Here is a 144,179-nt window from a genome sequence, read left to right on the forward strand (position 1 = left end):
TTTAATAAATTGCATGTAAAGCTGCAGTAGCCCTTCCCTTCCCAGATTAGTGAATACCAATATGATATATATCTGAAACTATAACTAAATATAAAAATATATTAGAAGTTCCATATTTTAACATTAGATTTTGTTTTCTATTACACAAATAATTTGGCCACTTTGAATAGAAATAAAACTCCTTGCGGCTTAGTAAATGCAACTTTTGCGTTTACAGGAAGTTGGTAAGGTGCACACAGAAAGGGCTACTACAGCCTCTACTTCGTCTAAAGTGATAATTCTCAACAGTGAGGAGGAAAAATTTACAAGACTTTTGTTAGACTCTATGGCACACACAGGGCTGTGAGGGCTGTGCAGTCTCGCAGACGTGGGAGTCTGACGCACAGGCCAAGTCACAGATCAGGAGCTGAGCTTTCCTGTACCACCAGGAAGGATGGACCAATTGGTGACAGATGGGAATGTGAAAATGGGTGTCTGGCCACATCTGCCATATTAAGATACTGATTGGAGGGTCAGGTTTAGTGAGAGGAATTACTTGGTCTGATTAAAATTTCCCAGCTTTGTTTCAGCTGGTTATCTAGAGCCATAACTTTTTTAATTTATTTTTTATTTTTTAGAGGGGAAGGGAAGGAGAGAAGGAGAGAAATATCAATGTATGGTTGCCTCTCGTGAGTCCCCTGCTGGGAACTGGCCTGCAACCCAGGCATGTGCCCTGACTGGGAATCGAACTGCGATCGTGTGGTTCGCAGGCCCGCGCTCAATCCACTGAGCCACACCAGCCAGGGCTACAGCCATAACTTTTAAGCACTCACACAAACTACCACAGAAGGTCCTGAAGGACAGCGCACTAGCTTTCTTGCCATCTAACCATTGCAGGGACAGGGCAGTGGGGACAGACAGGGCCTCTTGGTAGTTGTTTGCTTGCTTGTTTTAGTCTTTTGCGAACATCATCCACAGTTTACCCAGCAGGTCACTGGACTAGGTAGGTGCTTTCTACCAGTTAGAACGGTTAATTTGCACAACCTATATAGTTCTCCACTGAAGCAGATATATACAAAATATGAGCTTTTTTGACAAGAATACTGGAGATTTGAGTCAATTTTTGTGGTCTTCTGATAGCTTAATGCCATCAGGTTAGAAGCACCAACCCATTTTCACACAGGAGATTAATGTTCAGAGTTGATGAGGAAAGCTATGAACTAGCTGCCCATCTTAAGCAGTTGTACAAGAACTTGGATACAAAAATTACGTAAGAAAAAATGAGCAAGTGTAGTTCACTGAATATAAAGGAAATTGTTAAAACCAGACAATAATAGCTATAAAAGGCACAACTTCCCTTTTCTGATATACACTTGTAAACTTTTTTCAGGTTTCCATGCATAAATCAAAAATGTTATGTTAACTATACAGGGCAAAATACACCAGCAACAAGTCTAGAAAATTCTGTCCAGCCAACTGTGAAAACTAGGAGCAGAGAGTTCACTGTGCAGACAGGGGCACTGGCGGTTTGGGTGCTGTCCTCCTCTGACGCTGGCGATCACCCCACATCACTGTTCTGATTTCTGGGGCCCACCATCACCTTCCACTTCTCCCGTCCCTGGAAGTGATGGCGCAACTGTGCTGTGGCCGAGCCTTGGCCCTCTATAAACCACATGTAGTGCGTACTTACAACAAAACAAAACAGGAACCAGACATACACAAAAAAGGAAAAATAAAACAGAACTGCTCTAGGACAAACTAATAGTTTGTACAATAAAAGCTATAAAGTCAACTTTCTTTAAGGCAACCTTTCTTATTAAGGCAGTCACTTTTGATGAAACAGAAGTTTTTTGACATTTCCACTTGAATATTTTGGTAGCTGATTGGAGATGATTTCAGCTAACATCTCTGGGAATTCAATACTCATGCTCTTATCCAAAAATGTTTGGAAGCAATAGTGAAGGAGATGTTCAGCCACCTACAAAGAGAAGACAGTGACGATTAGTCTCAGAAACAGCAGCAGGCACACCTCATGCCTGTTGGCCTCTTTTTTAAATATCTGACCTAGATAGAATATACCAATTCCTGCTGAAATTTCCCAAATTAAAAAAAAAAGTTTAGTTAAATAAAATGAGCACTCAGGTACTAAAGACATCCTGAACCCCTTAAACTGTACACAGAATTATATGAAATTAAGTGTTTCATGATGAACTGTAATACTACAATACATGAGACATATTTATTAGCTTAGTCAAGCAAAATCAGGGGATTGTACATTTTAAAAATCAGTGCTGTTAAATTCTCTGTTAGCATCATGATGTTACATGCACATGACCACACGACATTAAATTGCACAACCGGCCTTAGGAAAAATGTGTGCCGAACTGAAGTCACAACTGGAACTCAAACCATCATCAATATCCACAAGTGGGAAGAAGTCTCGGTGCACAATCATATACACTAATTAGAACATACGTGATGTCCCAGAAAACGCCTCTGACGTTGGGGTTTGTGTCTGACACTTACGTCATGCATGGAGTCCAGGAGTTTTGTCAGCTGGTAGAACCGCTGCCAGTTCTGACTGGAGCTGCCTTCCCTCTGGACAATGGCTTTCCCCAGCTCTTTGATGTAGGTCATCCTGATCTCGTCGAACAGCTCCTGGCTCTTCAGCCCTTCCTTGGGAACTGAAAGATCAAGACGCAGTCAATTAAATCGTGACCACCCTTCCTGTGCTCAGCGTGTGGCAGGTGTTAGCAGTAGGCTTCACGACTTCGCAGTGTCGGTATGATTTCAGTGCACTCTATTACAATGTAAGCATTTCAAAGGACGGTGAAGCTACAGCCAGGAAAATGAGGGGTCAGAGGAGACTGGAGGACTTAACCTTGGGTAAGTCACTTGGTTTGCATCTGTGAAACGCCACTGGTGGTGCACCTTCCTCTGCACAGGCTGCCGTGAGGACCAGATACTGACACGCAACACGCAGCTGCCACTCTGCCCTCAGTTCGCTCTGGTGGAGGTGTGCAGAAAGCTTCAGCGAGTTTTATTCCACCAATTACATCCTGGAGTAGCTGTGACACCACCAGTCACTTAGAACCTTAAAATCAGTATGCAGTACTTTTTATCAATCAGTGCATTAACATACTGAACTGATATGATTCCAATCTAAAATGTGATTTCTTTATAGGGCTCCTAGGAAGGAAATAGTCTGCCTTCATTTGTGTGCTCAAATATAGTAAATACCTCATGAACTATGGATCATAAAATTGGTGTAAAATCAATTTTTAATATTATTCTTAAAAGACAGTTACTAGTGAAGATTGAGAGCAGAGCGTTAATCGTGGTTTCACTTACTCTTACAGAGACGGTGACCGTTGCGGAGTGCTGCATTTCTGAGAGTGTGTTCCTAGGAACTCTGGTTCTGGGTCAGTGGCCAGGGAGATAATTGGATGGTCCCAATGTAAGCAAAGCTAAATGTTCAATACAGAGTGAGGCATATTCCTGGACATCAGACCTTCTCAGAGCTATAATCACACAGTCTCCAGACAGGGGAATGTATTTTTCCCTAAACTTCACTGCTGCTGACTTCTTAGGAAATGCTGGATTTAGGAGCAAGAAGTCTTAATTTAATTCTCACTTGCCCTGTGGACGTGTTTCCTACTCTTTCTCACTAGATTTTTTTAATTTTCAAAAATTTAGATATAATTAATGACATTATATAAGTTGCAGGTGTACATGATTACATATTTGTATATGTTGCAGAATGATCACTGCAATAAGTCTAGTTAACATCCATCACTATGTATTGTTACAAAAATTTTCTTCGTGATGACAATTTTGAAAATTGTCTTAGCAACTTTCAAATATATAGTACATTATTATTAACTACAGTCCACATGTTATACATTATGTCCCAGTGATATTTATTTTATAGCTGAAAGTTTGTACTTTTTAACCCACTTCACCCATCTTTCCCAACCTCTGCCTCTGGCATCCAACAGTGTAGTGTGCTCCCCATGTCCATGAGCCTGTTTTTCTTGTTCAACTCAACATACGAGTGAGGTCATGCAGTGTTCTTTCTCTGACTGGCTTGTTTCACTGAGCATAATGTTCCCCAGATCCATCCGTGCATCACAAAGGGCAAGATTTCTTTTTATGGCTGAATAATATTCCATGGGATACAAATACCTCTTTCACACTCTCTTTACCCACATACCCATTGATGGACACTTAGGCTGCTTCCGTATCTCGCCCACTGTAAATGATTTGTCACTGAGGGTGCATGTATCTTTTCCATTTAAGTGGTTTTGTTTTCTTTGGAGAGATACCCAAAAGTGAAATTGCAGGATTATATGGTAGTTCTATTTTTAATTTGTTGAGGAATCTCCATACTGGTTTCCATAGCGGCTGCACCAATTTATGTACCCGCCGGCAGTGCAAGAGTTCCCCCTCCCCCACATCCACACTAGCACTTGTTTCTGTCTCTCTGATGACAGCCATTCTAACAGGTGTGAGGTGTTCGTCTCATTGTGATTTTGACTTGCAGTTCCCTGATGATTAATGATGTTGAGCACCTTTACATGTACTTGTTGGCGATTCTGTATGTCTTCTTTAGAAAAATGTCTATTCAGATCTTCTGGCCAGTTTTTAATTGGATTGTTTGTTTTTTGGCTACTGAGTGGTATGAGCTCGTTATATACTGGGTTGGCCAAAGAGCCTGTATGGTTTTTTCCCTAAGATAACACATTTTCATTTTTATCAATAACCGTATTGCCCTGGCTCTCTCCCAGGTGGTACAATGTTGATTGTTCTCAATGTCTCGATTTGGTTGCTGTCCACTTCAGCTGGTCCACTGGCCGTGGAGTGTGGGAAGCAACATCTTTAGCATGAAAGTTTACTAACTACTTTTGACACGTTCGATCAGTCACAGCACCTTCTCCATATGTGGCACAAATCTTTTTTTTGCACTTCAGTTGCATTTTTACCTTTCTTGAAATATTATGCTTTATTTTCTCCCATCGCCAATGAAGTTAAAGATAACTAACTACTACTAGAGCCACCTTATGGGGAAAACTTAATGGACTTTTTGGCCAACCCAATATTTTTGGATATTAACCCCTTACCAGATACATGACTTGCATTTTGTACATTGACTTTTAGGTTTTTGCTGATTTCCTTTGCTGTGCAGATGCTTTTTAGTTTGATGTAGTCCCACTTGTTTATTTTTGCTTTTTGTGTCAGATCCAAAAAAGCTGTCGCCAAGACTGATGTTGAGGAGCTTATCACCTATGTTTTATCATTTCAGGTCGTACATTCAAGTCTTTGATCCACTTGAAGTTAATATTCTTATGTGGTATAAGACAGTGGCCCAACTTCTTTCTTTCTTTTTGTATGTGGCTATTCAGTTTCCCTAACACCATTTATTGAAGAGACTGTGCTTTTTTTGCCACGGTATATTGGCTACTTTGTCATAAATTAACATTTTTCACAGTATGAATTCTTCCAATGCACAAGCACGGAACATCCTTTGGCTCCATCCTCTTCAGTTAGTTTTATCAACGTCTTACAGTTTTCAGTGTATACAGGTCTCTTTCACTTCACTGGTGAAATTTATTCCTAGGTTATCTCATTTTTTTAATTAAATGTTTTATTTATTTTTAGAGGGGAAGAGAGAGAGAGAAACATCAATGTGTGGTTGCCTCTCACACACCCCCTCCTGGGGACCTGGTCTGCAACCCAGGTGCGTGCCCTCACTGGGAATGGAACCAGCAACTTTTTGGTTGGCAGTCTAGCACTCAATCCACTGTGCCACACCAGCCAGGGTGCTATCTTATGCTTTTTGATGCAATTGTAAGTAGAATGGTTTTCCAAATTTCACTTTCTACTAGTTATTACTGTATAGAACTGTGACAGATTTTTGTATATTGATTTTTGTATCCTGCAACTTCACTGAATTTGCGTATCAGTTCTGACAGTGTTTTGGTGGAAACTTTAGGGCTTTCTATGTATAATACCATGTCATCTGCAAATAGTGAGAGTTTCACCTCCTTCTTTTTGATTTGATATCCTTTCTTTTTCCCATAATTAACTCTGGCTAAGACTTCCAATACTACGTTAAACAAAAGTGGCAAGGCTGGGCATCACTGCCTTGTTCCTGATCTTAGAGAAAAACCTTTCAGATTTTCACCATTGAATATGGAAAAGTTAGCTGTGGGCTGTTATATTTGGCCTTTATTATGTTGAGATATATTCTATTACTACTTTGTTGAGAGTTTTTCATCATAATTAGATACTGAATTTTGTTAAATGCTTTTTATGCATCTATTGAGAATATGATTTTTATCTTTTAATTTATTAATGTAGTGTATCGTTCTCACTGAATTTTGATTGGGATTAGACCTGAAAAGACACAGGAAAATGTTCTGATTCCATAAAGCAATACTGGGCACTTCTAACATGTCAGTGTGAATGTGAAAATGAGTACTGCTTAATCAGGAACAGTAAGAGCCCACCATGTAAGTGATGTATTGGTCACTTGACACATTACTTATATTACAGATAATGTAATTACTTATGATTTTTAAGACAGTGTTTGCTTATTTGTATACTTTTTCCTGCTTGTTACCCTAATTCTAAAAATAATTATGGAATAGGCCCTTTTTGATACTCCAAAGAATTCCATCCATCCAAAATTATCCTTGTAGTTCCATGAATTTTTGCTTTATGTTTTTGGAGGCTATATATTTAGAAATGTTTTCCTGGTGAGTAGAATGCTTTATGTAATGAGTATTTTTAAACATATAACTTTATTTTTTTACCTTACAGTTTATTTTGATCATAACGTAGCTGCTTCAGCTTTCTTTTGGTCAAAGCAGTGGTCAGCGGACTCTGGCTCGCAGTCCGGCCCCACGTGCAGCTGTGTGTGTCAACAGTGCTGCCCTGGAAGACTGCCACGCCTGCTCTGACCTACTGTGGTGACCGTGCTCGTGCCACAAGGGGCAGAGCTCAGTGTAGCTGCACCAGGGGATGTACACAGAGCCCAAAACATTCACCACCTGGCCTTTTATGAACACGTTTGCCATTACCGGGTTACACCATGCACAGTATATCCTTTTACCCCGGGCATATGCCTGGGTCTCTTGTGATGCTGCTGATATATCTGAAGTTAATTGGACCACCTACTGCTTCCTCTTATGATGCTTTTTGTTTCTCTCTTTCCCCCTCCTCTCATTTCACTCTTTTGGATTGTTTTTTCACCATGTTGTTCTCTCTTCCTTAACGGTTTGCTGCGTTATATACACATTCTGTTTCTCGTCATCATCAACACTCATTCTTAATATACCAAACATCATTTTTTTCTTACATGTAATCATTGTGTGCTTCAGTTCTATTTTTTAAACTCCCAAAGACATTATTACTGTTATTTTATACATAAATTTTAGGTTAGATGTATCTATATATGTACCACTTTCTTTGTCCTTTTTATCTTTTTAAAGATGGGATTATTTTCCCTTAGCCTAAAAATTGATATATCTTTTTTAAAAAGATTTTATTTATTTTTAGAGAGAGTGGAAGTGAGGGGGAAAACATCAATGTGTGGTTGCCTCTTGTACACACACCCCCTACTGGAGACCTGGTCTGCAAGTCAGACCTGTGCCCTGACTGGGAGTCAAACCAGTGACCCTTTGGTTCACAGGCCTGCGCTCAATCCACTGAGCTGCATCAGCCAGGGCCTGATACATCTTTGAATATTACTTCAGTAAGGCTTTCTGGTGGCAAACTTTCTTTTGGCCTTCAGAAAAAAAGAGACAGTATATTTAGACCATTAAAATTTAAAGCAATTGTTTGATATATTTGGATCAGTATCTGCCATGTTTGTAACTGTTATCTGCTTGTTGCATTTGCTCTTTGTTTCTTTTTAAACCTTCTCTTTCTGCCTTTTCTAGTTTTCATTGAGCCTTTCTTAATGTATGAATTACAAATTACTGCTTTTTAAATTGTTTCTAGTGGTTACCCTAGAGTGCGCATATACATTCACAACTATAGTGGACCTTAAATAATCGTGGGGGGGGGGTGTAGTCTTCTTACACGAGAATAGTAGACTCGGTGTAAGTATTAAGGTTATGTATACAAATAAACTTTTGTTTCTAGACTTCTGTACTTCATGCTTCTGACATATTTGGAAGTGAGTTTTAGAAGCAAGACGTGTTCCACAAACCTGATGAAAGAAGCAGCAAAGTCTTCATGCAGAGAAACTCTTCGTAAGATACCTGAAGCCTCTGTAACTCGGTGGAAACAAACAGCATATGTTTACATTGATCAAACAGGAAGGGTAGAGCCATCCTCTCCCTGTGAAAGACAAACATCAGTGTTTGAATTAGAAATACATAGCATTTGTTTAAAAAAAGAACAGATTTTTAGGCATTATTTTGCAAAACTATGAACCCATAAAGGAAAACCTGACTGTTACTGGAGTGGCCAAAAGTCTGTTACTTTTTCCGTAAGATGGCTCTAGTTACTGCTTAGTTGTCTTTAACTTCATTTGAAACGATTTTGTTAGATTGCATTGTGACAGCTGTCACATCAGTGTGCATTTAAAAAAACATCAAAATTGGTGAATTTTGGGGCAGCCATTTTAATATTAAAGAGGAAAGAAAATACGCAACATTTTTGGAGAACTATGCTTTATTATTTCAAGAAAGGTAGAAACGCAATTGAAATGCGAAGATTTGTGCAGTGTGTGGAGAAGGTGCTATGACTGACTGAATGTGTCCAAAGTGGTTTGTGAAGTTTTGTGCTGGAAATTTCTCGCTGGACGATGCTCCACAGTCAGGTAAACCAGTTGAAGTTGATAACAATCAAATTGAGACATTAATTAAGAACAATCAACAGTATACCATGTGGGAAATAGCCGACATACTCAAAATAAAGTTACTAGTGAAAATGAAAAAGTGTTTTTTTATTTTATGGAAAAAAACATATGGACTTTTTGGCCAGCCCAGTACAATACTGGTAATGCTATTCCTTATAGATCGGAATTTTTAAAAATCTTCCTTAAACTTGTTCTTGGGTGTCGGGCATATAAAGGAGCTACTGAACAACCTAATTTTACATTGGGGAAATTATATTTCTATCATGCATGCCATGTATTATTTCCTTGAGTATTTAGAATTTATTATTCCTACAGAATTTATTACCACATGCTCACTCAAATCAAGGTTTTATGGTAGCATTTGAATATGGCCAATTAGCTAACAGTTTTAGATCCCACCCTTCTGAAAATTAAGAGGTACTTTTCTGCACAGCATTCCATTCTAAAGACAACTATGTTCATAGTTATGCAGAGGGTCACACTCGGCGACACCAGGCTTTCTGATACTCCAGTCTGCCTCTGACAGACACCGTGTGACTGAATACTGTCCTAACCAAAGGTGCTAAATGAATTCTCAGTTGGGATTCTCAACAGTCATTATCGTAACTATGATTTTCAAATAGATCTCTAAAGTTTCCTAAGTTTTTAAATGACACTAAGAGTCTGAATCTGGGCCCAGTTCATAGTTTTTAAAAATATTTCAATATCTGTTTGGGTTTTTTTAAGTTTTTGACAGAAAGTGATCTTGGGCTTAACAGAGAAAAAGTTAATATTATTCTCAGTTGCAGATGTAGTTTACTTCTTTATGTGATAACCTGGATCAGACACGAATGGCCTCCGGCCACAGTGCTGACAGGGGCTCTGAGGCTCTTCACACTTAAACCTGCCTTCACTAGGAGGTGCCCCCAAGGCCTGACAGGAGCTCCCCATTCCTTCCCTGGGAGGTTCTTTCAGTTTCTAATATGTGGCAGTTTTGACAAAGTTACAATGTAGTAGAGTAAAAAAAAATCCTTCTAGTTGGCATTTAAAATTTTTTTTCTACAGTTTTTCTGACCTAAGGACAATGATAAGAAACTGTTTTGCCAGCTACACAGAGGGTCAGCCTTGGTTTACACTTCCCCACACCCAGCTCTGCCTGTCGCGGACACCGGGTTGGTGCTGACACCCAGCGAGCTGGGAGAAAGGGCGCAGGCCTCCTACCTCCCACACACAAGGAAGTCAGAATGGCCTTTTCCAAACTGCTGTTTGTCTAAGCCATTTACCCTGCAGTGGAGCTGAGCACTGAGAAAACAATTCTGTGATTCCCACCTTCACGTAAGGAAGGCATGTGGCGTGATCAGGCCATGCTGTGACTGTTTAAATCTCAATGTGTTGCCAAAACAAAAAGCCTGAATTAGGTTAATTTTATAACAGAAGGATGAACTGGTGTATCACAGAAATCTCCACTCAGTTTTTTAAATTCCAATTAAGTGACTTAAAATTGCTTTTTTAGATAGTGACAATAAATAAGTATGGTTGGATTCTGAAACAAACAAGTACTTAGAGATTTGAACTGTCTTCAAGTTTACATATACGCCATATAAATTTATCAGTTAATTTAAAATTTGAGCCAACAAAGCTTGTTAAACTGTGATGCCCCTGATTTGAACCCCTCTTTTTGGCAACAGGCAGTCAAGGTGCCCTGCCCTAGGTCACAGGCACCCCTCCCTCAGTGTCCGTATGGAGACCTGCCCTGGCTGAGCATGAGACAGTGCCTGTCAGCTGAGGGCAGGGACATGGCCCTTCTCCTTCAAGTCTCAGGTCAAATGACACCTCCTCCCAGAGGCCATTAGCCACCCCATCTGATACAAAGCTCTGTCCAGTAAAAACTTTATCTCAATCTGAAATTTTACTGATTTGGTGATTATCTGTGTCAATTCAGCTGGAATGTAAGCAATAAAGGTGCGAAGCCTTGCCTATTTTGTTCTCTGCTATAGTACCAGGCCACACACATTAGGGATGTGATGAATATTTGTTATTCCCCTTTAATCCATTCTCTTCATCATGTTACCCTCTCTCTGAAACCTTCCCAGGCTTCTCGGCTCCTAGAATAAAATCTACACTCTATTTCGTGGCCTACACAATTGTTTGACTCTGTCTCTGCCCACTTCTCTAAGCCACTTCACACAACACCCTCTGTGGCTTTCTCTCAGTCCCTCACACATGCCACCGTTGTTCCCAGCCTTTGCCCTCATTTCTTCTGCCTGGAATGCCCCCCCTTTTCAAAGAACCAGTTCTATTCAGTGCTCAGCTATTTAGAGAGGTCTTCTGTGTTCCCCAAATCTAATAGCATACGACCCTCTCCCCTCCCCTCTGTCACACTATTATATCATGGCTCTCCAAAATAATTTTGGCCACGTGCTTTTTCCCCATCAGGATGTTAGCAGGGCTATCATCTATTGTATTCACTATTATAGCTCAAGCTCCTAATATAGTATGAGGCACTTGGTAGGTATTCATATAACAGAGTGAGCACAGTGCTGGGAAATAAATGCTACCAATAGAGAAGCAACATTAAGTTTAACTCAATAGTTCAGTTTGGTGTTTTAGACTAGTTTTGCATGCAGCTACCCTAATAGAGGGGAAAACCTGAACTTTCTGCTTTAGGTAGTTCCTATTTATCCTGCCAGACATGTGATCTTAGAATTACCTGGTAGTAGTAGCATAAAAAAAAAATGTGTCCCGACTCTAGAATTAGCCACTAATTGTGCAATGCCTAAGAATTACCTTTAAAATATCTGGAGCTAGTACCGTCTAGTCTCCACTAGCACACAGTCATGCAAGTTTACTACATCATCAAGACGGCCCCCAAGAGATACGGTAGTATGTTTGCTTCGCCTCCTCCGAACGCCCTTTAGGCTGTCTGTGTTGCTTTGATGCCTCTTCTACTCCTTCCTCCAAGTATGTCCTGTTCATCATCTATGGTTAATTTGCAAACTCCTTGCCACTCTGGACACATTTAAGGTTTTCAGTGTTTCCACATGGCGCCCAGTTCTGAATGCAGACCACTAATGATGTGTGACTCACGTAGATGGAGTGCAGCGGGACTGCTCCAATAATGTGGTTTAAGAATTCATTAATTTTTTTGAACATTTGTCAACACTGAGTACACAGAGCTCACGATTAAAGAAATATCCTTTTTGTTCCCCATGTAAGTTCTCCTCCATGTCTCACTTTGCCCAGACCACGGGTGTGTGTGTGTGAGTCCCTGTTTGTGTTCCAATGCGGGAGGTGAGCTGTGGGTAGTACGACAAGGTAGAGAGTGACGAGCTTTGGCTACACAGTGGATAGGTCTTACATGATGACCCGGGCACCATGAACTGCGGGTGTGTTTGAACAACGGCTCATGGGAGTGGGAACAAGGAGTGTGCGATGATGAACAGTGGGAGAAGGAAGCCAGAAACCTCGCTGAGTGCACAGGTGGTCTGTGTGGGGAGACCGTGCACATTTGCGTGCTGGGGGTACCTATGGTGGGCATGCACTGTACTTAGGGAAGGAAACATTAGTCCGTGTGATGGAGATTACACTGGAGGCAGAAAACCACTTAGGAGAGCACTGCACCAAGCTAAGGGGGACAAGACACCTGAAATATTTCAAAGATGGAAGCACAGGCCTGGAAGACCAGAGAGAGAACAGCTGATTTATAAAATCTTGAACCTTGGTTGGTTCTCTCCCAATTAAAAAGAATATTCTTGTTCCCATATTCTTCCCAAGTAATAAACACTGAGTGACCCTTGCCATGCAAAGAGACACCTCTTCTCTCTGGACCTCTGCTGCCCAACCCCTCAGCCTCCATGTCCTTGTCTGTGACTGTCTCTGCCAAAAGCAGGACCAACACGCTGTTTCTTACCAGGATCGGGTTATGTAATTAAAATGCACTGTAAGACTCCATTTTACTTGCTATAGACTTTACTAACCCAGAGATGCTATGTAAATAGCATCCTTAAGTACGCCCTGGGACATAATGTTGCCACATGCCTACTACATGTTATGTCTGCTACATGTTATACCTAGCGGCATTTGATTCAGTCCTGAATGACCACAAGAGTCCATCCAGACACAGTGAGCTGGTTAAAATACCCTATGAATACAGCGAAAATGACTTACTCGTTAATAATCAAATCAGGGGCAAAACACAGCATGTTCCCATGTGACTGTTTGTATGATCTCCATCCCAGGGCAAATGACATGAGGAACATCCATGAATACTGCAGCAAGGTCATCTGGTCATCCAGGTGTAAGTTCCTGAATCCTGAAGCAAGAGAATCAAAGGCGTGAGGAAAAACCGCAGTTGCCGAAGAGAAGACCCATCTCTCTGGACGCGGCCAAAGGCCCAGCTGGGATCCAGCCTTGTTTGGGGGGACCTCTGACAGAGGAGATGAAGCTCCAGGGGGGCTCAGTTTTCCTTGGTCATGTGACATGTTAATGATCAAAGCCCTCAGTGCTTTTTAAATGTTTTTTAAAATCTCGCCTGAGGATATGTTCTTCAGATTTTACAGAAAGAAACAGCCACGTGAGGGAGAAACACAGGGCCTCCTGCGCACGCCCTGACCAGGGGTGGAACCCGCCAGCCGGGTGTGTGCCCTGCCTGGGGGATGGAGCCCACAGCCCTTTGGTGTATGGGACAATGCTCCAACCACCCGAGCCCCCGGCCAGGGCCCTCAGTGCTTATTTAATAGCATCCGATGTTCGAACACTTGAGTAGGCAAAAGGTGACAGAAACTGGCTACTCTTAAGGAAATATAAGCTAATTAGTAAAGAGGAAAGCCAAGAGTATTGGCTTGGGACATGAAATGAAAAACCTTCCTCCCATATTTATGCCACTTTCCCCCTTGACGCACTGGGGGTGCTACAGGCCCTGCCACGCTTGTTCTGTGTCTCTCTGTGTGAGCACCAGCTGCGAATCACTTCCGACTGTAAAGGCAGGGAAGAGCGAAAACAGCCTAGGTTAGTGTGTTCGGACAGTGTCCCTACACCTGACTTTTACCAGTTTTATAAATAATCGGATTTTTAAGAAATGATACACTAAAGGGAAACAACCTGAATTCTAAGAAGTATTTTACATTTTCTCCCCCTACTTAAGTGTAAAAGGAATTTTGAGGAACTGTGACTCCGTTTGAGATGTTACATTGTCCCATCAGAAACCACTACCCTCCGAGTAATAACCTGAAAAGCAGAGGGCAGTATAAAACTCGTACTGCAGACGCTCCACACTCCCACAGCAGAGGGTGAGAAGTAGCCTGGGACCCGAGGGTGGAAAGCCAGAGTGTTTTTGTCTAAGAAACACACTCACAGAAACAGAGCACAGACTGGTGGGGGTTGCCAGAGGGGAGCAGGGATGGATGGGAAAGGTGAAGAGGAGTAAGAAGTACAAACTTCCAGTTACGAAATGAGTAAGTCACGGGGATGGGATACGCAGCAGAGGGAAGAATCAATACTATCTTAACACCTTTGTGTGGTGACGGATGCTACTAGACACACCGTACTGATCACAACTTAAGTACAAAAATGGAAAGTACAAAGGTTTGCATCTTACCTGGTAGTGCCTTTGCCCATTTCACCGCTGCAATCACTTGCCGTCCACCTAACATGTTGAGTGTGGTCATGATCCGCCAAGAGGAATNACAAACTTCCAGTTACGAAATGAGTCACGGGGATGGGATGCGCAGCAGAGGGAAGAATCAATACTATCTTAACACCTTTGTGTGGTGACGGATGCTACTAGACACACCGTACTGATCACAACTTAAGTACAAAAATGGAAAGTACAAAGGTTTGCATCTTACCTGGTAGTGCCTTTGCCCATTTCACCGCTGCAATCACTTGCCGTCCACCTAACATGTTGAGTGTGGTCATGATCCGCCAAGAGGAATCCGGAATAGAGCTGTCGTACCCTGCGAACAACACCTCGGGTTCGATGACCTCCAACAAGGACACCAGGGTGGGGCTGACTTGTGGCAGCGCTGCAGGGACTACTGTTTTGTGGGCAGGATTTTCAGGAGTTTCTTGTGCGACCCCTGTAGCAGCTTGCTGAATTCCTTTGATCTTCTTCTTTGTTTTTCGAGCTGTGAGCATTAAAAAAAAAATACAGAAATGAGTTGTGATGGGAAGGTGGAGGTGGCAAAGTTTATTCAAGAGATGTTTTAATTTCTGAAACTATTTATAATGAAAGTAAATAAAATTTTTTATTTAGCACTCATAATAAAATGAAATGAGAAAAAAATTTTTCTGCTACAAATAAGCCAGTTACTTTTCTATTTTAATTACACTTTATACAAAATTATCTTACAATAATAAATACTATGTTAAAGCAGTCTAAGCAAATCACTTACATAATTCTTCCATAAAGTAATTTCTGTCTTTTACTCCAAAGTTAAAATTTTCATTGGTTATATAATGCAAATTACTTTTACTATCAATTTAAAGAATCTAAGCTTGTCATACACAAGAAACTCTAGCTTAGGGTTGCTCTAAATAATGGCAACATATAGAGAGAAGAGAGCTATACTGTTTAGTCCCTTGCACAAAGATCCCTTCTTATCAAGATAGAAAAATGACAGAGCAGATCACATGCTGAAGATGGCATTAGTTCTAACAGCAGAAAAATCCATTTTTTTGCCTCTAATAATGAATATGACTTGGGACTAAAAACATTTGGGTAAAGAGAAAACCTTTACATTTTTTCAAATAAATTATTAGTGGGTAATTTCCCTTTTATAAGAGATTTATATTGATGACTATAAACCTAAAGTGTCCATTTTCATAGTAACATTATATATAAAGTAACTAAAGTTATCTTTTATCTTTGATTTAGTTTGGAATAGTGTAATCAGATTACAACATGGATTTGGTAGTTTTTTTAGTAAACATAGTCATACTCTGTTGTTTTAGTGACAAATAAGAATGATTATTTTTTAGTCTTTGTGCTGCTGAAGCAAGCGCAGAAGTATAATATTCTTTGAAAAAAAGATTTTGTCTATCTTTAGAGAGGAGAAGGGGGGGCGGCGAAGAGAGGGAAACGCCGATCAGCTGCCTCTCGAGCTCCCCCCCCTGCGGACCTGCCCCGCAACCCAGCGCTGGGCCGACTGGGCATTGAAGGGGCAACCGTTCTGTTCCCCAGGCTGGCACTCAGCCCACTGAGCCACTCCAGCCAAAGCCCACTTGACTCTCTGTATCAAAAATAAAACTATGTTTTGTAATGATTACAATGCACCTTAAAATGAAGTTAAGTATAAAACATTTGGGATCATCATTAAAAAACCTGATATTGATTCAGGTTTTTTACCTGATACCCGAGCCTGGTAGCTCAATCGGTTAGAGCACTGACCCAATAAGCCAAGGCTGTGGGTTTGATCTCTGGTCGGGGCACATATAAGAAGCAACCAGTGAATGCATTAAGTAAGTGGAACAGCAAGTCAACATTCCTCTCTCTCAAAACAATTTTTAAAAAAACCCACCTTATTTGTAGTGAGATGCTAGGCACTTCAGGTAAGGCTGCCTAAAATATATCTTGAGAATTATTTACTGTGAGAAAAAAAATCCAATCACACCCCTTGCTGCACTGAGTTCATGGAAAGGCCAAAGGAACCACATGGTGTCCACTCTGCTCGGACACCAGCATGTGCTGTTTAACTGGTCTCTCACAGGACATGGTTCTAACATACAAACATGATCATGTCTCTGCCCTTATTCTACCTAATTCCTCCTCAGCTTCTTTTACATTTCAAGTTCAGTGTAGCTTCTTCCAGGAAGCTCTCCTTGCCTTTCAGGACAGAATCAGGCGAGCCTCCCCCTGTTGAGTGGCTCTATTCCTTTGCAGTGTGCCACGCCGTTCTGTGACTTCCCTCTGCGCCCTAACTGGACAGTGAGCTCTAGAACACAGGCACTCTGCGGTGCCTGCCCTCCTGGTGAGTACCTGCTGCAAGGAAGTGTTACTGTCACAAGAAACTCTGAGCATGTGGGTCACCAGGTCACCATCATCACCTTCATGGAACTTGAAGTTCCAATTAAAGCAGAATTCTAAAGCTCGTAAACGAGATTAATGTTAATTATAAAACTTGTTACATAAACAGGGTACCTTGAAGAGTTCCCCCACCTCTGAAGATCAAAGTAATGTTGCCTTAAGTGTTGTAATTATGTAATTACATAATTATTATTATGTAATTTAACTGTTTAAGTACAGTCGGGCTATACTGAATTCAGTAATAAGAACTGGTGAATAAACTTAAGCAAAATATGAAATTTCATTAAAAAGTTTCAGCTTTTATTGAGCAATAATATAAAATTGTGCTAGGCGAGCACATATATACTGTAATAACTAAATTATTACATCTGATTACTTATATTTTAAAGAGTTAGATTTGTATATCCTGTGGAGACAATTCCTTTCAGGTCTTTCTTTACCTTCCAGATTCATTCCAGCTTGGAGACATTTCCGATAGCGGCATGCTGGGCAGTTCTTTCTTCGAATTTTATCAATGATGCAATCATTTCTTCCAGCACAAAGATAATTATGCTGTCCTGTATGGAAAATAAAGGCACTGTTAAAATGTCACAGGGGTGAAAGGGTGTTTTTCTGGAGAGGCTGTTCTGTTTTGGGTGGAACCCAGCCAAGCAGCAGAGGCACCGATGGCGGGAGGTACGGCATGCTTGCTCACGCTGCCATGACAAAGTTGAAAGGGCAGCTGAAAAAAAATCTTCCTTATTCTGGTCAACAAATTAAACATAGGACATTAACAAACATTACAGAGCACACAAATAGAAAAGTGCACAAATCATAAATGCACTGCCTACAACATTTTCACAAACCAAACACGTACTCAGTGCTCCAGTCAAGGAGCTGAGCGCTACCCCACAAAGGTGCTCTCAGCCCTTTCTTCATTCCCAGTCCAGGGGCACCTCTTTCTTGATGGACTGTGCTTTCTACAGTTTCTTCTTTTAGTGGTTACGGAAGGCGCCTGTAATCCCTATTCTATGATGACTCTGACCTAGTGCTAAGGAGGACTAAAGACAAAGGACACAGGCTTTAAACTACTGTGAGAGTCCCAAAGGGAAAATGGCTTTCATTCAGCTTCATGCCACCACATGCAAATAAACTGTTCCTTGTCCCAATTTTAAATGAAGCAACAAATAAACACTTCATCTTGAAAGTTAAGGTTCCCATCAACTGGTTAAGTGAATCACAGATCTGGCAAACTAATCTACTGTATATAGATCTTAAAGAGATTTGTTAAATATTTCATATGCTTATAAGAATGTTTGACTTCACCATGGACCCCAGATATTAAAAGACCACTACTGTCTAAAGTCTTGTGGTACCATTACTAAATAATTGGGTGCCAGAAGATGTGTTAGAGGGAGAAGTGTAGTTTTCCCCTGGCAAAAGTTTTCATGGAAAATTTTAAAGGAAAAGACTCAAAATCTCCATGCCCCCCCCCACATAAGCACAATCTTGTTATTTTCTTTCAGTATGGTTACTGAATAATGAATAAATAATAATAAATAATGTAAATATTTATTCACAGTAAATAATGAATGTTGAAGAAAACTATCTGAGGATCTGCTGGCCAGGCAAAAACAAAGGACTCTCCTACACAAGGTCAGCACAGCTAAATAAATACCCCAGATAACCATGAGTCCATGTACCTTCCACTAGAGGGGATGGTCTTGAAAAGACTGCAAACCTCTTCTCTCAAAAATAAATCATGTTCAAAGAAAATAAAAAAGTCATTTCACTAGACTGAACAAGCTTCCAATTTTTAGGAAAAGATCCTTTATGCATAGGACAACCTAATACTTGCCTTGGGTGAAAATAAACTTAATACTTCTTCCTAATATTAAGTCACAGTGACCTCTAAGCATTAGTTCTGAGTAGACGGTTAACTGTATCAGGTTTGATTCTCTGTGACAAATAAGCCACAGAGTTGACTAATGGCCCAGTTCCAGAACTGGCCTCTAACACCAAATGTCTGCCCGCTCTCTCAGTTCCTTTCTACAATGTGTATGTTTGTAGCTGCTTTACTTGAACATAAAGAGCAAGCATGAACCCAGTGGTCTGGGTTAATAGGACAGTGGTCTGGCTGGTGGCTCAGCTGGTTGGAGCACTGTCCTATGCCAAAAGGTCATGGGTTTGAACCCCAGTTTGGGGTGCCTACGGGACCCATTAAAGCAAAAGTAGGAACAACAGATGTATTCATAGTTGAAACAGTTATAATATAAAAAATTTCTACTCCATAAAAGTATCACCAAATCACCATCCTGCAGTTACTTGGAAAGACAATTGAAAAAATTACTCATTGCTAAAATCAAAACATTCTAATGCTTTATTCATATGCAAATGAAACATCAGCATGGGTACATTATGCTGAGAATGACTTCTTTATCCCAAGTACAACTATGTCTTAGGCACATCTAAGAATCTGAGCTACAGGATCAGGGGGGAGGGTGGTTGCATCTTTAACTTAAAATTAATCCTACCTATCTGGTTATTAGTATGAAATTGGGCAAATCTGTGTCTTATAAAATAAGGAATGGTCACTTTTTTACAAGGCATGACCAGGAACCACTAATAGTCACTCCTTGTTAACCCTTTGATACAACAATGGGACATCTCAGTTTGGAGTCTCCCTTTGTCTTACGTCCCCTGGTAAACTCCCTTTCTAACTAATAGACATGAAGGAGAAAAACCTCCAAGCCAACTGGAATTTCTTAACATTATTTTGTCTTCGTTGTATTTATTTTTGTGGTGTAAAATCTATTTTTGGCAAGTGCTTCTAGTTTCTATTTGTGATAGGTGTGGTAGCCGACCACAGGATGGCCCCTATGGTCTCTATAGTCCCTTCCCATATTCTACCAGGACTGTCTGTGTGACCAAACAATATGTCAGAAGTGACAGTATGTCACATCTGAGACTCAGTTATGAAGACATTGTTCCCATGTTGGTCACCCTTTCTCTGGCAGATCGCTTGCTGGGGGGACATTAGCTGTTATGCTGACAGCAGCCCTGGAGTAGGCTTCCGCGGTGCGGGCCTGAAGCTTCCTGCCAGAAGCAACGTGAATGGGGTGGAAGCAACCCTTCAGGTGACTGTGCCCAACCAACGGTCTGAATGTCACCTCACAAGTGTCCCAGGACTACCCAGCTAAGAAGCTGCTCCCAAATTACTGACTCTCAGAAACTGTGTGACACAATAAATACCTCATTTTAATCTCATTTTGGGGGTAATTAGTTATATAGCAATAGGTAATATAGTAGGGATAGTAAAGTTGTTGTTTTTAATAAGAGAATGATCAAAAAAATCTTAGTTAAACAGGACAGTGGTCTGGCTGGTGGCTCAGCTGGTTGGAGCACTGTCCTGGGCCAAAAGGTCATGGGTTTGAACCCCAGTTTGGGGTGCCTATGGGAGGGAACCAAGTGCTGTTTCTCTCACATCTATGTGTCTTTCTCTTGCCCCTTCCCTTTCTCTAAAATCAATAAACATATCCTCTGGTGAGGATTTAAAAAATTATAATTAATAGCTAGGACAGTGATATATAGACAAGAACAAGATCATCAAAGTGGTACAGGCAATGGGTAACACAGCAAAGAGCACGTTCTAGGGTTTTCTGCAATCTGTATACCCTACTGGAAGTATCCAAGTTTTCAGGGTGAACTGTGACTGCCGGCTTGAGCTTCTTTCTTCACCTGCTCTCAAAAGCAGTGAGGTGCACTGGGAATGGCACTGGTAGGGGCCAGGAAGCCCTTGATCTGAATTGCAGTTCTGTTTCCTACCTGTGGGATTTCAGTGATGTTTATTAAGTCTTCTGAGCCCCGCCCCCATCTGTAACTCAGGAAAATTAGCGCCTGGCTGGCTGGGCTTCTGTAAGAGTTAAAGGCGGTTGTGGAGAAGGTTCTCCTGCAGTGCCTAACACACTGTAAGCACTGGATGAAGCGCTATCAAACAATGCCCATGCCCTTGCTTTCATCCCCGGACCTAACCAGATTGAACGAAAACTGCCAGGCGACAGGTTTTTATCACATGCCTCTCAGGGTGTCAGGGCAACATCCAGGTGAAGAGCCTGTCTAGGGACAGCTGTGCTTCCGTCCTAGTTCAGCCAGCTAAGCTCCCGGAGCCTCAGGGCCTCAGGCCATCAGACCCAGAGCATGGGAGCAGCTGCGAGTTCTTGCTGAAAGTAAGTGGTATGACACATAAAGCATAGTACTTGGTGCATGGTCAGTGAAGGGCAGCTCGTGCCCATCTCCATTACGATCCACCAGCAAAGATCAAATGTACCGCTGTGCAAAGAGAGCCTAAGAAAAAGGGACTCGGGAGAAAAGACCACTGAACGCCTAACCCCAACAGTACTGGAGCTACCCAAAGTTGTTTTCTGTGTGCAGAACAGACACTATCAGAATATCGAATAAAAAATTGAAAATATCCTTGATGTGGGCTGCATGGACATTAACAGGTAAAACTTATGCAAATTTCCTAAAAATAGTTAAGTATTTGGGTATTTATTATAATATGACAATTTGGGGGATAATTTATTTATAGAAGATGTTATAAACGGAGTGCTAAGTATAATATGAATCATACAAGTTACATCCTTATAATTTTTAAGAAGTGCTCCAAAATATGTATCTGGGCTTCAAAATATTTTCATCATGTCTAAATAGGTTATCAAAGGAGTACAGAATTTTAGACCTGAAAGGGATCTTGAGAATGTTTAAGCATTAAAGGGTGCTTAACATGGTCCATACTTAAACTTTTATTATTAATCATGTAATCTAGCCATCACACTTCACTGAAATATTTAAATGGTAAATGTTGTGAAACAGTGAAGCTAATATTCAATTAAATTTTACCTAAAAACAAATACAAGAATTTAATTCTGAAGCAGGGATTAAGACCAGAGGGCACGTAGTTTGCAGTGGTGTTTTTTACCTGCGAAGCATGTTTAGCTACATTGCTCCTTTCCCAGTGCGCCGGGACGCTTTCCGGTTGGGCACACTTGCACCCGACCAGCACTAACTGCCCTCCTTCCTCCAGTTACACTGCACTTGGCCAGAATGACACACTTGGTCCCTCCCTGTAGGCATTTCAATCTGTAATCTGTTTTAAAGAATACTTAGTTAAAATGGAGGAGAGTGAAAAATATTTTTTAAGATACCATATTTCTTTTAAGGCTCACTGTCTCATTCTGAATTTCACTTTCAGAAATCAGTGTCAGTGTTATTTGTGATGCACAGCAATACCGTGTTACTCTTACCACTGTACTTACATCATAGAAATAACTGATCAGTTAAGAAAGTGCTGAATAAAGTAAAGTGAGGACGAGAGGAGGCTTCCTTCCCTCGAGTCTGCTCTACATAGTATCTATTACTACCCTGTTAGAGGCACTTCACTGCATTTCACTAAGCAGAAGTGGGCTTTACTGAAGACTTTACTCAATAGTCGGGGGCTACTAAACTGGCCAAAATCTGCATCCCTGTGCTCTAGGTTGGGTAACGAGTGATACTATACTTTGCTAATGTATCAAAGAAAGTAATCCAACAGTAATCCTGAGGAGGAACAACAAAGCTGGAGGAATCACACTACCTGATATCAAACTATACTACAAGGCCAAGTAATCAAAACAGCCTGGTATTGGTATAAAAACAGACACATAGGTCAATGAAACAGAATAGAAAGCCAGAAATAAACCTACACCTTTACAGTCAATTAATATTTGATAGAGGAAGCAAGCAAGCACATACAATGGGCTACTGATAGTTTATTCAGTAAATGGTATTGGGAGAATTGGACAGATACATGCAAGAAAATGAAACTAGACCGCCTTCTTATACCACATACAAGAATAAATAAAAAATGGATTAAAGACTTAAACATTAGACCCCCAAACCATAAAAACCCTGCAAGAAAACATAGGCGGTAAAATCTTGGGCATCGCTAGTACCAATAGTTTATCCAATATATCTCCACAGGCAAGGGAAACAAAAGAAAAAAATAAATGGGACTACATCAGTCTAAAAAGGTTTTGCACAGCAAAGGAAACCATGAACAAAACAAAAAGACAACCCGTGGAATGGGAGAGCATATTTGCCAACATATCTGATATGAGGTTAGTATCCAAAATTCATGAAGAACTTATAAAACTCAATACCAAAAAAACAAGCGATCCAATTAACAAATGGGCAAAGGACCTGAACACTTTTCCAAAGAGGACATACAGAGGGCCAATAGACATATGAAAAGGCACTCAATGCCACTACTCATGAATGACATGCAAATTAAGACCACAATGAGATACCATTTCACACCTGTCGGAATGGCTGCCATCAATAAACCACCAAACAACAAGTGCTGGCGAGTGTGGAGAAAGGGGACCCTTGTGCACTGTGGGTGGGGATGCAGGTTAGTGCAGCCACTGTGCAGAGCAGTGTGGAGAGACCTCAAAACATTGAAAATGAATCTGCCTTTTGACCCAGGGATCCCACTTTTGGGAATACAAGAAATCCGAAGAAATCCAAAACACTAATCTGAAAGAACATAAGCACCCCTATGTTCACAGCAGTGCTATTTACAATTGCCAAGATAGGGAAGCAGCCCACCTGCCCATCAGTAGATGAGTGGGTAAAACAATTATGGGACATTTACACAGTGGAATTCTACTTGGCTGTAAAAAGATGAAGGAAATTTTATGCTTTGCAACAGCATGGATGGGCCTGGAGAACATGCTAGGTGAAATAAGCCAATCAGAGAAAGACAAACACCATATGATCTTATTTATATGTGGAATCCAACAAACTGAACTAACAAGCAAAAGAGAGACTCCGAGAGCAAGCTGACAGCTCTGGGGGGTGGAGGGATCCAGCAAAAAGGAAAAAGGACTCATGGGCATGGACAATAGTGTGTGGATTGTGGGGGAGGGAGGATGTAAGGGGGTTAAAATGGTAATGGAAAAAATACAATAAAAATTTTTTTAAGTAATTCAAACAAAAGAAAATGACTCACCTAATTTTTAAGGATATGCAAACAGAACTCTAGCCAAAAAATAATAATCCTTCTCATACTATGAATGATTTCTTTAAAAATTAATATAATCAGAGCAATGTTTAGGTAATTTACTGAGGACACATGGCCCTCAAACTGCTTTCCAGAGGACCAAAATACATAATTTTCCCAAGAGAATTCACTGGTGTTGTTAGAAAAATACCAGTGACTTCCGGTAATAATTTGCTATGAAAGCAATTTCTCCTTTAAAGAGCTGATGCTTCTGTCCGCAAGCTGAGACTACGTCAAGGGTGAAGCCCGTGTTATTATCACACGTCTAGAGCGAAATCACTTCCTCTAAACGCCTTCTTTCCTGACCTCTGGGCAGTTCATCGCCTGCCCCTCTGCACTGCAGTCGTGGCGCCCTGTCAACTCAGCCTGCACGTCACGCAGACTGTGACCTCCCAGAGGGCAGGGGTCAACTCTCATGTTGTATTTACACCACTCAACACCATGCCTTGGTCCAAAAGCAAAACACCCTCTTGTCCTCCCCGGTTCTGTCACTCACTTTTGCCAGACTGAAATAGTTGGTGACTTTAACCAATCAATTTATGGGAATCAAAGCCTGTGATTCTAATACAGTGAGGGTTACGCTGCTGTCTAAACCCAACACACCACCATTTCACACGATACCACTCCTCACAGTTACCTTCTGGTCTCTGGCCAAGCTCCCTCCCTTCAGTTTATTTTCTGTTTTATTCTACTTTTTAGTTGCTTAGTTGCTTTTTAGTTGCTGTTCTTAGTTGCTTTTTAAAACTTCTCTTTCCTCCTACAGATCTAGGAGACCCCCTCCACCCACCCCTAGTACTGATTTCTAGGCTTAATGAGCTTTGTCTATAACACAATTTCAAAATGCAGTCTGAGAAATAAGAACCAAAAAAAGGAAAACAATAAAACTCTTCAAAACACACACTACCTTCCACTGCTCTTTTGAAGAAGACTTTACAGCTTCCACAAGTCAAGACCCCATAATGACACCCTGAGGCTTCATCAGAGCACACCAGGCACAGTTTGGGAGGTGGTCCCGCTGCTGCTGAGGAGGTGGACGGAGGAGAGCTCACATCTGGTCTCATGCCAGGGCTGAAAAAGGAAGAGAGCAGTGATGTCATTTAACCGTCACAACTGTCAAAACATAAACACCAAAAAATACCGAAAGTTCTCTTAGCCTCTCACTCCACTAAACTGTGGCTTCAAGTACTAGCAAGCATTCAAACATCCTACCTACCTAAATATATTCAAATAACTGTTTTATGGAAAATTAAGGGTGAGGTCATTTTCTTTTAAGTATCCCCTAAAAAGATTGTGCTTCACTAGAAATTACAATGTTTTGTTGTTTAGGGTTTGTTTATATTTATAATCACCTTAATCCATTTCACCTTATGAAGGTGATTATTAATAACTTTTACATATAACACTCACTCTTGATGAGTTTTGCTAAATATAGTTATATAACCAACACTACAATCGAGAGAGATCACCCCCAACAGATTCCTCCTACCCCTTTAATTGCTTAGGACATCAACTTTTCCCCCTAATTTTAATATATTGGGGGACATCTTGATAAATTTAATCATATCTCACCACAATTCTCCTCATCCCCCCTGTCCCCGCTTAAGCCAAAGCTGTTTACAGCGGGAGTCTGGTCTGACACCTCTCATCCGCAGTGTCACCCTGGCCAAAACCACAGTTTCTCATGATGTAGAAGAGACCGAGGCAGAAACATTTCTTTGTGTGACTTTCCCGTCTGCCTTGCTGTGTGACTGGATAAGCACTAGGCTTTCGATAGCAGGGACCGTCCTGTCCGCCCCACCTGGCAGAGATGTGCCCTGGAGAAAAGATGGAAAATGGGAATCTGCTTCCTCTACTAGGTCTCACTTTTCATTTTACCGACTTTTCACCAAAAGAGTACAGGTCTAGTGTTTAAACAAACATTCTTTTCCTAATTTTTGTTTTGACAATTTTTAAACACTCAGAAAAGCTGATTTGTTCAATGCATATATACTCTTTACCTGTACTTAACCATTCTTAACACTTTGTCACATTTGCTTATATATTTATTTATACACCAACAAAACAGTGTTCCTTAACAGCGAACACTTCATAATAGACCATGTGATGGTTTCTAATGTGATATTTTCCTAAGGAATCTTCATCTTACAGACTACCTTTAGCACCAAAACTGCTGTGTAACTCAAAAGAGTTTCTGACCGTGTACCCGTCGACAACTAGAAAGTGTCTTTAAAAAGAGTTTCTGGAGACTACCCATTCCTTTTCTGGTTATGTGTTCTTTAAAAATGTGAATGGTAGTAATCTACTGATTTTGGAACTATATATATTAAAAAGGGTGTTATTTATCACCTATGTAGGAAAGTTCATAAGCACACCATTACTTCTCTCTAAAATTTTCACAATCTGCCTATTTGCTAAAAGAAGAGATGGTGGCACTGAGGAAGACCCTTCAATTGGGTGTTAGCTGTCCCTTTGTCACCCTTTATAGTTGTAGCCAATAACAGTACAGTAGGCCCTCAAATAATGTAGCTATTCAATGTTGTTCTGTGATTCATTGTTTCACTTAAAGTTGCAGAAACTATGGATGTCTATGGAGCTCACTGAGTTAGGACTCAGCGCATTAAATCTCAATTACAAATATACTCAAATTCACAGAGTAAACTAAACTTGTTTTGGTTATCAACATGGTTAGAAATTACTTTTATGAAGTAATATCTTTGTTCTGTTTCAGGAATAAAAGTTAAAAGGTAATTACAGAATGACAATTTGTTTTATAAATGTCACTCAAAGTAACTAGGTCACTAAACCCAAAAGCCCCCCCCTACATTCCGTCCTCACATGAGGTTTATGGGGCCTTGCCAACCCTCGTCCGCCCAGGAGGCTTAGTCAACAGGACAGCACTCCCACCATCCCAGTTCTGGGAATAGGCCCCAGGGGTTCACGCTGCTCTCTGAATACTGTCAGGAAGAATTTCTGGATGCTTTCGTATCACAAGGCGGTGGGTGACTCGCTACTAGATCTGGGAGAAGGGACTGAGAACATATTGAAAGCCTACAATGAAAGAGTAACTGGAGCTAACTGTGCTGCCGTTGGGCCACCCCTGATGAATGGAACCTGTGACCAATGCAGAGGAGCTGCTCTGGGCCCAGGTTCTACAGAGAAGCAGGAAGGCTTTGGAGTGAGTGAGCGGAGCAATGTGTGAGGGAAGCAAAACTTCCTTGGCTTCTGTTGGGAAGATGCTCCTGTTCCTGCTCAGCCAATCTCTGTCATCTGACATCTATTTTTAGGGACCAGCTGTTTGTATATTTAGTTTATGGAAAATAAGTGCAATATTTAAAAATTTGAAATGCTAGTTCTCGTAAGTAATACTTATATGTATGTATGTATTTAAAATTAAATAGCATTTGTAGTACTTTATAGTGTTAAACTGCTTTCAGGAATAGAATCTCCTCTATCCTCTCGACAACCCCGTGGAAAGGATGCCACAGGCTCTAGGTGAGGTCGTGCACTAGTTGGGGTTTGATTAGAGAGCCTGTAAACTGACATGCTTCAGGTCCCGGCTCTTGCACTGAAAAGCTGTGTGACCTTGGTTGGTATCTACTCCTTTGGGCCTCAGTTTCCTCATGAGTAAGCTCTTTCAAGAAAGAGCTCTTTCTCTTTCAAGAAAACTGGAGATTTCCTGAAAAGCATTACATAAGTACTATGTAAGTGGAAAATAGTACTAAGTCTAAAACCTACAACAGTACTCCCAAATTCTCACTTATGAATTAAGAACATCAGTCCATTGAACTGTGAGCTACAGATGACAGAAGAGAGAGTTACAACTAAATGAATAAATGGATTGGTAGAAGCGCAGCCAAGGACCTGACACCCCTTCACAGTCACTCTGGGCTACATCAGATGAGAACTGAGCATGGGGAAGGCTGCCAAGTATACCACAGACATTGGTGGAAAAAATCAGTTTTTGTCACACAAATATGAGGATTATCGTGGCCTTATAACGAACACCATTGGAGAAATGGATGAATGCAGAATGATATTCAATGGCAGATGCAACCTGATGATACTGCTAAAAGAGCTGGGCTACAAGAAAACGGTCAGAACTCAAAGGAAAACCATATGGAATCACCATTTTTTAATGATACCTGGCAGAAAGACAGCAAATGCAGCACACTATAATAAGAGTGGCATTACATCCTGCAGCTGCTGAGGTTCTGTTGGTGACTGACATACACTCAGGGTGCTTTCTTTTTAGTGAAGAGTCACGGGAACAAAATGACTGTTTCCAGTGAACACCTGAATGCTGTTGCCCATTCAGAATGGATGCCGAGTTATTCCTGAGGCTACTGAGTTTACAAGAGAAAAAACATGTATAAAGTTGGCTTTTTCTATTTCATTCTCTTGAGGAGAAGCAACTGATGGAGGAAGGATCACTGATGGACAGTCACGGATTAGTTAATCACACATCATGGGAAGCATGTAAAAGGTGCATGCAAATTATGCCCTTTAGCTCAGCACATGCTTCCTGGCACCTGAGTGCCAGGCACCGTGAGGTACAGAGATTGTATCATATAAGGCAGTCAGGTCATGCATGATATACATTACTGAAATGGTAATGCACCTTTAAACTCTGATCCATGTAGGAGTGGTGGAATATTTTTTTAGCTGCCTCTTGTGTCGCAGTACTACTAGGAAAAGAATCAACTACATATACAGACCAGTCGTTTCAAACCCCTGCTCCAGGGTTCTGACAGCGGTGCAGCAGTGGCTAGCTGACTGCCTGACTCTATCTCCTCACTAGTGCCATTTTAGGAATTTTTGTGTGGATGATATGACACCACATTTACACAAAGGACTGGGCACACACCTGGTGATCACCAAACAATACATCTCTCTTCAATCCTCCCCATTAACTTCTTTTTTCTCCCTCCCCCAATTCCTCCTTCCCTTCTGGAGTATCCTAGGGGAAAAGAGAAGTACTGTATAAATAGTCTTCCCTGTGAGGGAAAACTTAGCAGTCCCTTAGAAACTCAACAACTCAGCTTTGTAGAGGTGAGTGTGCCAATGTGGAGTCTGAACCACGTTGGTGAGCTCTTTGTGACTCTGCCACATCACACCCAGTGGCCCGTCTTCTCCCTGAGAAGGGCTCTCCTGCCCACGCGTGGTTTTGTACCAGTGTTCCCTGAGTTGTGCAGCTCTTCCAAGTGTTGACACAACTCATTATCTAGAGCAAAGGTGTCCCCCTTGTTAAGCTCACAATGGCAGTTATGTCTTCCAAAGTTCTCAACTTTGTTTGAAAGCTCTAATTTTTATAAACTGGCAACAAGTACTGTCAGTTGTCTTCCTTTACACGGTAAGCTGACTTCATTCATTTTTGAGAAAACATGTCAAGTAACCAAGGCAGAAAGTTGCAGGTTAGCCAGGGTACATCACGAGGAAAGTGGCTTGTTCAGCTCGGTCTCACGTGTGCTTTTGAGTCTGCCATCGAATGCTACAGGCTGCAATTGTGCTTTCTGCATCTTCCCATTCTGTCACACCAACAGGTGTGTTTAAAAGACACCCGTTCAAGGGTAGAGATTTAACACAATTCCTATTTGCTTCCTTAAGGATATTCTTAAGAGAAACTGGAGGCTTGCTTTTTTTTTTTAACCATGAATGCATGGCAGTGAATACAGTGCCTACTGTACCTACACTATAATGCCAGAAGTTTAAGTCATCCTCGTTTTCATGCCACTCATGCAAATATCAAGAAAGTGGACAAGGCAAATAAAAACTATGTACCATCATGAAAATAGTTCTGGAAAAGACCTGTGGCCTCCCTGGGGGTCCAAGGACAACAGGTTGAGAATTCCTAGTATAAAGAATAGTGAGGACTCTAAGTCAGAGAGGCTAGAATTCATTATCTAACTACAAGGTAGTAGTCTGGTGACCTTTTAATCTCTCTAAATCTCATCTGTCCTATTTCTAAATGGGGGCTGTAATGTACTTGGCAAAATGAGAGTGTGCTTATTACTAAGTCAGAGGCTCCCCCAAAGAGAACAGAACAGAGATGATACACTATTTACAAACCCAATTGGTGTGGTTGGCTTATCCTTCAATGTAAGCATATTTAATCAACAGCTTTTAATGAAATGCAATAAATCCATTAAAAAGGGCAAAAAGTATATCATTACCTCATAGAACAAGTATTACCAAACATGGGAAAAAATCCTGAAAATAAAGCTTCTACACTGGATTAATTTTTGCCAACTACAAATGGAATTAGGTATATTCTCATCAGATTAAGAGTTTTGTCCCCAAACCATAAAGCAGCTGGGAGCAGTTTTACCTGCCAAGGGACATTTAGCATTGAGTGGAAACATTCTTGGTTGTCAAAGCTGGGGAAGTACCACTGGCATCTGGTGAGAAGCGGCTAGGGTGCAGCTAAATAAACTGTCCAGAATGCACGGGACAGTTGCCCACGACACAGGATCATCCAGCTACAAATGCTGGTGAGATTCTGTAAGAGTGAGGAGTTCTTGCCACAAAACTGTAAGCAACATGAAGTTGAAGGGAAAAATTTCAACAAGGGCCAGAAACACTTAAAAACCTTCTAAACTACCTTTAAAATGGAGCAGCTGCGCTACGGAGGTAGCCCTAAATACTATTTGATCCAAGACAAGTCCAAAAGGAGATGGAAAACAGAGCTTGAACCAGGACTATATGGGTCTAGTGATTAACTTGAGTCAGTAATTTAACTTTATTTTTTCCTCCAGTACTAGCCATAAATAGTGGTTTTTACACATTAAAATCACCTGCATTTCTTTTCTTTGTTCATTAGGAAAAATGTAAGTACTCAGCTGCACATACCAGGCAAATGTATTTTTGACTGCCCATTTATCCCTGAATTAGCTGAAGGAGTACTGATTTGTTGGCACATACAGAATGTGACATCGTCAAAGAAGGCAAGAACAGCTCTGATAAAATGGCACTCGTATTGCCTTCTTCTTATAAAAAAACTCACCATAAATGCAGATACCTAGAGCAGCACACAGCCGAGCCAACATAAAAAGGGGAAGGTAACATATCATTTTCCTACTCCCTAAAAATAAAATATAATAAAACTACAAATACATTGGTTTATGAGAAAATCAAGTCATAAAAAGATGTAAAAAACAAAAAAGTTAATACAGGTGAGATGCAAGCTCAAAAACAACTCCACAGCCATCGGTTTCAACCCTAATGGAATGAATTCTGAAATTTTGACCATTTACTGTAATTTCTAATATAACTACTATGAAATATTTAAATAAAGGTAACAAAAAACCCCACCACTCATTTTCACCTTAACTACAACATTTTAAAATACCGTATTCCGTTGTTAGAGGGACCTGAATTCCTCTCACCACACTTAGTGACCCTCGCTTAAATGCAGAGAGTTTGCCGACTCCAACCCTTTCCCCACATTCTATTTATGACTCCCTATAACACCCCGTATCTTTTCCTTCCTGTCCACACCCACTGCCACCATCATCTTGTGTGCCTGCCCTCTCCTGCCTTAGCCACCACAGTGGGTTATGCTGAGCAGCCTCCAGGCTCCGGCTGCTTCTCTTCCCATTCCACCCACCACACCGCCAGAACTCCTCTTGTCCACTGTGACCAGAAGTCTCTGGGCTCCTCCACTGTGTACAGTACAAGCCTAGTGTGGTCCACAGCTAGGACCTCACTAGCTGGTCCTCACTGTGGTCCTCTTCCTTCTCTAGTTCTGTGTCTTCCACTCCTCAACAGCAACCATTTTTGTGTCTGTGATTGCCTCAGGGGTCCTGTATCCTACAAATAACTATTAAGTGACTGCAGTGTCCACCAAGACAACTTCCAGGTTTCCTTACCAGTGCCATCGATCACTTTACACAGGTGATCCTATAATACCTTCCAATGTATGTTTCTATCAATAATTCCTTTTAGGTAGAGTTCAGCATCTTGTAGTGTCCAGTACAGGTTATTTTATTGAACGTATTTATAGGTTATATTTTCATCTGTTCTGCAGAAGAATTTGAGGTAGCTAATATGGTAGATTAGATATCTATGAGGTTATACCCAGAACGCAGGCACCACCTCACTATCGCACAAGCTCTTTCATTATGCACATCATCCCCTTTAATTCTCTCCACAAACCTATGAGAGGGGTATTACTTTCAATGCCCTACAAATGAGGAAACTGAGCCTTAGAGAAGCTGACTTGTCTAAGGGAACATAGTAACTAATGAAGTCAGGATTCAATCCCACGTCTTTCTGACACCAAAATTAGCATTCTCAGCCAGTATTCCGCCTTCCTACAATGGCACAGTGCACCTAGGCCTTCAAGCTGAGGAGCGATGCCTTCTGCTCTGTGGAACTGAGATCTGATTCGTGGTGATACACAGTGAAAAGCAGCAAATGCCCTGTGCCTGCTTCTAAGCATGGTCTGCAAAGCAAGATTTCTGTCCGTGTAAGGGTTGCCAGAGCAGGTCAACGTGGTTCCCTTTAAATTGTTCCCTTAAAATTGTGCAACAGTCTGTATTGTTTGGCTGAATTTTTAAATGATTCACAAACTAATGTATATTTCACACTCAATGACTTGCACAATTCCTAAATCCCCACAAAGGTGTTTGTACTATAAAAAACAGTTTTTAATATTTATATTAGTATAAAATAAGCAGCAAAACCCTCAGAACCAACCTCAACTTGTCAGGGCACATACTCCCTCCCTCCCTCCCCGCAGGCAAAAGCTCAGGCTTCGACTCCCAGATTCTTAGCCTTAGTGTGATCCAATTGGAGCGAATTACAGTGATACTTTCTATGGGACATCGGAGTTCCATCTCATAGAAACTAAGGTCGACAGATACTCAAAGTAACGGTTATCATGGATCTAGAATGAATGGTTTTAACTAATACCCATTTATTATCTATTTAACCTGCATTCTCCAGATATCAAGAAGGCTAACATTTTTAAAAAATACATGTGGATTACTTTAAAATTCAGTGATTTCCTTACTTTTGGTAAGATTCATTGGTAAAGTATATAATTAATTATCAGTCAAAACATACTAAAAATATATTGTGGCATTGTATATATTTATAAATATAAATAACATATATCTAACATATTAAATATATTTGTCCACATACTCTTTTTTCAATAACATTTCAGAAATAACAGTGATAAGCAATATAAGCTATCATGTAGTTTCTCTTCTGCTAAATGTAGCAATAAAAAAAAAGCAAGCTTTGGTTTATTTCTCACAGTCCATGTAAGTGTTGATTATTCCAGGTCATTTTTTAAAAATCGTCACCTGAGGATATGCTTATTGATTTTTTTAAGAGAGAGAGAAACATCATTTGGGTGCCTCTATACATGCCCCAACTGGGGCGTGAACCCGCAACCTTTCAGTGTGCGAGGCAATGCTCTGGGCAGCACAGCCTCCCAGCCAGGGCACTGCAGTCATTTTATTCACTCTCAAATATTCAACAGAAAAGTAACTTCTGTTTCTTCTAACATGGTATCTGCTAACATTTGAGAAACCTATATGGAATGGAGGAGAAACTTTAAAAGCAAATAATGCTGTGCCTATTGTTTTAAAGTTTTGGGGGGATATTCTTCAGAATATAAAAATTTCCAGGGCACAGGCAGCGCTCTTTGGAGGACAAATAAATAGTAACTATTGTTGCAGTGGGAAATTTGCAATCTGGAAGCTCTGAAATTGATAAATATTTATGACCAATAATAGTTTTATTTCTAAAATAATTTTCAGATTTAAAAATAAAACCAATACTGCAATTCTCTCAAGCTTGTCTTAAAAGTTCTGTCAAAGTTGGTATCTTCACAAAAGTATTGCAAAAATTATTTTAACTAAACCTAATCCCTCCCTTAAAAGAGTAAGAATGTGAATAGTCAGCCATTAGAAAGCATTTTAGAATTGAGTTCCTACACAAGCAGCAAGTTCTGTATGCAGGAATCAGAAGCTGCTGAGTACCAGCGCAGACCTGACATTCCCAGCCAGCTATTGCTCCAAAGTCTAAGAGAAAGGAAGCTTCTGAAAATCAAGCTCTCAATTTAAAATAGCAAAGTATTTTTTAGACCTGTTACTTTCAGCAAAATGATCACTTAAAAAACTTCACAATTCAACACAGTTAAACACAGCAACAAAAAATTTTAAGGTTCTGAGAGGGGCAGGGGAGAAAAGGAACTAATGAAATGATTGACAAAATTTTCAACCATTGTTTAAAACAGAACACAAAACATCTTCCATCTGACAAAAGCATGAATCACAAAATTGATATTTTTAAGGAGAAGTCATTAATTTGTAGCATAAATATCTGACAACTCTGGACTAAATGTTTCATTGCTGAGAAATGATTCTCCCCCAGTAATACTGAAAGCTGGCAAGTTTTCAGGCCAGCGTGCACCAGGACCTATCAGATGGGCAGTCAGTGCGTGAGCCTGGCTACCCCAGACTGACTCTGAGGCAGTTTGGACAACCCAGGTGTTCATTTGGTGTTTTCTTATCCACCACTTTCTATAAGAACCACAGACTGGATCTTAACACTCGAGACTTAATAATTAAGAATACCCAAAGCAAGAGGAAGAGAGAGTCCTTCAAAACTACAATGGAGGTAGTCAGCTGAAGTTTGCCTGAAGAGGAAATCTGCCCACTCCCCAAAAAGGGGGCAAAAGGATATAAACTAATATAAAGGGAACCTTTTTTGTGATTTCTGAAATGTAGTATAAACCCCAAAGGTGAGAAGAGTGAGAAACACTGACTAAAGGAAACATACACAACAGAAAACACGGGGTGCTCACGTTTTTCCCACCTCAGTGGATAGTGGGGCCCGAGGGTCTTGTTTGAAAAGGAGGCAATCTGCTGCCTGCCCTGCCAGCACCAACACGTGAACACTAAGGGCAGGAGAGTGTGAGCCTATGAAGGTGCTTCTGGGTGTACGCCTGTCCCATTTTTTACTGAAGTGGGAAAGGTAGGCTTTTAGCTTACCTTTTAACTCACAGTTATACACTCAATATAAACATGTCCCCCATTGAGGAAAACTCATTACTGTGTTCATAAAGCCCAAACTAGCTTTTTTCATAGTTTCTCTCTTTATATCTAGTCCATAGTCTACTCCAACATTATTGTTTTATATTCAACTTGACAAATAAAACTAAATTGAAAGATACTGCTTAAATTATAAAAATAATACTTAGAAAATTTGAAAAACATCAAAAAGTTTAAATTAGAAAATAAAGCTATCATAATTTTGTTAGAGAAAACCAGTAAACACTTTTATACATATCCTGAATCTTTATAAAAACTGTATATGTTTATTTGGGGGCTAACACTATAGATGACTGCCTTGTATGCAGCTTTTAACATACTAAGCACTATTCACTTGTTGTTCATCACTTAACATTTTGAGAAAAATTCCTATTCTACACGAATACTGTTTTATTGCACCATTCTTCGGTGGTGCAAGTATTGAGCGGTGGCTCAGTACTCCCTCATTACTGGTCGCCCTGTTTTGTCTGTTTTTCACTGTCTGTCCCCAGGGGTGCAGGGACCTTTGCAGACACCTCTGATTACACGCGCACATCCTTAGAAGGACGAGGAGAGCCAGTGGACAGGTTCTGGATGCCCCACAGGTGCTGTTGCGCTGCCCGCCCTCCCTTGCTGGAGAGGAGGCGCATGCACCGCCCCCCATCTTCACTCCCCAAAGAAAGCACACCTGGTTGATAACTGATAAAAACTGCCTATTTCTCTATGGGGGTGTTTGTCTTGTCAATTTGTAAGAATCTTTTAATATTTCAGCACAATCTATTGAAGACATGATCTAAAAAGCCCTAATTTTAAGTCATATTTTAAAATATTTCAAGTCTGATGGTATATATACCTATGATGTTCAGAGCCCTCTTGCTGGCCATATTACAGTCTGAAGTGCATGTGAGCTTGAAAATAAAATGACTGGCCAAATGTAGTTCTGGTTAAAAGATATGGTTAACGCATGCTTTTATTTCAGCTCCCTCTGGAAACCAGTACAATGAAGGTGCGGCACTTGTCTTTAAAGGCACAAACCTCTAAAAATAAAGACAAAAGAAGCAATATTTTGTCAACTATATCACAATAATCCTGGAAGAGGGGAAGAAAAGAGATAATAGCAGCAACATTTTACACCGGTTTGGGCTTTCTGGGCCTGTTGTTGTTCAGTGAGAAAAGCTAAGCGGCAACCCTCCATGACAGAACTTCCAAAGTCTCAGAAATTGGGGGTACATGTAGGGATCAAAATAAGTTCATAGTCTGTTTAAGAATATTTATAGGTTTCTCTTTACAGAAATGACAGGCCTGGGTATGGGGGCCAACTTGCCTATAAAAAAACCAAAAATGTTGCATAAAGATATTTTTGAAGGATCTCTTAAAGAACACTTATAAGCTGACAAAATGATTAAGGAATTTGGCTAAAACATAAAGGAAAGCCCCCTGGTCACTTGTGCTCTGAGAATGTTTACACATTTAGACAAATTTTGGTTTCAAATAGAAGGACAGAAAACCCACTAGAAAAACAGACAAAAAAACCAAATTTGTATATAATTTACCAAGTAGAAACTCCAAATGGCCAGTAAATATATGAAAAGACATTCTGCTTCATAAGTAATTAGGGAAATGCAAGTTAAAACCACCATGAAATACCATGATACACCTACCAGACTGGCAAAAATTAAATATTGGACACGAAGGACCTGAGTTGCAATGGCACACTACTCTGGAAGACAGTGTGGCATAATCCAGTAGAGATGAAAACAAGAACATTTTATGACCCACAAACTCCATCACTCAATATATACTCAAAGAAATTAACGTGTCTGTACAATAAAATGTATAAGAATGCTGACAGCAGCATTTTTTTGTAGTAAACCCAAAGTAGAAACTACTCAAATGTTCACAGTAATGGAAAGGATGTATAAACAGCGGTACCAGTCTACAGCTACCAACTACAGCATTATATAATCACATGGATAAGTTGTACAACGTAGAGTGACTAAAACGTGACAGTCTACTTGTTAATAAGTTCAAAAACATGCAAACGAGGCTTATTGTTTAAGGGTGTACATGCAGGTTGTCAGAAAGGCAGGAAAATAATAATCGCAGGTTTCAGGGCAGCAGTCACCTCTGGCAGTGGAAGGAAGATGGGACTACAACCTTGGAAGGTCATGCCAGCGGCCTCAAGTATCCATTAAATTGTATATATGTGGATTTTTTATTCTCATGTATGCTTTGTTTCAGAGTAAGAAATTTAAATTCTAAACAAAATAAACAGGTAGGAAAAGAAGCAGGTAAGGTAATCCTGCTATTATTACCTCCCCTACTCCAATCATTCTATTGTCTATATTCCAGAACTCCTAGACTGGTCCTCTAAACTTCTCCCCGTTTCCCATGTTTTTTTCTTTTTGCTCTTATTTCTGGGTTGTTTTTTCCCCATTACATCCCAGGCCTTCTACTGGGTTTCTCATTTATACTTTCATCTCTCCAGGTCCTTAGAGTTTGGTTTTATTCTGAGTGCTCGCTCTCCTTTTAAAAAACCCTTACTCTTATTTGATGACTGCAGTCTCTTTCTTCTGAACATATAAAGGATAAATATTTGTAAGTTCCTTCTTTCTGCATATTTTTCCTTCTGTTGTTTGTTTTGAGCTTTGTTTTTGAAAGTATAAGCTCTCCTTGAAAGCATGTTATCCATCCCCTCTCTCCTTCAAGGCAGGAGATTGGAGGCCTTTCATGGTAAAGGGCAAAGTGGCAGACTCTGGACTGGAGCGTTCCCCATGTAGCTGAGGGTAGAGGGATGTGCCGAAGATGACAAGGTGAGCATTGGAACCCAATATTGATGGGGTTCACAAATTATGAAGAACAGAGAGGAGAAGAGATTGAAGAAAAGTTTCTAGTGCCTCAGGGACCTGAGAGGCAATATCACATGGCCTAAGGTATATGTAAATAGAGTCTCAGAATAAGAAGACAGTGAGAAGGGACCAAAAAGATATTCAAGGAAATAGCACTAAAAGGAAATTGGAATCAATGAATTTAGCAAGGGCACAGGGCACAATTTACAAAATCAACCCTCTTTCTATATATGACAACAAGCAATATGAAAGTGAAATTTAAAATTAATGTCATTTATAATTGCAGCAAAACATACACACAGAAAACAGAAATAAACACCATGAAATGGTGTGTAAGAGTGCTAAGGAGAAACTAGAAACATCACTGAAAGAAACTAAGTGAGATCTAACTAAAGGGAGAGATACACAGTGTTACGTCTGTTCTCCCCAAACTGGTCTACAAATTCAATGCAGCATCAATAATAATCCCAGTAGGCTTGTGTGTGTGTGTGTGTGTGTTGTGTGTATAGAAACTGGCAACTTAATTCTACAATTTTCATGGAAATACAAAGACCTAGAAGATTCTGCATCCTGGTTCTGTCTTCTAGGGGAGGGCTAAATATTGTCAAAGACGATACCATTCATTTACCAAATGTTTTTGAGTACTTGGAATTAAATATATATAACGAAGGCAGTTCATCCCTTAAAACTGAAACGATACTTCAGTCTGCAGGCAAATACAAAACTCTTCCTTTAGATATTTTACAAGCTGTTATAGTTTCAAAATAGTAGTAATCTATGTTATTTGGATTTGGCAAAAGCCTAAAATATATTAAGTAAGTCACTGCTCCAAAGAATCAGCCATTGAATAATGTTAAAGGGAAAACAGACCAACTTAAAGGAAGCTTCCTTTTGCCCAAGGTTTGGTTGGATGTGTTAATGCAGAATTACAGGTGTTCTTTAAGTTATGAGGGTCTCATTTGGGTACCTTTAAAAATTAAAGGTAAATGCCCTGATGACTTATAGCAAAAGGAGATGTTCCGTGTAACCAAAGTCACTAGAACAGTGAGTTTGAGAAGAATAGCGAAAAGCAGAAGCCCATCACTCAGCAACCAGTATGCCAATAAAAAATGACAAAAGTAGAGCCCTAGCTGGGTAGCTTAGTTGGTTAGAGTGTCCTGCTATGCCAAGGCAGTGGCTTCAATTTCTGGACAGGGCACATACAAGAATCAAGCGATGAATGCATCATTAAGTATAACAACATATCGATGTTTCCCGCCCCCACCCCCCAATTTTTAAGAAATGACAAAAGAAGAAAGAACTCATCCACCACTGGCCTTGTCAGGGGCATCTGCACACACTGCTCACAACTGCCCTAAAGAGCCTTCCTTTCCAGTGCAAGAAGACGGGGTTCTAGATGCCAGCACTCTTCCACCAGAGCGTGGCACCATATCCTGGGATATCGCCATATTTTGTCTTACAGCCAAAGTTCGAAGCAATCGACATTAAATATTTAATATGAACCTGATATTAAATATTCTTATAGAATTATTCTTTTATTAATAAAGTAGAATCACTGGTAAAGAAAAACTCTACTTCAAATAAATTGTGACTGACTATGTAATTACTCAACTTACAACAGATAATTCGGGCAAATGCCCCCCATTCTTATTATGAATTCAACCTAAATGTTACTGCTATGTGCTTGACATGAATAGTTTTATGGCTAAGAAAACAGAGAAGGAAAAGGGAGAAATTAATGTTTGTCTTCACATCATGTCCTGGCTCACGCCCATCTGATGCTTGTCCAGGATGATGCGAGTTTTTGAGTCATAAGCTGCAGTACTGACGTTGTGCTCAAAATGACAGATTGGTCTCTCTGACCTTCAGCAGGAATCCGGGGCAGCCACAGTCAAAACAGAGTGAATAACAGGGTGCCATGCAGGTGTTTCTCAGAAAGAAAGTTCTGAAACATATTATGTTTCAAGAAGAACAGAATTTCTTTTATTTTGGTTACCTTATTTAATCTGTTAATCAATTTGCCTAATTTAATTTACAATTAATGGTTGCTAACTTTTACTTGAAGTATCAAGCGCTGTGCCAGAAATGATCTTGGTCATTTTCACCTTGGTGAGGTCTTTGAGAATGGGTTCTATTAATATCCCCACTTTAAGGACAAGGAAACAGGCTGAGAGGGTCAAATGCCCAAGGCCACCAAGGTGGTAAACTCTGTGAGCACCGGAACCGAGCACCTCAGGCTGCGTGCTGAAGAGTTTCTTGCCTGCATTCTGTCGCTGCTGTCCATTTGGAGGACACAGCCATGACAGTTAGAAGAATCAACTTTAGGAGAAGTCAGAAAAGTCATCAAAAGATTTCATGGCACTAAGAGAAAACTTTATTAGTGAAACCAAGAGAAGGAGATGCCTCAAAATGTTTTGAGATAGAATCGGAAAATATTTAGCAAACAAGCAAGGAAAGGTGATTGGGTTCTCGACCAAGAATTAAGAGATGTAGTATATCCTTAGATTACAAGTAAGACAGACAGAGATTCTGTTTTCATGAAGCTTCTCTAGCCCACTGTATAATACATGCAGGGAAATGGACAGGTATGATACACTGTGACCCAGGCTGTCCTGAGAGAAGGTGGAGGGGCCTTTGGCTGGAGAGGTGTCAGGGACACCCTCCTGGAGGACATGGCATCAATGCTAAGAGCTAGAAAAGTTAAATAGGAGAGGGAGGTCAAGGGAGAAAAGATAACATGTGCAGAGGCCTCCTGGTACAGATAGCACAGCTCATTTGGGAAACTCAAAGTAAAGGCAATAGAATAGAACCAACAAAAATATTGTACTAAGAACATTTGAAAATATCATCCAACCAAGGTTCCAAAGTGATCTGCAAGTCATAGGCTAAATTTCATAATGTGCAAATGGAAGACAGCATCTAAGGAAGGTGGTGGTGGTAAGACAGAAATCTTAGTAACACAGGCGTCGTACTGCATTTTCATATTTAGAATGGCAAAGCATTGTAGTGCGAAGCAGACTGGCCCACCAGAGACAGGCAACCAGACAGATCCCAGATGTCCTACCACCAACACAGTGGGTGCCCATCAACAACTCACTTTGCTTCCTTGGACTTCAAGTTTCTGCTTCTGAGACACAGATAAAGCCACTTATCTGGCACAGGCCAGGATGCTGGACCTGATAATTTTCTCAGGATTCTTTCAGTTTTAACATCCATGATTCTGTAACTCAGATACATGGTGGCAAACAACCAGAAATGAACAACAACAATATCACTATCTTAATAAGAAGCAGTAATAGTAGCTAATACTGCATATTAACGAACTGAGCAATGTGCTAGCACTTGAATTCCTTACCTCACTCAAACTTTGCTACAACCATAAGAACAGGTGCTATTACTACCCCCAAACAGACAGGGAAAATGCAAACTTAGAGAAGTTACCCACCCAAGGTCATATAAGTAGCATCTGGTGGAGCCTGATTTCTCTCCTAGGCATCCCAGCCACAGGCGCATGCCCTCCACCTGCAGTGTGCACGCCAGGCCGCCCCCCTTTCTCGCACTGTTAACAGCCATAGTGCTAGTGCTATTGCCCTGTATACACTGATGATACTTAGCTTTTTCAAGTATTTTCACATTAGCAATTTATCTTATCTTCATAATATTCTTGGAAGGTAGACAGAGTAAGCACTGTTATCCCATTTAGAGATGAAATGACCGAAGCTCTTGAGTGGCCCCTCTGGGGCTTGGGGCTGCCCCCGGGCTGGGGTCCAGGTTTCCTGACCTCCACTGCTGTGCTCCTCCAAACACAGCGAGTTACAGAGACTCAAAAAGCCAACACCAGAGAGCCAGACTGCAAATGTTTTCACTTAACCTTCAGTGGTTAACTAATTTATGAAAGGATGATTAATAAAAGGCTTTATTTACCTTTATAAATTGGTGATTTTAGACTAGTGATTTTTCTGAATTAAATTTTTATTAATTATGTTCTCATATGGTATAACATGGGGCAGCCTATAAGTTACTGTGCTGTGACAAAGAACTTAGCATTTAAATATTGTATTTTTCTATGTCTAGTTTGGAAAATCCAAGCTTTAAAAGGACTAAGATAAATTAAACATAAAAGAGATTATAGACTCCTAACACAGCCTTCTATATCCATAACTGTATAAAAGTTTGCTTTCTCTAACATGAAGTCAGTTAAACTTTATTTCAATGTATCCCTGTTAGCACACAAGTGAACCAAACAAGAACCGCATCAAAATAATAGCAACAAGAACAATTAATACTGAATACTTACTATATACTAGACATAGCCTAAGTACTTAATAAATATTACCTCAGGCTAATCCTACAAAAACGTACCTTATTCAAGCCTCACAACAACCGTATGTAGCAGATACTACTATCATCCCCAGAAAAGAAAAATACAAATTCAGAGAAATTACCTGCCCTAGGTCATATAACTAACATTTAGTGAAGTCGGCTTTTTCATTTCTCGTATGTGTTAATAGCCCCTTTCTATGGATGAAGAAAGGTTAGGTTATTCTCCTAAAGAAAGGGAACCAACTAGAAAAAAGCTGTACCTGGATCCCAATTGAAGAAGACCACTCTGATGCCAAGCTCTTAACCATTATGCTATACTTACAGTGTCATGCCTTTAATGAAGGGCAGATTATTAATGAGCCATACATTGATTGCATGGTATCAGAATCCTGAATTTAACTTACCAAAGTAAGTTACTGAAAAGCTAGAGATAACCAGCAAGCAATTGAGCTGGTACCGGCGTGGTTAAATGAGTTAGCAGCCGTGGTCCACTAGGGGGCTACATTAGGGTCACTTCATTGATTGCTTCTCCCCTCCAACAACACTTAAAATTCCAATGCATGTCGGTCCTACAGACCTCACACCCTCACACCCTGGAATGCTCTCCCAAAGAAGAGACATGAAAAGAGGAGAGGAGGTCGCGATTCAGCTACTTAACAAAGGTGGCCTCATTTTAGCTTTAATTCAGTTTATGATTTTCCTATCTCTCATGCCATCAGTACTTTAAAGTAATTAGAGAAAAGTTTTAGGGCTTTGAATGATAGATAAGAAACTGGGTTTTTATGTTTTCCCCCAGAAAGTTATAAATCTAGAAAATTAAAATTTCCCAAATTTGAAAATCTTTGGATTACAAGGAAAAGACTGCTACCAAAATAATTTTCCGATCTCAGGAAAGTTTAAAATGAAACATTCTTAAAACATGTTAATAAAGGATAACAGCAAAACTGATATGACCAGAAACTTTGAGGCTTACACATTTTTAAAATAACTAATTATGTAGCAAACAGTTTTTCAATTTAGGCAGAAAACAGAAGAATCAGAAAATCAAGTAAAATTCCTTCACAATCAGAGATTGCTTGGAAGAAACAAGGTTATTGAAAGCTGATTTCTGATGTTACCAAAGCAACAATGAGGAGGTGAGCTTCAGTGCTGTATGACTTACAAGTTAGGTTTTAGTAAGTAAAACTGTAAGGGGAATGAGTCCCTTTCCAGAAAAACAGCTTGTCTAATAAGGAATCTCCTCCCTCACTCCCTCTCTTTTCCTGATGCTTAAACGTAACAGTATATGAAATGTGTATTTGATACAGAAAATGTCAAATTTGTACATATCCATAAATATACAAAACTTTTGCAATTATCTTTACTGCAATTTATTCTAATCATCTTACTAAAGTAGTAAAAAAATAAAGACTAAAGTTCAAATTTTTTATTTCATAAACTGCAATCATTACTGTTTGTAAGACCTCAAACTGGAACTAGTACTGGCATTCCCCCCTTTACTGCTGTTTAAAAACAAAGAGAAAAAACTTGCACCTGAAAACTTATACCTTAAGCCAACGATTTCCAACCTTTTTCATATCATGGCACACATGAACTAATCACTAAAATCCTGTGGCACACCAAAAAATACATGTTTTGTCGATCTGAAAAAAAAGCACATAATTTTGATTCATTCAAATGGGACAGCGACTGCTGTGTTGGCTGATGTCATTTTTTTTTATTAGGGAAAAGAGGTCAGTGCCTGTGATTACATACTCAGGTATTTTGTGTTTTAAAAATTCTTGTGGCATACTGGTTGAAAACCACTGCCTTAAGCCAGTGCCCCTACTTCTAGGCTCCAACTCTCATGTTAATTATTTTTACAGGGCTGTTACATTGTTAAAAAATCACAGGCCTTTTTCCCCTGGTAAATGTTGCTCACATTATGACATGACAACGCATAACATTACAGATATTAGACACTGGCTCTTTGGGAAATCTATTTTACTATACATAGAACTGGAGATTGCCAGGAAACTATTAGGTATGAGCTTTTTCTACCTAAAGATTTCAGCCTAAAAAGGCCACCTCTCCCCACTAATCAAGAATATTCAATCACATCTCCATTGTAAAAACTTAGGCCAAACTAAACACAGAAGAGTATCATTTGTTAAAATGACTGATATTTTCAGGCAAGTAACAGCTTTGTCAAATCTGTGCTACTAAAATAAAGTTTTCATGCAACCCCTCAAAAGCTAACAGCTTCATCGTGCAGAGGATAAAGTCCAAATACCCCCAGTTGGCAAATACAGCTCTCCAGCCTGTGCCAATCTACCTTTCCAGGTGGAGCTCTTAGTCCTTTAAGCACCCACTCCAGTGTCAGCTTTCAATTGCTGTCATCCGCCCAGGTTACCTGAATTCCTGTCCACTCGTCTTTCTGGTCTGAGACCTAGACCCTCAAAACACAGGTAACCTGGCAGTTACCCAGCCATCAGTTCTTCAGGAGTCAGCCCAAATCTCAGGGACTCCACAAGGTCCAGAACTTTTTCCAGCACAGAGCATGATGGTCGATTAGCTACTGATTTTACATCAACTCGTCTTTCTGGCAGCAGACTTTGGAGCCTCAGTTATAAGATCTGTAATGTGACTTTTAATGAAATTACTGAAAACGCTCACTGCCACTAAACTACAACATTCAGTGAGTGACTCCAAACCAGGGCAGTGACGTTGTAAGGTCCTGTAATGCTATTATAACAAAATGACCTAACAATCAGATGAACTGGTACAGCTTATTTCAGCCTTATGATTTTCAGATTACATACAATATGTGCCAGTTCACCTACTTGGGGAAATTTGTTACTCCAAAAGCAACACTTGCAGTGCTATCTGAGCCATTTGTGGATAAGCACCTTCCTAGTGACGCTGCCACCCTGTTGCAGCTCTCGTATTATATACAGTGTCCTGTTCACGGGATAGTTAGTACCATGTTTTCTTTTCCATTTTTGTGCCTCCTGTGGGTGGTTTTCCCTGGCACAGTGCTGTAGTGTTTGGTATTCCTAAGCACAAGAAGGCTGTGATGTGCATTAAAGAGAAAGGATGTATATCAGATAAGCTTTGATCAGACATGATGTACCCACCATGAGTTCAATGTTAATGAATCAACAATATATATTAAGTAAGGTATTTTTAAACAAAAACAAACATAAAATAAGGTTACATACTGATAGACTGGCAAAAATATTGTGACCAGAGGCTTGTGGGAACCTAACCCTGTATCCCTCTTAGCTCATAGCTTTTGAAGGTCCAGGTTTGGCACGTGGGCTGCAGCCTGACAACCCCCGCTGTGGATCTAGATGCACTATCCACATCCGCCCGCGCATGGTCCGCATCAATTACGCATAACCATCCATCTACCCACCAATATGTCCCACACGGATCGCACCTTCATGCAACACAGACTGTTATATACCTATGCTTTTTGTTGGAATATTAACTAGTTTTTCTTTTTAAAAAAGAATCTAAGGGCTCCATTTAAAAATTTTGTATAAATATAGAAAGATAATGGGTCTTATTATATTTTTAAATATTTTCCCACAAATGCCCCTTTGGATTACTGACAAAGGAAAATACCCAAATAATTACTTTTCTCTCCATGCATGCCATCCTAGAGAAAATTTGTAAAAATTCCTAATTACTGCTGAGTAAGGTATGGTAAAACTGAAGAGGGTGGCTGGGGGAAGAAGCCTCTTCTGGTGTACCATTTTCTCTTCTCAGCCTTCGCAGCCCCCGAGAAAGGATGGGCAGAGCCCAAGATGACCGTGCTGTCTTTTTGTGGCGGTGGTGGGTTAAAATGGGGGCACCGTCTTCCTTCGGTGCTTTGCTACACAGAAACCACTGGCACTGTTTTCCTCACAGCACCATCCTCAGACGGGGCAGCAGTTCCCTCTGTAACCACTTCTGGCCAAGATTCCAGCCCCCCAAAAGGGATTCACAGCCCCTCCCCTTCGCTCTGCCACTGCAACTACTCTCTTCACCACAGCTTCTTCACCCCTCGTGTCTGACGTGTGGGGTGGAGTAGGGTCCTCTTCATGTCTCCTAAATTTTGCTACCATATATCCTTTCAGAGGACATCACCCCTTTTTGTAGGTCTACCTGGGAACCTGGCTATATTCCTCCCCAGCCTTTCACTCCTCACCACTATCCCCTGCTTGATGACTCTACCCACACACAGGCCTCAGTTTTTTGTTTTGGGGGGGGGGGTTTGGTTGATGGTCCGAAACACAGTATTTCCTAAAACAGCTCTTCGTTCACCTCCTAACCCAGTCCTTTTCTACATTTGTCAGAGTCTTATTTCATTGCCTTCAAACCTCCTCCATTTTCCTGCTTGCTTTTTCATTAATTGATACATTTAACAAATATTTATTGAGCATCTCTCATGTACCAGGCACTGGGGTACAGCACAGTGAAAAATGCACACATGGCCTTCTACCCTCATGAAACTTTTAGACTGTTGGGGGAACAAGGCAAGTGAGCAAACCAGGTGCAACCCAGTGGGATAACCGCTGGGACAAGGGGAAGGCCCAGTGCTGCAATGAGGAGGGACATCTAATCTGGATGAGACCAGGGATGAGACTTGTTTGAGGACGTGACGTTTTCACTGGGTTTGGCTACCCGTGAGGAGTTGGCTATGCAAGTAGAAAGGATATGGGCGTTAGAGGTGGGGTGAAGAATAAGGAACCACATTATGCAAAGAAATAGGGAAGTAAAAGCAGTTAGTAAAGGTTACAACATGGAGGCTTACCAGATCATAAGAGTCCTGATAAGTCACAGTAAAGTGTTACAGTGTCCTGGGGAAGTGAGGACCCTAAGGCATTATAAACGGGAATGACCTGACGAACACCTGCAAGTTTGAAAGCTCTAGCTGCAGTGCAGAGTACAGCCTGCAGATGACAATAAAGCCAATCAAAATGGTGATGCCACAAGGGTGTGGCAGCCTGAACTTAAGGCTAAAGAAGAGAAGATGGTCAGAAGTAGGTGGGTTTGTTAAGTCGTCAGTGAGTCAAATCCATGAGGCTTGATGACTGAAATATGGGGGCAGAGGGGAAAGGGTAACTGAAAAGTATGTCCAGATTTCTACATTGGGGAATGAGATTGACAAAGTACTGTACACCTGCTGAGACAGGGAGTGTGGGAAGCCAGAGGAAGCATGGGGTGGAATAAGCTGATGAGACGGTACTGGTCATGCTGAGTTTGAGGCCTATAACTCACTCAAGAGAATATACTCACTAGGTAGTTGGAAATATAGCAGTTCCCTCTTATGTGCAAGGGACGTATTCCAAGACCCCAGTCCATGGTTGAAACTGTGGATAGTACCAAACCCTACACACACAATGTTTTTTCCTATTCAGACCTTTTCTCTTAAGGGAAACATTTGATGGCTTCTCTTCGGCATAACCAGATTGTCAGCATCACCACTTGGTGTGCTTTGGGACCATTATGAACTAAATTAAGGGTGACCTGAACACAAGCACTGTGAGACCACGGCAGTCCAAGCTGATCAGATAACTAGATGGCTCCAGGAGGGGAGTGCATACAGTGTGGATCTGCTGGGCAAAGGGATGATTCACGTCCTAAGTGGGATGGAGCAAGATTTCATCATGCCCCTCACAATGACATGCAAGTTACAGCTTATGAATTTATTTCTGGAATTTTCCATTTCTTATTTTTTGGACCAGGGTTGACTATGGGAAACTGAAACCACAGAAAACAAAACTTTGGGTAAGAGGGGACTGCTCTAAGGGTCAGGAGGTCAAGAGAATGTCTGAGCTGGAGATACAGAAAAGATGGGTATCCACTGCACAAGGATGGAAGGCAACTGAAGCAACATAAGAAGGTAAGATTACGCAAGGAGAAGGAAGAATGAGGAGGTGGCCTAGGACAGAGCTCTGAGAAGCTTCAAAAGGAAGAGGAACTTGAAAGGAGAGGCCAGAGAGGTAGAAGGAGGAAAGCTAGAAGTACTGTGTTACAAAAACCTTAGGAAGAAACCCTTACAAATAGGATCCTATATCTGGCACAGGGTGATGCACAGTAGGTCCCTGGAAAGTGTCCATTGAACTTGACAAGAAAGTGATTGGTAACTTTGGAAAGAGGTCACTGGACTGTAAAGAGAAACCAGTGATTCTCCAAGGTCAACTGCCTCATCCTGCCCCCAGTGACCCCACCTGCCCCTGTGCTCCCTTCTCCAGCGCCACCTTGCTGTAGGTCATGCTTTAGTTGCCTGATCTGCACAACTGGCTCGTATGACACTTGCCAGAGTAGTTCTTCTAAGACACACCTCACAAACTGATCCTGGCTCCAACGCATAATAGCTGCTATGGCCTTCAGAATAAAAATCTGAAGTCCTTAGCATGACGTACAACGGGTTCTGTTATCTGGTCCCAATATACATATCTGGCTGTTTCCCCACATTCCAAACAGTCCACCTCCACATATTTGACTTTGTAAAAGAGGCTGATCTTAAAATTTTACTTTAAACATTCAAAAGGTCAAGATTTTCATAATGGACACATAGGTGAGAACAATTTCTTTTATTTCTTAAAAAAGGATGGATCCAGGGCTCTCTTCATTTACCCCAACATGGTGAGCAAATATCAAACAGAACTGACACATCACACAGACACTCCCTGTGGTGTTCCGGCATGAAACACATGACCCCAGGAGAAGAGAAAATTGTGTTTTATAACATTTAATAATGCATTTTATAAATACTAATCTGTTATATTAAAAAACTTTCCAGCCTATTATTAGTTCACTCATTTATTACATTCTCAGCTGAGTAAAACGACAAAAGAAAAAAAAGGAACAGTGGTTTTCCTTTGAAAGGGTCTCTCCTACCAATCTTGCAGAAGCTGCCCGATGGTTTCCAACTGGAAGATGGCAGTTTGTACAAACTGCACTAAACCAGTGAGAGTTGGAGCTTTCTAGTTATACCACATGCTTATTAGGAAATAATTATATGGGTTAAAAGCCATTTAAGACTTCCAGACCAATTTTAATCCAAATAAATCGGGGAGGCCTGTGGCATGTCTAAGGCCGTGCTGAAGATGACCTAACAGGTTAAGCAGGTTTTCTTATGTAATTTTAGGCATAGCTGAATCCCTTACAACATTCCCATTCTCTTAATTTTGTTTTCCTTTGTAGCTTCCTAAGATTTTCACAATCACACACGTGGACAAGCATGTGGCCAAGCCCCCCCACACTAAGAGCAGTGCGGTGGTAATAAAATATGCTTAGCAAAGCTGCTCCCCTTTTATAACTTACTCTGCTTGCCATGGTCCTATATTATAATACATGGCGAATGCAATAAATGATACAAATTGCATGTGTTTATATGTAAAGACATATAAACACAATATAAATGAGATGATCCTAGGATCAGTCATCAGAGGGTTACTGAACACTTTATAAATCCTATATCCAAAGCAAATAATATTTAAAAAATCTTAGTGAGAATGGTACAGTGAAAATTTATTATTGTCAAAAAGTCAAAATTTTGATTCATGAATTGTTTATCCTAGGTAGCATGATTTATAGAGGAACACTATGAAGTCTGTCGCCATTCTATAATTATAATTTAGCATGTTCTCAGTTACAGAAGAACCATTTTCAGTCATATTACTTGAAATCTCAACATCTTCTATAACATTATAAGATACATTTCTTATCTTCTCATATGTATCTTCTCAGATACATTTCTTATCTTTTTTACATGCTGGGTTTATTTTTCAGCCACAAAATATTATTAATATTTAAATGTGATAGAGTACTCCTATAATGGCCAAAGCTATTATGTTACCAATGGTTCTTGGAAGAAATATCAGAAGCATTTGGAGGGCTTTCTCAAATTACAGATTTCCAATCTCAAACCCCCAAATTCTGATTTGGTAATCTGGTGTGCACTCTAAGAATGTCCTGGGTGATTCTTTCTGACTTGGTGATTAGCTACAGAATCCAATTTTTACTCATCATAGTCTTTTTGTAGCAATTAGAGGTGAAAACATAATTTATGTTACACATACATGGGGCACAAAATAAAAAAAAACTATTTGGTGTCTCTGTCATTGCTAATTGTTTAGATGAATTCAAATCAAGATGAATGTCTTGACTGAATTTTTTTTTTTTGTAAACTGTCATGGATAATTTTAAGAGTTAACAACCAATTTCTTAGCATTATTTGCATCATCAACTATTCCAATTTTTAGCTCATTGCTATAACTTAAAATAAAGCATTATTGTATGAAATGGCAAATGCTAATCCCAGTTTTGACTCGATTTTCTAGTTTTCAAGAAGAAAGAAATTTTGTATTATTTGAGTTCTTAAGCAATGGTAACAATAGAGATGTCCAAATCTAGTTTAGATTTCTAGGTTTTTTTCTGTGTGCAAAGTAGACACAACCACAGGACTTACTGAATTTCATGAATGAGTTTTAGCTAGGTCCAGGAAGTTCCCCAATTATAATAGTAAAATACTGTCAGTATATGTGTTTCGTGCATTTTTTTTTCTTAGGAAGAAGGTCAATTACTGTTATCAGAAGAGGTTTATAGACTAAGAAAATGTAGAAATACTGATTCAGGGAGCTGAATTGGAGGTTCACTAAAATACACTATGAAAATAATTTAAAAATTATTTTCATGTTTGAACAAAGAAAGACGGGCAGTGTATCTAAAATCAAATATCCTGGTTCCAATTTGCAGTTTTATTAGTTTTAAAGTTAAATGAAAATACAGGCTTTTAAAAGATCTAATAAAGGGAAACATATGCTAATTCAATAAATATCTTTTTTTCCCAACGAAAACTTACTAATTTGTTTTAAAAATCTAATTTCACATCATGCAGTTAATCTCTACCCTGAAAGGCTTTTCAGACATTAAAAAGATTTTAAAGTGTTTAAAGGTGAATAATATAACCACTACTGTATGCTTAAGTGATAGTTTTAAGTATATAAAGCTTTATTGTAAAAAAAATTCTTAGATTTTAATGTTTTGATTTTTAAAATAAATTTTAATTTGGACAGAATTCCCTTCGTAAATTAACAAGTAAATAAAAATCTGCAAAAATCTTTTAGAAGCCTTCCAATTAGTAATTTTATTCCCTAAAACTGTTCTAATCTTAATTTTAAAAATCTAAGCACAAGTATTTTTTGAGTTGTGGGTACAATATAACAAAATATTAAGCAACACCATTAGGTCTTGACTGGTTTTTCAGTAAAAAATTGTTCAGGATTCAGCCGACTCCACTTTTCACACACAGATGACACTCAACTGACTGCCTTAGGTGCTTAAATGATTCACCAGCTCCAAACAAGGGCTTTGGGCAGAATATATCCTTAGTGAAAAAAGGAAGCCCTTTCCCTCTTTTCTAAGGTTTTTTTATTTGTTTGTTTGTTTTACCTTAAAATAGTGTTGGACAGTAAGTTAAATACTTTCCAAGTAGGTCCGAGAAACTCTGAAATATAATCCCCAATAAACCAGACAGGGTGAGGGCAAACCAATTTGAAAAATTCCTTTAAATGACTAAAACTTGCTTTTAAAAAGTTGTCATTATTTTGTGAGAGAGATTCAGATCCAGTGAAACTACTAATAATTTCCAGGGGACTCCTAAAAGATCTTGCAAGCCCTAAAAGACCTTATGAGGTTCTTAATAAATTAGTATGATTGTGACTTTTCCCCATGTTTAAAGAAGCGGAAATGAACAAGTTAAAAGGCATTTTCCTAGCCCTGACTGCAAATCACAAGCTTAATGCTGCCTGACGCCAGCTGGCACGGTGCCCATTTACAGTAAGTTGTTTACTCCCTGTCTACCAATCACACCACAGAGCAGGAATGCCTACAGACGCAGTCACACTGTCTTTTCAAGACAGAACGACTGAGAAAGAGGTATTTATGAACTTGATCAAATTCTCAGAGGTATTATTTTTAATACTGCTCCAAAATATTCCAATCCAGTTTCCATAATATCAGCATTTTTAAGTCAAATAAGTGCCCCTTAATAGACAATCTTAAAGTAACAGCTCATCAGTGGAACAGGTGGTATCCTCTAGTCATTTCAAGCACCTCCCTTTTTAATATAACTTTTAAAGGCCGCAATATCTATTTTAAAATGGATCTGAACTTAATCAATCAGACTGAAACCTTTAAATAGCAGAATAAGAGAAATGGAATGTCCAGAGAAGGAGTAGAAAACAGGAAAAATGAACTGTGATTATTGTGAGAAGTGGATAAGAAACACACAAAGACTCAAAAAAGTAATTCCTGGCTTGCCCTTGAAATCAGGTTTGCTGCTTGGCCTTTGGCGAGCCTCCCTGTACCCACACCAGCCAGTTCAGGGATAACTGGGTAATAAGAATACTTTTTTTCTTGGAGCAAACTTGTCTGCTATAGCTATTCTCCAGATGTCTTCCCAAGGTTACATGCCATCACTGGCATCACGTACAAAGGGAATGTCTCAGGCTCTATCAACATCAGTGTAACCACAGAATTAAGTCAACAAGCATTCTGAAAACCCCCCAGCTCAAAAGACCCTAGGAACCAAGAACTACTTTTTAAGCCACACATCTGTGAAAAACAATTAATAACCACTGGAATGAGAGAGATACCTTCAACAGCCTCTGGAAAGAGGGAGCTAATGACACCGCAGAAACACCCAAAGCTGGCTGCTCTAACACAGGTAGAAAGCATGGTAGTGTGGGATTTGGCCTCTCTGGCTTCTTCCTGCTACAGGGCAAAAGTAGGGTGACAGTTCCAGTGTGACATTCTTTTGAGCTAATAAAGCTACTGTAATAATCATAACCTTCATATCTTTTTCCATACAAAGAAGTATAAACCTACTTTTGCCTACTCCATATGCTTCTTGAGCCAATTTTTCAGTGGGTTCTAGAGACCTTTTTTTTAGTTACTACAGTATCCTAAACAAATCTTTTCATGACAGCCGTTTTCTAGCATCTCAGCAACTTTACATAATTCCCAAGGCCAAAAGGCTGAACAAATTGTTTTATTAACAATATAGGATTGTTTAGACCTTCAGAGATAGTCTGGATTTTTTGTTTTGTTCTGTTTAGCTTTTCCTCTGTGTTTTAAGTCCACTATGCCCAATACTTTTGGAGTTTTAGTCCCTGCAACTTTTGGTCTTATAATGTTTCTGCCACTATATCTTTTACCTTTTTGTGTGTCTCATAATTTTCATTTCTTCAAAAACAAATGTGCTAATTCTATTAAATAACTCACAGAATTATCCTATATTACTTTCTAAAATTTGGGGGGTGGGGGGAGGTCGGCATTAGTGATCAGCATACTTAGGTTAATCTGCTTTTGTAGAAGCCCAAATAAGAAAGACCAGACCCAGACAGTACTGCGACCAGCTATAGAGCACAGTGCATATGCTGTTTCCAAGATCTCATTAGGATGTGAGGTTTATAGACTTTAATCAGCAGGCAAATAAATAAAACCAAGTTATATCTTTGTTTTTATCGTTAATAACTAGAAAGGTACCAGACGCATGACCTTGGAAATTATATAATTTATAAACAGGATTTCAAAATAATGCTGAGGAAGTGGTACTACCTCACTTCTTCAGTCATTTCCAATCAAAAGGGCTAAAAATCATCAACTACTCATTAAATAGATGGAAAGTCTTATTTGATCTATGTAACATATTCCCAGTGCATTTGCTGCAGGAAGCAAGCTGGTTTGTCAACACAACCATCAACAGCTTGCTGCTAAGACTATACACAGTACTGACAAAAAAATTCAAATTTATAGGTTGGTAAAGATAATTATTATAGGAATAGTTCCATTTCTCAGATAAATTTCTAATGTTCACTTTGTCAATTTTAACCAATGAAAGAGATAGGAACAAAAACCACTGTTTTGTTAGTTTAAGAAAACCTTATTCCATACAAAATTGTGCATCACAGTATGAGAAAGCAAGAAACGGAACAAAATCAAAAGAGGCTCATCTTACCTATTAAGTGAAAAAATAATTCTCTAAGACATTTAAGCAGAACTGTGTCATCTCTAGCTCACAGCTCCATCATGGGAGGGCAGTTCAGGCTGAGGGCCTTTGCTACAAATGGGGGATACCATGCTCCCCCTTTCCTCCTCGCCTCCCCCATTGCGCTTTGGGAAGTTTTTCATAGTACCACCCATAAAATAGTACAAAAACATTTCTAACACTCAATAAAAAATAAAATATTGTGGTAATGCATTATTAGCTGTCCTCAGTGTGGGAGAGGGGAACTTATGCCTTCATTACTTTATTTTAATTTACTCGTCTCCTATTTTAAGGTGGTCCATCTAAGCCTCATATGCCTTCCCTGTTCCTCACCTTCCCTTATATGCTTGTTAGACTTCCAGGTCTAAAACTAGTTCTGAAATTTTGTTTTACTGGTTTACAGAAAAACCTGACATAAATAAGAAAAAACTTAAAGCAGTATTTTCTTGAACAAGTGTGTGTCAGTCAAGCAAAATGACCAGTTCTTTCACCTAAGAACAGCCAAGTTCAGATGGCTCTGGGCCACTGTGTGCTACAGAACAGGAAATGCATTGTTGGTAACGTTAGGATCAGGGTAAATGGGCTGCAAGGAAGTCCAGAGCGATAGTGCTTCTCTCACATCCTTTTTATCACCAGCTCTCCTCATTCTCCACCCCAATAAACAAAACATTTGTATCACTGTAAGTTCTGTTTTTTATTCATCCTTTCGAATGTTTTGCTGCCCAGACATTATTATTTAACATTTAGTATGAAGAGGACTCCCCAGCAAAGATGTTGGCTCAGCAGTGGAAAGGTCACAGGAGGACATGAGAAAGGAAGACAGATCCTGGGACATCTGCATTAACAGCAAGTATCCCATGCGAGAGTAAATGATTTAATTCTGAAGAGGGGTAGCCTTAATGCCATTTTGATTGAGAGTCATAAATTCAACAGCATCCTTCAAACACTCCAACCATTACAACCATTTAATATCTGGTACCATTAAATATGTATGGAAGGAAATCTACTGTAAATGTCAGCAAAGAATTCCACACAGAAGAGCCTCCTGTTTTCTTTGCCTGCAGTTTTAATATACTCTAATCCATTTCTCCGAAAACAAGTTTCAAGTTTTAAAAGATTAAACTTCACACAGAACACCAAACAGCACTCATATTCATAACATTAATCTGTACAGAAAGCACTCAGGGAGCTCAGTGAGGCTGCTTTGATAAAACCATTAAAACTGAAATGTAATGCCATGCTTACCATTAAACTTTGTATTTAAACAGAGTTTGGAAACCACTGTCTAAAACCTCACTTTGTCACCACGATCAGCCCCAACCATCATTTCCAAACTCACCCAAATCTTCTTCTCCTTGTGCACACAAAGCTCACAGCCCAGCAAGGCCCCCAAACCCGAACCCGTGTCTCTCTCCCAATTTCCCACGGGGGCTCTCCTCCCATCTGTACGCCTTCTCAGTGCCCCTTAACAAGTCAATGTCACTCACTTACCCATTTAAAATGGCTTTTTAAACGATTTTTGTTTATTTACTTTTAGAGAAAGGGGAAGGGAGGGAGACAGAAAGGGAGAGAAACACTGATAGGCAGCCTGCAACGCAGGCAGGTGTCCTGACCTGGAACTAAACCAATGACCCTTTCGGTTTGGTAGGCTGGGGCTCAAGGCCTGAGCTACACCAGACAGCCCTAAAAAAATACATTTTGAGTGACTATCGTGAGTCTCCAAATTTCTGCTTATCCTGAGCATTACTGCCTTAGAAACTTCCTTAACAAAAGCTTTCTCTTCTTATCTCCCAAAGTACCCAATGACTTCTGCCACTCATGAATTCTGAAGTGACTGCCTTTCTTAATAAAGGGGCCACGTGGCATATAGTCAAGACTGCTAACAGAGAAATGTACATAACTGTTCCCTCAGCTTAGAATTTTAAAAATCAAGCCTTTATTTCTAATGAAGAAAATAAAACCCACATCTGAATTTAAAAAATGAAGATTTGAATCCCATGTATTTTATAGAAAAAGCTTACATGGATGCATACAATTTGATTTAAATGGTATCTGATAAACACTGTGATAAAATACTTGCTCAAACACCATCATACCGATGAAAATGACACTACCAATGAAACTGCTGGCTGGTGGGCAGCAGTACCACCATGCAACAACTGAAAATGTTTGCCAGCTGCTACATGAAACACAGATTTCCCATGAAAAGCAATTTGATGGGCAGGGCATCAATACATACTTTTCAAACAACTGCAACTTCTCTGCAAAAAAGCTTATTTGTTCCAAAGTTGAACTTACAATGATGGTTCAGGATCACCTGTATGTTAGACAATATAAGAAACTCGAAATATTCTACAGATAAACAGTGCAATAGTTTGCAAGGGCTCTAACACTGGATTTTGGCCAATATGAATTCATCATTCAAACCAAGGGCCATAATAGTATTTTTCTTTGTTCAGAATTGGGAGACTTTAGAGAGGAAACATTTGGGATCTACATAAAGTGCTTTTAACATAGGGGAGTGAAGTCAGCAAACCAAATGGTGGAGTAATAAACTCTAGATTTCATTCTTCCATAAGAACACAGAAAAAAAAAAAAAAGGCAGAAACTTCCAGAATCAACCTTTTTGGATCTCAGAAAATTAACCAAAGGCTTGTTGCAACCCAGAGAATGTGTATTCAACCCCCATCTCACCTTGCATATTCTTGGTAAAAACAGTGAACTTTGGGGTGTTTTAATGTACCCAGTCCCATCCATCCCTGCCCCTAAGCTCAGTAGTAGCCAAGAAAATAACAGCCCACATTCCTGGTGCCAGGAAGTAGCAAAATAAACTTCACTTGCAAAGCATTGTAATGAATAATATTTTCTGACCTTTCTGGTGGCTCCCTGGAAGACCTCAGAAAGATTGTCTTTGTTTCGCCTAACTCATAATGGGCCTAGTGCTAAAGTGCGATAGTTTGTGGGTAAGAGGGGTGGAGGTACGGCATGGGGCAGGGTTGGGGGGGGGAGGTAATTTGTTACAAACATTCAGGCTGATAGTGTCTTAGTTTGCTTCTTTCTGAGGTGATGGATAACAGTTGAGGCAAACAACAGAGTAACTCAAAAAGCTTAGGAGGAAAGACTGGGGCTTTGGAAAGTCTGACACATTCCTGGGAACCCAAAAGGGGCCAAGCACGAGTAGGCCGTGCATACGCCAGGGAGGACCCAAGAAGGCCCCGGCTTTCAGCCGCTGCTGCTTAGATGCCGTCTGAACACAGCAGCGAAGGCTCCGACGGAACTGGGAGAGTGGAAGGCGTGCACTGGTCCGTGTGCACGTGCTCAAACACAGCCCCTAGGCAAAGACTAGAAGATTTTTTTTTTGCTTCCAGACATTTAATAAACTTTTAGGGTCCACAATGGACAAAAATTACAAACTTGACAGAATTACTTCAAAACAGTCACTAAACAACCAACCAACATCTACAATACATGGCAACAACAAACACTATAGAAGGGGGACAGACTCCAATTTCCAAAAGGCCAGAATTATAGGGCGTTCAAAGAAATATGAAAGTATGGTACATGCAGAAAATAATAAAAAAAGAAAGCAAAGAATAAAAGCTGCCTGAGGAAGCCCAGATGGAGAACTTTGTAGACAAAGACTTAAAATATGCTGATTTAAATGTGTTCAGTGACGTAAACTATATGTCTAAACAACTAAAAATCTAATTAAATTAAGATTAATACAGAAAAATTATAAAACTAAACCAAACAGAAATTTTAGAGTGGGAAAGTACGATAACGTGAATGAAAAATTCACTAGAGGCGGTCAACAGCAGATGTGAGCGAGCAGAAGAATTGGCAGACTTGAAGGCAGGTCAATGGAGAGTATCCAGTCTGAGGAACCAAAAGAAAAAAATAATGAAAAAGCCAGAGTCTCGGAGTCTGTGGGACAGCACCAAATGTGCATAACGGGAGTAATAGGAGGAGACAGAGAAGAAAACCTACAAAATATTTAAACAAATAATGATCAAAAACATGTCAAATTGAAAAAAGATATATGCCAAATTTGATGGAAAACATCCAAGAAGCCCAATAAACTTCAATAGGACAGATTCGAAAAGATTCCCAACTGTACACATCATAGGCACCAAGCTAAAGACAGAGAGAAGTAACTCATTGTGTACAAGTGATTTTTAATAAAACAGTTGATTCCCCATCAGAAACTATGCAGGGACAGACCAAAAGACAGGAGAATGACATATTCAAAATGCTGTAAGAATTAATGTCAACCAGGAATTCTACATGTAGCAACACAATCCTTCAATAATGAAGGAGAAATTAACACATTCCTAGGTTAACAGACACTGAGGCCATTTGTCCCCAGCAGATCTGCCCTCCCATGAATGCTGACAGGAGTCCTTCAAGCTGGAATGAAAGGACACTGGACAGTGACTCCATGGGAAGAAATGAAGAACAGCAGGAAAGATAACTACATAAGTAAATGCACAAGACAGTACAAATGTATCTTTGTTTGCAACTTCCTTTTTCTTCCTTCTGATTGAAAACACAACTGCATAAGCACTTGTTATAAAGCTAGGTAGACAGGCACACAATGTATACAGAGAGAATCTGTAACAATAACAGTATAAAGGGGAAGGAGCAGAGAGGTATAGAGACAATGTTTGTGTACACTAGTGAAATTAAATTGGTATTAACTCATATTAAAACATTGTTACTAATTAAGATGTTAATATAATCTCCAGGGAAACTAGTATGAAAATAACTTTTAAAAAGTTAAAGAAATGACAATGGAATTAAAATGGTCACAGCAGAAAATATTTCATACAAAAGAAGGTAGTAATGGAGGAAATGAACAAAAAAGACATGACATAAAGAAAAAAAGCAAAATGTCAAGTCCTGCTTATCGATAATTACATTAAATACCAATAAATGAAACTCTTAATTAAAAAAGAGATTGGTAGAATGAATTAAACAAACATAATCCAACTTTACACTATGAGACTCAACTGAGATTCAAAGACAAAAATGGATCAAAAGTAAAATCATACAAAAAGATATTCTATGCAAAGAATATACCATAGAGCTACAGTGGATATACTAATATCAGACAAGAGAGACTACACAAAAGATTACTCCCAGTGATGAAGGACATTGTAGAATGATAAAATAGTGAATAAGAGATATGAACATACATGTACCTAACAACAGAGCCCCAAAATATATGAAGCAAAACAGCATTAGAGAAATAAGCAATCTAATAATACTAGTTGGAGACTTGAATACCCACTTTCAGTAACAGAAAAACTTGACAATATCAGCAAGAAAACAGGAGACTTGAACACCATCACATAGCACCAACAATATCTAAGAAACATCTACCCAACACTCCACCCAGCAAAAGAAGAATACTCATTTTTCTCATGTGAACATGGGACATTTTCTAGGCTAGACTACATATTAGGCCATGAAACAAGTCAAATAAATTTAAAAGGTTGAAATCATACAAAGTATATTCTCTGACCACATGGAATGAAGTTAGAAATAAACAGATGGAAATTTGGAAAATTCACAAAAATAGAAATTAACTAGCATATACCTGAATAACCAATTGGTTAAAGAAAAATATCAAAAGGAAAATTAGAAAATATCTCAAGACAAATGAAAACAAAAATACAACATACCCAAATTTATGGGATGCAGTGAAAGCAGTGCTAAAAGAAAAAATTTTTAAAAGATTTTATTTATTTATCTTTAGAGGGGAAGGGAAGGAGAGAGGGAGAGAGATATTAATGTATGGTTGCCTCTCGTGCATTCCCTGCTGGGAACTGGCCTGCAACCCAGGCATGTGCCCTGACTGGGAATTGAACTGCGATCCTTTGGTTTGCAGGCCCACACTCAATCCACTGAGCTACACCAGCCAAGGCCTAAAAGGAAAATTTATAGCTGTAAACATCTACATTACATAAAAGAAAGAACACAAACCAATAACCTTGCCTTCTACCTAATGAAACAAGAAAAGTGAATAAATTCAAAACAAGCACAAGAAAATAACAAACAAATACCAGAGTGGGACTAAATGAAATAGAGAATAGAAAACCAACAGAGAAGATCAATAAAGCCAAAAGTTGCTCCATTAAAAATCAAAATACCTTTAGCCAGATTGACTAAGAAAAAAAAGACCTAACTTACTAGAATCAGAAATGAAAGAGTGAACATTACTACTGACCTTACAGAAACAAAAATAATTTTAAAGGAATACAATTGTATACCAACCAGTTAGATAACCTAGATGAAATGGACACATTCCTAGAAACACATAACTACCAATACTATCTCAAAAAGAAATAGAAAATCTGAATAGACCTCTAACAAGTAAAGACATTAATTCAGTAATAAAAATTTTTTAAACAAAGTCTAAACAGCATAGCTGGTGAATTCTACCAAATGTTTCCAGACAAATCAATAATAGTCCTTTTCAAACTCTTTCAAAAAAACAGGAGAAAAAGGAAACACTTCCTAACCTGGTCTGAGGCCAGTATTACTCTGGTATCTAAGTCAGACAAAGATACCACAATAAAACTACAGACCACTATCCCTTATGAAGAAAAATGTAAAAGTACTCAACGAAATATTGGCAAAATGAATCTAGTAACATTAAAAAACAATGATAAACTATGACCTGTAATTCCAGGAACACAAGGTGAGTTCAACATATGAAATCAATTAATGTAAAAACTGTATAAAAACAATGAAAGGTAAAAAGCACAAGATCATCTCAATAGATGGGAGAAAAGGCATTCAACAAAGTCCAATATCCTTTCATGATAAAACCACTCAATTTAGAGAAAAAGGGAACTTTCTCAACCTGATAAAGGACAGCCATAAAAAAACCCACAGCTAAAACACACTTACACTGAAAAATTTCCCCCTAAGATCAGGACCAGTTGATGCATGCCTGCTCTCTCAGCTCTGCTAATCAGCATTTTACTGAATATCCTAGCTGGGGAAATTAGGCAGGAAACAGAATAAAAAAGCATCCAAATTGGAAAGGAAGAAGTAAAATTATATTTACAGATGACAAGATCTTATGTATAGAAAATCATGAAGAACCTACCTAAAAAACCCACTAGGACTAATGAATTAGTGCAGTAGTTACAGGATACAAAATCAACACATAAAAATCAGTTAAATTATTATATTGTAGCAATAAACAATCTAAAGATGAAATTAAGGAAACCAACTTACAAAGCTTCAAAAAGATTTAAATACATCACTGGTGGGCTGGAAAATGGTACAGCCACTGTACAAAACAGTTTGGCAGGTCCTTGGAAGGATTACTGTATGAACTGGTAATTCCCCTCATAGGTGGTTATAAAATAGATATCAAAAACAGGCCCACACAAAAACTTGTACTGTAGTCTCCCCTTATCTGGTTCTGCTTTCCACAGTTTTGGTTACGTGCAGCCAACCAAAGAACAAAATCATTAAAAGAAAAATTCCAGAAATAAAAATTTCATAAGTTTTAAATTGCATCCTTTTTGAGCAGAGTCATGAAATCTCGCAGTGTCCCATTTTGCCCCGCCTGGGACATGAATCGTCCCTTTGTCCAACGTATCCATGCTGTATAAGCTCCTCGCCCATTAGTCACTGAGTAGCCATCTCAGTTATCAGGTCAACTGTCATGGCATCACAGCGCTATTTCAGGTGACCCTTATTTTATTTTACAATGTCCTGAAAGGACCAGAGTAGTGATGCTGGCACTTCAAATAAGCCAAAAAGAAGCCATAAAGAGCTTCCTTTCAGTGACTAGGCAAGTACAGAAGAGGAAGGCACTTCCCCTTTGAGAGACAACACATTCACCTAGCTTTGACTATATTTTATATTTTGGCATATTGCCATAATTGTTCTATTTATTATAGTTATTGTTGTTAATCTCTTAATCTAATTTATAAATTAAACTTTATCATAGGTATGGATGTATATTAAAAAACTAATACACATAGAAACTACAGTTCTACCTGTAGTTTCAGGCACCCACAGGGAGTATGAGAATGTACCCCACGGATAAGAGGGAACTACTGTACATGAATGTCCACAACAGCATTATTCATAAGAGCCAGAGAGTGGAAACAACCTAAATGTCCACCAGCTGATGAGGAGATAAACAAAATGTGATAGACTCATATCATGGAATGTTACTTGATCATAAAAAAGGAATGAAGTCTCATGCTGTTCAATGAGACAACATCGATGAACCTTGAAAGTATACTAATTGTTAGAAGTGGGACACAAAAGGACAAACTATATGTCATCTATATGAAATGTCCACAGTGGGCAAATCCAGACACAAAAAGTAGATTAATGATTGCCAAAGGATGCTGCTAAACATGTCCCAACAACAAAGAATAACCCCATTCAAAAGGTATCAGTAGTGCTGAGGCTGAAAAACCCTGTTCTAAGTTTAATCTGTTAAATAGGAAAAATAACCAAACATGCAAATCTATTACTATAATTTTGGGATGCTGTACTCCCAACTTATTAGGGTTTTAATTCTTCATTCATTTGACACTATGTATGAAATGTGACAGTAAAGGGATGTTTAATTATCAGTCTCAAGTTTAGAGTGTGCTTTAAAACTAGTTACTAAGTTTAATACATCTTTAAGATCTTAAAATTGAAATAAACTTTTTTTTCTGAGAGGAGTTTGACAATAGTGAAGATAAAGATTTCAGGAAATCTGAATTCCATCACAGTGTTCTTACAACTTTTTAAAGGATGTTCCTTTCATGAACATCGCCTACCTAAATGTTGGCTTTGAGGCAGGGACCCGGGACTCAAAATTGGCCTGGTGATACCACACACAGTGCTGTGTGCAGCCCACAGCAGAGGCTCTACAGCCATGTGTGTAACTGTGAGAGCAGTGAGCACTCTGGCGCCTGTGCAGTTTTCTAGCCTCTTCCTTGGGACTGGAACCTGACCACTCACCAGTCTTTGGATTCTGCTTTGTAAGAGAAGACAAAAGGTGTTCACACAAGTTTACAAAGGAAACATGAATGACGGTGTTCAAAAACCATGAACCTGGGTAGAAATACTTTAATTTATAAAATACATGCACTTCTGAAAAATATGAGAAGTAAATATTTTCAGATGTATAATCCTATGAAGCAGAAAGCACTGTAGTGGGAAAAGGCATGGAATCAGAAGTCATGACCTAATTTCAAATCCTGACTGCTGGATTAACATCCAAGTCACTTAATCTCTCTGAACCTGTTTCCTCATAAAAAACAAAAGGATAATTTAAACATGCTCTAAGCATTTTACCACACTGTGAAGATTGAATAATAAAACTTGTAAAAGATGTTGTAATAAATAATCACTTCCCTAATAAAGAATACATTTCAATGAAAGTTTTATTTTTTTAAATGAACAAAGTTAAAAATTCATGCAAGAGGCGATTAAAGTAGAAACTGGCTCTCTGGGTTAAGATGTTACAATACTAAAGCAGTTCAATAGATCTTCATAGAAATAGTCCCTCCTATTCCTCTTCCCCTAACCTTCATACCCAAAAGATGCTTCCTGGTATCTATTCAAAAGTAAAATGCCCAAAGAGCTCTGAAACACACTGAGGATGCTATCAACTTCTTAACCTTACGTTCTGTGTCATCTGGGCTGACAGCCGGGAACCAATGACAAGATGGTACCCTTTGCACAGCATCCAGACAAGGGAGCCTATTGACTTTCCACTTTTTAAAAAGACCTGTAAAATGTTAATTCTGTGGAGCAATACACATTTATTATCATTCCTCTCAAAATTAATTATGAATATATCACTATTATTTAGTCATCTTTACTTAAAATGAAGGGACAAATTAATTCAGAGAATAATGTCTCTTCTGGAGCAGAATGATAACTTAAATTTCTTAAGCTATTCTTTTAGGCAAGGGAGTCTTGAGGCATGTGGCCAACATATGAAGGAAACTGGCTACCAATCTGTGTATGAGAACAGGTTACGCCTTCCAGGCTTTAGCAGTGACTAGCATCTAGCTGAGATTGTATTGGTTTGGCTTCCAGCTATTACTGGTTCCGCCCCCACTCAAACACCTACTTATCTGAGCAACTTCATGACAGATGCAGAAGCCCAAAAATTCCCACTTGGAAGTTTTTACTCAGTCTCAAAAATTCAATAAAATAGCAATTAAATAAAAGAAAAAATACCCATAAAGTTTAAAGAAAGTGAAAGCAGATCTATATAAAAGCAAATGATAGGAACCTATACTGGTTCCTATAACAAAAGCTAATGGTTAAAACTCAGATCCAAGAGTTAAGGAAATCTGGAAATCTGGAGATTCTGGACATGTATCAATTCAGAATAAAGCTGTTCAAATCTGTCCTTTAAATGTCCCTGGATTCTTCAGACCACAAATTCAAAGTCAGGTGCAAAGCATGGAGGGCTGTTAATAAAAGTACAGAAATATAGGAAACTAAATGTTTTCTGTGAACCCTACTCTGATAACTAAATGAGTCCTTAATTGACCAAAGATCACTAAAGAGAAAAACTGGTAAGAGTGTTTACATTGGATTCAGCAGTTCTCTTTTAAAATATTTTTTTTTCATTATATGTACATCCTCTATTACATTAGGTGGCTACCTGAGGTTATCAGACAATTTAGTAATACCTTAAATACCAGAATGGAAAGTTAAGCTTTCTTAAAAGAAAACTCAATTCAAATTCTGAAAATTACTTTTCTTTTAAATTCTCACACTGTTATTCCATTCTGAAATGTGCCCTTGATTTTGATTTATAGCTAACGCAGGTTCTTACCACTGTATGGGATTTCATTAGAAACCATTTTGATCGCTTCTTGTTTCGTATCAGTCTTTTCCCTTGTTCCATAAGACTGTAAGCTCCTGGGCAGGAACATGGCTTTCCTTTTTAGCCCTAACAGGACGTGGGAGTGCTCAGAAGGCAGAGGATCAGTGCTTGTTGACACATTACTACCCACAGCAAAAACTGCAGCTGTGGTGCTGAGGAAGCAGAAAAGTATGAGGCAAAGGAACTGTGGGCTTGGCAAGGAGAGCTGGAGTGCACATCTCATCTCTGTCACTTACTAGATGGGTGTCTTTGGTCCACCTCTTTTACCTCACTTACCTTTTGGCTCTTTATCAATAAAGCAGTGGTAAAGTATACTTTTCCTTCAGCATTACCATTAGATGAGATCACAAGGGCGAATGTTCACTAAATGGTCAGAGTTCCATGTGGTAACTTACCATCATCTATGCCACTGTTGCTAAGATAAAATATTAATCCCATTTTTCCCTTTCCTAAATAATTATTCTGCCTACTCTCAAACTGCTGAACTGATCTTCAACTTTTTTTCCCACCTCTCTTCCTTGGCCCTCATTTAACACCAGTAAATTTCAAAACTCCTTGCAACAGCTCCCTATGCTTTATTTGGTGACCATGTTGTTTAGACATGTCTTTGAACCTTGTTGCAGCTTTTAGCACATAGAAGTTGGGGAGGCTTAAACTGACTCACAACAAGAGTCCCTTGCTTACTAACCTTCTGTTCAACAAGCACAATCACTGCTCTGCCTTCTAAACCACACACACGTAATTTAACATACTGGTTTCAGTCAATAAGGCAGAGGAGTTCCAGAATTTCAAAAAAAAGATTCCTTTTAGCCATTTTTGTAACCATTGTTTATTCCAAGGCCTAATCTCAATTTCTTTATTAAAACAAAGCACATACAAAAACTGCCTTGATTTCTAAACATTTTTTAAATCTACTTAAATGGTACCATGAAAACCAAAATGTAAATATTTCACACCCACCATACTGGCAGACAAGTGAAAGAGCAGCACTACCACATGTTGGTGAGGATATGGGACAAGAAGAACACTGGTCACACTGCTTGGAAACAACCTGCTATTGATTACCTGGAAGGGGGAGATGCACGCCTTATGTCCTGCTTATTCCGCTTCTGGTATAAACCCCTAAGAGAACACTCTTAGCAAGTATGAACCAAAAGACAGTTTTATAGCAAGACTGTTCAAAACAGCAAACGTCCATTAACAGGATAATAGATAAATGTGTATGTTATATCCATTAGAAAATATAACATATGTACCAATAAACTTCAGCTTACATGGATGAATCTTAAAAAGTTAAAAAAACCCCACAGGTATAAAAGACTACATTCAATATTAGCCTGCTACATGAAGTTAAAAAAAAAAACCCTGAAAGTAAATAGAAAGATACCTCATTTTATTGTGCTTTGCTTTAGTATGCTTCACAGATACTGTTTTTACAAATTAAAGGCAATACCCTCTACCAGCAAAAAGATTACAACTCACTTAAGGTTCAGATGATGGCTAGCACTTTCAGCAATGAATTATTTTTTAAGATATGCACATTGCTTTCTTAGACATAATGCTATTGCACACGTAACACACTACAGTATAGCATAAACATAGCTTTTATATGTACCAGGAAACCAAAAAATTCACGTGACTTGCTTTCTTGTGAAGGCCTGGAACTGAACCCACACTATCTCCAAGGTATACCTGTAATGTATTATTTAGGGATGCATAAATTGGTAGTACAATCTTAAAACAAAGCAAAAGAATGCGAAGACACAAACTCCAGCCTTATCCCTCCCTCGGGTCAGGAGGGAGTAGATGGCTAGGGAGGGGCGCACAGTGAGTCCTACAGGTAATGGTCAGGACCTCTTCTTCACGTTAGGCGGCAAGCGCTTGTTTCACTATTCTGGAAATCCCATAATACAGGTATGCTATGCATACTTTTTTCTATATGTGTGAAAAAAATCATTAAAAAGGGGTTCCTATGGTAGTAACAGAAAAATGTGTTTTCAAGATAATTTGTAAATTCAGTTTCTCTTTCCTGTCTTATTTTGCCACTCTATTAATATTAAAATATGCTACTGCCTTTACTGCCTTTTCAGGATGTTTACTATTCAATATTTACTTTATTTAACTTTCCCATATTCTAAGTCATTAACAATCTGTCTCAGCCTCATATCAGTGCAGAGAGAATTTAACAGAGGAGTAAATAAAACCAAAGGACTTAAAACTCATGGTGAAACGAAGAGGAAGACAGAATAAAGGATCTGAATTTACAATCTGAGACTTGAATTTTCAGGTCATGCTTTATTGAGTATCTAGATTGCGCTTCTTTATTCAGGTTCCTTTGGGCCTTCTCATTCTATCTATATTCAGAGGCCCCTTCTTGTAACTTGGGATGGTTACCATGCAGTGATGAAAACCACAAACTTCGGTCACGGGAAGCTGGAAGGCAGGCAGATGCTAGGTTCAATGCACTGCTGTGCCAGACTCCAGGCTGGCATTAGGTCAGCAGCTATATTTGAACACAGAATCCTTCACAAGTCCTTACTCTTTCAATGAAGAAAAGTCTGGTCATCCCACCTATTCTTACATTGAAGATTTCAGGAATTTTATGCAGAACAAATCACTGAAAGCTAGTTACACAGGCAACACACAATTTTAAAAGAAAAATATAAGAAAGCTTTTTAATGCTTCTCATGAAACCTGAAGCAGTTACAAAACCTAAGACTTAAACCTTACTTGAGAGAGTAAGGGGGGAAAATATATGTATATACACAGAAAGATGTACATTGTAATAGTAAGAAAAAAGTTAATCTTCCAGGACTTAGCAATAATTCTTGTTACAAAGATGGTTGGCTAATCAAGACGACACTGAGTAACCCTTCAGAACTAGACGGACTAATGAATGAAGAACCATGTGAGAAATACATTAAATCTGTTGAGGAGTAAAAATGGAACCCCTTAAGTAAAGTAGCACAAAACAACTTTTTAAAAAGTTCATTTACATTCCCTTCAATGGAGGCCTGGTCAAACACACGCCACGTAGTTGCTGAGATGAAGCAGTGGAAGGACATCTGTGACACAGTTTAAGAGACACAGTTTGAAAAAAAAGACACAATTTGTACACACACACAGATTTACAAATTAGAATGCTACTCAAATTTTTGTTCATTTTAAAGAATTAAAGTTATGAATTTTTATTTACAAGTACAGTTGACCCTTAAACACAGGTTTTAACTCATAAGTCCACTTATACGTAGATTTTTTTTCAATAAATATGTACAGTACTGTAAATGTACTCTCTTCCTTGTGACTTTCCTTATAACTTTTTTTCTCTCTGCTTACTTTTTATTGTAAGAAAAGTATACAATATGCACAACATACAAAATATGGTATTCAACTATGCTACTGGGAAGGCTCCCCTGGTCAATGATAGGTTATTTATAGTTAAGCTTTGGGGGAGTCAAAAGTTACATGCAGATTTTCACCTGCACCGAACTTCGAAGCCCCATCCCCCATACTGTTCAAGGGTCAACAGTAAATTGTGAACTTCTGGAAAGTATCAAAAATATCAGAAGTAATCAAAAGAGTAGCACCTATTATAATAACACCCTGCCACTTATGATTCTGTCAGGACTCTACTACCCCAAATTTAAATGATATAAGCTTGCATTATTTGCTAAAGTGATTAGTGAAAGAGGAATACAAGAGTTAAAGTGTAAAGTACTTTTCTGAAACCAAAGAAAAAATCCTCATTTCAAAACAGTTGTGTTAATTTCTTAATAGTCTTTGGATAAATATTTGAGAGAATGCAAAACACAGGGCTTGGTTTGGTATTTTGCAACTTTTTGCTATTTCTCTCCCCTTTTAAAGTGGGCACAATGCTCTACCACATTTTCACAAACTCTCAACGTTAGCTTTTAAGGGAGGCTCCCCGAAATTAGGCCTGTGCCAACTAGAATTTTTCTAAGGCAAACTAGGAAAAACGACTCTTTTGAGTAGTTTGAGTGTCTGTTAGAAAGTTAAAAGGTGAGGAGAAAAAAACGTCAGGGTGAACTTGGAGGATTACAGAAAGCCAGAAAAGGTATATTTGACACACAAAGACAGTGGGAAAAATAAATTGAAAAAGTCAAAAATTGAAGGGGGTTATTAGCGCGCACCCCTTCTTCTTCATCCCACAAACACAGTAGGAGCTACATGGTTAAGAGTGGGAAAGAACCTCAGGTAAGATTCCAGATAAGGACAGGAGGCCCCTACAGAGCTAGGACTTAATTAAGGGAGCCCCTTCTTTCTCTCTGCTGGGTAGAATGCCACTGTGTAAATGTACCTACCCTTTTCGACAACATGAATGAAACTGGAGAGCATTATGCTAAGTGAAATAAGCCAGGCGGTGAGGGACAAATACCATATGATCTTACCTTTAACTGGAACATAATCCACGAGAAGAAAGCAAACAAAATATAACCATAGACATTGAAATTAAGAACAATCTAACAATAGCCAGAGGGGAGGTGGGAAGGGACAGTGGGTGGGGGGAAGGGTTTTCAGGAACTACTCTAAAGGACACGTGGACAAAACCAAGGGGGAGGGTGGAAGCAAGGGAGGGAGGTGGGATGGGAGGGAGGTGGGATTGGCTGGGGTGGAGGGGAGTGGTGGAGGGAAAATGCAGACAACTATAATTGAACAACAATAAAGTAATTAATAAAATAAATAAAAATGTTTTAGCATAAAAAATCTGAGTTTCACCTTAGAAAATAGGGGGCCAATTAGTTTTTTAAAAAAGTAAGCCCCTTTACTTCCTACACAGGATTCTTTCCAGCACTTCTCCACCCAGAGCTACCTCTATATCAGCCCACGTTCCCCCTAGGCTCATGACCTCTCAGGAGAAAGTCAGGCCAGACTCAGTAGGCAAGCGGAGCCAGACATACCTGCCCAGCTGCTTCTGGTTCATTGTCATGTTACCTGGGGATATGGACTATTTGGCTATGGTGGGCTTCTCCTCACATTAGCAGGGTCCAAGTCCCATGGTCATCTCCTTAGTAACAGAGTTTACTGGCACCCTTGCTGACTTCATGGAGCAGTGGTTCCAAACCATGGGTAATCTTCTAGGGAGTTTTTGAAAATATTCAGATTCTTGGGCTCTATCCCTAGGCCACTTAAATGAGGATGGTGGTAAGGAGAGGCGACGTGCAGAAATCTGTATTTTTCTTAAAGTATCCCAGGAAGAACTTGGGATACCAGTGCTCTTTCTTTTCCCTAGGTGAGAGTGAGAGTAAAGTTTATAGTGAGGCAAGGGAAGAGCCCCTGGAGATAGGCTCAGGGACTAAGACTGGGATGAGCTGCTGCCGCCCATTGCTTCCCTGGGTGCAAGTCTCGTTGGGACCCTTAAAGCTTAGGATAGAAGCAAAGCACATGCCTGAGGAAAGAGGGGTTTCAGGTGTGCTTGAAGAACAGCTCAGCACCACTAGTTCTGAACATGAGCCTTGACTGATCTGCTACCTGTGACCTAGGCATCAGAGTTTAGAAAAGTGCAGTGGGGGAATGGAGATGAGGAATGATAGTGGGAAGGAGGAAAACAAGGCTGATGCTGCTCCAAGACAGACAGGCAGTACTTACTCACGAGCTTCCTGTGTTCCTGAGGGAGATGCTGTAACTGAGGTACACTGGAAAGGCTCTTTTCTCTCAAATTAGCTTACTTTTTTACTCAAGACAGTAAGATTCCTGAAATTCCACCATTACGATTTCATTCCTCCCTTAAAGTTGTGTCACTTGTTAAAATACAAATACCCCTCAGTATTCAAATGTTATCTTTCACTGATGCAGCTTCTTTTTTACAGGCCACTAAAACAAAGCAGGTTTGTGAAGGGTATTGTGCCCCTGCTCCTGGAGGGGAAGGAAAGGGGTGCCTCCCCAAACAGTCATGACTCAATGTGGTGGGTTCTGAAACTTGCCTCAAAAGCCAGCGTAGGGCAGAACCTGTGGAACTGTTGTGAGCCTAGGACAAACCTGATGCACAGGGACCGTGGGTGTGCAGTGCGAGGAAGAACCACCTGCTGATGAACCACCTGATGATGCAGGGCCTGTCCTTCCTCCTACACTTGCTTTATCACCTTCTGGAATACTATTCAGCACCTGCTACAGTTAACTGTCTCTTAGTTATTTCATGTATCTGCATCATGTCTCCCCAGCCAGATACAAGAATCTCTGCCATCAGAAAGAACGTGTGATTTCTCTTTCCTCCCCCTGAACAGGTGGGAGGTCCTTGGTAATATGTTTATAGACCCACCTGATCAACAGGTGGGGAGAAACACCTTTCTACTGCCATCTCTTTATGACCCTCCACTTCTGAGCACTGGACTTACTTGCCTGTCAAAATTTTCTTCTTTCCAATCTAAGATTCTTTCCTTAGCACGGTTGATTTTTACTGATTTTGCAAACTTGTATTGGAATAAAATTAACAGTGAATATTTGGGGAGAATATCCCTGGGTCCCCAAAATGTCTGGAGAAGTGGAAGTTCCCTTTGGTTTATGGTTGAAAATGGTCTTTGTAAAGAATCTGAGAAATGTTGATTTTTAAAAGAGCAAAGACTAAAAACTATAAAGGCCAGTTTAGTTTAAAAAATAAATAAAACGAAGGGCTTCTAAGTCAAAAACTCTACCAAAATATTTATTAGTAATCAAAAAACTATACCCAAACTTCCTTTTCTCAGAATGTGTAATCACTAAATGGGACAGGCAGCTCAGGAGTAGACGGACAAACTGGCTTGCTCGGTTTCCCATGACCGCCCAGCTAACGCCATAGGCACCTCAGCCTCAGCCGTCACTTCTTGGAGAACACTTAGTGGTGCCTCTCCCACAATGAGCAGTAAAAACTCCAGTTAACATTTCTGGTGGGGTAGATTCTGAAACATCTGGCTCTTTGTGTGACTTAAGTTAACCCAATTTTACCAAGTGTTGTGTGTGTGTGTGTGTGTGTGCCTTTTTCTATTTCCTACTGGTAGAACAGAGAGATTTCAGTGTTGAGTTTCTATCCAACATAACAACGGTTTTCAGCACAAACAAAAGAAATGCATTTCTAGGTGCCCCTTTTTAACTTTTTAAAAGCAGTCAACATATAACTGTTCATGTGGGATCATACTGGTTTTTCCCCCGATCTCATATAACACCTGATTTCTAGGTGTGACAACTCCCAAATCCAGGTTTAAGGTACCCATGGTATCTAAGAGAAGCCAAAATTCTTTTCTATTTTTATTTTTTAAAAGATTTTATTTATTTATCTTTAGAGGGGAAAGGAAGGAGAGAGGGAGAGAAATATCAATGTATGGTTGCCTCTGGTACATTCCCTGCTGGGAACTGGCCAGCAACCCAGGCATGTGCCCTGACTGGGAATTGAACTGTGATCCTTTGGTTTGCAGGCCCGTGCTCAATCCACTGAGCTATACCAGCCAGGGCCCAAAATTCTTTTTAAAAAAAATCTAGATTCGGATTGTGTCTAGTGTTATAGCTCTTGCCCCATGAAATCACAGTGAATCCTACCCAAGGAGACCTACGGATTTTTTATCTCTATCTTGGTCTAAGCCATTCTTTTCTTATAGGAAAATATTCCAGTGAGTAGTACCCTCATTCTGAAGCCACAGTTAGTCAAATATTTCCCTTCCCTAACACACCTTCCCTTCTTCCCTTTTTATTCCAAGGAAATGATTGGGTTTTGTAGCTTTACTGAAGTGTGAGAGACAGGTATACAAGCAATTTTTAATCTTATATTAATAAAAGCAATTATAGAAGTACTTAGCAGGTATCCAGCCCTTTCTTTATAATAAATTACACAAATTCATTATCACAAAACCATTATTATATGAAATGTTAACAGGACTTATCAAAGAAAAAAGATCAAAACTGTGAATAAGAAAATGGCAATAAATACTTATCAACAACTGAATCTAAAAATCAAACTAAGCAAAGAAGAAGAACAGAAACAGAATCACAGATACAAAGAATGTTTGATGGTTGCCAGATTTGAGGGGGGCAAGGTGTGGGGGATGGGTGAAGAGGTGAGGGGATTAGGAAGTACAGATAGTCACAGAAGAGCCACGGGATGTGCAGTACAGTATAGGAAATGGAATAGCCAAAGAACTTACACTCATGACATGAACGAGGTGGGCGGATTGCCTGAGGAAGTGTGGGGAGGTAGAGCAGGGGCAAAGGGGTAAAAATCAGGACAACTGTAATAGCATAATCAATAAATTATAATTAAAAAATAAATTACGCATGAGAAATCTGAACACACCATATGTGTGCTTACCAGGAAAGTTAAGTAACTGGTGCAGGAGTGCAGAAAAAAGTGACAGAGCTAGAATCTGAACCTCAGTTCATCTCTAAATTTCAAGCTTTTTACCCTTTTGATTTCAGTGACTCTGCCTTTCCAGCTTGGGCAAGTTTCATAGGCAATTAGAATATCGCAAATGGAATGATCAGAATTTCAAATGCACCCAATTCCTAGTACTACTGTGACAGGTTGCAAAAAAAAAAAAAAAGACTCAGCGCCATGTCACTATGGTCATGCCTTCTACAGCATAACTGTGCAGCTCCTCCTCCCAAATCTAGACTGGCCTTATAGCTTGCTTTGACCAATTGAATGTGCTAGAAAAGGTTGTCCCAAGATTAGGCCTTAAGAAACTTTGCAAGCTTCTGCTGATTCTTTGAAGCCCTGCTGCTACTCTGAATAAGCCCTGGAGATACTGCTGGATAATGAGATGTGGCTGTCAGCCGTCAGTCACTGCCACAGTCAACCAGCCACACATTGTGTCTGTGTCTGCCACAGACATAATGAGTGAGCCCAGCTGCAATCAGCTGAGCCTGTCCAGATCAGGAGAATTGCACAGCTGACCTGTTGACTCATGAGGAATAAGAAATGATTGTTATTTTAAAGCTACTACTTTTGGGGGTGGTTTGTTCTAGAGCAAATACTACCTGGCCCAAGTACCAAACAAATCCACTTCGAGCAAGCAGAGAAAGTGAAACAAAAAGTTACTTCTAAGAAGGGCCCCGCCTGAATGATGTGGCTTAGTGGGTTGGCTGTCTTTCCACAAAGGGAAAGATCCCAGGTTCAATTTCCAGTCAGGGCACATGCCAGGGTTGTAGGTTTGGTTCCTGATTGGGTATGAGAAGCAACCGATCAATATTTCTCTCTCACACTGTTTCTCTCCCTCTCTTCCTTCCTCTTTTCCCCTCTTTCTAAGCCCAGGCTGGTGTGGCTCAGTGGATTTAGCACAGGCCTGTGAACAAAAAGGGAAAGGTCCCAGGTTCAATTCCCAGTCAGGGCACATGCCTAGGTTGTGGGCTGAGAGGCAAACCATTGCCGTTTCTGTACCCCTCTTTCTTTCTCCCTTCTCTTCTCTCTAAAAAATAATAAAATCTTTTAAAAAATACACAACTAGAAAATAAAGTCCTTTCAATTGCGGCATTTAATTCAAACTGAATCTTAAAAAGCTATTTTTGAAACTCCTTCTCTGAAGAGATAGAATCTTTGTATTATACTATTACTTTCAGGAATGAATATTCTCTTTAAGAAAAAGCCAAAGATATACAAACAGGTCAGATAACAGAAGCAATGACATTATGTATGAATCCCCAAGACTCTGAAGACATGAGAGGACTGCTCTCCTTCAGATTTATTCTAATTTACCTTAACCAAGTTCCTACGAGTTTCAGGTAGTGGAAGAGTGTCTCTGAGTGAAGGAACTTGGTAGAGGGAGAGTGGGAGGGCCAGATGGGAAGTGCTCGGCACTCATTCTGACAAAATGCCCATCACATATGCATTTTTCAGTTCCTCTTCAAACTTATAGCCAAAAAGATCAGATAACGGTACTAGAGGTTAAAGTCTCCATTACATAATGATAACGACAGGCTTGCCTCCAAGAGCTTGCTGGTTTGGTTCCCAGTCACAACAATAAAGCAAGTTTTAAAGCTGGTGGAGGGCCTTTCCTTCAATTTTTGAAAAATACAACATCTGTGAAGCACAATAAAGTGAAGAACAATAAAATGAAGTGTGTCTTTATTTAGTGAAAAGTTAAAACCACAATGAAGCCAGTTTAAGAGCTATCAATTACTGAAGAAGGCTTATGCATAGGTCATTGCACAATGAACAGAGTTCTCAAGAAGGAACCTTTGGCCTGAAGCTGTCTAATCTCAACCATCTCACTAAAAGCCATAGCTAATATTTCATGAGAGCTTTATATCTGCCAGACATGTGCTACAAGGTTTACATGCATTATCTCATTGTGTCCACTATAAAGGTGAAAGAACTAAGGGTGTATAGAGTTATGAATTTGCTCAAGATGATACAACTGTTAAACCCAGAGAATCTGACCACAGAGTCTTAATTCTTACCCACAGTCCTACACTAACTGTACTAGGTCTTGGTGTCCTCATATGAAAAGTGAGGACCCATATCAAGACTTGATCCAGTTGGAATTCCGTGGTTCAATGACAGTAGTAAACATCTTAGTGGTTTGTGTTTTGGTTCGTGATAGGGATTGGCACTGTCCCCGGAAAAGAAACACCTTTGGAGAAGATGCTAACACTGACGACTCCATCCACTCCTTTGCTTCTGTGCACAGATAGGCACAGACATGAAGCTACTTTGGGAAACAACTGCGCTACCCATAAGCACATACTCTGGTCAGCTCCAGCAAAGAGCTGGCAGCCCGGGATTTTTTCTTCAATGCCTGCCAGAGTGAGCACTAATTAAATGTCAAATGAATGGATAAATATCCCACAGCCTCTACTGGAAGGAGCCTGAAATTGGATACCATTAATATTTGCCACAAATCTTTTAAATGCAAACATCCATAGACCGTAAGCTCCACAAGGACAGAGACAACATGGGACTTGCTCACTACTGTATCCCTTGCAACATAAGCTGCCTGTATATAGTAATATTGCTAGTATATTACCCCTAAGGGGGTAAAATACATTATTTACAAGGCCATGCCACTTGTTTCCTCTTCCATGGTTTTTTGTTCAAATAGCTAACCTAAACCAAGTTACCTTAAGTGCTTGGTGCTGTAAAAAAAACATTCCTTGTCTTTAAGAAGTATGAATTTAGTTGATGAGATAAACCAGAAATATATAAAGAAAGCAGAAATAAGTCAACAAATATTTATTGGACACCTACTATGTGCTGATTACTGAGTTGGGGATAAAGAAATGTGCAGTCAGCAGGTGCCACAGGACACCTCCAGACGAAGGAGAGGGTGGGATGAGCTAGGCTAAATTAGGGAACATGTGCAAAGTAAGTGGACACTGAACAGGTCTGGATGGCCATACCATGCTGAACACAGAGAGAAGCCTGAGTGCCAGGCTGTAGACATCCCCAGCCACATCACACACTGGTACACAACATTTGTGGCATGGAATTTGTTACTGATGATGCATGTATTTTCATTGGAGAGAAGAACATAAACGCGGGAAGGCTGGACTGTGATTTGCTCTAATCCTTGTGAAAAGTAATCTAGAAATAGCTGTTAAAAAATTTAAATACACATACCCTTGACTCAGCAACTCCACTTGGGGGAGCTATGCTTAGAAACACAAATTGATATATGAAAGGATACCCAGAAAAGAATATTTTATTGGAGGCTTGTTTGTAGTAGCAAAACTCATGAAACCACCTGAATGAAATAGTGTACAACTATTAGAGAGAATGGGATCCACATTTATTGATGTAAACGGATGTTCAGGGTATACTGTTAGGCAGGAAAAGCAAGGTGTAGAGAAAGTGGCATAAGATGCTCCTCTTCTTATTTAACAACCCAGGATGCCTTATATGGGGGTAGGGGAGAGACAGGCATGAAAAGAAGGAAGAAAAAGGAAAGGAGAAGTGATATGAATGTTTACAAACTTTTCCTGGTACCTGTAATTTTACTGAAGGGAATGAACACACATTATTTTAGTAAATTTTGAAAAAGCACTTGTGAAAATAATATTGTGAGAACAATTACAAAACAAGCTAATTCAGACTGTCCCTATAATCTTGCTTATACTCAGATATGCTTTCTTGCATAAAAGATAGACCAGGATGGAGCTGTGTGAAATTGTACATAACCCAAATCCTTCAAGGATGCAAAGGTTTTCATGTGGCTCTTTGCCATGTGCCAATTGGCATATGGGTGGTGGTGGGAAGAAGATGGAGAACCACTACGCTATGAGCAACAAACCAAAGATGTTTTTTGATTAGGGGAATAATACGAAAGCAGTGTTGTTGGAAGACTAATCTACCACTGAGTGCAGAATGGATTGAGAAAAGAGAAGGAAAATATAAGAACACATTCAAGAGACTGTGGAAGTAGGAAGGGTCTGAAGTAGGGGACAGCCAGTTTTTTCTGTTGTGCTAGTTTCTTGGGGAACACAACTTAATGCTCCCCGCCCCCCGGCGCTTCCAGCCTTTGTCACTTATTCCTAACCTGGTCTCTGTGTCTTTGTGGTCTCATAAGTGTTCCTTATTATCTACTTTGATAGTTTAATATAAATGTCAAAGACTGGTTCTGCTCTCAAACTTTGGGTTTCTTCTTTTAAAATATTATAAACTAATCACTACTTATGTTGTTTTATTTAGGGTTTCACTGATTTCTCTGGTGTTGACTTTTGAGAATGTTTACATATTTTGAGGAATGGTTTCAACATCAATCTCTCATAATTATATTCTGTTCTCTCTCTTCTACTCTAGTTTACTTGACAGCACAAACTACTCTTTCCCCACTCCAATTTAATACATTGTCTCCTAATTCTACAGTCATTCATTATCTTCTGTGGCTGCTCTCCTTGGATGCCTTTCAGAGCCTTGTCCTTGGTCCTCCCTCTTTCCTTGTCCTGAACACTAAAGCAGTTCATTCTTAAATGATCTACTCTGATTTTCTTGTTTTAGCTAATGCTGACTTACCTGGCATCTTCTCTTTTCTGTACTGTCTTTATCATATTAGTTTGATCTCTCCCACAACTCTTTCTCACCCAAGTATATGTTTACTGATTTTAGAGACAGAGGAGGGGGGAAAGAGAGAAGGAGAGAGGGAAGGTGGCAGGAAGGTGGCGGGGGCGTTGGGAGAGAGAGAGAACGAACTATATCCACACCCTAGGTATGTGCCCTTACTGGAGGTAGAACCCACAACCTTTTGGTGAACAAGATGACACTCTAAGCAACTGAACCATCTGGCCAGGGCTCTCCCACAACTTTTAGTAGAAGAGATAACATATTTTACTAACTTTCTGAATTGCTATTATATACTATAGATAGAACAAGTCAAAAAACTATAGACAGACTTGCCCAACTTTCAAGCTAAGTCTACATAAATGTATATATTAGACTGCTGCTAGAATAATTGTAATTTGTAAACAAGTGAAAAACATAAAGATGAAAACTTCTGCTACAAAAGGTTACTATCCTGAGCAAGATAAGTGAAAGAAAACAAAGCCAGACCTCAAACTCTTCTCCAAGCCTCGGTTACCCTGATTTGTTCAATGGTGAATGTACCAGAGTTGTTCTAAGAATGTGTGAAAAGCAATCCATTTCAGTCTTAGAGCAAATTTAAAAACTGACAATTTAAAATATATTTTCTTTATATATTTTCTCTCTCTCTCGCTCTCTCTCTATATATATACACTCTGTATATTTAAATGCTTGTCTATCTTGAAACTGACCTCCTATCTGGAGAAGATACCCTGAGCTGTCATCCTTCTTAGTGAAATTCACTACCTGCTGATATTTCTCTTCTCTGGAAAAACAGAATTGCAATCCTTCCCTATGCAGCTTATTGGTTTACATGTAGAGTTTGTTTATTCATACATATTTAACATGTATTTATTCAAGTCTTACTAGGTGCTATACACTCTTCTACTTGCTGGGATATAGGAGTAAGCAAAACAGACTATATGACCAATCTCCTAACACTTATATTCTAGCAAGGGAGCAGACAAGACAAACAACCAGATCTCTAACGTTGAGGGGAGGGATCACTGTGTGGAAGATGCCACTCTTTCAGACGGAGTGGTCAGAAGATCTCTCCCATGCAGCTGGCATTTAGGGGGAGACCTAAAGTAAACTGAGAGAATGAGCCATGTGCTACTGGGGGGAAGAAGATTACAGACAATAGTTCCTCAGTTTTGGGCTCATGCATTAGGAGACTTGGAAAGAGGACAATGCTTCTTCTAGAGAATAAGGAGATATTCTCAAATGATTAGAAGAAAAGAATGTCTTATACCAAGGGTGCATAACCTGAGGTTATACATTAGGGTGAAAATTGTGCTTTCTCCTTGTCTTGTACCACAGATGTACAAGATGACAGTATGTACATGTTAGTTTTCTCCACAGGTGACTGAATTTTCCTGCTGGTTCACTCCTAGTCCAGCCAGCTCATACTTTCCATCTTTTCCTTCTTCCTCAGACTCCTCTTTACCCCTTTTTTATTCCAAAATAGCTCAATCAACTACTGTTTCCTAGTCATCCCCACACTTTCCTCTATGAAGCTTTAATTATGCCTTTCTGAGGATGTTTAACATCCTTCAAGTGCACATTTCAAATAGCAAATTGGGCAGGAGGTGGAACAGTACAAAGGTCACCAGAACAGTGATTTTCAACGTTTTTCATCTCATGGCATACATAAAGTAATTACTAGAATTCTGTGGCACACAATAAAATATTTTTTGGCCAATCTGACAAAAATATAGGCATGATTTTGACTGGACAGCTACTGTTGTGTTGTTGGCTGTTACCATTTTTTCATTTGACAATCTAAGGGAAAAGTGGTCAGTGCCCCCTGACTAAACACTTAGGTATTGAACGTTTTAGAAATTCTGGAGGCACACCACAGTGCTGCAGCGCACAGGGTGGAAATCGCTGCACTGGAAGGTCACTGAAGAGCTCTGTGATATTGGGGAGTTGGGGTTTTCATCTTCTTTATCTCCATGTCCACTGCCTAGCCCCACAAATGCTTGCTGCTGCTAGTGCAGCTGGCAGGACCTTTGAGATCATGGTGTTACCCTCCCACTCCACCCAAGTCAAGATTCCTTTCTAAGAACGTGCATTTGTCTATCTTGCACCAACACAATGTAGTTGTGTTGACACAATGTAGTTAACAACACAATGTAGTGCTGCTGCATTACATTCCCCAGTGATCATACAGGTTCGCAAACATAAAAAATCTGATTTAACCAGACACTGGAACTAGAATTTAGAACTTTCATTTCCTTTTTCCATAGGTCTCTTAGTTTTAACTTTTCCCTATGCGTTCACTTATTTACTGTTTTCTCTTGTAAATATATCTGTGGTACCCTGAAAGCAACTGAGCAGTCCTGTTAAATGACATCATCAGTTAAAGGGTCACTCATCTCTAATATACTGAATTAGAGATTATTTCACCTATTTTTCTTGCCTTCCCTTTAAAAATATATCTTCTTCGATTGTATTTAAAAGCTGGTACCATGGACTGTACCAACACTAGCCCATTGTACATTGTTTACTTATGAGAAGCATTTTCTACCTAAGTGGTTTCTACCAACCTCCATGCCAACAGAACAACATCTAGGAGGTTTAAGAACTAGGAGATTTAAGGCTAATAAAAGGGTAGAGATATAAAACCAAAATTAGCAATAGGCAGACCTGCTATGCTACAATGGCTCTTTACTTGCTTTCCTCAGCCAGTGAAAACTTCTCTAAGTCATTTTTGGGGTAGAAAGAATATTTGAGGAAAAAAGGTTGTTTTCAGTATAAACATAGAAAACAAAATTCTTAAACACACAAAGAATTTTGGCACTAAAAGCTTGGTTACAAAAGGTATATCCTAATTTTAGTGCCACTGCATGTGGCTTTATGATTTCAAAGGCTGGGACCCATTCCAACCCTAGCATTATATGAATAATAAAAATGACCAAATTTCTTTAAAAAGACAAGTAATTATAACCTTAATTCACTTAGTTCTCTAAGTACTTTCACAAAGAGCAGAAAATTTGTTTTCAGGTTATAAGGGATAAAAGTAGAAACTGTGAATTTTGTATTTTATGGGTTTAAGTAATCTTAGTGGACTTCAGTTGCTCTTGTCATAATGATAGTCAATGCTAATTTCCTGATACATGGAGAACAGGAGTGGAAAATTAAACCATTTGGGAGACTGTTATAGGAATTTATATTTACTTTATAGCTGCTATCATCACAGGCCAAGGCAAAGGCAGACCCACCTTATTTGAATATAAACAGTCATGAAAAAAATCAAGCGTAGAAGTGAGTAATCTCTACTTTTTCTGTACTATGTCAGGAAAGGGAATATATAAGTTGTTAACATAAAGCTCCTTGATACCTTACAGAAAAGAAGTCAGAACTTAAACACTTCAGCACCACCCATTGCAGATTAGTTACCTTGGGGAGGGTAGGTGCTTATTTCAGGGATACTCAACACAGTTTTAAACATCTTCTATAAAAACACCTACATGGGTTTTTTAAAAAAAATAACCTCAGTGAAAACAAATCTTATAAGTTTGAAGAGGACTAAATTTCTGTATTTCTGGAAGTACTCAAATCATATGGAATCACATAAATAAGGTAAATTATCAAGCTAAGGAATACATTCAATACATTTTTGATTAAGCAAGAACATTTAGGTGGTTACTACAGTGTAATGAATTGAATCCAGTATTCTTTTATGGCTTACAAAGTGGTTCCGAAGGCAAATTCAAAAGAGGAATAATACACATTACTTCCCAAGGTGGAGGCTTAGAAATACAACTTTCATTTGGGGTTTTCTGTTTAAAAATATTAATCTATTTAATAGTCATACCTTGTCCCTAATAAACTCAGCTGGATTCCAGTTAACAAATTTCACATAAAGTTCTAATTAAATTTTTTAAACTTTCTCTTTTAAGAAAGCTGCCTACAAACATAATTAAGTTATAGTTTACACTGGGATGTTTACCAATATAATTGCCATTTAACTTGTTTCTGTACTTGGCTCTTTTTAACAAAAGAGCACCATTACAAAAAAGACATTTATGATTTGGTTTCATCCATCAAATTTGTCTTATTCAAGTTTTGGTCAACCACTTGACCAGTAAAGAAAAAGTAAGTAAATGTAGTTTATAAGTAAGTTCCATAATTCACCCAAATTTATGTACTTAGGATAAATTTTGGTATTCGATATAGTCAGAAGCTCTTTTTCACACAGCTTTGCTAAACGTAATAAATGTAAAAATTCTTTTAAGCTTCTAACTTCCTTCTCATTTTCAGGCAAACTCAAGTTTCTTGGTGAAAAAAGACCTTGCACATTGGTTGTTTTAAAGAGCACTGACAATAAAAGAGAAAGGGGATATTCTAGCACTCACTACTAAAAAGGGTAACAATATGGGTATGAAAACACGCAGGAGAGCAGACTTTTTGATCCATTCCTCCTTTACATATTAAGATTCACTGATGACAAATAAAATGTTTAAAGATCCAGGAGGAATTAAATTAATAATTTAATTTCGATATTAAATTATTTCCCTACAGATCAGTATTGACTTTTCCTGACTACTCTTTTCTTTTTTTCCTCTTTAAATGTCTCAAATTTTCCCACCTGTAAGATTAAAGTAAATAACAGCTGCCTCAGTACTTCATAGATATTGACAGAATCAGTAACTTAATGTAGAAACTAGAATTAAAAGCCTTCATAGGCTTAAGAGATTTAAACGAGATGAATGAATACCAAGTCCTCAGAATAGTGCTGCCACATAATTAGTACTCAACATTATCAGGATAAAAGGGTTAGAAATATATAAGAACGTGGAAATTGTATATTCTTTAAAACCTAAACAAGTTGATTTCATATTAACTTTCATAAACACCTGGCTAATCTGTATTATGTTTCAGGTCTCTAGAACTAGAGACCAGATGTTAAAGGCAGCCTGCTGAGGAGCTCAGATACTGAGAATTAGGGTATTCAACCCAGCAACACCACTAATTTGGTGATCTTTCTCTGGGGAAGACCCACTAATTTGGGTCTCATTTCCTCATCTGGAAGACAGTGTGGGGAGTGCATGTGCTCTCGTCTCCCTCAGAGCTCACCTGTAATCACTGTACCTCTAACGCATGAATCAAGCTCTGAGAACCCAAGGGCCCCTCACCTCTCTGGCACTGCCAACAACAGTGCCTATGTACCACCAATTACATTCTTTTAAATTCTTATCTCATAAAAATACCAAATCTGGGTTCATTTTCTCCTCGTGTACTTTGTAATATACCAAAAAAAAATTAAAGAATCAACTTTGTATACCATTCCCTACCACAATTGCCTCCTTCACTAAAGTGATAGGTTAAGAGGATTTTAAGAGTTTACACAGAAATACACAGATGTGTTTATCATAGACTGGCTCAACTTAGCCATAGAACTCAAGTCTTCTGATTTTTGGTCCAGTTCTTCTCTACTATATATCTACTATTGAATAACTAAATCATATCATTTAGAAAGGATTTGAGGGATTTTTTTTAAAAGTACCAAATTTGCAATTAAAATCATCCTGAAATTAAGAAAGCCTTTATCCCCAGTAATTACAAAATAAAACAACAAAACATTAAAATAACAACAACAAAGTAAAACAGTGTTCCCAATAAACTGGTAGAGGTTTAATATTCAACATGTGACTATCATAAGGTCATAAGTCATCACAATGTCCCAACCAGCATGAATAATAAATCATGAACTAAATTATTTGTCACTTCTCAATAGCTTTTACAAACTGGCTATCAAATACACTCTCATAACAGATAGTTAAGTATTATGGAAAATTATGAAATCAACTAGAAGAAAGGCTAACTTTATTAGAAAAGGAAATTAAGTTAACATTTATTGTAACAAACTGTATGTTCTAAACACTACATGCTTTGGTTAAACTCACAAATTCTTAGTCACAAAAATAAAAATTCAATGTGAGATGCCATCATAGACATTTACAACTAATCATATCATTAAACTTTTAGACTTTTCTCTATCTATACACACACATATATACATACATTTGGTGCCCTATAGGGTGAATGAAAAAATTCTAAAATAAGGTATGTTTATTAAATTTGCTGCACTATAGACACTATTAATCTTGTTGAAACTTCTTCAAAAGAAAAATATTTGAATGCACTCAAAATTAATATTTGAGTTACTCAGTAAAAATGTTTAAGCATGCAGCTCTACCAAAGATAAGCCATTAATATTTAAACTGGCCAAGAGACATTCAAAATAATTGACTTTAAGGACTATATTGCAATATAAATAGTTTTAAAGACTATCTGGCAATTGCAGAACCTTATAATTTATTCTATATATGTACCATTAAATAAGAGTATAATTTCCTCAATATTCCAGCAGAAAAATACACAACCCATGAAAATAAATTACTAAAGGAAAGGGTTGCATTCCATAGTCAGATGACAATGAACATAAAAATGTGGTATGAAATATAAAGTGGTTATAACACAAGATACCATCATTATTTCAACTGTATTCCAGTACTTAGATTCTCATTGATTAAATAGCAGCTTAAATAAAAATTCAACAAATATGAACTTGATCTTCGCTGAAGTAATCTAAAAAGAACTAAAATGTTCATTTCATCTTTTTTTTTTGTTAACTAAGCCTAGCAAAGCCAGTGATGTAGCCCTATAAACAGGGCTTTATTGACACAATTAGCTTTAGATTTCTATTTCAAATGAAAAACACTAAATTGTGATCCCAGTTGATACATTCTGTTATACACAGCCCCACAGTTTTCTCTTTTTTGGTCCTCTGAATTCATGACAGTTGACCAAATTGTTGGTTTCTGGAACTGTTCTCGATATTTTTAAACTTGTCTTCTACCATTCCACACCTCACCGCTTCTCCCTCTCCCATCTGCCTTCCCCACAACGCCCATTAATTCACAAACTCCATGGGAAATCCTGTATTTACTGGACATTTGTGAAGGTAGTGAGGAAAAAAGAAGGCAATCTGTCAAAATTACTTGTTTGGGCGTGAAATCACTGTCTACAATGAATTTTTAATTGTGATAAAATGGCCCATTTTTCTAAAATATACCTTGCTGTGTAAAGTGAATACAAATATCACCATTAAAAGTCACATAGAAATGATCATACACAATTCAAAAAGAAAGGAACACTTAATGGATCTTGTCTTTTTTTAAAAAAAAGGGAAGTCCTCCATAGGAATATTTTTATTTACCTCAGAAATACAAAACCCAAGTAGAATAAGCTGGAAGAAAATGAGAGCACTTGGCTTTCTGAAACTACAAGAATAAGGAGCTCATGGGCTTTTAAACCCTTCTGTAAAGGTCAGTGAGTAATTGATTTTTTTCAGATATAGCTTAATTCAACAAAATATTTCTTGAAACTTCTTTTGCAACATGATTGACCAATATATGTATTTTCCATGACTGAGAAATATGGAAGCAAGTGCCCATTAATGAGGCAAATACTGCATCACACAGTTATCAGGATGTCCTTCGAAGGATGAAAGCACAAATCTATTTTGCTCACTTAATTGGCTCACTTTGGTAGGAATACACAATGAGAACTCACTGCTAAATAAAATTAGGTGTGATTTTTAATTTTTTAATTTATTAATTTTAGAAAAAGAGAGCAAGGGAGAGAAACATCAACTTGTTGCTCCACTTATATATGCATTCATTGGTTGACTCTTGTATGCGCTCTGCTGGGGGACTGAACTGCGACGCCCGGCATGCCAGAATGACGCTCTAACCAACTAAGCTACATAACCGGGGTAAAATTAGGTGCGATCTTTAAAGAAAGAACAAATATGTTTTAAAAAATATGCCCCAGACTTATTTTAAACCTAATGTAAACTCAGATTTTCTAATAACTAGGCTATTTCAATCACCTGCAGGCCAGAGTGATAAGACTTACATAACCGACCAATTAATAGAGATGCTCTTTCACAACAGGCATTCATACTAAAATAAACCCTTTTGATCCAAGCTCTAAAAATCTCCAAAGGCCTCTAAAGTGATTTCTACCCACATATGAGTTCCACTATTAATACAATTTCCATTTAACTTACATATATGCAAAGTATATATGTCAGAATAAGTGTTTCATAAAGTTTATAGGCATTCAATAATATATTGAAATGGTCAGAATAACTAACATCATTTGCAACATCAACAGGTAAAACCCAAAACAGCATTATAATAAGTCATGTTATCAATTACAAAAATATGTAATAGCCAAAGAAATATCACAAAAAGTAATTTCAGTAAGATCTGACCACGTTAGCCCCACATTTCTGTATCGAAGTCATTACATACTAAATCGAAACACCTGAATACACGGCGCATGTTATCTTTTTAAAAACCTTTTACTAGTAAAACAGCCATAACAAAGTACAGGGTTTAAAAAAAGATTTTTATCATGAAGCTGAAAATAAGTAAATAAATACACAAAACAAATCTCCTTTAACATTCAGCAATCATTTTGTATATGTGAATATCAGAAATATTAAGTCTAAAAAAAGATAATTGATCCCTGGCTGGTGTGGCTCAGTGGACTGAGTGCCAGCCTGCAAACCAAAAGGTCGCCAGTTTGATTCCCAGTCAGGGCACATGCCTGGGTTACAGGCCAGGTCCCCAGTAGGGGGCGAGTGAGAGGCAACCACACATTGATGTTTCTCTCCCTTTTTCTCCCTCCCTCCCTCCCCCTCTCGCTAAAAAGAAAATAAATAAAATCTTTTTAAAAATAACAAAATAAGAAAATTGAGTGCTGATTGGTCTGGTTCAGTGGATTGAGTGCTAGCCAGCAAACCAGCAGTTGTATATTCACACAGGGCACATGCCTTGGTTGCTGGCCAGATCCCCAGTTGGGGGCGTCCGAGAGTCAAGCAAGTGGCAATCGAGTGATGTATGTCTCACACAATGATGTTTCTCTCCCTCTTTTTCCCTCCCTTCTCCTCTCTCTAAAAATAAATAAATTTTAAAAAAGATAATTGAAACACTCACTGCCAGAACCTTTAGAAGTGGGGGAAGAAAAAAGTAGGATGTAAAGAAAGTATTGACTAAAAAGGGGGTAAATAAAATAAAAACAAAATCTCTTCCTTCTGCCTCCTCTACTCCTGAGAAAACAGTCAACATGATGTTAATGAGAAAAATGAGAAAGGGACAGAATTTGCATCACACATTCTGTGCTTGTACAGGTCTTCAGTTTCATTATGTCAATAAAATTAGACACAGATGCAATTAATAATGAGAGAAGTTAAAATCAACATAAATGTTTGCAGCTTCATTAGGTGCCAATCAGCACAGCCCTAAATCCTATGACTGAGTTTACAAATTGATCTTGCATCATTCTTTCTCTCTAATCTTATGCTTCAGGAACTGGTCAACTTTTTAACACTAGTAATAATCCCAATCAAAGCTCTAATACCACCTGAAACCATTCACTTTTGATTCTTTTTAGCCATTTCATCATTAATGCCAAAGTGAAACAATGTTGAAAATCAAATTATTCAGACATCTGCCTTAACAGGTGTTACAAGTTTACACTTGTAACATAATTTATTGAATTTAAGTATTTAAAAAGTATATTAAGTTAGAATGGCTAGTATATTTTACTTCAAGAATGTATTTGAACATCAATTAAGATTTCTCCTGTTTTACTATCAATGAACTTAATCATTAAAAAGAAAATACTTCACCGTGCTCAACTGTGACATTCATGATTTTACAATTCAATGTGGTAATTGGCTGTTGTGCTGTGCTGACACATTGGAAGGAACTACCTTCCCGCTTAAAACAGAGTGTGAAGTTTTTTAAAAAGCGTTCTGAGAAAAAACAATTTTAGGTGATATCTTAAAAAGTCAAATAATTTTTTTAATTTAAAAGAAAATCAAGTTAAGTTATTAGTGGCATTTAATATTTTTATATCGAAAGTCAGTATTCAATACATGTTGTGGTCTCAACATGTTGATTTGTCTGCTAATCATTTAGGGTCATAGCTAATGTTTGGCTAGAACCATGTAATGTAGAGAGAGGATAAAGTAACCAAATTTATATCGGGGTTGTTGTTTGGAAACAATAGACTAATTCAACGATGGTTAGAAAAGAAACATTGTTTCAATTTATTTGGAAGAAGCTTTGTTCTGGGTAATCATAGTTCCCAATGTTAATGCCAAAAGGTGTAAAATTTTCAAACATTAACAAATGATCCTGTATAAAATACTACACCTTCATTAGACACAAACTACTGGTTATAATTCAAATCACAAATTGGCATAAAAAGAATCACTGCACTGGCTATTAAAGAATCGTGAAAGAGCCATATCATCACTGCTTTGTTTACTGCCATAAGGTTGCTATGACGTTCAAATTAAAAATATGTGAAGGTACTTAACACGTCGTAAATTACTATCAAAGACATTATTAATGATCTATTGGTAACTATGTTCACCTGACTCATGCTCCAGATTCCAGACTTTATAGTGCTTAATGAAAGTTCACTGTGCACTGAAAATAAGTCTTGTTCCAAGCCTTTAAAAAATTTTTTTAAAGATTTTATTTATTTATCTTTAGAGAGAAAGGGAAGGAGAGAAGGAGAGAAATATCAATGTATGGTTACCTCTCGTGAGTCCCCTGCTGGGAACTGGCCTGCAACCCAGGCATGTGCCCTGACTGGGAACCGAACCGTGATCATGCAGTTTGCAGGCCTGCACTCAATCCACTGAGCTACACCAGCTGGGGGCCCAGCCTTTTTTATAGTAAGGAAAATGATAATACCTTGGTGATTATCAGACCAAAATGCATGAATAATCCCTAAAAGTTTTCTAAGACACATTATTTTACTTTGTATAATTACATGTCTTATATTAATCAATGCAATAATTTCCTACTGCTTAGTCAAATCAACCAAGCACATTCAACCATGAATTCCATTGCCAAAAAAATTGAGATAGAAAAAATTTAAGCACAGCATGCCTTTTACCATTTAAACACAAGAGTTTAAGTGATAAGAAATATCTCATATCTCCTTACTAAAAATACTTTAAACCTTCAATTCAGAATAACAGCAATACAAAGTTGAAGTAGTATTCTTTTAAAGATAATTATTTAAATAATAGGTTAGTAGGTCATCTACATTAAGACACACAAGAGCCAACGTGTTATTATTTTTGATGTGAAATAAGTCTTTTAAAAGAAATAAAACATAGCCTAAATCTAAACTTTTCCCCAATGAGAAAAGCTTCCTATTTAATGAAAAGGAAAAAATGAGAGACACCACGGTATTAAGACATCTTTTAACAACAACAACAAAAAAGTATTTTAAAGAGAATTTTAAATAAAGTCTTTGATGCCTCATTAATGGGAACAATGACTATCACTAACATTAAAGAAAAAACTTAAAATGCTTATGTACAAATAAATCCCTGTGTCTACTATACCTTTCAAAAACAAAACACCCCACTGATCAAGCTTGTGTTTCTACAATCACATTTTTATATTTTCTTTCACACTTAAAATGTGATATACAACCACCACTTATATGAATTGGGGATGGGGATATGGATAGAGAATTTAACCCCCTTCAATGGATACATCTAAATTTAGAAGTTTTTCCTAGTAACTCCATTTTAACAGACCCTTTTGAGGTAAAACAAAAATGTCAGTATACTTATAAATGACTAAGAAAAAAGAAGACAGAGAACACCTCCAACGACAGTTGAGAAACCAAGCTTAACCGTGTTGGCCATCAGTTATCTGAGAACTTGTGGGAACATTTCAAAGTAAAAATCTGTTTTGCACCACCAAGTTGCCATCAATTCCTTTCTTACAGAGTTTGATCAGCACATATGATTTGGCTATTTTACGTCAGGAATCTGGTGGGTAAGCCCCACGTTTAATATGATGGGTCTGGTACACTGCTCACTGCATTGCTTTGACTTAGTTGGTGCTCCTTATTTTTAACTCTTTAATGTCAAGTCAACACTTCCCAAGTGTGCAAATACAGCAGCACAACTTTTGATTATGTAAAGTATGAAGGGCACTTTTCATTGCCATGTAAGCATATGCTAAAACAGCCAAAACGGACATACACAATGAACGTGTTGTATCTGCAGACACCGAATCCCCTTGGACTCACACGCTCTTTACTTAAGATAGCTGTTAACGACTAATATTATTTAAATTTTTAAATAGAATTTTCAACCACTGGCTAATGGGATACTGAATAGCAATATTCAGGAAAAAAAACTTGAAAAAAAGTGTGTACAGAACTATCACTTAGGTTGTCTACCATACCTATTTTAAACTGATAAGAACAGATACTACACTTGGTCTTAGCCAAAAGGTTGAGAAGAGATCTACCATACCTATTTTAAAAGACTACTTAAACTTATCTGCATGAATAAGCACAAAAATCTCTGGAGAACACACACAAATAAATGAATATTTAAATCTATCAATCTGCCTCAGACATTAAGAGAAAAACAATCTTACCTTGAATAGCCATTAGAAAAAACCGATTGACCAGGGAAGTTCAAAGTCCCCAAGGAAGTCAAGTTGTCATCTCCAGATCCTTGGCACCTATTCCAATTTTCTGAACCAATAGGGATTGGTGGAATGACATTAAAAACAGGTTTCTGATCCTGCTGTTGAGAAAGGGATGCTGTATTCATATCATAGTGGTACATCTGTCCTCCTGAGGTACTCACGCCGTGAACAGAAATGGCAGACATTTTATTACCAATCATATTTGTCCCAGAAAAGCCTGTTTGACAGTAAACTGGGCCCAGTTTCTCCTGCTTAATTACTCCAGGTGTGCAGAGTTCGATGAAGTCGTCTTTTTCAGTTTTCACTTGGGGCAGTGTCACACTGGTGGGGCTCGATAAGATCAGATCTCCACTATCCTTAATGTTAGGTTTAGTGTCCGGTAAAATGAGAGGCTTACAGTCCTCATTCGAGTTTCCTTCCAAAAGGAATGGATCATCCTCTCCTGTCAGGGGAGAAAGCAAACAGTTTTCATCTATCAAGAGGTCTGATCTCCAAGGGCTCTCATTCATCTCTTTACCTGGGGACCCAGAACAGAACTCCAAATCCTGCAAAATGTCAAAGTTTCTTTGGTCTGTGTTATACAACCTCACATTGCCCCCGTTGGTGCCAGTCTGGCTCTTCGAATTCTGTGGTTCTGAAGACACATCAGAGCTTGTTTTCGGAAACTCCTGATCTGTGGGGGCAGCAGACATAGCAGCGGATGCTGAACTCTTGGGGTTCTCTGGAACACTGGTCGACTTATTGAGGTTTGCAATGCTTTCTTCCAGAAGCTGTAAGTCTGTTTCCCCAGAGGAAAGGCTGATTTGGCCCTGCTGTGGGAATCCCAGATCATTACCCATCACTTTTGTGTCTGTCTCTCCCATATACAGTCCCATTGAGAGTGAAACTGCCTTGGACAGATCTGGCTGCTGCGCATTGCTTCCCGAGCCTTTCGGAAAATCAACCAGAAGTCGTTGCTGCCTGGGGTCTGACTGAGAAGCAGCAGCCAGTGAGGATGGAGATATAGGAGCCTTCACAATAGCTCCTCCCCTCAGGGTTTTATAGAAGTCCATCACATTTCCCCTCTCCGGAACAAGCACACTGCTGGGGATTTCTTCTCTGTTGGTTGGGCTTAATGATTCCTTGGAGTCCATCAATGAATACCAGCTATCAAAAAAAAAGGGGGGGGGGACATAATAAGCTATAAAGTCACATTATCTCTGTGATCCGATTAGTAAGAGCCTGGTAAATGAACCTTTTAGTTAACTCTGAATCTAATTCCCTGTTATCAGAAGAGCAGCTTCTGTCTTCCAGAATAAAAAAGCCATGTCCCCTGCCCCAATTTAGTGTGCCACATTTAAAAGTACAATGCGGTCCATTTGCATGGCTGAGAACAAAATTGTATCAAACTAAGCTTGACTATTCATCCTGCCACTCACAGAACTGTAACTTCATTAATTATAGACATTATAATTCATTACATCTGATTATTCTAAAGGTTCAAGTTGATGTCAAAACATTTCATTAAAAAAAGAAGTATGATCATTAAAATTCCAGCCTCTTTTCAACCGAAGCTGTTTGCTTTTCTGAGATTCAATACAAATAAAATTTGGTAAATACTATGCTAGAATTCTCTATCTCTGATTATTCCCAAATTCCCCTCCTACTAGCTAGTCACACATTCAAACCTTTTAGTAAAACCTACTGGTAAACCATGCACATTTTATTTGAAAAATAAATAGTGACGATCTGCTCGAGTTCCAATAGGCTAGGAAAAGGCTCTTTTTTTAAACTCACAATTCTCACTCAATGTACCTGTTGAATAGCATCTGTCTTCAAATTCTGGACATACGAAATGCAGTACATTGTATATAGGCCAACTAAAATTTAGATTTTAAAAAGTAAAATAGCAGTAGCTTTTTGCTATAACTTTAGCTTATTTAAATATAACAAATGCAGTGCCTCTCAATCTGTACAACACAATAAAATATAGATAAAGCTACATTTCTTTAAAACTGCTTATTGCCCTCAGTATGAAATACTGTATGTATCTCTAAATTAAATGTCCCCTTTCCAAATATCGAAGTACTGAACAACAGAAAAACCCAGTACTGTAAAATTACATTCACGTAAATTCAGTAAATTTACATTCATATAAATCCAATAAAATGCTCAAAATAATTTTCTCTGCATTCTAAACCTTCACCTATGCCAATTTTGAGCCTATTCTCAAGAGGGTTAGGTTGCTAGTGTATTGCTAATAATCAGGATTTTTAAAAAACGGGCAAAGACTTTGATAAGCACACTTGCGACATTATGGTGAAATCCCATCCAATGAAAGGGAACTTTTTCCTCTACGAGTACTTTAGAAGCATAAACTTCACACTAGCCCCTACTGAAAACGGAGTGTGAGGAAGGTATAGAGAAGGGTGGGCATCCGTCACTACAAATCTTGAGGGTAAACTGCTTATTTCCCTTCCCTCGTTGAGCCGACAACCATCTCCAAACACAAGATATTGAATGGAACCAAATGAATTTCCACGAGCTTTGACAGCTGCCTTCACACTGGAAACCAAAACAATGCCTCATAAAACCAAGTGATCCCTCTCTCCAACGACTTTATCCCCCAGTTCGGATTGCAAATAACCCAGGCACTCTAATCGGCCTTAATGGACCATACCGTGGGGTTTTAAGTGGCATTATCAAGCCCGCAACCCAAATGTCAAACGCGCGCTTGTCAAAAATCGCAGCCGAAAACGAGGACGGCTAGGAAGGGTCTTTTCCGAAAAGGGATCACTTATGAACGGCAGGCGCGAAACCCTGTCCAGTGCCAAAAGAACCAACTCGGGGAGAGGGGAGAGGGGAGCGGGACGGGAATAAAAAGTACGAGGTGAAAACAGAAATGCGTCCAGACCTGTTGAGCTCTCGCCCGGCACGCCCACTCCTACCCGATAACGCCAGCCCCGCGAGGTCTCCGAGCAGCAGGCTGTCAGCCCCCGGAGACTGTGCGCTCACACTCCCACCGGCGAGCCCGCCAGAAGTGAGAAGCGCTGGAGCCTCGACAGAAGCCTGACGCGCTCGCTCTTGCGCTCAGGGTGGAGTGGAAATACTCCGACGAGCAGAGAGCAGACGCGTTCGGCTCTGCGTTCACCAGAAAAATGGGTGTCTGGGCCGCCCCCTGGGAGGGGAAAGGAAGGGACTTAAAAAAGAAAGGGAGGGGGCGGGCAGTATTCCGCACCAAGGAATCAGAAGCTGGAAACCCGTGGAAGCTCAGGAGGGTCCACTCACAGAGTCAGAGCTCAGGTTCCTCCCCCTCAGCCCAGCCGGGGGGCGGTGGCCGAGGGGGAGGAAGAGGCCAGCGCTGTCACCCGCGCAGTGTCCTTTCGTCACCGTCATTGGGCCCTCGCCGGCCCCCACCCCCACTCCCCGAGGCTAATAAAAGTTTGCAGGCTCCCGCGGCGGCCCCCGAACGGCACCTCTGGGAGCGAGCGCCCGCTCGGGCCCCGGCCCCCAGCCTCTTACCTCTGCTTGAGGCGCCGCTCACCGCCACGGTCCGCAGCTCCCACCGCAGCCGAGATAAACAACTTAGCGCGTGAAAGCAGGAGGGAGAATTTTTTTTTCTAAAAAAAAGGAAGTAAACAGCGGTCCCCTTCTCCATGGCAGGGGGAGCCCCTACCTAAGAAAGTCTCGCATTTCTCAGCTGACAAGGCAGCCCCCGCCCGGGGTCCGTCTCCGCGGGCCGGGTCTCCCTGGCGCGCGTACTCGGTCCCGGCGCCGGCCGCTCCAGCTGCGGCGTCTCGTTCCACCCACCAGAATCCGTCCCCGACGGGCGGGCTGAGACTCAGGCTCCCGTCACAGACTCGAGATCGCAAAATGGAGGAGGAGGGAGGAGGGAGGGAGCGCGGACACGCAAAAGGGCCGCCCGGACGCGGCGAGAGAGCGGGACCGAGCGGGGGGGGGGGCGGAGGCGGTGCCACGGCGCGCACACTCTCGCACACACACGCGATCCCACTCCACCCCAGGTCGCTCCCCGCCCGAGGGGCCGCGAGGCGGCGGCGGGGAACGGTGCAACCTGTTGGCGACGCTCGGCAACTGCACGGGCGGCCGCGGCCCCTGCCCCCCAAGGCCTCCTCACGAGCCCCGCCACCCGGGTCTCCAAGGCGCCTGCACGCTCGCGGCCCGGGCATGGCCCCCGCCCAAGCAGCCCGCCGCCGCCTTCGGGCGCGTGGGGATCGTCCACGCTCACCCAGCCCCCAAGAAAAAAGACAAGGAGGAGGCGGCGGGGGGCGACCTAGACTCTCCAGGGCACGTTTAGGAGGGAAGCCGAGTTTCTCTAGTTTCTCTTCTGCCTCCTTCCCGCCCAGCTCCGCAACTCCCGACCCACTCGGGAGCTCTCCCTGTCGCTCGCAGCAATTGCCGCCAGCGCCCTTGCGGGTGACAGCGGGTTGACTAGAGGAGGTAGGGCGCGGCCCGAAGGAAAGCTGCGGGGGTGGTCCGCGCCACAGTCCCCGGGCCGAGTTTCGCTTAGTGTGTCACTTAGCACGGGGCTCCGGGGTTGCACGGAAACGGTGCCGCAGCGTCTCCGACGCGCTCAGGGCTGGCCAGCCTGACACGCCCTCTGGGAAGGCTTGGGGAGGGCAGAGCAGAGGAAGGGGTCCGCACATACGTACTCTGGGCCGGGGGACAGTCCTATGCCGGCAGGTCCCCCACCCCCGCATCGTCTGAGATGCCCGTCTGCAGCCGCCGCCGCGCTCTCGCACTCGGAGAGAAGTTGCAAAGCAGAACCCACCCTCCCCCGCGCCCCGTTCCGTCCCCCACCCTCTTCCCCGAGTCTGAGAGGCGGCGGCGGCGGCAGAAGGAGGCGCCGCCTGCCAAATTCAACCCCCACCCCCTCCCTCCTAGCGCGCTCACACTTGAAGGAAGTTGCACGCCAAATGCAAAACCTCCAGCGAGCTGGATTTCTTTGCACTCCCCCCCTCCATTATTTTAAGGAAAGCAGGGGGTGGCAGGCCTAAAAGCAAGTTGCAAATGAAATAGTAAGTTGCTTGCAAAGTACACCCCCCCCCCACCTCCTGACCTATCCTTTCACCCCTCCTGGGCCCGCGTCCGTGCGTCCCGTGGAGGCCCCTCCCCGAATCGTGACTTTTGCTGCGCTACACTACAAGCGTCGCCCACCCTTTTCACGTTATGGGACCCTAACCTCTCCAAATAAAATAAAACACACGCAGCTTTAAAATGTCAGCATTAAACTCCCTCCAGCTGTTCCCGTTACGCGCCTCCCCTTCGGCCCGAGGGAAACACGTGGCCAATCCCGTGGGAGAGGGGCTGTGGCAAGGGGTGTCTGCGCGGGAGGTGCCCGCCCCAACCCCCGCCTCAGCTCCCGGCATCCGGAGGGCGTGGGGCCGGGACCGGGACCGGGACCGAGCCTCCTACCTTGTGCAGCATATACTATGATTTTTGTGACTCGGGGAAGGGTGGTGCTGTGTTGCTTTAGTGTTTCGGGAGGTAACTTTTGCGCCCCCACAGGTGACAGCGCTTGCCAGCTTCTGACGGGGGCGGAGGCTGCCGCAGCTCCACCTAGTCCCTGCCGGGGCGCCCGGCCGCAGCCACTCTTCTCCTCAGGCCACTTTGATTCCGACGGCGGCCGCCTCGGCTCTGACATCTTCCAGAGGGTTGGGGAAACGCGTGCCGGAAGCCGGCTGCCGCCATCTTGGTAAAGGACGCTGACGCCAGCCGGGCCGCGCGGCCACCATCTTGGCAAAGGTTCTCCATCGGGGCATAGGCAGTCACCCGCCCTTGGTTCTGAAGAGGTTCGCTACCCCGTGTTGTCATACGTAAAAGGAGAGATCTAGGCCTTTAGCAAGCTGCCTTTCCTGAGACGATCTACAAGGGTCTCTCCTAGACGATTCTAAGCCACCATCTTGAGAAAGGAAGAGACGCTCGCTGCCTCGGAAAAGAGGGAACCAAAAGTCTGTGCCAACGTAGAACCCTCTGCCAGTAGAATCTTTAAGAAGGGCGCTGAGTAACTCAGTGGTTAACAACCCCCACCCCACCCCCCGACTGAATCCAGAGGAGGTGACTTTCCTTTTTCTTTCATTTGATGCAGGTCAACTAGAGGGAGGCCCTTGCCTTGACTGCTCATAGTAGACAATAAGTGAGAATTGACTGCAGAGCCCTACAGTTGCCTACTAGCCCGTTTTTCCACCTTCCAAGTCTCAAGTACTGGAATCAGATTTCTTCCGTGGATCGGTTTCCAAAATCACCAACAGTATCATGGGGGGAAATCAAGATCCAAACTTACAATAATGTTATGCATATTTTAAAAGGCAGTTAAATAACTCATGCTAAGTATCCTTCTAAATATGCTTAAATATTATACTAGGAATTGTTTAAATACTTCACATATAAAAATATAAAGTATATAAAGGAACCATAAGTTATCTAACTTATCCCCAAACCACAACCCAATTTCTAGTTGAATCTCTGCTTTAAGAATATGCTTTATCTTATCTGTTCAATTCTAGGAGGTAAATACTCTGCTTTTAAAATAATATCCAATTTTACGAACGTTCCCAATTAACTTTTTCCCCACTCATTTTTTTTCTGTAGGTCCAGAGGACCATCTTTAAATTGAAGAAGATTCACATTATTTTAAATTCAAAATTGCCATTGAAAACACTTTCAATTGAGAAAGTGTGGAAGTTTCCTGATTCTTTTTTTCAGAGGTCTAAATGTACCTGTTTAATTTTTTAATTTGATAGAAAAAATATTCTTTAGTTTTTTATTTTCACTTGAAAACATGCTAAAGTATAAATTAAACCAGTGTGTTTTTCAGAGTTAGAATAGTTACACTCCATGGTTCACATTTATTGACTGTCCCTCTCTCCTCAACTCTTTTTGCTGACAACAGCTTAATTGATAGATACTGTTCATGAAAATTAGAGAAAACTCAGGCCTACCGAGGATGACGTTATCCAAGGGCACATGCGTACCCTAAGTGTGGAAGGTAGAATTAGACGATATTGAGGAGGTGTTTCTTCACTGATCTCATCATTCCCATGAAAGAGTATGTAAATCCCGTGATAGGCTTGCAGTGTGTGTGTATGGAATGTAATTCAAGAAATGAAATTCACTGTACCAGAAAGAATGGGAAATTAAACATTGTAATAATAACAGCAATTCTAACAATAGTAAACTTCCTTACTTCTGTTGGTTCTAACTTACAGCTTCTGTCTTCTGGGTGCTGTTGAAAGTGTTTTATACATACCATCATATAGACAATTACGAATCTGTAACCCTGGGAAGTTACAGTTACTTCAAGAGAATAAATAGGATGAGTCCCCATCTGAGAGGGAATATAGTTGTCTCAGCAGTAGAGGTGGAAATAAAGGTGAGACATCCAAACTCCAGCAAGGCAAGGACCTGATCTGTCTTGTTCACTGTTGTATGTCCCACTCTGAGAATAGAGGCCAGGGCATAGTAGGTACTCAGCAAATATTTTACAGGGGTATAATAAGACAGTCAATGAGACATAATATCACTTTTCCTAGGTGGTTGTGGAGGCCAAATTAGTTAATGAAAAGTATACAAGTATTATTCAAGATCCTCATTTTTATTATTTTGTGTTTAAACACCTGAGAAAAACAAAAACACAAAACAAAACATGAAAAAAAAACAAAGACCCATTATTATGTATTTTCATAGTCTCCTGTACTCTGGTAGCACATTACAGTGACAGTTCATTATTTGTGGACTCATTTATTAAATTTTTGTCTTCCCCATTGGAACATGAGCTCTGTGAAGGCAGGGCCTGTGTTTCTTTTTCACTACTATAGCATCTGGCAAAAGTGAGGCCTGCTCCAGTGTAGTTGCTGGGGTAACAATATGGGTATAATAATTTAATAGTTCATCAAATTATAATATCAAATTATGTATCAAATTATAATAGTTTTAACTCGAACATTTCACCTAAAATGTCATGATAGTGTGCTTGAGTGTGCTATTGTTATGTTACAGAATTACATACTTTTGATTTTGTAATAAAAAATTATACTATTTGTGCTGGATCCTGTATATCACTACTGCATAGTATGTGCTAAGTGAATGTTTGTTGAATGAATAGATGACTTAATGAATGGATGGATGGAAAGGGTCTGAGACTCTATCCTAAGGCCAGTAAAACCTTAAATCTAAATAATAGCCCAACCACCTTTTACATTTATATAGCAATTGATATATTTTGCAAGTGAGTTCTCCCATTCTGTTCACATTTTATTATTTCCATTCCCATTAAAATAATCCAAGCCTCACTGCCAGATTACTTCCCTAAAACACGAAATCATGTTGCATTCCTACTCAGGTGGAGCTACTCATGGTGTACGTATGCAATAAGAGGGCAGTTGCCAACAAGTTCTTGCTGTTAATGTTCTGGGAAATACTGAAGCTATGCTAAATAGGGGAGAGGGGGGAGCAGTTACTGTAGTTAAGATTGGAATTTGACATCCTATCTGAGATGTAAATAGCAGGTTTTAAATTCTGCCTGTGTGACCCTGGACAATTGTTTAACTTCTATGGGCCTGGATGGTTAGAAGCATAGGGAATGGTATTTGGGTTTTATGTATAGAAATCCTTCAGTGAATGGTATTTCCATATATGTAATAAAAACGAGGCATTGAAAAGACTAGGAAAATACATCAAATGTTAAGTCTGCAGGTTATAGAATTATACTTTAATGTAATTTTTAAAATTTACGTTAAAAAAGTAACTACAGTAATTCCCTCTTCTATTGTATACAGCTCCCCAACTTCCATTCTGTATTTATGACTATCTTTTACCTGCTCTCAGCTGATGTAGTTGGACGGGTATTTAATTCAATTAAAAGTCAGTTAAAGCAAGAAAATCATAAAAGACTATCATACTTGCAAATTTTAAGCTTTAAAACCTAAAACCTAGAATCGAACATTTGTTTTCTAATCCATGGGTGAAGGTCTAAAGCCTCTGGGAGCCCCCTGACTGGAGTCTGATGCCTCTGTTCATGTGTAAACATCACACAGCATTAGGGCCAAGAGCCAGACTGGCTGGGTCGCCTCTGCCTTTGTAAGGGATGTAACATCGGGCAACCTGATGATTTGTGCCTCAGTTTCCACCATGCGTAAAAGGGGGATGATAATAGCACTAACTTCAGTTATTGTAAAGATGAAACAAGTTCAATATCCGTGAAGTACTCAGCGTAATTCCTGAAACTTATTATTTAATCATCATTAGCAATTATTAATATTCAGTATTACTATTTCTCTCATTTAAAAAACGGTGAAGCAAGAATTTTAAAGTACTTACAAAATGAGAGTACAGATTTCTAAGTTTTTGTGATTTGTCACCCCTGCCCTTGCCCCAGTTGTCTTACGCCCACCTCATCCGAAAGCAATTGTTTACAAGGCAGCTTTTCATTTAGATTGTATAGAACAGCAGCTATTGCTTTTTTAAAAATCATATTTCATTATTGTACTTAATACTTATTTAAGTAATTACAATTACAAGCTCAAATGGAATAAACACGTTTGGGGGGTGGGGGAAACACATAGAACTACTGGTGAGCATACAGCTTCACAGGCGGGAGAAGACATGTGTAGAGTATAAGAACTAACCCTGGCTCCAGGGTTCAGCACATCCTGGGCCTCAGTTGGTATGTTTTCCAGGGAGCATAAAGAGCTTAGATGAGTTGAGATGAGTGCAATGAGTAGTTTTGGTGGAGACAGAGCCAGCTGAAGAAAGATCCAGCTTATACCACTTTCATTCCCACACATCATTTATCACACATTTCCTTTTACATAAGGACACCTCCTTTGTGACTTATTTTTGTATATCCCCTAATTCCTCATCATGGTTCTAGTTTTATTTATTATGTCTTTCTATCTCCCCCTACACATACTTTATGACGCTAAATGTAAATTGGAATCAAGTAAATTTTTATTGTGTTTATGTAATTAATAATTTTGAATGTGATAGATCATTGAATATGTTAGTTTTATATTAAACCAACACGAGGAGCTTTTGTGGGTTGTCAAAACTGATTTAAAAAAACGTTTCTGCACCTATCATAGCTGTAAGATGCCTTTTAAAACTAACACCAGAACTTTAGAAAATACTTCTGTTCTTGTTTAACTCTAGGTAAGAGGTCCAAGGGAACCCAGCTGAGTTTTGAATGCCCCATCTTTTCCCTGCTTCAGTATTTGCGTTTGATACTAGACATGGCTATTATAAACAATTCACACATGGTAGAGCAAGTCCTTAATCATAATGAATTCCACTTTGGTACTTCTCTTTGTAATTGGAATTAACATCACCACATAAACTGGGAAATGCTAAATACCAGCATCCCTGGTGTCTTGCTGCTTCTTATGATACTTCCAATGACTTCATCGGAACAATCTAAAATACCACATTTGTGCTCATATGCATGAAATGCTCTATGGGTGTCCTGTGAAGTCTACATTCTCTATGCTGGCAGAACTTAGTTTAAGCAATACCTGATTCAAGGATAAGGTAAATATCAGCAGATGAAAAGGGTAAGTTTTGCAATATGCAGGAACCTAATGTTTTTAGTGTTTGGAGACATTTAGAGCAGGCACACTGAATAACTGTAGCTAGTATTACGTACTTTGTTTTCATTTGTGGCATTTGTGGCTGGCCATTATGTCATTAGTTTTCTTCCTCTTCTGATTTAATCTCCTTTTCTGTCCCTCGTTCTCTGGTAGAGATTGTTTTAATCTGCTCAGTTTGTAGGTGGAATCTATCAGCTCATTTTTGAGAACCTATATTTTCATTTTTGTGCTGACATCCTATTTATTTATTAGGTCACACTGAGTTTTATTTTCTTTTTCATTTGTTTATTTTTAAAGCTAAATTAGAAATAGTGGAGTTTAAAAGATCAAAACATTCTCGGTATGGGATCCTTGAACAAGACGTGAGTGTACTTTTGAAAGGCACTGGTGTGGTCCTGACATCAAACTTTTAAAATTGTAACAAATGCCAAATCAAGGTATGAATGTACTTTGTATAAGAAATGTTATTTCAGTAGTTTGAAAACAACCATGGTGGAGTATTTACACTATAGAAATTGGAAAACACAAGTCAGGCATGATTTATTTTGTTGATTGTCCCAACTTAAGATAGTGATAGGAGAAATTTTATTTTTTAAAGATTTTATTTATTTATTTTTAGAGAGAGATGGGAGAGACAAAGAGAGTGGGAGAAACATCCATGTAAGAGAGAAACAGTGGGAACCATATGAGAGGCGCCAACTGAATTGGCGACACAGGCAGGTGACCTGACTGGAAATTGAACTGGTGACCTTTTGCTTCATGGGACAAAGCTCCAACAAACGGAGCCACACCATCAGGGTTGTGATGGAAGAAATTTTAATAATGAAGATTAAACATAGAAGTGTGTATTTACTAATAACACAAAACATCAAGGAAACGTTTTCTCAGTATTTGAAAACTACTATCTGGTCAGTGAAGAAGTTGCTCCCTTCATTGAAAACTGAGTGAAGCTCATCCTATAACTCTGTTGTGTCACGTTTGTCCCCTTGAAAATCCATAAAGACTGCCCCACTCCTGACAGTTGAATGATATAAACGATCATTCCGCCTACACCATGGAGCCGGCCTGGGGGCTGAGAGAGGAAGCAAAGAACAGTGAGGAGGCAGGGGCATTGGTTTGGGGTAGGGTGGGGACTTGTATGGGGTGGTGGCAGTGAAAGTGGGAAGCTATGGTGGGACAGAGGAAGCATTCTGGAGACTAAAGGAAGGCAGGCCAGTCACTCAGGAGCTCTACAGACTTCTGAGAATTGCTGTGCTAAAGGAAAGCCACCTGGCAAATACTAAGACAGCTCAATGGTTGAAGGAAGTGAGTGCCAGGAAGCTGTACCTGAGAAACAGAGTGAGGAGCAGCAATGTGAAAGGAGGTAAGGAAACATTGGCACTATTAGAATTTAAGTAAATACCTTAGAAATGCGTGGAAAAAGGTGGGCTTCATCACCTTGCAGTGGAGGTGGGAGGAAATACTCCACATGCCAGTACCGTGCCATAACCGAACTCATGTACTTAGAAGTTTTCTTACTCATCTAGAAACTTGCTTGAGATTTTTGCCTACATCAAAGGATTGTTTATTCATCCCAATGCTTCGATCCTCACCTGATCTATGAAGGTTCTTTTTTTTTTTTTTTTTTTTTTAGCATTTGCCCATTTTAATTTTGAAACTCCCCTCACTCAGTCACCCTGTGCTGCATGGACAGTGATGCAGGTTTCTTTGGACTTGATTGCAGTTTTTCTTGCTAGGTCATAAAGAAGGACACTATCATTAGCCAACCACTGTATCGCCTACTAGTTATCAGAACGCTCCTCCCTGCTTCCTCCCTCCCAGCCCACAACCTATACCCCACATTGCAGGCTGAACATTTGCAAGGCACGTTATTGAATTTTATGAAATTTTAAAAACAGTGAATGTTTCATAAAAATAAGAATAACCACTCACCATTCATCCGCCTTTCAACTCCAGTGACCAGAGAAGGGACAAATTCTCAACTAAACTGCTACTAACAATCAGCACTTTCAGGGTTCAGTTGGATGTATCAATTTGGTTCACTTGGGCCTTCTGATAATTAGCTATTTTATTGATAGTTTCAATTAATTATGGAATCTTTATTAATAGTAGGGACCTGCCCAACTAGTTTTCTCTCCCATACATTTATTCCTTCAGCAAAATATAATTCCTTCAACAAAATAGCAATTATTACATGTTGGGCCCCACTGTAAGGCTGTGGAAACATAAGAGGGCAAAGATACAAACTTTACCCTGGAGGAAACACATACAGATACAGTAACAAGTCATTATCACTTCAGACATATACACCAAGAAATCATCGGCTGTTTAAGGAGAAGGAATTGGTGTGGGTATGGAGATTAAAAGGGGGGTTCCTAGGAGGTGAGCATGACTGATTTAAATTATAGAGGGCTCCTTCCAGGTTATTTGGTAATTTATCGTGGAAATAATACTTAGAAAGAAAGCTTGTCATTATTAGTATTCTATCAGAACATTTGGGGGGGCAGGGGAGGATTTAAAAGAAACCAAACTGTTAAAACAAAGAGAAGATTATCGATGCCTTTAAAAGATGAAAGGAAGCTCAGTGTTTGGCAGGCTGGATCCAGGGTCTCAGATGATGTCAGGAGGACTTGGGTTCCATCACTTAGCTTTACTTTCCTGTGTTGACTTTTTTCTTGGGGAGGATATCTCCACCTGGTGGCCCTCAGTGCCTGGATTTAAAACATCCTACCCACTTAGTAACTTCAGTGGAAGAGAAGATTTCCTTTCCCTACCCAGTGATATTAGTGGACGTCCCTGAAAAGTATTACACTGGCGTAGCCGGGTCACATGCTCAACCCTAAACCAATTATTATGACCACAGGATGTAAGCGATGTGTACTGTGATAGGTGGAGCCTACGTCAAGTGCTCACCACTGACATCTAAGAGGTGAATACAAATCAGAGAGAGGAATGGAGGGAAGGAAGGAGGGGAGAAAGAGAGAGAGAGAAGATGCCTCCCCACCCACACAAATAACTGGACTTTTAAATTAAAATAGGAGAAAGGGTATACTGGGCATACAGAAAACAACAGATGCCCATTACAATAGTTCCTTATCGGAATATTAACAGTGACATAAACATCGTATTTTACAATATTAAGGAGGTTACTCATTACCTAAAATGTTTGTCAGCAAGGGAATGAACCTTGAAATCAAGTATAGTTGTTGCAAGTCCTATTAATTTCCCTTCCTGATTTTAATAGGAAAAGAATATAGATGTTTACTTAAAAAATTTCAAATAGGACACAAATAAATTGACGTTTGCCTTGCAGAAATAGTATCTCTCCTTAACTGGGCTCTTTTCAATGTTTAAGCTAGTTTTATGGTCTTTCACAGAAGAAACTTGTCTCTCTTGACTGTGACTCCAACAGATGTAATGGGGCAGAGAAGGCTGCTGAGCCTCTGTCTGCTTCCTTTGCTCCTTCTGCCTGGACAAGCTGAATGTCATGCAAATTTCTCCAGCCTGGGCACTGGGCAGGCAGGAAGCCAGAACCAGTAATAGAAGCAGGAGGCACTCCATGAATACTTGCTGATTAATTTTAGCTCCATAGGCCTGATGGGTTTTCCATCCCTATAATTACCATCAGCAAATAGTTATTGAATGATGTCCAGCATATTTTTATTCCTCTTTCCTTGCTCCTGATTTTCATTTTCTATTTTACTTCTCAGTGATTTCATCCCATGTGTTTCTGTTCATCAGGACCAACAGTGTCCTTGATCAGTTTCTAATTGCTCAATTTTATTCCACCTATCTATAGATACCATCTATACTAGCCACATCTATCTATCTATCTATCTACATGTCTATTCTTATTATGAATAGTTAAAGTCCTGTCTGGAATTAGTGAGGGAATAAATGATGAAAAAGAAGAGAAAGAAATAGGTTATTGAATGGCTATTTTGTTAGCACATTCCACAAATGCTTTACAAGGTAATCTTTATTATTATTATTATTATTATTATTATTATTATTATTATTATAGAAATAATGCTTACTAGGGCTGTGAGTCCCAACAGGGCCACTCTCTAGAGTGACTAAAGAGCAGTGAGGAGTGAGGGTGTGAGTTATGAACATGACAAATGGGGACTATTGTACAGAAGGGAGATTGGGGGCTCCCAAGAAAACTGGTTATCGTGGTGCGGATGGCTTTGGGAGAACAAAACATAACTTTAGCTATCCCTTCTGTCTTTAAAAAATTTTTTAAAAAATAATACATTTTGGAGGTGACTTTTCCCGCATGCCCCCCAGTCCACCACGGATGAAAGTAAACATGACAGAGACATGATGTGATCTGCTGGGGAGGAGAGGTGGCCAGTTTCTCAGGGGAAAAAGGCATTGAGCCCCTTCCTCCAAGGGCTTTTATTGAATTGTAATACACAGGAATACAGGGTGGCAAGGATCAAACAGTAGATAACATTTCAAAGAAATCTGAGGGCTTAGTCTGAGTCGGTGTCTGTCAGGAAGAGAGTTGCACAAATTTTGGGAGACATACTCATTTCCTCTCGGACCCTTATCATATGAATGAAAGCATTCTTAGCAGAGCAGATTTCACAGGTTTTTCAGGAATTCTTTGTGATGCCAGATTCCGCCCCCCACCAACACGTACTTCTCCCAGAGGACAGGACACGGGGACTCAGGCTTTGTCAAAGCTGGGGGATGAGGGTCCATCACTCCCTCTTTGTCGCAGCCCCCCGAGACCTTCCATGATGGCCTACCAAGTGATTGTGTCCGGCCTAGGTTGCCCCTCTTCTGAGGGGGTCTCACCTGTCTCTGACCATATGACCAGACTCTGGGGGCAAGGAGATGAAGCAGAGGCAGCATCTGCTGCCAGAGAGAAGCTTTGTCTCCTGCGGCTCGCACTCCGGAGGTCACACTCTGCTCATCCTTAGCCATGGGGGTAGTTACAGTTCCTGAAACCAGGCAGAGTGGTCCATGACAATACATGCTTTAAAAACACATTCTTATTTTTAAAACTGCAAACACAAGAAAGCAGAAATATATAAAGTAAAAAGTAAAAGTTCTCTCCCCCCAGAATCCCATTTTGCAGATTAACTATTTTTAACAGTTGGTATGTGTACTTCTGGAACTTTTATGTTTATTTATGTGTGTATGCATGCATGCACATATATGCAGTTTAAAAAAGCAAAAATGAGATTTTACTATGCATATCTTTCAGCTATTCATAACACATTTTGGGGGCATCTTTTCATGTCAACATTTTCAGGTAAGATCACAGTTTTCTATTGTTTGGCTATGTTATAATTTAACCTTCATTTGTTGAAAAATATTTAAGTTGTTTCCAAATTTTCAGTATGGTTAGCCACGCTGCAATGAATATTTTTTCATGCATATCTTTGCACTGTTGTGAAAGTATTTCTGTAGCATTGAAGTGCTCAGGCAAATGTAATTTATGACAATTAGTAAGCACCCAAATGTACCACATTAATGAGCTTATAAAAAAAGGCTTATCCATTGCCAGCTCATTTTCTACTTTCACCTTCCTTTGGGCATTTTAGAAAAATTCAATTAGAGCAGGAGTCATGGATAACTATGCAGAATAGGCTTCTACCTGAAGATCCCTCGTGTCTTGCTTATGGTCCTAGTTTTGCTGAATCCATCCTTATGTTAACTGTATATAAATTCAAGAGGATTGGTTTACACATGAACTGGGAAGCATCACCTGCAAGAGATTAATTAGCCCTGGGAGGAAGGGGCTCAACGCTTTTTTCCCCTGAGAAACTGGCCACTGCTCAAGGCCTTTTTCCTCCGGGAAACTGGCCACCTCTCCTCCCCCAGCAGATCACATCATGTCTCTGTCATGTTTACTTTCATCCGTGGTGGACTGGGGGACATGCGGGAAAACCACAATGCTTTTGATGAACAACCTCTCTCCTATGATGTCCTTGATCATAACCATATGGTGGGTAGATATTATTTTTTGCCTGCAACACATCCACCCTCCACACATTGTACCAGAACCTCAGTTTTTGTTTGGAAAATTGTCCTTTTCTGAACTTCAGTCCATGAGCATGCAGTGGGATTAACCCACCCCAAAAATCTGTGGAGGGGCCAGGCCTGACCTTTGTTCAGAGATGGGCACATGACACTTCATTCTAGGCCTGGGATTACTCAGAAGCTTGCCCTTAGTAATAGCTAAGCAGTTTGGAGCGGCTTCATTCTACCGCTCAGAGCCGCCATCAAAATGAGGTTGACCTTCCCCTCAACACCAAAAAAAGCAAGAGAGATCTGGAGATAGAAATATTCCCAATTATATAATTTGAATGTCCAGATCCTGGGGCTAGGGCTACCCCTAGATTTGATGATTACACACTCTGATAAGTAAATTTTGTTTGTGGCGGCCAGTTTGCGTTAGCTCTTGAGCACTTGCACCTGAAAGGCTCCTGGCCTAAGAAGTAAAGGCCTAAAACATGAGGTGCTGCTCCTTCTGGAAGAGAGAGGCAACTAAAGTTATCAGCCATCTCGGGTGACCCCCAAAGGAGGAGAAGCCAGAGAGAGACCTTACCTGCTTTACGAGTTTGCCTAGAGTTTCCTGTTAATGATTGACTAGGTGAGATGGTCAGACTCCTTAATTTTAAATACACCTATTTAAATGACAACATCGCTCGCTCTTCAGTTAATCCACTCATTCCAGCTACTTCTGCCTCAGATTTTTATTTTTATTAATGTAGAAATTGCATCTCTAGTTTAGGCTATGCATTAAAAGAAAAAACAAATGAACAAAAACAAAACAAAACTGGTAATCCTCCCAAAGAAATGTCTTACCTTGTTTCTCTTTAGGGAAGCCTCAGTTATTACTCTGCTTTCCATATCAATCCAGCCTTATATTATTGTTTGTTTATAGTTGATTTGATAATACATTAACTTAAACATAGTACCTGTAAATATGGTCTAGTGAAGTATGTATTAAAATTATTTTAATATCTATTATTGGTGTTTTTGAAACCCAGTCTTGATAGCTGAAGGGAAAACTCTACTAATATGAAAAATCAATCCCTTGGTTGAATTAAATTCACAATTGTTGTATAAATATTGCTACTGTGTTACATATGTATACTCTATACTCCTCGTTTGTAGCGGGGAGTAGGTATGGTGGTGGATAGGGATATCATTAGTTGGATTCAGTAAACATTTATTTAGTTATTAATGGCTCCAGCTCAATCTGAAATAGACTTGAGACTACATCTTGGTAGACATATGTCTTTAGGCAACTTACTTAACTTCTGAACTTTAGTTCCCTTATTAGTAAAATAAATAGTGTTTGCTTCGTACGGTCCTTGCACAGATTAAATAAGCTATTCTACAGAAAGTATTTCACACAGTCTCTGACAATTTGTAAGTGCTCTTATGTTACATGGTTATTGTTGTCACTAAGCCCTGTGCAAGAGGCTGACAGTGTAAGGAAACCAACAAATCATTTCCATCCTTGCAGAAAGTAAGATGTATGTGAAGACACGCTCCATATCAGCTTTTCTCAAACTAAACCACTTTCCCCCTCCTGCCATGGATTGTAAAGCAAGGCTTGTTGAGCACCTGCTGGGAATTCTGTGAAAGAAATTCAGCCACTAGCTGGAAGTTTTCACTGTATGATTTACCAGCTCCTCACAGCTTTGGGGGTCCCATAGCTCCATATACCACACAAGTTACATGTTGCTGTGGGATTCGATCCTTATGAAACCCAAGAGAACCACAGAATTTCCATCTGCTGAGTGTGCTCAAATAAGGATATTTAAAAGCACAGAAGTTAATCACATGCTCGTTAGCCAGCAAAATTCTACAGCCAAAAGAAATTAAAGCCCAGAGAAGTGGAATGATTTGTCTGAAGTCTCACTGATTTGCCAAGGAACCAAAATGAGCATGCAAGCTTTCCTAACACACTGAACACAGTGATGTATATATATCTTCAGACATCAATATTTACCTTTTATGAATTTATTGCTGGCAATACGTCAACTCACAAAATCATTTGTTTACTTCTATCAATGGCACCAAAAATCCCTTTCATATCACCATCAAAATTTGTATAACAAAGTGGACAAAGCACTGAGCCAGGGGAGAAGAGCCTGGGTACTGGTTTTGGATTTAGGACCCTTTCCTGGAGTAACCCACCTTCCAATTTCTTGACCTGAGGAACTGTCTTTTCCATTTGTAGACTCTCTTTCTCTGCTCTGGGCTCTGGACTTTCACTGCCCATCTCTTTTAACATGCACAGAAGTAATTATGCTCCTCTTGCTCTCTCTCCTTCCTATTGGATGCCTATATGCAAGGCACTGGAGGTAGAGATAAATAAGGTAGGCTCCTGTCCGGAAGGCAGGACCTCCTGTCTCCCAGTGAAAAGGAGACAGGAACACAGATGTGATACAAAAAAATGCAATAAGAGGTACACAAGACGTACCAGGGGCACCAGAGGTCAGAGGGTGAAGGTGGGAATCTGGGAAGGTTCAGGAGAAAGCAGGTCAAAACTTCAAGGATGAGCAAGAGTTGGTGGTGGGCAGATAGATCCAGTCTGAGGCTCCAGGGATGGTCATGCTGGAAAGAAGAATAGTGGTCATGGTCATGCTAACAGAAGTGGCTTGGACTAGGGCACAACTGGAAGGAACACAGACTCTGATGCTTCTACTGTGTGATCTTTACCTGATTATTCAGTGTCCCTGTCTATTAAATAGGCATCATGATTGGCTTCCCTCTGAGGGCTATTGTAAGGATTCAATTAGATTACATAAACTAATCTCTGTACTTGACACTAATAATAGTAGTAGTTAATAGTAATAATAGTAGTAGTAATAATAATAATATTAATAGTGTTAACATTTTACTATCCCCAACAATATATTATTATACCCATTTCTTTGTCTCCTCTCCCTCTTATTAGGACACAACCATATTCATATTTTGCTATTAAATATATTCTGTTTATAAATACTTTCAATAACACCCAAGTATTTAAAGTGTTATGATAAAAAAAGTGGACTTTTCATACAATACCTTCAAGAGATCAGACATATCACTAATTATAATGGTTTCCTCTAGCTCAGTATGTCAAGTGGGGGTGATTTTTGCCCCAGGGGGCATTTGGCAACACCTGGAGACCTTGTTGGTTGTCACAGATGGAAGGGTCTACTCTCATTGGCATCTAGCGGGTAGAGGTGAGGAATGGCCCTAAACATTCCACAGTGTGCAGGACAACCTCTCACGGCAAAGAACTGCCCGAAGTGCCAGGAGTGCTGAGGGTTGACAAGCCCTGGGCTAGATGTAATCCACATACTACTTATTTTCAATAATCATCAGAAAACACAGTCAAACAATGATCCTAAGTATCCTAAGTTCAGCTGCAAAAGTGGGTACTTCAGACGGTTTACATATTTTAACATATCCTCTGAAAACAAAGGGACTTCAGAGCCCCTGGTAGGATCACTCACACTTTTCTTGCTACCAAAATAGTGGAATTAAAAAAATCATTTTACACTTCTGGGTAACTAAGAATAACATCTTTTGTAGATGATGATTTTAATGAAATTCAGCAAAAGCAAAAGAGAGACGCGATTGGCCCTACTTTGGGAGTCTATTTTTCAGGCAGCAGTTGTGGCGGGATTCCATCGCCACCCCAAGTTGGCTCCTGTAACCATGGGGCGGGGCGAGTTAAGTGCCCTTTGAGTTCTTATGGTCTTCCTAACACTCCTGAAGGAGCTGGGCCCGTGACAGGGGCGCTCAGAAGGATTTGTGTGTTCATGCTTTTCAAATGAGATTTGCTCCAAGTATTGGCTTTTCTCAACTACAACGGTCTCAACCGTGAATGGGCCTTATCTTTCCTTCCTTCTGTCCGTCCTCCTTCTAGAAGCAGCACCGTGGTAAAGAGTATGAACTCTGGGGCAAACCTGCCTGGGTTTGAATCTAGCTCTGCCACTCACTACCTATGTGACTTTGACATGCTTTTTAACCTTTGTGTGCCTCAGTTTCCGTATCTGTAAAATGAGGGAAGACAACAGTACCTGCCTCAGACATCTGTTGGAGAGTTAAGTGAGTGCTTACCTAGAAAGTCCTTGGAACATAACCTGGCACATATACATAATGAATACATATTAGTTGTTTCTCTTACTACTTATTCTTATTTGCTCTTATGGTGCATTCATTTGCTCATCGGATACTCTAAAGTAGAATTAGGTATGATGAGGACTTGGTCGAAGGGACAGGCCATTGCAGGGCATGCAACACAGCCACAGCCAGGACCAGCTGCGGGCCAAGGGAGAGAGTGGCTGAGGTGAGGTTCATTGCTCGTTCAGTTCTCCTTCTTGGTTAGATAACCAAGAGCTTGTTCTTCCTTTCCCTTCATCTTTCTCTTACTTTTTCTCCCAACTTCACCAAAGTCTTCCCTGCCTTGACCTTCATAGTGTGTCATTTGGCCACTCCTTCTAGGTTGGTTTCCATCTGAGCTGTCCGTCAAATAATTTGGGAATTTGTTTAAAGTACAGACACTGGGATACCACCTCAAACCTACTGAGCTACTCTCTAAGGGTCCAGCACAGAGATCTTAATTTTCATCTTCATGTGAGAGGCAGCATAGTGTAGTATTATGGAACTTGACAAGGAGCCAGCCCGCCAAGGCTACTTGCAAGCTGTGTGACTTTGGACAAATTATTTAACTCTGTGTCTCACTGCCCTCATCTGTAAAATGAAGATTATAAGAGTCCTTATCTCATAAGGTTGTTGTGAGAATGCCTGAGATAATGCCTTTGAAACTATTCCAGGAATATTATAAACATTAAGTAAATGTTAGCTGTTTCTTTTCTCTTTCCCTTTCCTTTTATCTTCTCACCTAAAATCCCTTCTGTTATTATTGTCTTCTCTCCTTCCAAAATTCATGCATTGGCTATCTACTCAGGACAAGGCTTTGAGAACTCAGGGATGAATTAGATGTGATTCGTCTTCTTTGGGGTTATAGTCTAATGGGGAAAATAGACACATAAATACTATAATGAAGTGTTCCAGGTTCTCTACTCTGATACATATACACACACACAGAGCATTGATGTAAAAGTTTTCTTATAAAGGAGAAGGGGGTGAAAAAAACTCCAAAGGAGAAGGGGCTCTGGCATCCAGAGTTAGAATAGAGATGTAATCAATCTATTCCATATAACAAACATTTTCAGAAGTACCAACTACATACCAAACACAGGTCATAGTGCCTTTTTGAAACTGCTTTCTTTTAGAGAATTGCAGCTTCATTGTTAACTTGATGTTTTAAAAAGTTATTAATCCAGAATAGCAAAGTAATCTTTAAAAAGAAGAAGAAAGTTGGGGGACTCCCAACTCCTGATTTCAAACCTTGCTATGAAGCTACAGCAACGGAGACCCTGCACTATGGGCATAGGATGAGTAAGCAGAGCAGTGGAAAAGGACTGAGTCCAGAACCCTCCTGTCTGTAGCCATTTACTCTTTGTCAAGACCGTCAAGACTATTCAAAGAAAGAACAATCTCTTCAGCAAATGGTGCTGGGACAACTGGATGGCCATAGGCAAAAGAATGAAGTTGGAACCTTGCCTTGCATCGTATGCAAAAATTCACTCAAAATGGATCAAAGAGTTAAATGTATGAGGTGAAACTATGAGACACTTGGTAGAAAACATAAGTGTAAATCTCTGTAACCTTGGATTAGGCAGTGGTTTCTTAGATATGACATCAAAAGCACAAGCAAACAAGGAAAAAATTGATATAACCTGGATTATATCAACATGAAAACTTTTCTGTTTCAAAGGACATTAGGGAGAAAATGAAAAAGTCCACAGAATGAAGTATTTGCAAGTTACACATATGATAAGGGTATTGATCCAGAATATACAGAGAACCTTCACAACTTGATAATAAAAGACAACGTTATCTTTTAAAAACAAAATGGATTAAGTGTCTTGAATAGACAGTTCTCTAAAGAAGACATATGAATGGCCAATAAGCACATGAAAAGCTGCTCAACATCTTAGACATTAGGAAATTCGCTAATACATGAGATATCACTTCATACCCACAAGGATGGCTGTAATGAAAACAATGGAAAATCATAAGCACAGGTGAGGACATGGAGAAATGCTGTCAGTTACAAAGTAGTGCAGCCACTGCGGCAGCTCCTTGGAAAGCTAAGCAGAGCCATTCCGTCCCTGGGTGTCTACCCGGGAGAAATAAAGACAGGTGTCCACACAAATACACGTGAATGTTTATAACACCACAATGCACAATAGCCAAAAAGGAGAAACAACCGAAATGTCCATAAACTGGTGAGTGGATAAACAAAACACAGCATGTGCGTGCACCAGCACATCATTCAGCCACGGAAAGCACGGAAGTGCTGATGGGCACATGCTACAACACACAATGACACATGGAGGCAGATGGGCACGAAAGGCCACATGCTGTGTAATTCCATTTATGTGAAATGTCCAGAATAGGCAAACCCATAGATACCAAAGTCAGTTACTGGTTGCCCGGGGGTTTGAGAAGAAGGGAAATTGGAGTGACTGCTAAAAAGCACTCAGTTTATTATTGGTGTGATGGAAATGCTCTGGAATTAGATTGTGGGAGAGGTTGTACACAATTATACAAAGATTATACTAAAGCCCACTGAATTGTACTTTTTAAAATGGCGAACTTCATGTCAATGTATTGACATATATTACCCTATGTCAATAGCAACAATAAAGAAAGAAAAATGTTAACTACAAGCTAACATACGCTTTCTATTTTCTTTGAAATAGTGATAAATTGAATGCCCTGGCTGGTGTAGCTCAGTAGATTGAGTGCAGGCCTATGAAATAGTGATAAATTGATATAAATCAGCTAAAAATAACAAGGCACAAGAGTTTTACCATTAAATTTGTTTTATAAAAAAACCCACACATGTTCTTTTCTAGGTGAAGAGCAAAAGTTTGTGTAGATTATGGTCAAGAATAGTCAGGGGAAGGGTAGGCCCTGGGTTTGAAAAACTTAGTCAAAATGCCTCTGACTAATTTTTAAACTCCCATGTGATAATTTCGCAACTGCTAATCAAAGAAGCACTCTGAAAAAAATACAGTTTTTATTAAAACTTTACAGTACACCAATCAGCAGGTCAAATCCTGCCACACAGGTACAGGCTAGTCATTTTGAGAACTGAAGGGGCTCGTGCCAGGCACGCAACCGCAGTCAGCGTCGGGGTGCTCTGGGGTCAGGTGCATTGTGGCGTCTCCGGAGCGCCGCCCGCAGCGAAGACTCGGAGAAGCAGCGCCTGCTCCCCAGCCCTAAACGTGCTAGTTTTCTCCTAGTGTCTGTTGTGGGCGGAGCGGCCTTGTCAGTGGACGGAGGATTTGATTTGCTCGTGGGAATATAATTCATACACCGTATGAACTTCGTCTCTCTTATTAAAGTGTATATTTTCCTTCAGTTCTGCGCTCTTTTACAGGAGTTCATAAAAGCTAAGACATTGTCCTCTGAACTCCCGAGCACACCTGGGAACGAGTAACATTTCTGACCTTTGAAGAAGATCCAAAGTTTGCACCGTGAGAGGTTAGGGTTTTCAGTATTTAGCGTGACAAATTCTGTTCTTACCATTTCACTCCAGATATGACTTTTAAAAAGTTATGTGAATGCGATCTCTCTTTTCCAAAATGCCGATTTATGTGGTACTCACCCTTCTCTCCTTGTAGTGATGAGAGATGACACACTGTCCACGTGATAAGACCATGTGAGGTTCTCAGACGGGGCACAATTCAAAACCTACGAACTGTTTATTCCTGGAACTTTCCATGTAATATTTTCAGACTGCAGTTGGCTGTGGGTAACTGAAACTGTGGAACGCAAATTAGAAACAAAAGCTAAAGTTGAACTGTGTGCTTCTGCCTCCTCCGTAGCTCAGTTCAAACCTGAAAACCTGGCTGGTACTGAACCAGAACCAACTCTCTGGATGGCACTTCGGCTACACAGACCCCAAAGTGCCAAACATCTGCCCCTCGAGAAAGAAATTGTGCTTCTAAGAATATGTCCTACCTCGTTAACCATAGAGATGCAATGTGCAATACTAAAAAATTAGTGACCACCTTGATATCAACCAATACAAGAAGAGTTAAATAATGTTGCAGCCCTAAGGTGGAATGCTATCATCAAAAATCACAGATTTCTAATTACCAGGGAAAATGCTCATAATAAAATAATAAATGCATATATATTATTATTTATACTCACTTATATATTTATTATCTTATACTTATTAGTAATATATACTTATTTATATATACAGATATGTGTATGCATGAATTGTATGTGTGTATAAAATATATATACTAATACTACCTTTAAAAATATATCTTTGTGTAGTTCATGCTATTGTGTTAGATTGTGTTTTCTAAAATACATTAATTTATGCTAAATTACATCACAGGAAAGGCTTGCAAATATTAACCAGGGCTACCTCTGGCCAGTGGATGATGGTTATTTTCTTCAACCTACTTTTCTGTACTTTTCTGCTTTCCCCAGTGAAGAGATGTTACTTTTATGAGAGGGAAAGCTCCACAGTGCATGTTATTCTGAGGAAAGATGCTGGTACCCTTTATTTCATAGCCTGACTCCTCAGCAAGTCCCCGCCCTGTTTGGGAGGGTGGGCATTTATATGCAACCACTAAAAACACATCTCCACTTTGAACTTAGGAGACTCTGGATTCCACTTAGGAACTCCCAGTTAACCATTGGTACCAGATAAACATGTCTTGAGCTCAATCACCTGCATTGTGACTTGAGCAGAGGTGTGAAGAGGAGAGAGGAAGTTTTAGTCTTTGTGGCTTCATGGGCTGTACTGTTCAATGTCCCTTCAGGCAAAAAGACTGAAAAGGTTTAGACGTGGTTTAGGGCAACAGGGCAGGGACTGCGGCTCTGGAGCTTCCAGGAGCACAGGTAGACCACAGCTTCCCCTATGCGGTCATTTGCACCTCATGGTTTTCAACAGGAAGTCTCAGAACCCCCCAGAGAGAAGACTGAAATTCTGCCCACCAACCCCTTGCAAACGATGAAACCAGGGTGCTTCAAATGCAGGTCAGATTATAGAGGAGCAGGTGCCTCCGGGGCAGAAGGAAGCGGAAACTCGGCTGTAATTCCAGTGACAAAGGTTGGCCTTCCTGGAGAGTGCAGTAGTCTCTCAGCTGATAGCAGGACTTGTCCTTGCTCAGGTACCCCGAGGGCAAATTCGCAGCCTTGTAGGAAGGTACAGTGGGTGGGATTTGGAAGAATAATAATCCTCTAAAAGTAGTTATCACAATGGAACTCAAACAGCTTTGCAGTGGGGCCCCACGCTCAGGGCACTGAAGCAGTTGAGTCCTCTAGCTTTGAGTTGCAGTTAGATTAGCCTGGGCATGAAGAGGACTCTCCCAGAGGTGGTGGTGGTTAGTGGCAGAGATGATGGGAGCAGAGTTTCTTCAACCTTGGGGAGGGTGCACCTGTGAAACTGTCAGGGTCTGCTGCTGCTCCTTCAAGGCTTGGCTCACCATGCTCCAGTGAGAAAGCCCTCCTGGCAGGATTCACTAGCACCTGTGGCTGAGCTAATTTGCAGTGCATGTAACCCCAAGTGTTCTTGCTTGCTTAGTGGGGAACAGGGCTTCCAGCTTTAGGCAACATGCTATTCCAAATTCACCAGCCTTGGGCCTGCAGGATTTCAGGTGGTGGTCACCTAACACAACAGGGATGGGGACTGACTTCTAGTTCCAAGGGACATTGTCGTGGCAGCATCAGAGCTCAGGTCTGTAGATTCTCAGCACGATGGGGACACTCCACAGAACTGGGATTCCTTCACCAGAGACAGAGTTTATTTCTGGATTCCCCTCCCTCAAGGGATCTTCTCAATCTGTCCACAGCACGTTTAGCAACCTCCCCTCAACAGCTGCATTCTCTGCCCCATCTTTATTATTTTCTTTCTCCCAAACTTAAGCCATACATAATGACAGAGAAGCAAGCAGATATGGAAAACCACCAAATATGACCAAGGATCGACAGTAGTGGAGTTAGAGTTTCTCTTTTAAAGGAGGAGGTCTGGGGTTGGGGATGCCTTCATGTGAGGAAATCAGGCTACTTGTGAAATTCTTTCATTATGACAGGCCTTTGGAGGGAGACATGCAGGCAGGGAAGCTTCCTGGAACCTACTAACGATCCCCCAAAGACAGCTGAACTGACTCAGAAAGTTTACTCTGATGGTGCTGCTGATGTAGCTAATAGTTCCTAAGCTTATGCTGCCTGAACTTGGGAGTTTTGTTTCACACGTCCTTTTGAGGTAGGTAGAGTGGAAATGATGGTCCCTAAGTCACAGCAAAGATCCTGAGGAGTAGGGAAGGCTGCTCACTTGCCCTAATCTCTCAGCTGGTAATGGGTGGAACCAGGACTAACCAGATAATGTCATCTCACCCAGGCCAGAAGGCCCTGTGTCCAAGACAAGGGTGTTTTCCTTGGCCCTACGGTTATGTTGGAATATTGAGTTGTGAGGGACTTAGAGCTTGGCTAGATTATCTGGTCTGTGAGCCTCTCTCTTTCTCTCATACTGCACATCCAACCCTTCAGAAAATACTGGTTTCACGTGCAGAATACATGCTAAACATGGCCGTCACCACGCCGGACCCAAGTCTTCACCATCTCCCATTTATTTATTTTTATTTTTTTAAAAGATTTTATTTATTTATTTATTTTTAGAGGGGAAGGAGAGAGGGAGAGAAACATCAATGTATGGTTGCCTTTTGTGCATCCCCTGCTGGTAGTTGGCCTGCAAGGAACCGGTTTGCAACCCAGGCATGTGCCCTGACTGGGAATCGAACCGCGATCGTCTGTTCGCAGGCCCGCGCTCAATCCACTGAGCTATGCCAGCCAGGGCCCCACCATCTCCCATTTAGACAATTGCTGCAGCTTCCTGACTTGCTCTCTACAGTCTGTTCTTCACAATTGCTCTCTACAATCTGTTCTTCGTTTCACCTTGTTGAAACTAAGACAGGTCCTGGAAGTCCCTGCCTTAAAACCCTCCATCCATAGCTTCCCATCTCACTCAGAGTCAAAGCCAAAGTCCACACCCTGGACCTAGGCTGCATTGCTGGCCGCCCCTCCCCATGATGCTCAGTTTCTCTTTGCTCCAGCCACACTGGTCTTCTTGCTATTCCTCAAACTTGCCAAACATCTTCTTACATTAGGGCCTTGCTTCCTGCTGCTCCCCTGCCTGGAGTCCCCCAGATACCCCCATACTTTGTCCTTCACTTTATTCAGATCTCTGTTCAAATGTCACTTCCTCAGAGAAGGCCCCCACCCCACCACACTCTATCTAAAACAGCCCCCAAGTGGTTTCTCTCCCCTCACTTTGTTTTCATTTTCTTCATAGCACTTTCTACCTCATACATTAGATTTGTATTTTAAAAAGCACTGTCTGGCTCTCTTATCTAGATGTAAGCACCATATGAGTTTTGCTTTGTTCACTGCTAGTCATATCCTCATTGCCTAGAATACTGCCTGCACTTATTTGCTGAATAAATAAAACTGAGAAACTCAGAGCAACACCTTTCTTTTTAGATAAGCCCATCTCCACCGCCCCCACATAAATGTTTTCTTCCTTTTCAATTTAAACAACCCAGCACACGGCATCAGTCCTATGATCATTTATTTTTCTGATGCTATCACCTCTGGGTGACCTTTAGCACAACACTTGACTTCCTTAGAACTCACTTTACCCAGCTGTAGAATGGGAATAAAAATACCACCCATCCTGACACTTTCATGAATCAGCCTCTGAAAAGTCTCATTCTGAAGTTACAGCTGAAGCCATAGGAAGGTACAAGCTGTGCGCTGTTTCTCTCTAACCTTGCACAGAGCAGGCATTCACTAAGTGCTTATCAAAGTTAATATCTGCGGGACATTAGCTGCACCTTCTCCTGCTGTAGTCATAGCAGAAGCTGGCTCCCTTTCTGGGCAAAGGCTCTGAGAGCAGCACCAGAGGAGTGAAGCCTGCTAGAAGGGGCTCAGATTCCTGTCTCCAGAAGAAGCCAACTATCCAATGCTTAGTGAAGAAATAGCTAATGCTGCTGGGCTGTTTGCTTTGAACATGAAGCAGGGACTGTCAAAAGAGAAAAACTCACATCAGAGGATTTTCCTCTCGGGATAACTTTTTTTCAGATTGACCCTCATTAGGCCCCTGACTCCTAATTTTGGTGAATTTCCTGGTTCAGCTCAGAGCCACTGAATCAGCAGATATTCTCAGAGTCAGACCCCAAGAGAATCTCATATGTGAAATAAAGGCTGGTGCCAGGGACTTTCTGATGCTCAACCAGATTTGCAAAGTAGGTAAGTGCAGGAATATTCACATCCAGCAATTTGTTTCTGTCCTCACCTCTTTCTCTTTTCTTCTCCCCCTATTTTCCTTTCTGACTATTTTTTCTTTCTCCTTCATTCATGCATTTTATGGTCCTGCAGGGCCTGGCCAATCACTGACCCTCCCATATCCAGTGATCTTGGTACCGAAGATCTAAGTTTTCTCCTTTTTTTGGCCATTTAGAGAAGTGTGTAGTGATTTCCCCAGCAGAAGTGAAAGTGATCAGGTCTGCTCAGATGTCCGTACAGGCACAAGAATGACAGTCCCAGGAGCAATAAAAAAGGAAGGGGGACTTTTGAGGGGCTGAGAACAAACCTCACACATGTCTGACCACCCAGGGGAAGGAAATCAAAATGTGCGTTCCAGGCCAATTTTGCCATTGATTATAATTCTTTGTCATCAAGAGGGTGACCAGAAAAAGTTTTTTTTTTCATTTTGGTTTTTATACATTAATTTTAATAATTTGGACTTCCTCCTTAGCCTGAGGAGGAGCTATACACGGAAGCACAATTTATAGTTACTTTGAAGATGAATAAAACATTAACATATCTTTTGTTTCCCCTAAAATATAATACCTAAATTAGCACTGTGCTCTCATTACCACCCCACACATGCATTTAGATTGTAAATAAGCCCAGTTTTGAGCACATTTTTAAGGCTTGAGCAAGTGTGAGGTGTCCTAGGTGGCCATGTTGATACTTATGAAGGTGACCTTCAGAAATGTCCCATTTTAAGAACATCCAGAGCAGAACCAATAATCTTGGCTTTGGCCCCAGTCAGAAGGTTTTCATCTAGTGCATTTGGTTCTAATCATGGCAGAATATTTCAGGTGGATTTGTTTCCAGAAAACTTGCTGGACACATCGTCAAATGGCAGGAGTTGCAAAAGTGTCATTGTTTTACATTATGTATCTGTGGATATTACACCCAGAAACTGTGCCTTTCTATCCCGTTAGCTGGCCTCTGCAGAGTAGCAGCAGGTTAAATTGTTGCCATGGTGGCAAGGATCATTTTATGGTACATTCGTAATTGTTCTAAAAAAAAGTAACATGAGATCAAAGTTATCAGAATTAAAGGTGCTGCTTTGCTGAAGAAGGAGAAAAGATGAACAATTCATTCAGAAAGTAAGAAGAGATTGTCCCTGTGATTGTCTTCATTAAATAAATATAAACAAGGTCTTTACCCATACTACATGGTTCCACAGAATGCAGTTTCTTTAGATTGTGGTCTTAGCTCCCACAATGTTGCTGGTTTATTTTAATCTTATAGAAACTAGGTTTTTATTCATGATCTTATTTTCTTCTTTCCTTGGGTTGGTAGGAAGCTCAAACACTAAATTTATAGACTATCTTTAGCAACTCAGCAGAAGTTTATGTTGACTTTTTTTCATTCTTTTTAATGAAGGGGGGTCATGAGGGTACATTAATTTTATCCTTGGCTTTATTTTCTTATGCATATTTTTTCTTCATTCTGATCTTTCCCACCCTTTCTTTTCTCCTTTTCTATTATATATAGTCTTAAAAGTTGTTATGCAAGGAGATGGAGCATGAGTATTTAGATAAATCTGGTCTTAAGGTGGTAAACTTAACACATCCCAAATTATCATCCTGATGATGCTATTTATCCTATTTCACTATCATTTTGAGAACAATACATTTAGAATATTGTCTTCCTTTCAGAAGTTAAGAAACAGTTTAATTCTTTTGTGAATTAGCACACACTGAACTTAGGTATTGTTCTTTGTCTTTTTAATTATGTTCACCCTTTTTTTAACCCTTTGCCTCAAAATAAATTACTGTGAACTATGAACTGGGGTTCTATTAGTCGTCAACTTGGGGATTCACTTCTTCTGAAATGTCAGTGAGTATCTTCTCTCTCTCTCTTTTTTATAGTTCTGGGAGGGGTGATGAATCGATTCTGATCCATCACACTTTTTCACTCTGTCCAGTCACTGTATCCCTGCATTTATTTTTTTACTTTCTAAACAATGTATCTACTGATCATTTGGCCATTTCATATTCTCTGTCTGTCTCTGTCTCTCTCTCTTCCTTTCTCCCCTTCTCCTTCTCCCTCAGTTTTTCCTTCTTTCTATCTCTATCTCTATCTCTATCTCTATTCATCTCTCCATTCCTCCCTCCTACCCTTCCTCCCATTCTTCCACATATGCTTCCCCAGGAGTATAAAAGTAACAACAATATAATCAGGCCATTGAAACACAAATAAAGTCATAGAAATTATAGAAAAGGAGGAAGAAACAAGCACAACAAAAATCTAGTTATGATTCTAGTCTTAAACTCAGTCTGGGATCTCTCTTAACTCGCATAAAGGGGAAAATCAAAATAGACCCTTTAAGTCAGAGGAGCAGACAACTTGTGTACAACCAGACTTGGGTGGGAAGAAACAGAAAAGAAAGTTGCAGGGGACACTGTAGATATTTTTGAATATATAACAAAATGAAGATAACCAGACCCACGTTGAAATTATCCTGACTCCTCCCTTTCTTTCATGACTGACGTCCAATCCTTGAACAAACTCTGTCATTTCCAGTTTCAAGATAAATCCAGAATCTGTGGTATATTTCCTTCACTACTACTGTCAGGATGCATGTCATCAGCACCTTTTGTGTGGACTGGCATGGCCTCTTTTAGTGCTTGCCCGGCCCTGCCCCTGCCCTTGAGCACGCTCTTCTCTGCCCAGCATCCAATGGGATGATGTGAAATATGGCTCCTGTCTCTCTGCACAAGTCCTCAGTGGCTGCTTTTCGTTTCCTCTCACTCACAGGTAGAGCCCAGGTCCTTCCAATGACCTACTCGGCCCTACAAGCTCTGGTCCCAATCTCCCTGAGCTCTCCCCATACTCATGGGGCTTCATCCCTGCATCCCAAATGTCTGTACTCAGGCACGCTCCCTTTGCCTGCAGAGATCCCTGGGGTGTGCACACGTCTCACCCCTTAACTCTTTCAGATCTTTGTGCAAGTGTTTCCTCATCAGAGAGACCATCTCACTTGAAGTCTCTATTATTCTACTTAGAATTAGGGCTCCTCTACTATCTGCCCTCTCTAGCCCCTAGTTTTATTTTTCTCTGTTGCACCTATTACTACCTAACATAACATACCATATATTATCATACCAGCTGATTTGTTGTCTATTGCTCTCCCCACCCTCCAACTAGAGTGCAAATTCTCTGACAGAAGGTTTTGTTTTGTTTTTAAACCGTGTTGTTTATGCCTATGCTCCACCTAAAACTGTGCCAGGTCGGTAGGTAGCTCAGTAAAAATATTTATTGAATGAATAGATGGAATCAACGTGGCTCATTGGCACAAATTCTACACAGATGAGGCGATATAGTGGAGTGCCATCTCAAATACGTGGACAGAATGAAGCAAGGTCCCCATTGACAAAGTAAAGTAGAAAATTAAGGCCATAACCAGTTATTAAGGGCAAAGAGGTTTTTTTTTTTTTTACTGTCATAGGATCATATAGAATCAAGGGACTGAGAGAAACTTGAGCGCTCAGTCCTGTCTCCTGACTGTCAGAACAAGAGGGTACCTTTAAATCATGTGAAAAAGGATCTTTTCCGTGTTTGAGGGCATGGGGAGAAATGCTTTAGTTTTCCAGTCACTCAGAGTTGTCCCTTCCAATGTTCAGCAACCCGTCCTCTGCTTCCCTCCTTGGGAAGCCACATCTCTAACTCAAACAACACTCACTGTAATGAAGAGCCAAGTGCACCCGTGTCAACCTCCTGCTTCTTTGTGTCTTCAACTATCTGGCCTCAAACAGCAATAAAACAGAATACAATGTTCCTCAGGTATCTGGGACAAAAAATCAAAATTCTACCAAACAGTACTGAAGATTTTAGCTTTTTCCTGAGTTGCCATAATTTCCTTTAAATACATTTTTTATTATAAAATACAAACAGCTTGCCTTTTTAAAATTTTAAAGCAGGAAGGAACTGCTAGGTTATTTGTTTAGACCTTATATATTATGGGTCAAATTCTGTTAAGGCAATGTGCTATACTTTTAAAACATTGCATAGGGTAAGATTTTCTGGTCTAGCAGAAAGCCCATTTTGGCCATAATATTATTTATGTTGGATATTGCTTGAAGTCAGTTCAAGCCAATAGCAAGTTTCCAGAAAAACAGCAAGTGTGAGAGAAGGTAGGTTAGACTGGAGGTCTTTCCTAGTATTTATGATTCTTTGTGTGGTTGAAATGGTTTAGTCTTCAAAGTTTTTTATTTTGTTTTTTTTCCCTTTCCTCCCTCCCTCCCTCCTTCCCTTCCTTCTTTCTCTCTCTTCCTTCCTCCCTCCCTTTCTTTCCTTCTTTCCTTCCTTCCAACCATCCATCCATCTATCCATCCATTCATCCAACCACCTTTGCTTATATTTTGACTCTCTACTTCTTTCAGTCTTTCTGTTCTTTCTCCTTACTTTTCCTTTTTCTTTCAATAAGTTTCTTTCCTGCTTTTTAATTTATCTTTTTAACTTCTCCTATTTCCTTCCTTTTCTTTTAATTCCCTTTTCTCTTGGTTTCTTTCCCCCTCCTTCCCAGCTGCCTTTCATTCTTTCTCTCAGCAGCAAATCACTTGACATTTCAACAAATCGTAAAGTATCAGTAGTTTTATGGACTGGTGTTAACACCTATTATGACCAGCCAGGCATTGCAAACTGATGGGAGTGCTGATAGAGTGGCTGTAAGGCCTTGTATGGAAAGTAGCCAAGTCGGCACATGGCTATTACTTAATGATGCCCAGAGACTAACAGGAAGCATTCTGCAAATTGCCTCACAAATTACACAGTGGCTCCCTGCCTTCTCGTTACTGGCATCTCGAAAGTAGATTTGTGAAACTAGGTTTGTTATCCAATTTTTTCCCTTATCATAGGAAGCATCAAAACTACCTTCCTGAACACAAAAATTAAAAATAAGTTTAAACAAAAAGTGCCATAAGCAAAGAAAGTATAAACAAACTCGGGAAATATTTACAATATGACAATCAAAAGGTCCAATTTCTATAATATATCAAATGTTCATATAAAGAAAGTATAAACAAACTTGGGAAATATTTGCAATATGACAATCAAAAGGTCCAATTTCTATAATATATCAAATGTTCATGTAAATTATTTATATATACACATACACATGTCAATAGAATATAGCAATTTTTGTGAATAGAAATCCCCACAGAGCGAAATAAAAATGGTCAAAAAACATAAGATGCTTAACTCAACAATTAAAGAAATTCAGTTTTTAAAGATAATATGTTTGAAGAAAATTTTTTAACAAAGTATCATGCTTTATACTGGCCTGAAGAATAATATTAGTGTACATTTTCTCTTCCTTAACTTTTAAAACCTTACCATAAACACCTTTAAGAGTGACTTTAAAAATAGTTTCTCACAATAAATAATTTTGCCAAATAACATCCCCTTTTTGTTCTCTTAAAAGTCTAGATTATCCCTGGCTGGCGTAGCTCAGTGGATTGAGCGCGGGCCTGCGAACCAGACAATCGCGGTTCGATTCCCAGTCAGGGCACATGCCTGGGTTGCAGGCTAATTCCTAGCAGGGGCCAGTTCCCAGCAGGGGATGCACAAGAAGCAACCATACATTGATGTTTCTCTTCCTCTCTCCTTCCCTTCCCCTCTAAAGATAAATAAATAAAATATTTTTTAAAAGTCTAGATTATAAAAAATTGGAGGGTATTTTTCTGAGTAATGTTTTATTTAAGTCCAATTTTTCAGACTGTGTCATCAAATTATTCTCCATTTCCCATCTCTACTGAAATACTCAGAATATTAGGTATCACTGCCATTTTTCAAATATATGTTTTAAAACTTCATGAAACTGGAAGGAATTGGGTCACCCATGAGATCACTTTTATCTCTTACTTAGTCAGTACAACGGAAAGCTAAAATTGCAGGATTTGAAGTCAAACAAAACCTAGATTTAATTTTACCTCTGATATTTAGGACTGTGTATTTTTGGAAAAGTTGCTTATTCTCTCTTTTTTAAAAGATTTAATTTATCTATTTTTAGAGATAGGGGAAGGGAGGGAGAAAGAGAGGGAGAGAAACATCAATATGTAAGAGATATATCAATCAGTTGCCTCTCCCATACTCCCCAACTGGAGACCTGGCCTGCAACCCAGGTATGTGCCCTGACTGAGAATTGAATTGGCAACATTTTTGTTCCCAGGCTGACACTCAGCCCACTAGGCACACAAGCCAGGGCACTTATTCTCTTGAGCCTCAGTTTTCTCATTTGCAAAACAGGACTAATACCAGCATGTCTTTCAGATGGTTATGGTGAGGCTAAAGTGATATATAATCCATGTCAAGCACTTAGCATAGTACCCAACAGAGGACCAAACAAACTACTGAGATAATAATGGTGATGGTGATGATGATGACTATGATGATGGTGATGAAAGCTTAAGAAAGGAAGGGAGCTGGTCATAACTATGAAAGGAACTCCACATCTACAGCTTTAGAAAGAAGAAGCACCTCACCTAAATGCTAAGAAAAGAATTTGCAACTTATTCATGGTTTGAATCAGTCCCTTGAAATCCCACTGAGTCAGTATAATACAGAATGATATCTCACTCTGGTGAATAGCCAAGCTGTAAAATCTTCTACAAATTTAAATACAGCAGAATGAGGGAAACAAATCAGAAAAGAGAGTGACAATAGTCAGAACAGTAGGGAAGGCAAGCACACATCCTGCTCTATGTATAATTTTGACACAATATGGGTCAACATCTAATAATATTCCAAAGATGATGAGAGGTAACCTTGACAACCCAGCTGATGCAGGCACTCACTGAAAGAATAGGAGATTCACAGAGAGACACAGGAGAAAATCTGGGCCATTTTCTTGGATCAGTGATGGCTCACAGCTTTCACCTTGAGGAAAACTCTCTGTGACTTGTAAACCAAAGTATTCCTTTACCTTAATCAATACACATCTATTAAACATTTGTCATATGCTAGGCCTCAGTGATATAGAGACATTCCTTGCCCACAAGAAGCTTCTAAGGAAGGACACTCTCATCTGCAGCCAATGAGGGTGCAGCATACCCCACACAATAACCCTGCCAGCCATGGCTTATTGGTGTCATTGTATTGGCTGAGAAAAATGAGGCTCAGAGAAAATACAACTAGGAAAGGTTGGGTTTAAACTATGCCTGGGTTCAGGACTCATGCTGAGAGCAACAAAAATGAAGTGGTTTCCCCCCCCCCCCCCATTGGGATCATGCTAAGATTAAGAGTAAGAATAGGCTAGGTTTTGCTGCAGGAGCCAACATTCTACAAATCTCAGTGGCTCATCGCAACATTTTATTTCTGGATCATGTTACATGTCCACATAGGTAGGGAGGGGACCCTACTTGACATAGGCCCTGAGCTCTGCCATCTACACTGGGCCACCTCCTTGGTTGCCATGGTAGAAAAAGAGATCATGGAGAATCCCTGAGAGCTGGCTCGGAAGGGTCACTTCCAGCTGCAGCTCACTGGCTAGACCTTGTCAATGGCCTTCCCTAGGGTGGGGACTAGGGTGAGAGCCATGAGGCACCTAGTGCAAAAATTGAAGGAGGCCCTGGCTCTTAGGGTCATGCAAACATAGGAATAGCACTTGTGCGACTCTGAGAGCCCATGGCTCTTTCTATTTTTTCACCGTAGGCCCCTTGCTGGTCCCACGTTAGTTCTGGCCCTGGCCCTCCTAACTGAAAGGGGCTGCAAGATGCAGTTTTGGTGATTAGGATGTTGAAGAAAGGTGTGTATTGGTGAGTACTAGGAATGGGAATATGAGCTGGAAATTTTGACTTCATCTGGGACACTGCCTTCTGCTCCTTTCTTCCTACCTTCTGATCCAGGCAGTCACCAAACTTTGGGACTTAAGCACATAAAGCAAAAAGTGTTACTATTCCAGGTGCTTGCTATGCATCAGGTATTGTGTATGCCTATTTATGCTCATTAATTCATTTATGTATTTCTCACAACCACCCAATGCAAGTGTTCTTACTACTAATCCCGTTTGAAAATGAGCAAACTGAGCCTTGGGGAAATTGAATAACTTGCCCCAGGTCATTATTTATAAGAGGTAAAGCTAAGATTTGGACTCATGTCTAACTAGAGTAGTCCCCCCATCTATACTTTTTGTGCTTCGTGCTTGCTTTCTGTGGTTAACCGTGGTCTGAAAATATCAAATGGAAAATCTCAGAAAGAAACAACTCAGAAATTTTAAATGGTGTGCCATTCTGTGTGGTGTGATGGAATCACTCCCTGTCCTGCCTGGGACGTGAATCCTCCCTTTGTCCAGCCCGTCCTCTCTGCATGCACTAGTGACGCCTTAGTCACTTGTAGCCACCTTGGTCATTAGATCAGTTATTACAGTGAGACCACATTCATATAACTTTTATTATAGTATACTGTTATATTCGTTCTATTTTACCATTAGTTATTATTTTTATTTTTTAATTTATTTTTATTGTTGTTCAATAAACAAATTTTTTAATTTGTTTTTTATTGTTGTTGTCTACATCTTCACCCCACCCACCATGCTCCCACCCCTCACCCTACCTATCCCCACCTCCCACCCTTGAACCTGCCCTCTTTGGCTTTGTCCATGTGTCTTCCATACATGTTCCTTGACGGCCCTTTCCCTATCTTCCTCTATTATCCTTCCTCCCCTCCCCTCTGGCCACTGTCAGTCTTTTTCTTTATTCCAATGCCTCTGGCTATATTTTCTTGTTTGTTTGTTCTGTAGATTAGGTTCTATTTAGAACCTAATATTTTCTGGTTTGTTTGTTTGTTCTATAGATTAGGTTCTCTTCTATTAGAAGAGATCATATGGTATTTTTTCTTCACCGCCTGGCTTATTTCACTTAGCATAATGCTCTCTGGTTCCATCCATGCTGTCACAAAGCCTGGGAGCCCCTTTCTTCCTGCTGCATAGGAATTTCCTCAGAAAACTAAAATAGAACTGCCTTGTGACCCGGTGATTCCACAATTGGGATTATACCTTAAGAGTCCTGAAACACCAGTTCAAAAGAACCCATGCACCCCAATATTTAGAGCAGCACAATTTACAATAGCCAAGTGCTGGAAGCAACGTAAGTGCCCACCAGTAGATGAATGGATAAAAAACAATGGCACATTTACACAATGGAATACTACTCAACAGAAAGTTACTGTTATTTTTTGAAAGATTTATTTATCTATTTTTAGAGAGAGAAGAAGGGAGGGGAAAAGGGGGAAACATCAATGTGAGGTTGCCTCTCGCGCGCCCCCTACTGGGGAGCTGGCCCGCAACCCAGGCATGTGCCCTGACTGGAAATGGAAGCAAGGACCCTTTGGTTCGCACACAGGCCAGCACTCAGTCCACTGAGCCACACCAGCCAGAGCTAGTTATTGTTTTTCTTTTCTTACTGTGCTTAATTTATGAATTAAACTTTGTCATAGGCATGTATGCATAGAAAAAAACATTATATATATATATACAGGGTTTGGTACTGTCTGTGGTTTCAAGCCTTTGCTGGGAGTCTTGAAATGTATGGCCCATGAATAAGGGGGTACTACTGTACAAACCTTCTCCTCCTCTAAAAATCTTAACTATATGCCACCCATCCTTGTGGGAACTCACACTTACTTTGTATCCCAAATTCATTAAACAAGAGTATGGCCAAGCTGTGTGGGTAGATCAGTCCAACCCATAAGATAGCTGGAGCCAACAACACTGACTTGCAACTGGTAGGAAGTATACATAGATGTCATCGTCAATGATGCTAAGCTTCTGTCTTTGATTAAAGGTGATGGGATTTTGGTTTCCACATGAAAATTCAGTGTCTTCAGTTATTAGCAGATGTAGGATATAGAATGAAGGTCAAAAGATCTCTACTAATCAGATGTGTGATCAGAGCACACCCTTCCTTTTACTTTGGCCAGCAATCAAATAAAGGGGCTGAATCAGACCCCCTAAGGCTACTTCCAATATCGACCTTACAAAATTCTGTGTAGATGGCAGAGATAAGCACGGTCATAGGAAGGAAAATATTTTTAAAAACATAAAGATATGCGCTAGCAAATATGAAAATACTACTATCTCAAACAAAATAGAGAGAGTGTCTGACTGCTAATACTAATGCAAATTTGTTATAATATCTCAACACAAAATCATCCCCTAATCAGACAAAAAATGTAGGGTTAATGGAGAGAAAGCCCCATTGTTAATTTGTTAATTTACAAATTCCCTTGTGAATTTACATCAGTTGAGTTTTCTTTTGTCAAAATGTTAAAAAGCGTTTTTATTTTGGGTTTGTTGTGCAGAAAATATAGAATGAGTGTGAATGAGGCTTGACGTTTGACTCCTGAGGACACGCGGAGGATCACAAATGGCTGAGATGCTGAGACATCATGAAGACAGAGACAACGCATGCTCTTTACAAAGGAACGGGGGGGGGGGGGGGCGTGGAATGAATCTGTTTAACGAAGGAGGAGGAGCAGTTTGAAGCAGTCGTTAACAAAAGAGTCATATGCGACAATGCATGCAAAAAACTTAGCCCTTCCAATTGTTATTATTACTTTTTTTGTGGAAACATCTGGCAAAAACATGTTGAGAAAGAAGAAAATTCTTCTGTTTTGAGCAAGCAGGATCTTGCTGGGCAGAGATGAAAACTTGAGCTAATTACTGGATGTCTGTAAAAGGAAAGGGCCAGCTTTATATTTGAGACCATTTTTTTCTCTACAGGGTAAACTGTCTAATGTAAAAGGAGTTCTATGCTGTGGGAAATAAATACAGGGTAGGAAACAATGAATTGTACCAAATCTATAATACTGTACCATAAGGGTTATTAAAATAGCATTCAGTTTTTACTTGCTTTTATAAGCGTGCCAAGGGGAAAACCAGGCAAATTTGAGACTTGTGTGATAAAGACCACAAAACTCCACATTTTCTCATGTGTAAAATGTTGCAGATCTTTTCTCTAAAATGTCCCAGGTATTACAGAAGTCAATAATACACATTTTGAAACTTCATTTTGCATTTATTTTAAGACTATAATATCCCCAAAGTTTTTTGAAATCTCCCTTTTCAATGCCCTTTTGCTTTTTCCTATAACCCAATCTTTATTTTGTTCATTTTCCAGAGTTGTAGATTCTTCAGCCTACAAAAACAAAAGAGAAAGAAAAAAAGAAAGGAAGAAGGAAGGAAGAGAGGAAAGCGGAACATTCTATGTGACCCTGTCAAGATTCTACTAACCAAAGCCAGCCTGGAGGGTGACTACCCCCAGACATTTACCCAGTCCTACAGACAATAAGCCATTGTATCAGGATTAGGATCTGGTTTAGGCAAAGGGATGCTTAATCTCATTGGCTTCTTCCTATAGGAACAAGATGCTTGGGATCACCCAGAGGGAAATTTTCTGAAAGTCTGCTGAAGTTGATTGAGTGAAAAAGTATCCCTCCAAACCAATCTCAGGGAGAATTTGGGTGAATATTTTTTAAAAAATTCTTTACAAAGAGCTAGGCCAGTCACTATCTACCTTCTAGTTGTGTGACATCACCTGCACTGTCAGGTACCTGGCTGAGACCTGTGGGCTCAGGGACACAGGGAATCTGGCTTCCGTAACCCAGTCTCCTTGGGACCACACTGTACCTTGGCCATATCTCATGCAATGGCCGATCGCCTTCTGTCCATACAAGCACCCCACTGCCAAAAATCAGTTCTTAGACAGTCAGAAATATCAAAACTATTTGGAGGACAAGCCAGCTGTACTGTTCAGTAGTGACCTTCTCTCCCCACACTTCCCACTGCTCCCCACTGTTTCTCTAAAACTGAGACTGTTCCATCTGTCATTTACCATCATTCTTACAATGTTGGTGTCTTTAACCTGGAGAGCTATTTCTCTCAGACAAAATGTCTATCAGAAGCAAAAAAAAAATTGAGAGACCGAAAAGATTGTACGGCTTTTCTGATTTCTGCCTGTTGCCTGTGCATTTAGGTTTGCACATCTTTGCAAACAGGACAGTAATGTCCACAAGGGGCATGATGGTGCTTCTTTTTGCTCAGCATTGTTCCTTCTGCCAGACCTTAGAACTGTTTCTGGCCCTTAGAAGAAGCTCAAAAACTTGACCAAGCATTGAAATGAATGCATCTACTTTGGCTATGCATTGTTCTTGGTGCTTTGAGTATAGATATAAATAAGACATCGTTCTTGCCATCAAAGCCTGATAGAGGTCTAATCTTTCCAACATGTCTGCCAGTGCTGCTGACTTTAAGGGAAGCCATTGAAATGAAAGTTCCCATTAAAGCCCTGGTTTAAGGATCCTAAAGAAAAGTCTGCTCCCAAAAGTCTTTCCCATTAGTCAGACAGCACATGGTATTTCTTGCATTTATGGATGACAATAACATCAATGGCAAACATAATTTATGGGTGCTTACTCTATGTTGGACACTTGTCCAAAGTGCCTTGCATAAATTCCCTAATACATGCACAGTTGCCCTTAGGCAGTAGATGTTATAATCCTATTATTGATGAAGAAAGAGAGGCTCAGAGACTATGTGTCCTGGTTGGAGCACCCCCTGCACAGCTATTCATTGTGGGTATCTGTTTGCAGCCCTGGCTTGTCAGATTTCAAACCTGGGGCCATAACCATTCCCTGTTTGCCCTTCCACTCCTTCCTAAGGACAGAGTAATTTTTTTTTTTTGAGAAAAGGAAATAAATTGACAGGTATTACTTGGTCTGACTCTGTCACTTATGGAAAATAAAATGGGATTCCTTTGGATTTGATTCATCCAACCAACCATTTACTGATATGGGGGCTGAGTACTGCACTCCTGCAGCACAGGTGCAGAACCTGGGACACCCCGTAAGCCACACGGGTCCTAAGAGGCAGACTTCCAGTCTGACTGGATCACCCTCCAGTATTCTCTCTGCTGTATGGGGAGAGAAGCCGCTGGGATTTCAGAAAGGCATTTTCTGTTCCAGGTTTTTACCAAAGGATGGGGCTCCATGAAGCATTTTCCCATCTTGTCGAAAGTAGTTTAAGGAGAACAAATTAGTGAGTAGAATCATATATGACCAAAAAATGCATGCCTCACCTGGGTCTGCCTCCTAGTCTCTATCACCCTCTAAACCAGTGGTCCTCTGCAGGGGTGATTTTGCCCCTGATGGGACACTTGACAATGCTTGGAGGCATTTTTCATAGTTGTAACTGAGGCTGGATGGGTGCTATGGTATCTAGTGGGTGGAGGCCAGAGATGCTGCTAAACACCCTACAGTGCACAGGGCAGCCCCCAACACAAAGAATTATTTGGCCCAAAAAATCCCCTGCTTCAAAGCAATGTTCTCTGTATGCCTTAAGGAAAACCCTTATTCTTTCAAAAAGTATAGAAAAACCAGATGGCTCAATAGACAAAATAACTAAATGAACCACATAAAATACAATGTGTAGCACTACAGATGAGAAGGGAGATCTTTTACTCATTTATTTGAACATGATGTTTGATATGTTTCTCTCATTCCCAAAGAGGAAGGACATGTATGGTAAAAATTTTAAAAATTGCAGTATTTTGAAAACAAATTATTATACAATTAATATAATACCAGTTGAGGTCCAGTTTCTATCTAAATAAGCTAGAACAAAACAGAATGATACAGCCAAGTTTAATACAGTCAGTGAAGAAAACTAAGTGTTTATATCTGGGGTACAATTTGGGTGGGAGTGAGGACAGGGTTGCTTAGAGGTGTTTCTTTAAGGAGGTGATGTTTAGCCCTGGCTGGAATGGCTCTGTGGCTCTGCTGGCCTGAAAACCAAAGGGTCACTGGTTTGATTCCCAGACAGGGCACATGCCTGGGTTGTGGGCCAGGTCCCCAGTAGGGGGTCACATGAGAGGCAACCACACATTGATGTTTCTCTCCCTCTTTCTCTTACTCTTTCCCTCTGTCTAAAAATAAATAAATAAAATCTTTTTATAAAAAAGGAGGTGATATTTAGACTGAGATCCATAGGATTAATGAATCCTATGGACACGTCTGGGGACAACGTGTTCCAGTCACAGTGAGCTACCTCACAGCTTCTGTTTGCTCAGACTTCTGGCTCCAGTGTCAATTTATCTTGCATGTAAGTTTTCATTCCTTTTTAGCTCCCACTACTTCTGCTCATGGTCTTATTCTCTAATTATTCTGCTGTCAGCATAGTAAGTGGAAGAAGATGAGTAGGTCAGTTCTCTCTATTCACCTCTGGCTTGTATGACTTTCTAGTTACTCCTGTTTCTGCAACTAGAGTTTAATTTCTTTTTGGGCAGAAGCCAGTGTCCTCAGACAACCTTGCTTTGCAACTCCTGGAAGTCTTCCTGGCCATTGCCATGTGATAATCCCTCTTTCATATGGACGAAGGTAGAGTTTTGGACCATGTGGTAATATAACACGTGTGCAAGTCCACTGTTACATATAAATTTACCCTAATTACAATGAGACATGGAAAGGAAAGCATGAGATATCCTCTGACATCTTTATACCTTTCTTCATATAAATCATTTTGGATACAAAAGAGAGAGGCATGTCCCATCTTCAGCTCCCATCTCCACGGACCTTGGCTGTGGATGGACCTCTCTAACTGTGCTTCCTAAAATTGGGTGTCATCTTGTTTGGCCTTCTCAAACAACTCAAGAAAGAAGCTTTATAACCAGAACCACAGAAACAGTATGAATAATATCTCATTGTTACTTAATATTCTGTTCAATAGAAAATCAAAAAAGACTTTATTGAAAAATACTTCTGGGTGATTTCTGTCTTTCAGAGTTCAGAATCTTTCATCCAAGTCTTTTAAAAGAATTGCATGCTTAGTTTAGATTTCACAGGAGGGAATCTCTTACTGAGAGCCATGAATTACTCTAAAATGGGAGGGATGCCCGCTGATTTTTCTTTTGTTTTCACCAAATGCACAGCAGGGGCTGAATAAAAGGTGCTGCCTGAGAAGACTAGTCCATAGATGTTGTTTAATGAGCAAAGAAGGGGAAGCATGAAGTCCTAGACCTGCCCGCCTCTTTGGCATCTCACTGCCATCTCCTCCCAGGATGGTCTTTCATTCTTTCTTCCATTGTGGTACTTATCGCATTCCACCATCGTCAATATTATTGTCATCATCATTGCCTCATCATTTTGAGTTATCTACTAAGGGTTGTTATTGAGGGTAGCTTTGGCAAGCTTTTAGAAGCTTGGTTGTCTCAGGCATCCATTTGTGCGTCTGTCTGTCCATCCACCCATCCAAGCATCCAGTCTTCTAAATAAGAGAATCTTAGACCCCAAGTTATTAAGCTAATAGTACCATTTTGAACATAGAAAACTACTTCATGGTTTGAGTTCTTAAGCTACACACAAGTGGGAGAATGGGGCAGAGTGGGGGACAGATGAAAGTGTGTGTGTATGAATCTGAGTACACACAGCAGCTAGGAGATACATAGTTATTCAACAGCTACTTGTGAAATAAGAAAACAATAAATATGTAAAATTGTTTTTTGGGAGATTTATGGCTTCTCTTGGGAAAACCCCAAGGTCTCAAAGACCTTTTATGAGAAGCCACAAATAATAAAGGCCACTTACCTAAAAAGAGCAAGCACAAAGAGAAGCTAACTTAACTCAAGGGAAACATTGAGAAATAGGGAAGCACTGAGAAATAAGGAAGAACCTTAATGAAGAGGAAGTAGAGTGAGAAGGAGGCAAGCAAAACCCATCAAGCTGAAAAAAATTTAGCATAGCTATATTACTTCTGTGTCAAGCATGGTCTTAGGCATTGAGACAGAATATGGGAGCCCAGGAGAAAGAAGAACTGTGACTCTGGCTCTAAAGAAATCCTTGCTGTTCCTCTAGACTCTCTGCACTCCCACCTCTCCACTCACCAGCACTAAGGCAGCTTTGCTTCTCGGTGGGGCTTTCTTGGTGTCCTAAAGCAGGATAAGGCATAATCTCATTTCTGCACCCATAGCTCCCACCCTATTCATCCTTCTACTAAGGACTTACTGTTTTATTAAATGTTGTTTACTTGTCTGGATCCCTAACCTCGCTGTAGTATTGTAGGGAAAGAATTTTGTCTAGGTTATCTTTTAATTTCTAGATCCTAGCACAGATACTCTGTTGATACCTAATAAATGGCTGAGAAATAGAGGAGAAATGGTGACTCTATTATCTTTACTAGGTAGAAAAACACAGTGAGACTTTTAGATTTTCCTCCCTCCCCCACTTCCTCCCTCCCTCCTTCCCCCCACTTTTTCCTTCCTTCCTTCAACCAACCATCCAGCAAATACTGGTATTTCCTAAATGTCAATCACTTGGACAAGACATAATAACACTAGTTCTTGAGTACTGAATCCCTCTTAGAGGATTCAGCTCAGACTCATCAGTAGGAAAGTAGGATGCAATATGATAACAAAGAGGCAGATAGTGATGATGGTGGCACATGTCAAGAATATAATTAATGCCACTGAATTGTATACTTAGTAATGGTTAAAATGGCAAATTTTATGTTATATATTTTACAAAAGAAAAAATTTGAAAGTATCTATTGCATACTAAACTTACATGAAGTTCAAATGATAGGTGAACTAATCTATAGTCTGGAAAACCAGAGGGTATAAGGTTGGGATATTTTTATCGGAAAGGAGTAGGTGTAAGTTTTGGGGGAAGAAAACATATTTTATAAGTTGTTTGAGTTGCTGATTACATGGTTGTATACAATTGTCAAAACTCATCAAACCAAACATTTAATATCTGTGTTTTTAATTGTACATTAGTTAGTTCTCGATTAAAAATTAAGGTAAAATTCAAAAAGAAGGTAGAAGAGGAGTTGATATGAGCAACAGGAGAAGCAGTGAATCCTACAAGGGGTGGGGCTCAGGGAAGGCTTTTAAAAAGACACATAAATGTGAGCATCAGCAAGGAGATAATCTACATGGCTGGAAGGAGCGAAAAGAGACTCAGAGATGGGAAGTGACGTATCCAAGTTCACACTGCTCACTGAAATGGTGAAGCTGAAAATAACACCCAATTTTCTGCTTCCTAAGCCGGGGCTCATTCCCGATACCTGTCTTTCAGCCCCAAGCCCACTGCTTCACGTTCTGCTATGTGATGCTGCATTTCCAAGGCACTTGCGCTTCTGTGTTATGTTCTGCCAAGGGGAGGCAGTGGTGGACAATGGGAAGCAGGAGGCAGGGAGAGGGTTCAGCGTGCAGCTCCAGTCCGCTGTTTTCTGGTATTCCAAGTACTGGTGACGAACATCCATTAGACATGAGCACCAGCCCTGCAGTGTCCCCTCAAAGGTTCAAGTACCCATCACCTGGTGATCCCAGCGAGAAGTCCCAATGCCAAGACCCTAATGCCAGGGTTATGAGTTCAGGCAACGCAATCACCCTTGGGGCTCTGAACTGAAATGAAAACCAAACTCATGATCTTTTCCCCCAAAACCATGTCTTCTCCCAGGGCTTCCAAGCTTAGTGAATGACATCAGGTCACACAAGGAGTTACCCTAGACATCTCCCTCTTCCTCTCTCCAAAACCAACACCATATCCTGACCATTCTGCTTCCTAGAAACTTCTTAGATATGCTCACCTCTTCTCTCCACTCCCACCCCAGAATAAGCTACCATCAACTCTTGCCTGTACTTCTGTCATAAACTCCTAGCTGGTATAGCATTATCTCTGCCCACCTTGTTGACTACCTATTCTTATTTGATTTCATGCAGTTGTAAGACACTGAATCAAGAGATTTGATGTCTAGTCAGAGCTCTGTTGGTATCTAGTACAGTCTTGGGAAAGTCAGTTAATTTCCCTGGCTTCTGGTTTTCCCAATTATAAACTATTAGGATAAACATATATGCACCTGCACGCATGTCAATGATCAAGGAAGGCTTTACCGAGGAGGTAGCCCTGGACCTGGATATTAAAGGATGGGAAGAATTTTCACTTGTGCTTTAAGTGAAAACCATGGCCCAAGGAATAGGCAATGTGTCCTTATGTGTTTAGGAAGAGCACAAAGACAGCAAATAGCAGACCCCTCCATTATAAGGCCAATGTCCTGGGATGCACGATGAGATGGATTGGAATGATGCTCCTTCCCCAGGCTTCCTCACTTCACCAAAGGGCACCACTGTCTATGAAATGCTCAGTCCAAAACTTCAGCATTATCTATGAGTTCTCTTCTTTTCTCCACCAACCCACATTCAACCCATTGGGAAATCTTGTTGGCATGATGGCCAAACCCAGAGCAATTGCTCCCCACCTTCTGCTTCTCTCCTCTACTGCCACTGAGGTCAATGCTGGCACTGTAATAGCCTCTCCAGTGCTTTCTCTCCTCCATACTCATCCACTTATAATATGTACATAAGGCAGTCAGACCCTGGGATAAAATTCCAAGCCAGCTAGCCCTTGGAATAAAATTCAAGTTCCTCACCATGACCAAAAAGTTCCGGAATGATTTGACTCCTATTGAGGGTGCTGTGTTTTGTGGCCCAGATTCCTTCCAAGCACAGAAGGACTTACACTTCTAGCTGTTGAGGGTGCTGCTCCCTCTCAACCCTGGCTGTTCAACATGGGGATGTGGAGGCCTCTCCCCTTTGTCCCAGCGTTGAAGACCTATCCCAGTTCAGAGGTCCCCAGGGGTTGACTAAGGTCCTTTTGTGGGGCACTACAGCCCAGCTTCTCCCTCTGCCCACTTTTACTTACTTCCTCCTCTTCCCTCCCTAGTTGGCAATCCCAAGAACCAAGGAACCCAACTGACCACAGCCCCTGTAGAACCTGTGTGGTGTTGTCCTCCTCCAAAACTGTCACCTCGCATTTCTTTCAGTTCCTGTACTGCACTGTCCTACTTCTGGCTCCAGGGCCATGACTTTGCCTGTTTGTTCTCCCTGTCTGCAAATCTCTTTCTGCTCTTTGTCTGCTTAGCTAATACTCATCCTTCAGAGGTCACTTCAAAAGAGACTTCATAGGAAGTTCATCGCCCATCTGGCAGACTAGGACAGGGTCCCTGTTATAAACTCTCACAACACCCTCAACTTTTTCTTGGCACTTGCCTTTTATCATGTGTTTAAGATCTCTCTTTCCTGCTAGAATATAAGCTTCAGAGGGTAGTGATTTTGTTTGCTTTTTTCACCCATGTCTGCTTAGCACTGAGCAGACTGCCTTTCATTTAATAATACTTAATACATTTATTTGTTGGATGAGTGAACAAATGAACCATTTAATTCCCTTGTCTTGTTCCTTAGTGATAGGCAGAAAAAGGCAATGATGAGGGTCTCAGTAATTGTGGCTGACAACAGATTGCTTTTTCTGCTCACTCAGAAAGCAAAATAAAACAACAACAAAAGAAACATAAGCAGCAACTTAAAGAGGAAAAGTGTCTGGACCACATCCAGAGTGAGAGCTGCAGTCCACTGAGGATGACTGGTACATGCTTCAGCCAACACAGCATAGAAAGTGTGTTGGCCTCAGGAGAGATCCGCAAAGTCCTTCTCTGTGTCCAATGTAGAGTCCAGTGTGTCTCCAAACATGTAAAATGTGTCAGTTAAAGTAAGACTCAATTCAGGTCAAGAAGCATTGGTCTTTTCTCTTAAAATTCCTAGTTTCCATTTTTACATTGAAATCTTCAATCTTTTTTTAACTGTGGCCTGGTATACAATAAAATAGCCAATGTAAAGAAAATGAAGTCCTTTCTCACTTGTGACTCAAATCCCGAAGCCAAAAAATAAAAGATGAATAAATTAAAGGATGTAAAAATTAAAACAATTCTCCATGGCAGAAACTCCATAAGCAGAGACAAAATGCAAATGACACACTGAGAAAACTAACTGTAATTTGTATTACAAAGTGTCTAAAGAATGACTTGAAACTTATACAAAAAAGACTAAAAAGTATGTAGAAAAATAGGCAAGAAACAGGTACAGAGAATTCACACACACAAAAAGGCAAAACAAATGTCAGCTAAACATCTAACAAGATTCACAGTTTCACTTTAAGAGAAACTACATCAGACACCTTTTATGATACTGGTAGAAATCTGAGTGTCTGATCCCTTATTCACTGGTGAGCCTGTGGGGAAACAACTGCTATCATTCATTGCTTGTAGATACGCAAATTGCTAAACTCCTAGGGAAGACAATTTGACAATATCAATTAGCAATGCACATATCCTTCATCCCAGAAATTCCACTTTTAAGACTTTATCCTACAGTTGCACTAGTACATGTGTGAAGGGCCTATGGAATAAGTTATTCATGGTAGTATAGTTTGTAACGGGAAAGATTGGAGATTTATAGCACATTAATCAATGAGACATTTTATGATTGATTTCTAAGTAAGGCTTAGCAAAGAGGTTCAAGGTACATTGTTAGTTAAAAAAACACAAAATGAACAAGTGCATGGCAACACTTTTCATATAGCAAAGAGGGAGAAATAAGGATACATGTTATATTTTCACAGAGAAAATGGGGAATAATAGTTTTCTTGGTGGTGGGGGGGGGGTGGGGCATGGAGTTGTGGTGTGAGTACCAACTAGAAGAGACTGGGGAGAGATTCTTCACTAAATTCTTTTTGTTATTGTAACTGAAGAACAGTGACGACATTACTGAATATTCCTCCCTAAAATTTTGTATTACCCACTCAAAAAATAAATAATAACACGGAAGCCCCTATGGAATAGAGGGTATCACGTGGGTACCACATGTGAGATACCACGTGGGTATCTCACATTCCCTGGAGAGAGCGAAGATAGCACCTGCCCCAAGGAGCTTTCAGTCTACTGTGGAAACCATCTAAACACAGGGAAAAGAGGAGTGAACTGGAAAGGTAGTGACTGTATTAAAAGAGACGTTTAGGACAAAGTGGGGGAGACTAGAGTTTAAGTGGTTGGGTTCCTGGGGAAGGTACAAGGAACTACGTCTTCAAGACCGAGCCATTTGGGAAGGCAAGAGATCAGGTCAGGCACAGTGCTAAGCCCTTTTTGGAGGCCATTTGCTTCATCTTCTCAAAAACATAATGAGAACTCTGTTATCATCATCCTCATTTCTACAGGAAGAATGTGAGTTACAGAAGTGTTAAGTAACATACTCAAGATTATTTAGCTTGTAACTGGTAAGCCAGGATTCATATCCACATCTTTCTTCAGGGGCACCCCCACTCTTATTTAATTTAATTTAATTCTATTTTATTTTTTTAAAGATTTTGTTTATTTATTTTTAGAGAGAAGGGAAGGGAAGGAGAAAGAGAGGGAGAGAAACATCAGTATGTGGTTGCCTCTCACGTGCCCCTACTGGGGACCTGGCCCACAACCCAGGCATGTGCCCTGACTGGGAATCAAAATGGCGACCCTTTGGTTCCCAGCCCTCACTCAATCCACTGAGCCACACCAGCCAGGGTTAATTCTATTTTATTTTTAAAGAAAGAATTGTTTGTCCTCAGATAAAATTTATGCCCAGTAAAATGCAAAGATCCCAAATATCTGTTCAATTTGGTGAATTTTTTTAAAAATATTTTTAAAAGATTTTATTTATTTATCTTTAGAGGGGAAGGGAAGGGGAGAGGGAGAGAAATACCAATGTATGGTTGCCTCTCATGTGTCCCCTGCTGGGAACTGGCCTGCAACCCAGGCATGTGCCCTGACTGGGAAGGGAACCACGCGTGTGATTCGCAGGCCTGTGCTCAATCCACTGAGCTACACCAGCCAGGGCTCAATTTGGTGAGTTTTGACAAATGTGTATACTTTATAACCAATACTCCAAACAAGATACAGACACTTTCATGAAAGTTCCCTTGTGCTTCCTTCCAGTCAATCCCAACTGCTGTAGAAAACCATTGCTTTGATTTTTAGCACTGTAGACTAGTTTTGCCTGTGTTGTTGAACATATTAGTACTGTGTTCATTTTTATTGTTGAGTAGTATTCTATTATTTAAACACAGCACAATTTGTTTATACATTCTCCTGCTGATGGACATTTGAGTTGCTGCCAAGTTTTGGATATTAAGAATAAAGGTGGTATGAACATTCTTGTATAGGATTTTGTGCAAATATATGCTTTTATTTCTTTTAAGTAAATACCTAGGAGTAGAATTTATGGGTTATAGACTAAGTTTATCTTTAACCTTGTAAGAAATTACCACCTTTACACAGTGGCTCTCCTATTTTGCAATGCATGAGAATTCCAGCCACTCTGTATGCCTGCCAACATTTGGTATTGTCTTGATTTTGGCTACTGAATTCTTTTTTCAGGTGCTGTTGGCCACTTATATACCTTCCTTGTGAAGTATCTATTCAAGCAGTTGCCCATTATTTTTGTTGTTACTGATTTGCAAAAGTTCCTTATACATTCTGGATACAAACCCTGTATTACATATATGTATTATAAATATTTTATCACTATCTTTTGATGAGCAGAAGTTTTAAATTTTCATGAAGTCTAACTCATCATTTATGATTTGTCCTTTTTGCATTCTCTAAGAAATCTTTTTTATCCCAAACTCATGAGGATATTATCCTAAGTATTTTTTTCTAGAATTTTTCATGTTTGGGTCTATAGCTGAAGCTTTTATGGTTAGTCCTAAGATCCATTTAGAATTAACTTCTGCTTATGGAATAAAGTTATCAAGGTCCTTCCTGCCCCAACCCCTTGTACATTTATCCAGTTTTTCCAGGACAAATCATTGAGAAGATTTTATTTTCTCCAATAAATTGTCTTGGATTTTTTTGTTGTTGAAAATCTGTTGAAAAGTATGTGCAGATCTGTTTTTGAACTCTGTATTCTGATTCATTGATGCATTTGTTAATATTTATGCTAGTGTTAATGTGTCTTGATTGCTATAGCTTCACAGCAAGTCTTGAAATTAGGCAGCGTGAGTCCTCCGAATCTTCCTTCTAGCTCAAGGTTGTTTTGGCTCTTCTTAGTTTCTTTGCATTTTAGAATCATCATCACTGTCTTCAGAAAACCCAGTTGAATTTTATTGAAGATGCTTTGAAAGTCTTTCAAGGAAAGACAATCGTCTTTCAAGGAATTTGTCCAATTAATCTAACTCATTAAATTTTGTTGGCATAAAGTAGTTTATAATATTTCTGATTACCCTTTTAATGTCTATAGCATCTGTAATGACATGTCCTCTTTCATTCCTGATGTTCATAATTTGCTCTTGTTCTTTCTTAGTCTTCCTAGTTTATAAATTTTATTAATATTTTCAAAAAAAGAAGCTGAGTTTTGTCAAATTTTCTTATTTTTAAAAATTTTATATCATTAATTTTGCTTTTATAGTTCTTTTTTGCGATTTACTTGGGAATTAATTTACTCTTTTCTTTTTGGTTTCTTAAGTTAGAAACACAGATCACTGAATTTTGCTCTTTTTTCTTTTCTAATATTTTATTTTATTTTTAAAATATATTTTATTGATTATACCATTACAGTTGTTGTTCTATTCCCCCCTTCATTCCCCTCCACCCTGCACACCCCTCCCCCACCATTTTGCCCCTTTAGTTTATGACCATGTGTCTCAAGTTCTTTAGATGCTATATTTCCCCTACTATTCTTGTCCTCCCCCCTATCTATTTTCTACCTACTGTCTATGCTATTTTCACTACCTTTTCCCCCCTTCTCCTCCTCCCACTCCCCTGTTGCTAACCCTCCATGTGTTCTTCATTTCTATGGTTCTGCTCCTGATCTAGCTGTCCTCTTGGCTTGCTTTTGCTTTAGGTGTGGTTGTTAATAACTGTGAGTTTGCTGTCCTTTCACTGTTCATATTTTTCATCTTCTTTTTCTTGTATAAGTCCCTTTAACATTTCATATAATAAGGGCTTGGTGATGATGAACTCCTTGAATTTGATCTTATCTGAGAAGCACTTTATCTGTCCTTCCCTAATATTTTAAATTGATAAATTTTCTTTGAGGTGCAGCTTTAGCCATATCTCACACATTTTGACCTGCTGTATTTTATAGCATTTATTTTGAAGTATTTTCTAATATCTCCTGTAATTTCTTCTTTAATTCCCATATTATTTAAAAATGAATTATTTAAGCCACAAGTGGAAAACTTATTTGAACAAATAATAAAGGAGAACTTCCCCAGTCTGGCAAAGGAAATAGACTTCCAGGAAACCCAGGAAACTCAGAGAGTCCCAAAGAAGTTGGACCCAAGAAGGAACACACCAAGGCATATCATCATTACATTAGCCAAGATTAAAGTGAAGGACAGAATCCTAGAAGCAGCAAGAGATAAGGGGACAGTCACCTACAAAGGAGTTCCCATTAGATTGTCAGCTGATTTCTCAAAAGAGACCTTACAGGCAAGAAGGGGCTGGAAAGAAGGATTCCAAGTCATGAAATCCAAAAAACTACATCCAAGATTGCTTTATCCAGCAAAGCTTGGATTTAGAATGGAAGGACAGATAAAGTGCTTCTCAGATTAAGATCAAATTCAAGGAGTTCATCATCACCAAGCCCTTATTATATGAAATGTTAAAGGGACTTATACAAGAAAAAGAAGATGAAAAATATGAACAGTGAAAGGACAGCAAACACACAGTTATTAACAACCACACCTAAAACAAAAGCAAACCAAGAGGACAGCTAGATC

General features: G+C 39.9%; 1 protein-coding gene and 1 pseudogene across 8 annotated transcripts; both read right to left on the bottom strand.

Annotated features, from left to right (window-relative positions):
• Positions 1-797: 797 nt before the first annotated feature.
• Positions 798-96,107, bottom strand: NR3C1 (nuclear receptor subfamily 3 group C member 1). Of its 8 annotated transcripts, none has more exons than XM_037063031.1 (11): positions 95,250-95,349; positions 94,102-94,199; positions 90,547-91,746; positions 24,830-24,996; positions 17,291-17,407; positions 14,761-14,952; positions 14,424-14,510; positions 12,995-13,139; positions 8,195-8,325; positions 2,506-2,663; positions 798-1,957 (listed from the first exon to the last, which is right to left on the bottom strand). In XM_037063031.1, exons 1-11 carry the CDS (start codon positions 95,295-95,297, stop codon positions 1,805-1,807), a joined length of 2,496 nt encoding a protein of 831 aa, XP_036918926.1. In that variant the 5' UTR covers positions 95,298-95,349; the 3' UTR covers positions 798-1,804. The 8 variants fall into 8 exon arrangements, with proteins under 8 accessions (XP_036918926.1, XP_036918918.1, XP_036918908.1 ...); XM_037063023.1 differs by having other exon boundaries at positions 14,424-14,471; positions 14,722-14,952; XM_037063013.1 differs by lacking the exon at positions 14,424-14,510 and having other exon boundaries at positions 14,674-14,952; positions 95,250-95,348.
• On the bottom strand, positions 90,245-90,410 carry LOC118998921 (uncharacterized; annotated as a pseudogene).
• Positions 96,108-144,179: the final 48,072 nt, after the last annotated feature.

This window comes from Sturnira hondurensis, unplaced genomic scaffold (assembly GCF_014824575.4).
Source record: "Sturnira hondurensis isolate 20B ecotype Veracruz unplaced genomic scaffold, ASM1482457v3 Scaffold0001120, whole genome shotgun sequence".
Taxonomy (NCBI): Eukaryota; Metazoa; Chordata; class Mammalia; order Chiroptera; family Phyllostomidae; genus Sturnira; species Sturnira hondurensis.

Bases quoted from the DNA above. Each gene is read 5' to 3' on its own strand.
- NR3C1 (XM_037063031.1), bottom strand. From the start codon at position 95,297: ATGCGGGGGTGGGGGACCTGCCGGCATAGGACTGTCCCCCGGCCCAGA. The intron at 94,200-95,249 runs GTACGTATGTGC...CCTTTTTTTTAG, and splicing joins GGACTGTCCCCCGGCCCAGA to AAAAAAAAATTCTCCCTCCT. The intron at 17,408-24,829 runs GTGTGTGTTTTG...TTTTCCATACAG, and splicing joins CAAAAGAGCAGTGGAAGGTA to GACAGCATAATTATCTTTGT.